The 102716-nt window shown below is 46.6% G+C and overlaps 2 protein-coding genes across 2 annotated transcripts; one reads left to right on the top strand and one right to left on the bottom strand.

Moving 5' to 3' along the window:
* Positions 1-10026: 10026 nt before the first annotated feature.
* LOC122923394 (asialoglycoprotein receptor 1-like) lies at positions 10027-24718 on the top strand. The gene is made up of 9 exons (XM_044274191.1): positions 10027-10125; positions 13120-13171; positions 14024-14131; positions 14536-14631; positions 14712-14783; positions 15182-15259; positions 17896-18047; positions 18515-18621; positions 24176-24718. Exons 1-9 carry the CDS (start codon positions 10117-10119, stop codon positions 24318-24320), a joined length of 819 nt encoding a protein of 272 aa, XP_044130126.1. The 5' UTR covers positions 10027-10116; the 3' UTR covers positions 24321-24718.
* A 35779-nt stretch (positions 24719-60497) lies between these two features.
* DLG4 (discs large MAGUK scaffold protein 4) lies at positions 60498-101121 on the bottom strand. The gene is made up of 18 exons (XM_044274190.1): positions 101065-101121; positions 100687-100811; positions 99007-99176; positions 96516-96652; positions 95399-95543; positions 95167-95305; positions 93035-93191; positions 88153-88255; positions 87948-88068; positions 87624-87794; positions 84844-84880; positions 84208-84235; positions 82640-82687; positions 82450-82551; positions 68364-68536; positions 68162-68271; positions 64668-64759; positions 60498-61270 (listed from the first exon to the last, which is right to left on the bottom strand). Exons 1-18 carry the CDS (start codon positions 101119-101121, stop codon positions 61164-61166), a joined length of 2022 nt encoding a protein of 673 aa, XP_044130125.1. The 3' UTR covers positions 60498-61163.
* Between the last annotated feature and the right edge of the window lie 1595 nt (positions 101122-102716).

Raw genomic sequence — 102716 nt, 5'->3', positions numbered from 1 at the left:
GCTCTATACTGTAAGAGCAGTGAGACTATGGACTCTTACTGTAAGAGCAGTGAGACTATGGACTCTATACTGTAAGAGCAGTGAGACTATGGACTCTTACTGTAAGAGCAGTGAGACTATGGACTCTTACTGTAAGAGCAGTGAGACTATGGACTCTATACTGTAAGAGCAGTGAGACTATGGACTCTACTGTAAGAGCAGTGAGACTATGGACTCTTACTGTAAGAGCAGTGAGACTATGGACTCTTACTGTAAGAGCAGTGAGACTATGGACTCTTACTGTAAGAGCAGTGAGACTATGGACTCTTACTGTAAGAGCAGTGAGACTATGGACTCTTACTGTAAGAGCAGTGAGACTATGGACTCTACTGTAAGAGCAGTGAGACTATGGACTCTTACTGTAAGAGCAGTGAGACTATGGACTCTTACTGTAAGAGCAGTGAGACTATGGACTCTTACTGTAAGAGCAGTGAGACTATGGACTCTTACTGTAAGAGCAGTGAGACTATGGACTCTATACTGTAAGAGCAGTGAGACTATGGACTCTATACTGTAAGAGCAGTGAGACTATGGACTTTACTGTAAGAGCAGTGAGACTATGGACTCTACTGTAAGAGCAGTGAGACTATGGACTCTTACTGTAAGAGCAGTGAGACTATGGACTCTTACTGTAAGAGCAGTGAGACTATGGACTCTATACTGTAAGAGCAGTGAGACTATGGACTCTTACTGTAAGAGCAGTGAGACTATGGACTCTACTGTAAGAGCAGTGAGACTATGGACTTTACTGTAAGAGCAGTGAGACTATGGACTCTTACTGTAAGAGCAGTGAGACTATGGACTCTTACTGTAAGAGCAGTGAGACTATGGACTCTTTACTGTAAGAGCAGTGAGACTATGGACTCTACTGTAAGAGCAGTGAGACTATGGACTCTACTGTAAGAGCAGTGAGACTATGGACTCTTACTGTAAGAGCAGTGAGACTATGGACTCTTTACTGTAAGAGCAGTGAGACTATGCACTCTTATACTGTAAGAGCAGTGAGACTATGCACCTCTATACTGTAAGAGCAGTGAGACTATGGACTCCTAGTACTGTAAGAGCAGTGAGACTATGGACGCTATACTGCTAAGAGCAGTGGAGACTATGGACTCTGTACTGTTAAGAGCAGGTGAGAATATGGACTCTTATACTGTTAAGAGCAGGTGAGACTATGGGACTCTATACTGTAAGAGCAGTGAGGACTATGGACTCATACGTAAGAGCAGTACTGATGGGACTCTGGCTACTGTAAGAGCAGTGAGGACTAGGACGTCTTACCTGTAAGAGCAGATGAGACTATGGACTCTGTACTGTAAGAGCAGTGAGACTATGGGACATCTTTACTGTAGAGCAGTGAGACTATGGACCCTTTACTGTAAGAGCAGTGAGACTATGGACTCTATACTGTAAGAGCAGTGGAGACTATGGCCTCTTACTGTAAAGAGCAGTGAGATATGGACTCTTTACTGTAAGAGCAGTGAGACTATGGACTCTATACTGTAAAGCAGTGGAGACTATGGACTCTGTACTGATAAGAGCAGTGTAGAATATGGGACTCTATACTGTAAGAGCAGTGAGACTATGGACTCTTACTGTAAGAGCAGTGAGACTATGGACTCTGTAACTGTCAGAGCACGTGAGACTATGTGAGACTATGGGACTCTATTACTGTAAGAGCAGTGAGACTATGGACTCTATTACTGTAAGAGCAGTGAGACTATGGCTCTTATACTGTAAGAGCAGTGAGACTAGGGACTCTTACTGTAAGAGCAGTGAGACTATGGACTCTTACTGTAAGAGCAGTGAGACTATGGACTCTGTACTGTAAGAGCAGTGAGACTATGGACTCTGTACTGTAAGAGCAGTGAGACTATGGACTCTGTACTGTAAGAGCAGTGAGACTATGGACTCTGTACTGTAAGAGCAGTGAGACTATGGCACTCTATACTGTAAGAGCAGTGAGACTATGGCACTCTATACTGTAAGAGCAGTGAGACTATGGACTCTTACTGTAAGAGCAGTGAGGACTATGGACTCTGTACTGTAAGAGCAGTGAGACTATGGACTCTTTACTGTAAGAGCAGTGAGACTATGGACTCTTTACTGTAAGAGCAGTGAGACTATGGACTCTTTACTGTAAGAGCAGTGAGACTATGGACTCTGTACTGTAAGAGCAGTGAGACTATGGACTCTGTACTGTAAGAGCAGTGAGACTATGGACTCTTACTGTAAGAGCAGTGAGACTATGGACTCTGTACTGTAAGAGCAGTGAGACTATGGACTCTTACTGTAAGAGCAGTGAGACTATGGACTCTTACTGTAAGAGCAGTGAGACTATGGACTCTTACTGTAAGAGCAGTGAGACTATGGACTCTTACTGTAAGAGCAGTGAGACTATGGACTTTACTGTAAGAGCAGTGAGACTATGGACTCTTACTGTAAGAGCAGTGAGACTATGGACTCTTACTGTAAGAGCAGTGAGACTATGGACTCTTACTGTAAGAGCAGTGAGACTATGGACTTTACTGTAAGAGCAGTGAGACTATGGACTCTTACTGTAAGAGCAGGAGACTATGGACTCTACTGTAAGAGCAGTGAGACTATGGACTCTTACTGTAAGAGCAGTGAGACTATGGACTCTTACTGTAAGAGCAGTGAGACTGGATGATCTTACTGTAAGAGCAGTGAGACTGGACTCTTACTGTAAGAGCGAAGTGAGACTATGGACTCTTACTGTAAGAGCAGTGAGACTATGGACTCTATACTGTAAGAGCAGTGAGACTATGGACTCTATACTGTAAGAGCAGTGAGACTATGGACTCTTTACTGTAAGAGCAGTGAGACTATGGACTCTTTACTGTAAGAGCAGTGAGACTATGGACTCTTTACAGTAAGAGCGGTGAGACTGTGGACTCTTTTCAGTAAGAGCGGTGAGACTGTGGACTCTTTTCAGTAAGAGCGGTGAGACTGTGGACTCTTTACTGTCATTAGAAGATTTGGTGATGAGCATTGGGCTGTATTAGAAATGCTATTGGTCAGTTAGACAAAAAGAATCCCACTGGGGGACCCTCTAGGGAATACTAAAACCTAACCTTTATTCAGTGGTATTAAAAGAGTCTATGGACCAAAAATACCCAAAGTATGAAAGGGTGAAATGGATGGATGTGAAATGAGGGGGGCAGCGTGTGGAGAACCTGTCCTCAGAGGCTGGACCACCAGCAGTCAGGGAACATCTTACCTGCATTAGATTAACCGTGTGGCCAATGTCCCCCAGATGCCAGTGCGGCTAACGGGCTATTTATGCTTATTGATGATTATTGAAGGCAGTAACGGGAAATCCCTTATTAAGGACATTGGGGCTCAGCCTGTCTATCCTTTCAGCTTCCTCCTGAAGCAATTTATTATCCAGATTCCCTCTTCTTGGGCCGTTTTTCAGTGTAATTCTCCAAAACCTCCACACGTTGATAACACCATGATGGACCTGGCGGTACCTTTCTTAATACTCTTGGTGCTGATTTGTCTGATCCCTTCTTCTCAGCTAAGTCTTTTACCCATGTATCACATTGGGCACATACATGATCCAACATATAGGATTCCGCTGCTCCTACAGCCGAAGAACCCCGTGATGTCATATTCCCGACCATCTATGGGATTTGTGAACCTCTTTTGGTAAAATGTACAATTTTCAGAAGGAAACAGCTCAGATCAGATGGAGCAGATAGTCGCTGAGATCACGCCCCGTCCGGTACGTCAGACTCCGACATGCTGTGAGCACTTCCTTCAGATCAGGGTCAGAGGTGAGTACATGCTAATGCTTTTATAAGATCTGTCTGATCTCTCGGTGATCCAAAGTCCCCCACATCTTATGCTTTTTCTGTCCTTCTTTTTATCACTTTTGCTGCTAGGTACAGGGTTTCGCTCTTCTCCTTCTTTCCCCATTGTAGGCTGTTTTTGGGGGGTTTCTGAGATAACCCCTTGACATAAATCTTTGAAGTAATTCACCACATTCTTTCTGAAAAGCATCATCTCTCGCACAATTCCTTAGGGCCCAGAGGTATTGGCCAATCGGAATTACATTTTTTGCGGGGTAGGATGCCAGCTTGACCAGTGTAGAAGGTGATTTGTGGACGTCGGCTTGCGGCGACCATGACCCTTCATTATCCTCAAATCTAGAAAGCAAATTTCCTCAGGATGTATCTGATAGATGAAATGCCTGCCAATATTATTCTGATCGAGTGCACAAAATCCAAAAAGATGTGTTGATCCCCTTCCCAAAAATTGAGAACATCATCTATAAATCTTCCCCAAAAGAGAATATGCCCAATGTAAAGTGAAAGGCCCTCAGTGAAGACAACTTCATCTTCCCACCACCCAAGAAATAAACCAGCATTCAGTAAGTCGGTGTGTGCGGCGTGCCCATGGCGGTACCTTTTGTTTGATGATAATATTTCCCTTTAAAGAGAAGGAAATTGCGAGTGAGCGTGAACTTCGAGACTGTCAGCATAAATCTGTTGTGTGACCGGAAAGAAGTGCTTTACTGCTGTCAGTCCGATGTACATCGTCATAGAGGGACTCCGCGGTCAGACTGACAAGTAGGGATTCTTCTGATCAGACTCTATCACTGATCCTGGTGACAGACGTCCCCGATGTCCCATATGTAAGATGATAGGGAGGTGACGAAAGGTCTGAAGATAGCATCAATATAGTCACTGGCTGCGTTTCCCGAGAATATGGGTGACCATGCCCAATGTGATATGTGGGTAAAAGTCCACAAGCTGAGAAGAAGGGATCAGACATATATTAGCGCCATCAGTAAAAAAAAGGTACCGCCAGGTCCATCATGGTGATATCAACGTGTGGAGGTTTTGGGGAATTACACTGGGAAAACGACCCAAAAGGAGGGAATCTAGATAATAAATTGCTTCAGGAGGAAGCTAAAAGGATAGACAGACTGAGCCCCAATGTCCTTAATGAGGGATTTCTCGTTACTGCCTTCATTAATCATCAGTAAGTATTGATATTATATTAAATAGATCCGATATCCCCATAGGGACCGACAAGCAGCTCATTTCTAGGGCCCATTATGTGACCTTTCACGTGTGGCCCCTTCTCACCCCTCCTCCCCTCTCTACCACTTGGACCTTCAGTCATCGGACATTTGTACAGTTGATGTATCGTCGGTGTATTACTCTGTCCGTGTCAGTGTACGCTCGGCAGTATCCACCAGGAATCCGATCGTTGCGACCTGATCCAGGTGATTATATCCTGCAGGAGGATGACTACTGCGGAGGCTGATGAGGGCTGAAGGGACCCCTGACACTAATATACAGGACGGTGCGTCTATAAGGCGTCATCATCACGGCCAGTGCGTAGACCAGAGCTCCTATGACTAGAGCTGAATACGCAGGAGTCCGACGACCAGATCGTCCTGAAGGAGGCGGAGAAGGACAGTGTGATAGGTCTCAGTGTGCTGTCAATCAAAACAGCGTCTCCCCATTGCAGGGCTGCCGAGCAGAAGTTTTCTTTTTTCTGGACAACTTATCCCAAAATCACGGACAAGCAACATTTTTTATGGACAAATTGAAAAACAATAATGAATAATAAAGCTTATAAGTGATCCACATCTACAAACCAGCACCAGCATGTCCTGGGAGCTGGACCATGATGAGGATTACCACCACAATAACCTAGTCAGCTACCACCAAACTCAAAAAAATCTCAGACATAGGAAAAAAGACGCTTACTTTTACCGATTATCCAGAAATTTCTGGACGGTGGCAGCCCTGCCCCATTGGGGAAGCACTGAGGAGGAGGGGGGTCCTGTAAGTCTATATAAGAGGGTAAAATCGGCGTCTCAGGGCAACAAACCGCAAGTCGGAGAAACATGTCGGGAGGGTTGCACTTGGCTTTTCAGGCTAATTCCGGCAACTTAGACAATAGAGAGAAGGAAAACCCCGTCTGTGTGAGTGAGTTGTGACAGGAGAGCTAGCAATCCAATACCAGCAGAGAGAGAGTTCTGGATGAGTGACGGTGGAGACCCCACACAGGACCAGAGTCTCCATCTTCAGGAGGGATCGGGCATGTTTGTGACCGGTACAGTGGTAGTAACGGCCAGGAGAAGGTGGAAGTGTATGAAGAATGAGTGTGTAAGACACCAGCAACTCAATCTCCACTACAACTGTGCAATGCACCAGCAACTCCATTCACTAGTATTGCTGGCTGTACACAGATTACTGTCCTTCATAAGATGGCTGAAGAGGTCCAGCGACCTACACACCACGACTGACCCCACTGACACCCCAATCACTTACTGCTCAACAATAGCAGAAATAGCCCGTGAGCAGCACTGGCATCTGGGGGACATTGGCCGCACGGTTACTCTAATGCAGGTTGTAACGGACCGTTTCAGCAGACAAGGGGCTAAAATCCGTTTAGGCGATATGCCCCTTTCTGAGAGACAGGCACATTTACTGCAGAACACCAAACTCCCGAACTGGAAACAAAATAGCACTCCAAACTGGAACCTCGCGAATAGCTGCCAGCAGACGAACAGGAAAAGCATACAGTCAGCTTACACTCCTGGCAATCAGTCTCCAACAGCATACAGGGAATCCCCCCAATAACGAGACAAGGCTCCGTGTTCAGGGTCAAGCAGTGGTCTGACTGTACTTCAGATACAGCCTCTTTTATTTATAAAAAACAAACATAGTACTGCCCACAGGGTTTTGAAATCCAACCAATCAATATCTTACAACACACACAATGCAAGTACAGCAACCAATCGTTCCCGCCCCCTAGAGGACCAGAAGGGAGACTGCGACACAGAACAGATACAACACATCCCCACAATGCATCATGGTTTCCTCCTCTCTGTCCCGGAGACAACCAAGGGCAATCCAATTATCTCTCAGGACAAAGGGGAGATCGCCAATACACATGTGGAGACAACAGGACAGACATCACCATTTAAACACACAATGGGACAATAGAGCCACACCCAGCATATTCCTCCCAAGCTGACAAGTTACACTTATTATAAATTGTTACAACTTTGTGAGGTTACATTGTCCATACATATAACTTACATCAATTTAACCAGTATAACTTGGGGACAAACCTATCCAAAATTCACTTGAATAGGTTCAGGAGTTTAAAAGTTAGCAAAAGTATCTCAAAGGGCCGTAATCCTGGGGCAGGAGGCTGTTAAACAGCTCCCTCCAAAACACTGTGGGGAGGTTGGTTTCGCCACACATCTCCCCCCCCCCCCAGGGAAGACTAACCAGATACCTGACCTCACGCCGGTCGGTACCTGAGTTACTCTGGCAGCCCACCCACAACCCAATACTGGACCTGTTGAATTAAGTAGCCTGTCTCTGTCCAGTGAATCCACCAAGGTTATATTGGTAGCTGGTACTCCCAGTCTCTGAGTTGCTCCCTGGCTTGGGGTGGAGGTTGCTTTGTGGGCAGGTATCAGCGGTACTCTGCCCTGGTGCCAGCGTTACCACGGAGGAAGCCTGGTTGGAGTCTGTTTGTTGGAGTGGGAAACCGACTGTCTCCCCTTTGGCTAAACAGCCCTGTTGCTGGGGACAGGACCGACTGTCCCTACCCCCTGTGCTGTAAGTGCAGAGACCACGGTCCCATCTGCACTGTTGTGGGGCTTACTGTCTCCCCCTAGTGCATCAAGCTGCCGCTGGGGAGAGGGGGTAACAAGCTTCTCTCCCATACATACTTCCAGCTGCTGGGGAGGGCGACTGACCGCCTCCGCTCCCAATACAGTGTCCTGCTGCTGGGGAAAGGAGACTGGGCTCTCTATTCCCTGTAGGACACTCTGCCGCTGGGGGACAGGACTGACTGTCTCTGCCCCATGTAACTCCGCCTGCCGCTGGGGAATGGAGACTGGGCTCCCAATTCCCAAAAAATCATGCTGCTGCTGGGGGGCAGGAACAACTACCTCTGCCCCCTGTAACTCAGCCTGCCGCTGGGGAGGGAGGACGTTGCTCTCCTCTCCCTGCATTTCACACTGCCTTCCCGGCATATCACTCTGCTGCTGGGGGATGGAGACTGGGCTCCCTCTGTCCCGCAACTGTAACTTCCGATGGAGGTCCACCCAACGTGGCAGCTGACTGTCACCTTCTGCCCGGTATAGTAGGATCTTGAACACTAGACTCCTCACGAACTTCACGTATTTCTCAGCTGGATTGGGTCCGAAGAAGTTCAGCCGGAACCACATCATACGGTCAAATTGCTCAACAGAGTATCTGTACTCCACTGCTGGTTCCATCCTGGTGCTTTTAGGGTCGCTGTACTGAGACATGCGTTGCCCTTAAGTTGCAAAATCCAAAGAAATGGTGTCTCCTGTAGCTGTGCTTCTCGCTGTAGGAACAATCCCACTGCTGCCACCAATTGTAACAGACCGTTTCAACAGACAAGGGGTTAAAATCCGTTTAGGCGATATGCCCCTTTCTGAGAGACAGGCACAGCTACTGCAGAACACCAAACTCCCGAACTGGATACAAAATAGCACTCCAAACTGGAACCTCGCGAATAGCTGCCAGCAGATAAACAGGAAAAGCATACAGTCAGCTTACACTCCTGGCAATCAGTCTCCAACAGCATACAGGGAATCCCCCCAATAACGAGACAAGGCTCTGTGTTCAGGGTCAAGCAGTGGTCTGACTGTACTTCAGATACAGCCTCTTTTATTCATAAAAAACAAACATAGTACTGTCCACAGGGTTTTGAAATCCAACCAATCAATATCTTACAACACACACAATGCAAGTACAGCAACCAATCGTTCACACCCCCTAGAGGACCAGAAGGGAGACTGCGACACAGAACAGATACAACACATCCCCACAATGAATCATGGTTTCCTCCTCTCTGTCCTGGAGACAACTGAGGGCAATCCAATTATCTCTCAGGACAAAGGGAGATCGCCAATACACATGTGGAGACAACAGGACAGACATCACCATTTAAACACACAATGGGACAATGGGACAATAGAACCACACCCAGCATATTCCTCCCAAGCTGACAAGTTACACTTATTATAAATTGTTACAACTTTGTGAGGTTACATTGTCCATACATATAACTTACATCAATTTAACCAGTACAACTTGGGGGCAAACCTATCCAAAATTCACTTGAATAGGTTCAGGGGTTTAAAAGTTAGCAAAAGTATCTCAAAGGGCCGTAATCCTGGGGCAGGAGGCTGGCAAACAGCCCCCTCCAAAACACTGTGGCGAGGTTGGTTTCGCCACACAGGTGATATGTTCCCTGACTGCTGGTGGTCTAGCCTCTGAGGACAGGTTCTCCACATGCTGCCCCCCTCATTTCACATCCATCCACTTCACCCTTTCATACATGGGGTATTTTCGGTCCATAGATTCTTTTAATACCACTGAATAAAGGTTAGGTTTTAGTATTACCTAGAGGGGTCGCTAGCGGGATTTTTTTTGTCTAACTGACCGTATCATTTGAGTCACATGTCCCTAGGACCCCACTGAGGGGATGAACGTTGCTTTGGCGTTAGGGTGTATTAGGCACAGGAACAGAGGAGCGTTTACAAGCCAAGCTCAGTAGATGGGGGGCACCTAACTGTGGGCAGGAGGGGGTAATTTATTTATTTATTTTATGCACTTATATAGCGCTACTATATTCCGCAGCGCTGTACAGAGATTATCATCCAACTGTCCCTAATAGGGCTCACAATCCAAGGTCCCTATCAGTATGTCTTTGGAGTGTGGGAGGAAACCGGAGGAAACCCACGTACACGGGGAGAACATACAAACTCCATGCAGAAGGTAGGATTTATAGTCAGATATACTACAGTCTGCACTGGTGTGAAGTATCGGGGCTTTCTATCATCTCCACAATCTGATGCTAAAACTAGAAGGAACTGTTCTGAGGAACTTGCAAATCTTCACCATGGAAGGAGAGGAAACCAATTTATGCACATGCTGCAAATTCCCTGATAAAGGGACGTGACAAGAGAGGGATAGCTGGACCTATAAACCAAGTGATGGGACAGCAGACAGCTCAGAGGAAGAAGAAAGGAAGAAGAGCATGCCTCAGGTAATACAGAGCTAAGATCCTGATACCAAGCCCCATCTACAACTGGTTATTAGTGGTCCTCCTATAGTCATCTACTCCCGTCTTCTCCTTGTGAGGTGGTGACAGTGGAAGCTGGTGGTTGTGCTGTTGGTGAATGTTGCTCATAGTAGTAGATGTAGTAGTTAATGTTCTAGCACAAGTGTTAGCAACATCCCACACTTCAGCTGTTGTGTAACTACAACTCCCAGAATGCTCCATTCAGTTCTATAGGAGTTACAAGAGTAGCTGAGTTGGTGTGTATGCTGGGAGTTGTAGTTTCTCGGCAGCTGGAGTGCTGAAGGTCCCTGATCTAGTAGATGCTTTGCCTCTGTAGTCATAGTATGGGGTTTGAAACCTTAGATATTCTGGATTTGCACCTGATGTAAAGTGTTAGGAACTATAGATGCTCTGGATTATCTGGATTAGTAACTGCAATGTAGGGATAAGGACCATAGGTGTTCTGGATTTGTACGTGAAGCATGGAGTTAGGTACTATAGATGTTCCGGATTTGTTCCTGAAGTATAGAGTTATGGACTGTAGATGTTCTGGATTTCTACTTGGAGTATAGGGTGATGGACTGGACATTATGGATTTCTACCTGAAGGATAGGGTTAGGGACTAGATGTTCTGGATCTCTCCCTGAAGCATAGGGCTAGGGATTAGATGTTCTGGCCTTCTCCCTGGAGTGTAGGGTTAGGAACTAGATGTTCTAGATTTCTCCCTGGAGTATAGGCTTAGAGACTAGGGGCCAGATTTATCATGACTCTGACCGCTCACTCCACTTTCACATATGGCAAAAGTCAGTTTTAGCCGAGTCAGATTTATGATCGGCCCTTTAAGACTGTAATAAATGTGGTTTGACGGTAGCAGTTTATCCGTCAGCAAGCAGCTTTTCAAAAGTCGCACGTCTTTACGAAAAAGTCGCACGTTTTTATGAAAAAGTCGCATGTTCTATTAAAAAGTCTCATAAGATAAGCATGGTCCTCACTGGAGTGAAATTGCGACTTTTTTGTGACTTTTTAAATAGTCCCAATAGTAAATCTGTCTAGAGATTAATTTACATAAGAAAACACGCCCACTTTCACAAAACTGGCGAGCATAGTGCAGAGCAGAAAAAAGTCGCAAATTTGTGCGCAGTTTTAGCGTTTGGGACATTTTGGGGACTTTTTCACTCCATTATTCTGACCTGAGCTAATGATAAATCTGGTCCTTGATGTTAAAGATTTCTCCCTGGAGTATAGGGTTACTGACTGTAGATGTTCTGGATTTATACCTGGAGTATAGGGTTAGAGACCATAGATTTTTTGGATTTCTCCCTCTAGTACAGGGTAAGGGACTAGATGTTCTGGATGTATCCCTCTAGTATAGGGTTAGAGACCATATACAGTACAGACCAAAAGTTTGGACCCACCTTCTCATTCAAAGAGTTGTCTTTATTTCCATGACTATGACAATTGTAGATTCGCACTGAAGGCATCAAAACTATGAATTATCACATGTGGAATTATATACATAACAAACAAGTGTGAAACAACTGAAAATATGTCATATTCTAGGTTCTTCAAAGTAGCCACCTTTTGCTTTGATTACTGCTTTGCACACTCGTGGCGTTCTCTTGATGAGCTTCAAGAGGTAGTCACCTGAAATGGTCTTCCAACAGTCTTGAAGGATTTTTCAGAGATGCTTAGCACTTGTTGGCCCTTTTGCCTTCACTCTGCGGTCCAGCTCACCCCAAACCATCTCGATTGGGTTCAGGTCCGGTGACTGTGGAGGCCAGGTCATCTGGCGCAGCACCCCATCACTCTCCTTCATGGTCAAATAGCCCTTACTTTCAAAGTTTTCCCAATTTTTCAGACTGACTGACCTTCATTTCTTAGAGTAATGATGGCCACTCGTTTTTCTTTACTTAGCTGCTTTTTTCTTGCCATAATACAAATTCTAACAGTCTATTCAGTAGGACTATCAGCTGTGTATCCACCTGACTTCTCCACAACGCAACTGATGGTCCCAACCCCATTTATAAGGCAAGAAATCCCACTTATTACACCTGACAGGGCACACCTGTGAAGTGAAGACCATTTCAGGTGACTACCTCTGGAAGCTCATCAAGAGAATGCCAAGAGTGTGCAAAGCAGTAATCAAAGCAAAAGGTGGCTACTGTGAAGAACCTAGAATATGACATATTTTCAGTTGTTTCACACTTGTTTGTTATGTATATAATTCCACATGTGATAATTCATAGTTTTGATGCCTTCAGTGTGAATCTACAATTGTCATAGTCATGAAAATAAAGAAAACTCTTTGAATGAGAAGGTGTGTCCAAACTTTTGGTCTGTACTGTATGTTCTGGATTTATCCCACTAGTATAGGGTTAGAGACCATAGCTGTTCTGGATTTCTCCCTGGAGTACAGGGTTTGAGAGTGTAGACGTTCTGTATTTTTCCCTGGAGTATAGGATTAGGGGCTAGATGTTCTGTATTTCCCCAGGGAGTATAAAGTTAGGGAATGTAAATGATTTTGATTTCTCCTTTAAGTATAGGGTAGGGGACTAGATGTTCTGGATTTCTCCCTCTAGTATAGGGTTAGAGACATAGTTGTTTTGGATTTCTCCCTGGAGTATAGAGTTATATACCGTAGATGTTCTGGATTTCTCCCTCGCGTTTAGGGTTAGGGACTAAATGTTTTAGGTTTCTACCTGGAGTAAAAGGTTAGGGACGAGATGTTCTAAATTTCTCCCTGGAGTTTAGGGTTGAAGAATGTAGATGTTCTGGATTTCTCCTTGGAGTATAGGGTTGAAGAATGTCGATGTTCTTCATTTCTCCTCGGAGTACAGGGTTAGGGACTGGATGTTTGGAGTTCTACCTGGAGTAAAAGGTAAGGGGTGATATGTTCTGGATTTGTACCTGGAGTATAGGGTTATGGACTTCAAGTGTCATGAGTATAGACTTAACAGCTTATTCTCCCTCCACTTTCAGGAGACGCTGCTAGACTACAAAGACCTGCAGAAAGCCTCATCTGATAGTGAAGGTAAATGTGTCCAGAGGAGGAGGTCGAACAACTTTAAGTAACATACTTGAGACATCATCCATCACATTCCTGGATTGCAGCTCTAACTTTTGACCATTGATACATCTCACACAAGAGTCTGGGAAAATGAGCAACAACCTTTGTCGTAACGATAATGGAGGCCATATTGGTTGTCTCCAAGATTTCCCTGGTTATCAGACCAAACGTCTAATAATCTTGTAGCATCTTGTTGGAAGATTAATGGTTTAAAGCATGGATGTCAAACTCATGCCCTCCAGATGTTGCAAAACTACAACTCTCATCATTCCCTGATAGCTGTAGTATGCCCAGGCATGATGGGAGTTGTAGTTTTGCAACAGCTGGAGGGCCACGAGTTTGACATCCCTGGTTTAAAGGCTGCAACCCTCTTCCTTCATGCTCATGCACACACCGTCAACCAATTATGTCCTGTTCATTTTCAGTTTCATTTTTAAATTCTGCCTATAAGTTATGTCTGGACCTAAGATGGTAGTGGAGATGGGCCCCATCATAGATCTGAGCCCAGTAGTACCACCAGAACCACCAGTCACCCTCCTTTCCAGTCTCAAGATTAAAGCTAAGAACACTTAACCTCCTTAGATTTTCCACTGTTTGGATCACCCTGTCAGCTCTCCAGATAGGACACACCAGTCTGTGCTTCTCAATCTGGTCGCTCCATATTCATAGATTGGTCGTTCTAATGGCTGACTACCCAGGGCAAACAGGGAATCTATGCTTTGTCAGGCTGTTGGTTCATCTATGATTAACAGATGGAGTTTATCAGGACTGAGGTGAAGACCAGAAAACATGACTGACAACGTTCTTCTTTCCTAGAAATTAAGATGTGGATTCCTCAGCCATCCTCAAGATTTCTCTATGGCCTGTATACTTTCTGTGCCTTGCTCTTCTTCATCATAATCATTCTCATCATCTTGTTTAGAAGTAAGTGCCCCCATGTCCTTCATACACCACTCATCTCTCAATCTAGAAGAAAAGGAGAAGATATATACACAGTCTACACAATAGTTTCCAGGCTTTTGCTGCCCTTATAGCCTGTGTATACTAAGAGTTGTAGTTTTGCCACAAGCGGAGAACCATAGGTTGAAGACCCCTTATCTAGAGCTATAATAGTATCCATCACTTACTTCATTTTACCTTGCACCTTTTCTTTGTTTGGAGCTCTAGATCACACCAGATCTGTGGTCTCCTCACAAGCTCTGTGAAGATTCCAGGGTTATTTCAGCATTGCAACAGGGGCTCCCTCCCACCGCATTTATGTCGTCCCTAATTTATATATTGATCTAATCTTAGATTTTTACTGAAAATGTTTATTTTTGCAATCACAGCCCCAGGGGAGAAGCCAGCTGACCGTAGCACTGAGTTCCAGATTGGTAACCTAAGTGAGAGCCTAAACATGAAGGTTGGTCAGCTGTCTCAGGACGGTGAGTCATTAATGAGTGGAGGAGAATGATACCCTAAGCCAAGAAGCAGAACTTGTCTTATTCCAGCCTTCTTTCCATAGGAACCAAGCTGATGGAGAAATTACAGCAGATGGACACCACTTTGAAAACCATCCAAGGAGACACCTCCATAGGTAAACTCATTGGTGGGGCAGGAGGTGAGGGAAGAAGAAAGGGTGAGCTATGGGCCCAGAGGTTAAGAGGCCACTAAGATGCAGAAAGTTATATTTTTCTGTGGTGGTGGATTTCTGGTGGTCTCTTTCCACCATGTAGGTGTAGTAAAAGTATGTGGGCCATTCCTTACATATGGGCCCCGTGAATTATAGTTACGACCCTGGGCCTTAAGCACAACATGTCTTCTTGTCAAAGTTATAAACAATGGTAAGATTTCATCAGTCATTGGCTGGACTTTCCAACATAAGTAAATTGCGTGACCAGTGGGTGTAGGGTGTCACGAGAATAGGCACAAGGGTAAACTTCACTCCATTTCAATACTTTTCTTTGTCATCTGATTTGTCATTTGCTTTTTCAGGTCAGCTGCAGAGCGATATGCAGAGAGTGCTGGCTGCCATCAGCAGAATGTCCAATCGGATAAAGAGACTTGATAATAGTGAGTTTCAGAAGAAAAACTGTATTGTAGCTCATGGGGGCAAATGGCCAATGACCCATCAATGAACTAGACACAAATCAAAGCTGAATGCAAGGGGGGCAAAAAACGCAAGAGATGGAAGCAAAAGAAACTATTCTACATGTCCTCCACTACAGTCTTATTGAGGTCATGACGTCCTCACCAGGTCATAATGTCATTTCCAGGTCATGATATCCTCACCAGGTAATAATGTCATCTCCAGGTGATCATGTCCTCAGACCTCACTAGATCACATCATCTCCAGCTACATGGTGCTTTTAATCAGTAGCATTACATAGCTGGATCCTACTTTGCCCCGATAGCAGGCTGATAGCCCAGGATAGGCCTGAGATAGAGTAGGAAGTATCACATAGCTGGACCGGACCTTAAGTTTCCCAGATAGCAGGCTGATAGCCCAGGAGAGGCCTCTGTTAGAGTAGGAATATCACATAGCAGGACCTTACGTTGCCCAGATAGCAGGCTGATTGCCCAGGAGAGGCCTGTGTTAGAGTAGGAAGTATCACATAGCTGGACCTTACGTTGCCCAGATAGCAGGCTGATAGCCCAGGACAGGCCTGTGTTAGAGTAGGAAGTATCACATAGCTGGACTTTACGTTGGCCAGATAGCAGGCTGATAGCCCAGGGCAGGCCTGTGTTAGAGTAGGAAGTATCACATAGCTGGACCTTAAGTTGCCCAGAAAGCATGCTGATTGCCCAGGAGAGGCCTGTATTTGAGTAGGAAGTATCACAAAGCAGGACCTTACGTTGCCCAGATACCAGGCTGATAGCCCAGGAGAGGCCCGTGTTACAGTAGGAAGTATCACATAGCTGGACCTTACGTTGCCCAGATAGCAGGCTGATAGCCCAGGAGAGGGCTGTATTTGAGTAGGAAGTATCACAAAGCAGGACTTTACGTTGCCCAGATACCAGGATGATAGCTCAGGAGAGGCCTCTGTTAGAGTATCACATAGCAGGACCTTATGTTGCCCAGATAGCAGGCTGATTGCCCAGAAGAGGCCTGTGTTACAGTAGGAAGTATCACAAAGCAGGACCTTACGTTGGCCAGATACCAGGCTGATAGCCCAGGACAGGCCTGTGTTAGAGTAGGAAGTATCACATAGCTGGACCTTACGTTGCCCAGATAGCAGGCTGATAGCCCAGGAGAGGCCTGTGTTGCAGTAGGAAGTATCACATAGCTGGACCTTACATTGCCCAGATAGAAGGGTGATAGCCCAGGAGAGGGCTGTATTTGAGTAGGAAGTATCACAAAGCAGGACTTTACGTTGCCCAGATACCAGGATGATAGCTCAGGAGAGGCCTCTGTTAGAGTATCACATAGCAGGACCTTATGTTGCCCAGATAGCAGGCTGATTGCCCAGGAGAGGCCTGTGTTACAGTAGGAAGTATCACAAAGCAGGACCGTACGTAGCCCAGATACCAGGCTGATAGCCCAGGAGAGGCCTGTATTTGAGTAGGAAGTATCACAAAGCAGGACCTTACGTTGCCCAGATACCAGGCTGATAGCCCAGGAGAGGGCTGTATTTGAGTAAGAAGTATCACATAGCTGGACCTTACGTTGCCCAGATAGCAGGCTGATAGCCCAGGAGAGGGCTGTATTTGAGTAGGAAGTATCACAAAGCAGGACCTTACGTTGCCCAGATACCAGGCTGATAGCCCAGGAGAGGCCTGTGTTACAGTAGGAAGTATCACATAGCTGGACCTTACGTTGCCCAGATAGCAGGCTGATAGCCCAGGAGAGGCCTGTGTTAGAGTAGGAAGTATCACAAAGCAGGACCTTACGTTGCCCAGATACCAGGCTGATAGCCCAGGAGAGGCCTGTGTTACAGTAGGAAGTATCACATAGCTGGACCTTACGTTGCCCAGATACCAGGCTGATAGCCCAGGAGAGGGCTGTATTTGAGTAGGAAGTATCACATAGCTGGACCTTACATTGACCAGATAGCAGGCTGATAGCCCAGGAGAGGGCTGTATTTGAGTAAGAAGTATCACATAGCTGGACCTTACGTTGCCCAGATAGAAGGGTGATAGCCCAGGAGAGGGCTGTATTTGAGTAGGAAGTATCACAAAGCAGGACCTTACGTTGCCCAGATACCAGGATGATAGCTCAGGAGAGGCCTGTGTTAGAGTAGGTGCCATCTGTTGGAAGCCACCTTGTAGAGGGTAGATGTTTTTGATCAATAATATGCACAAAGAGCTTCTCCTTTTTCTTACAGTACGGACCGTAACAATGCAGTTTCCTTTTTCCCCATGAATTCACCGTTCACTGATGTCTTTGTACATTAAGCAGTGTGCTGCTACTTGTAGTTCTATGTATGTATCATCTCCAGTTCATGATGTCTTCTACAGGTGACTATGTCCTCACTATGATGTTATCACCAGATGAGGACATCTCTGGGTCATAATGTTGCCTCCAGATTATAATGTCATATCCAGGTCATGATGTCATCCAGGTTATGATGTTATGACCAGGTCATGTGCTCTCCAGTTCATGTTGTCCTCTGCTGGTCTTGATGTCATCTCCTGGTCATAATGTCATCTCCAGGTCATGTTCTCACCTCTTGGTCTCTCATTGAAACTGTCTCCTCTTCTACATGAAGGCTCTGAAGATATTGTCTGTGCTACTGACTGGGTTAAGAATGACCTCAGCTGTTACTTCTACTCCAGAGAGGGAAATTCATGGGACGCTGCCAAAAGAATCTGTGAAGCTAAGAAAGCTCATTTGGTCGTCATCAACACCGAGGAAGAGCAGGTGAGTGAAGATGTATGGGTTCTTCAGTTTTAGGGCTCAGTCACACGACCGTGGTTTGGTTCTGCATCCGAGCCGCATTCGTTGCGGATTGGGTGTGGACCCATGGGGCTACAAAAGATGCAGACAGCACTCCGTAAGGTGTACGATTCTGTTGCTCCGTTCCGAAGGCCCCAAAAAAAGTATAAGTCATGTTTTGCGGACAAGAATAGGCATTTTTATAAAGGGCCGGCCGTCCGGTCCGTAAATTGCGGAAGGCACATGGGCGGCATTCATGTGAACAAGCCCTTAGTACAGGGAGTCTGAATATATAGACAGGTAGAGAGGGGAGGGTGCATTACACCCATCCGGGGTGGGTCACTGCAGGGTGGGCATGGAGCCCCACTATCGACCACCTCCCCAAACCCCTCAGAAAGCGAGGGAGACGGGAGAAGCAGGGCGGCCATAAAAACGTTCTCTTCTCTCCACAGAATTTCTTATTTGGAATAACAAAAGGGAAATACACCTGGATTGGGCTGACGGACGTGACCGGAGACTGGAAGTGGGTGGACGGAACCAAGTACGACTCTGGCCTAAAGTAAGTAGAAAAGGCTGGGGGGCAATTATATCTGGTCAACGGACCCCCAGATATAAGAAGGCATCCTGTACCCCGAGCGTCAGTGTCATTATCCTGTACCCCGAGTGTCAGTGTCATTATCCTGTACCCCGAGTGTCAGTGTCATTATCCTGTACCCCGAGCGTCAGTGTCATTATCCTGTACCCCGAGTGTCAGCGTCATTATCCTGTACCCCGAGTGTCAGCGTCATTATCCTGTACCCCGAGTGTCAGTGTCATTATCCTGTACCCCGAGTGTCAGCGTCATTATCCTGTACCCCGAGTGTCAGTGTCATTATCCTGTACCCCGAGTGTCAGCGTCATTATCCTGTACCCCGAGTGTCAGCGTCATTATCCTGTACCCCGAGTGTCAGCGTCATTATCCTGTACCCCGAATGTCAGTGTCATCATCCTGTACCCCGAATGTCAGTGTCATTATCCTGTACCCCGAGTGTCAGTGTCATTATCCTGTACCCCGAGTGTCAGTGTCATTATCCTGTACCCCGAGCGTCAGTGTCATTATCCTGTACCCCGAGTGTCAGCGTCATTATCCTGTACCCCGAGTGTCAGCGTCATTATCCTGTACCCCGAGTGTCAGTGTCATTATCCTGTACCCCGAGTGTCAGCGTCATCATCCTGTACCCCGAGTGTCAGTGTCATTATCCTGTACCCCGAGTGTCAGCGTCATTATCCTGTACCCCGAGTGTCAGCGTCATTATCCTGTACCCCGAGTGTCAGCGTCATTATCCTGTACCCCGAATGTCAGTGTCATCATCCTGTACCCCGAGCGTCAGCGTCATTATCCTGTACCCCGAGTGTCAGCGTCATTATCCTGTACCCCGAGTGTCAGTGTCTTTATCCTGTACCCCGAGTGTCAGCGTCATTATCCTGTACCCCGAGCGTCAGTGTCATTATCCTGTACCCCGAGTGTCAGTGTCATTATCCTGTACCCCGAGTGTCAGCGTCATTATCCTGTACCCCGAGCGTCAGCGTCATTATCCTGTACCCCGAGTGTCAGCGTCATTATCCTGTACCCCGAATGTCAGTGTCATCATCCTGTACCCCGAGTGTCAGCGTCATTATCCTGTACCCCGAATATCAGTGTCATTATCCTGTACCCCGAGTGTCATTATCCTGTACCCCGAGTGTCAGCGTCATTATCCTGTACCCCGAGTGTCAGTGTCATTATCCTGTACCCCGAGTGTCAGTGTCATTATCCTGTATCCCGAGTGTCAGCGTCATTATCCTGTACCCCGAGCGTCAGTGTCATTATCCTGTACCCCGAGTGTCAGTGTCATTATCCTGTACCCCGAGTGTCAGTGTCATTATCCTGTACCCCGAGTGTCAGTGTCATCCTGTACCCCGAGTGTCAGTGTCATTATCCTGTACCCCGAGTGTCAGCGTCATTATCCTGTACCCCGAGTGTCAGTGTCATTATCCTGTACCCCGAGTGTCAGTGTCATTATCCTGTACCCCGAGTGTCAGTGTCATTATCCTGTACCCCAAGTATCAGTGTCATTATCCTGTACCCCGAGTGTCATTATCCTGTACCCCGAGTGTCAGCGTGTCATTATCCTGTACCCCGAGTGTCAGTGTCATTATCCTGCACCCCAAGTGTCAGTGTCATTATCCTGTACCCCGAGTGTCAGTGTCATTATCCTGTACCCCGAGTGTCAGCGTCATCATCCTGTACCCCGAGTGTCAGCGTCATTATCCTGTACCCCGAGTGTCAGCGTGTCATTATCCTGTACCCCGAGTGTCAGTGTCATCATCCTGTACCCCAAGTGTCAGTGTCATTATCCTGTACCCCGAGTGTCAGCGTGTCATTATCCTGTACCCCGAGTGTCAGTGTCATTATCCTGTACCCGAGTGTCAGCGTCATTATCCTGTACCCCGAGTGTCAGTGTCATTATCCTGTACCCCGAGTGTCAGCGTGTCATTATCCTGTACCCCGAGTGTCAGTGTCATCATCCTGTACCCCAAGTGTCAGTGTCATTATCCTGTACCCCGAGTGTCAGCGTGTCATTATCCTGTACCCCGAGTGTCAGTGTCATTATCCTGTACCCCGAGTGTCAGCGTCATTATCCTGTACCCCGAGTGTCATTATCCTGTACCCCGAGTGTCATTATCCTGTACCCCGAGTGTCAGCGTCATTATCCTGTACCCCGAGTGTCAGCGTCATTATCCTGTACCCCGAGTGTCAGCGTCATTATCCTGTACCCCGAGTGTCAGTGTCATCATCCTGTACCCCCAGTGTCAGTGTCATTATCCTGTACCCAGAGTGTCAGCGTCAGTATCCTGTACCCCGAGTGTCAGTGTCAGTATCCTGCACCCCGAGTGTCAGTGTCACTATCCTGTACCCCGAGTGTCAGTGTCATTATCCTGTACCCCGAGTGTCAGCGTCATTATCCTGTACCCCGAGTGTCAGCGTCATTATCCTGTACCCCCAGTGTCAGTGTCATTATCCTGTACCCCGAGTGTCAGTGTCATTATCCTGTACCCCGAGTGTCAGCGTCATTATCCTGTACCCCGAGTGTCAGCGTCATTATCCTGTACCCCGAGTGTCAGTGTCATCATCCTGTACCCCGAGTGTCAGTGTCATTATCCTGTACCCCGAGTGTCAGCGTCATTATCCTGTACCCCGAGTGTCAGTGTCATTATCCTGTACCCCGAATGTCAGTGTCATCATCCTGTTCCCCGAGTGTCAGCGTCATTATCCTGTACCCCGAATATCAGTGTCATTATCCTGTACCCCGAGTGTCATTATCCTGTACCCCGAGTGTCAGCATCATTATCCTGTACCCCGAATGTCAGTGTCATCATCCTGTACCCCAAGCGTCAGTGTCATTATCCTGTACCCCGAGTGTCAGCGTCATTATCCTGTTCCCCGAGTGTCAGCGTCATTATCCTGTACCCCGAGTGTCAGTGTCATCATCCTGTACCCCAAGTGTCAGTGTCATTATCCTGTACCCCGAGTGTCAGCGTGTCATTATCCTGTACCCCGAGTGTCAGTGTCATTATCCTGTACCCCGAGTGTCAGCGTCATTATCCTGTACCCCGAGTGTCATTATCCTGTACCCCGAGTGTCATTATCCTGTACCCCGAGTGTCAGCGTCATTATCCTGTACCCCGAGTGTCAGCGTCATTATCCTGTACCCCGAGTGTCAGCGTCATTATCCTGTACCCCGAGTGTCAGTGTCATCATCCTGTACCCCGAGTGTCAGTGTCATTATCCTGTACCCAGAGTGTCAGTGTCATTATCCTGTACCCCGAGTGTCAGCGTCATTATCCTGTACCCCGAGTGTCAGTGTCAGTATCCTGCACCCCGAGTGTCAGTGTCACTATCCTGTACCCCGAGTGTCAGTGTCATTATCCTGTACCCCGAGTGTCAGCGTCATTATCCTGTACCCCGAGTGTCAGCGTCATTATCCTGTACCCCGAGTGTCAGCGTCATTATCCTGTACCCCGAGTGTCAGTGTCATTATCCTGTACCCCCAGTGTCAGTGTCATTATCCTGTACCCCGAGTGTCAGTGTCATTATCCTGTACCCCGAGTGTCAGCGTCATTATCCTGTACCCCGAGTGTCAGCGTCATTATCCTGTACCCCGAGTGTCAGTGTCATCATCCTGTACCCCGAGTGTCAGTGTCATTATCCTGTACCCCGAGTGTCAGCGTCATTATCTTGTACCCCGAGTGTCAGTGTCATTATCCTGTACCCCGAATGTCAGTGTCATCATCCTGTTCCCCGAGTGTCAGCGTCATTATCCTGTACCCCCCGAGTGTCAGCGTCATTATCCTGTACCCCGAGTGTCAGTGTCATTATCCTGTACCCCGAATGTCAGTGTCATCATCCTGTTCCCCGAGTGTCAGCGTCATTATCCTGTACCCCCCGAGTGTCAGTGTCATCATCCTGTACCCCGAGTGTCAGTGTCCTTATCCTGTACCCCGAATATCAGTGTCATTATCCTGTACCCCGAGTGTCATTATCCTGTACCCCGAGTGTCAGCATCATTATCCTGTACCCCGAATGTCAGTGTCATCATCCTGTACCCCAAGCGTCAGTGTCATTATCCTGTACCCCGAGTGTCAGCGTCATTATCCTGTACCCCGAGTGTCAGTGTCATTATCCTGTACCCCGAGTGTCAGCGTCATTATCCTGTACCCCGAGTGTCAGTGTCATTATCCTGTACCCCGAGTGTCAGTGCCATTATCCTGTACCCCAAGCGTCAGTGTCATTATCCTGTACCCCGAGTGTCAGCGTGTCATTATCCTGTACCCCGAGTGTCAGTGTCATTATCCTGCACCCCAAGTGTCAGTGTCATTATCCTGTACCCCGAGTGTCAGCGTCATTATCCTGTGCCCCAAGTGTCAGTGTCATTAGCCTGTACCCCAAGTGTCAGCGTGTCATTATCCTGTACCCCAAGTGTCAGTGTCATTATCCTGTACCCCGAGTGTCAGCGTCATCATCCTGTACCCCAAGTGTCATCATCCTGTACCCCGAGTGTCAGTGTCATTAGCCTGTACCCCAAGTGTCAGCGTGTCATTATCCTGTACCCCAAGTGTCAGCGTCATTATCCTGTACCCCGAGTGTCAGTGTCATTATCCTGTACCCCGAGTGTCAGTGTCATTAGCCTGTACCCCAAGTGTCAGAGTGTCATTATCCTGTACCCCAAGTGTCAGTGTCATTATCCTGTACCCCGAGTGTCAGTGTCATTATCCTGTACCCCGAGTGTCAGCGTCATTATCCTGTACCCCGAGTGTCAGCGTCATTATCCTGTACCCCGAGTGTCAGCGTCATTATCCTGTACCCCAAGTGTCAGTGTCATTATCCTGTACCCCGAGTGTCAGCGTCAGTATCCTGTACCCCGAGTGTCAGTGTCATTATCCTGTACCCCAAGTGTCAGAGTGTCATTATCCTGTACCCCAAGTGTCAGTGTCATTATCCTGTACCCCAAGTGTCAGTGTCATTATCCTGTACCCCGAGTGTCAGTGTCATTATCCTGTACCCAGAGTGTCAGCGTCAGTATCCTGTACCCCGAGTGTCAGTGTCATTATCCTGTACCCCAAGTGTCAGAGTGTCATTATCCTGTACCCCAAGTGTCAGTGTCATTATCCTGTACCCCGAGTGTCAGTGTCATTATCCTGTACCCCGAGTGTCAGCGTCATTATCCTGTACCCCGAGTGTCAGAGTCATTATCCTGTACCCAGAGTGTCAGCGTCATTATCCTGTACCCCGAGTGTCAGTGTCATTATCCTGTACCCCGAGTGTCAGTGTCATCATCCTGTACCCCGAATGTCAGTGTCACTATCCTGTACCCCAAGTATCAGTGTCATTATCCTGTACCCCGAGTGTCAGTGTCATCATCCTGTACCCCGAATGTCAGTGTCACTATCCTGTACCCCAAGTATCAGTGTCACTATCCTGTACCCCAAGTATCAGTGTCATCATCCTGTACCCCGAGTGTCAGTGTCACTATCCTGTACCCCAAGCATCAGTATGTCATTTCATGTACCTTTGTTTTCCCTTCATGCGCTAGGAACTGGCTGCCAGGTCAGCCTGATGAGTTTTTTGGCCATGGACTTGGTGGAGGAGAAGACTGTGCTCATCTCCTGAAGACTGGCGAATGGAACGACGATCACTGCTCACGACCCTATGGGTACATTTGTGAAGTGAACATGTGAGAGGAAGAGAAGGTACAAGGCTTCGATGACATCTCTGTGGACTATCAGCTATGACATCTGACATGCCAGTCAGACACGATGGAGAAATATATAGAAATGTATGGAGCTTGGAGGTTTGGTAGGAGATACATGTATGTCCTATAGGAGGACTATCCTGAAGGATCATGTAGAAGGTCCGTGTGGATGACGCTTCATGTGAGAATATACTAAATCGATAAACTAATCCGCAATGATCGCTCCTGGCGTTTCCTGCAGCTTCACAAGGTATCTTCCAATGGTCACTTCTCATGTCACCTGTGAAGTTCTTACAAGGCTCCTCAGGTGAAGAAGACCCTCGCGATCCTCATCTTATATTTTAATGACTAGTGTAATTAAATAAATTGTGATATTCTGATCAATATATGATGATATGTGATGAGAACACCAGACCATATGAAGCCCCCTTACCTATAGGGACCCTAGGAACCTATCACTCCTACATCTATGGAGGGGAGAAGATAAAGTATGAGGGTAAGACCTCATTGCACCACGAACCCCTGGAGGTGACAGTGACAACATGGTGCTTCCTGGGATCAGAGCTTATTTGTCCAGGACCAAAGATGAGTGGGTGAGGGTTATGTATGTATGAGCCCATGGGAAAAAAATGCTATAAAGTGTGAGGAGCCATCGACCTCGATGTAGACAAGTGCACCATCACATGTGGAGACTGTAAGAGCCACCCTCAGCCTCACCAGAGAGTACTTACCTCTCCATCTCTTACTTTTACAATTTTACAGTCCTGAAGCTATAGGTCCTATATCTAAGCTATCTTTCATGTATGGAGTCAATGCATGAAGTCTACATATGAAGTCTTGGTATGGAGTCAATGTATGAAGGGGGTCTATTATTAATAAATATACACCAATTTTTGGCGTATATCTGTCCCAGATTCAGTTGCAAAGGGGATTTGCGGACAAATCTGCTTCTTTTCCTGGCTCACGCCAGGTCTACAAAAGGTTGTGTGGCATGGGTGGGGAAGGGGGCGCGCCGGCCCGTCTCACTTAACATTTTCTGCGCTGTTTTAGGTGTAGAAAAATATGCAAATCTACACCAGCAAGGAAGGCCGGCGAATCTACATAACTTAGGCGCATCATGCACCAGCTCAGGGGTATTACGAACGGCGTCTAAAAGGACCCCAGAAGTCTTTATATGGAGTCTAGGTTATTGAGTGAATGTATGAAATCTATGTATGAATGCTATGTATGGAGCCAATGTATGAAGGCTACGTAAGGATCCCACGTGTGAAGGCTATGTATGAAGTTTATGTATGAAGGCTATGTAGGGAGTTGATGTATGAAGGCTATGCATAGAGCCAATGTATGAAGTCTAAGTATGGAGCCTATGTATGAAGCCTATGTAAGGAGCTGATATATGAGGGCTATGTAAGGAGCCGATGTATGAAGGCTATGTGTGAAGTTTTTGTATGAAGGCTATGTAAGGAGCTGATGTATGAAGACTATGTAAAGAGCCCATATGTGAAGGCTATGTATGGAGCTCATGGATGAAGGCTATGTATGGAGCTCATGGATGAAGGCCATGTATGGAGCCCAAGTATGAAAGCTATGTATGGAGCCCATGTATGAAGGCTATGTATGAAGTCTATGTATAAAGGCTATGTAAGGAGTTGAGGTATGAAGGCTATGTATAGAGCCCATGTATGAAGTCTAAGTATGGAACCTATGTATGAAGACTGTGTAAGGAGACGATATATAAGTGCTATGTAAGGAGCTCATGTATGAAGGCTATGTGTGACGTTTATGTATGAAGGCTATGTAAGGAACCTATGTATGAAGGCTATGTAAGGAGCCCATGTATGAAGGCTATGTGTGACGTTTATGTATGTAAGGAGATGATGTATGAAGGCTATGTAAAGAGCCCATGTGTGATGGCTATGTATGGAGGTCATGGATAAAGGCTATGTATGGAGCCCATGTATGAAAGCTATGTATGGAGCCCATGTATAAAAGCTATGTATGCAGCCCATGTATAAAAGCTATGTATGCAGCCCATGTGTGAAGGTTATGTATAGAGTCCATGTGTGAAGGCTATGCATAGAGCTCATGTATGAAGGCTATGTATGAAGGCTATGTATAGAGCCCACGTATTAAGGCTATGTATGGAGCCCATGTATGAAGTCTAAGTATGGAGCTTATGTATGGAGCCAATGTATAAAGGCTATGTAAGGAGCCGATAAATGAAGGCTATGCAAGGAGCCCATGTATAAAAGCTATGTATGCAACCCATGTGTGAAGGCTATGTATGGAGTCCATGTGTGAAGGCTATGTATGAAGTTTATGCATGAAGGCTATGTAAGAAGCTGATGTATGAGAGCTATGTATAGAGCCCATGTATGAAGGCTATGTTTAGAGCCCATGTATGAAGGCTATGCAGGGAGTCCATGTATGAAGGTTATGTATAGAGCCCATGTATGAAGGCTACGTATAGAGCCCATGTACGAAGGCTATGTATGGAGCGAATGTATGAAGGATATGTATGGAGCCCATATATGAAGGGTATGTATGAAGGCTAAGTATATAGACCATGTATGAAGGCTATGCATAAAGGCTATATATGGAGCCCAGGTATGAAGGCTATGTATGAATGCTATGTATGGAGCCCATGTATGAAGGCTATGTATGGAGTCCATGTATGAAGGCTATGTATGGAGTCTATGTATGAAGGCTATATATGGAGCCCATGTATGAAGGCTATGTATGGAGTCCATGTATGAAGGCTATGTATTGACCTCATGTATGAATGCCATGTATGAAGCCTATGTATGGAGCGCATGTATGAAAGTTATGTATGGAGTCTATGTAAGGAGTCCATGTATGGAGTCTATAGTACAGAACCTGTGTGAGGAGTCCATGTATGGAATCTATGTATGTAACTCATGTATGGAGTCTATGTATAATGGCTATGTATGGAGTCTATGTATGGAGCTCATATACGAAGGCTATGTATGGAGTATATATATGGAACTCATGTATGGAGTCTATGTATAGAACCTAGGTACAAAGCCCATGTATGCAGTCTCTGTATGAAGTCTATGGGTAAAGCCTATGTATGGAGTCTATAGTATAGAACCTGTGTGAGGAGTCCATATATGGAGGATATGTATGGGGCTCATGTATGTAGTCTATTTATGGAGGCTACATATGGAGTCTTTGTATGATGTCTATACAAGGAGCTTATTGTATTGAGCCTATTGTATGGCGCCCCACCACTACCTACCATGCATAGGGGCCCAAGTGTGGAGCCTAACAACCACCTGCCATATATAGGGGCCCAAGCATGGCAGGCTGTGGTGGTGCAGACCACCCCCAGGATGGAGCTCCTCTCCTTTTTATACAGCTCATAAACTGGTGTTTTCCTACAAGCCATTACTGAAGTGCTGAGTGTTATTCCTAGCAGTGGAGCCCATCACCGCTGCACCCGCAGATAAGATCACAACCTTCCTGTGTGAGGGCTGCTGAGCAATCTTTTCCACACACACATCTGAATGTCCAACAATGTGTGCCTGGACTGTAGAGCATGGAGGACAACAGGAAGTGACCTGGAAGAGGGCCCCTTCTGTCTCCACTACAAGACCGGTTCCTGGCTCCAGAATGTCGCTCCGTGTAATCTCGAGTCACTTCCGTTCTTCAGAAACCTTGTGATTCCTCAGAATTTCACCTTAACTTTCCTTGATAGAAATACTGCTAGCAGGACCATTATGGAGGATCAATCGTGGAGGAACGATCATAGTGCATCCCTTATAGAGGAACAATCATAAACGGACACTCGTGGAGGGTCTATCATGGAGCTACAAACATAGAGAGACAGTCATAGAGCGACAACCATAGAGAGACAGTCATGGAGAGATAATCTTACAGGGACATAAATCATAGAGGGTGAATAGGGGAGGGACAATCAAAGAGGGACAATCATGAAGGGTAAATCATAGAGGGATTGTAACGTAAGGTGAATCTGAACGATCTGAGAATGCATAATCTTACGCAGGCTACGTGAATAAATATATTTACTAAGTGATTAAATATACGATAACACAAAGAAATCACATACAGGATAATAAAAAGTAAATAAACGTCGATCATGCTATAACCAATGGCTGTCACCCCACTTATAGCACATGACTGACCCCCCAGGGTGTACAAGAGAGATAGGGCAATAATGCTCACATCCTACCGAGAATGCAGGGCCTAGTGGAGTCTTCAGAGTGAAGGTGGGCAGCAGCCCCTCCTCCAGTGTGCATCACACATGTCTCTGAGATCACTCAGGAACGTGGTCTTATCAGCACAATGGGGGATGGGTACTATCGCTAATCCACTATATTACAAGGGAAACTTATAAACTATTACACAAAGTTACCAGAATTAAAGGGGAGAACCAATCAGTCCATTACCCTTACAATACAGGGACAATCATGAAGGGTTAGTTATGGAAAATTAATCATGGAGGGAGAATCAAAGAGGGTCAGTCATGGAGGGACAATCATGGAAGGACAATCACAGTGGGTCAACCATGGAGGGACAATCAAGGAGGATAAATGATGGATGGACAATCATAGAAGATCAAACAAGGAGGATCAACCATAGAGGATCATTTATGGAGAGACATCCATGCAAGGAAAATCGTTGAAGGTAAACTATCGAGGTACAATAAAGGAGGGACAAACATGGAGGAACAATCACAACAGGTCAATCATGGAAAGACAATCATGGAGGGTCAATCATAGAGGGACAATCATGGAGGGTCAACCATGGAGGGAAAATCCTGGAGAGTAAACTATAGAGGAGATGATCATGAAGGGACAAACATGGAGAATAAATCAAGGAGGGACAATCATGTAGGGAAATTTGCAGTACCCCAGAGCGGGCACTATTATTCCTACACCCTGTTACTGTATCTAATAGGCTAGCCAATAATGTCATCCGTGTATGGCATGTGACATGGCACAGTGAGTCTACCAGGGGAAGCAGCTCGTAGAGCATCAAGAGTCTATGCAGTTTGTGGACTGAGTATTGTGAGGGGTCGATGGCCAAAGGCACACAGCTCAAAGGCACCAGAACACACAGGACCCTACTGACATCACTCACTACCTCAGCGCTGCGCTCCGCACACATAGGACACCACTGACATCACTCACTACCTCAGCGCTGCGCTCCGCACACACAGGACACTACTGACATCACTCACTACCTCAGCGCTGCGCTCCGCACACACAGGACACTACTGACATCACTCACTACCTCAGCGCTGCGCTCTGCACACACAGGACACTACTGACATAACTCACTACCTCAGCGCTGCGCTCCGCACACACAGGACACTACTGACATCACTCACTACCTCAGCGCTGCGCTCCGCACACACAGGACACTGCTGACATCACTCACTACCTCAGCGCTGCGCTCCGCACACACAGGACACTACTGACATCACTCACTACCTCAGCGCTGCACTGCGCACACACAGGACACTGCTGACATCACTCACTACCTCAGCGCTGCGCTCCGCACACACAGGACACTACTGACATCACTCACTACCTCAGCGCTGCGCTCCGCACACACAGGACACTACTGACATCACTCACTACCTCAGCGCTGCGCTCCGCACACACAGGACACTACTGACATCACTCACTACCTCAGAGCTGCGCTCCGCACACACAGGACACTACTGACATCACTCACTACCTCAGCGCTGCGCTCCGCACACACAGGACACTACTGACATCACTCACTACCTCAGCGCTGCACTGCGCACACACAGGACACTGCTGACATCACTCACTACCTCAGCGCTGCGCTCCGCACACACAGGACACTACTGACATCACTCACTACCTCAGCGCTGCGCTCCGCACACACAGGACACTACTGACATCACTCACTACCTCAGCGCTGCGCTCCGCACACACAGGACACTACTGACATCACTCACTACCTCAGAGCTGCGCTCCGCACACACAGGACACTACTGACATCACTCACTACCTCAGCGCTGCGCTCCGCACACACAGGACACTACTGACATCACTCACTACCTCAGAGCTGCGCTCCGCACACACAGGACACTACTGACATCACTCACTACCTCAGCGCTGCGCTCCGCACACACAGGACACTACTGACATCACTCACTACCTCAGCGCTGCGCTCCGCACACACAGGACCATTTCTTTGGATTCTACAACTTAAGGGCAACGCATGTCTCAGTACAGTGACCCTAAAAGCACCAGGATGGAACCAGCAGTGGAGTACAGATACTCTGGGGAGGAATTTGACCGTATGATGTGGTTGCGGCTGAACTTCTTCGGACCCAATCCAGCTGAGAAATATGTAACGTTCGAGGAGTCTAGTGTTCAAGACCCTACTATACCGGGCAGAAAGTGACGGTCATCTGCCACGTTGGGTGGACCTCCATCGGAAGTTACAGTTGCGGGACAGTGGGAGCCCAGTCTCCATTCTCCAGCGGCAGTGTGAAGTGCAGGGAGGGGAGAGCAGCGGCCTCCCTCCCCAGCGGCAGGCTGAGTTACAGGGGGCAGAGGTAGTTGTTCCTGCCCCCCAGCAGCAGAGTGATATGCCGGGAAGGCAGTGTGAAATGCAGGGAGGGGAGAGCAGCGGCCTCCCTCCCCAGCGGCAGGCTGAGTTACAGGGGGAAGAGGTAGTTGTTCCTGCCCCCCAGCAGCAGCATGATTTGCAGGAAATTGGGAGCCCAGTCTCCATTCCCCAGCGGCCGTGTGATGTACAGGGAATTGGGAGCCCAGTCTCCATTCCCCAGCGTTAGGCGGAGTTACAGGGGGCAGAGACAGTCGGTCCTGTCCCCCAGCGGCAGAGTGTCCTACAGGGAATAGAGAGCCCAGTCTCCTTTCCCCAGCAGCAGGACACTGTATTGGGAGCGGAGGCGGTCAGTCGCCCTCCCCAGCGGCTGGAAGTATGTATGGGAGAGGAGCTCGTTACCCCCTCTCCCCAGCGGCAGCTTAATGCACCAGGGGGAGACAGTAAGCCCCACAACTGTGCAGATGGGACCGTGGTCTCTGCACTCACAGCACAGGGGGTAGGGACAGTCGGTCCTGTCCCCCAGCAACAGGGCTATTTAGCCAAAGAGGAGACAGTCGGTCTCCCCCTCAAACAACCAGATCTCCAGCCATCTCCGCAGGGATACCAGGAGGAGGGGGTAAGCGAGCCCTCCCCTTCCCAGCTACTTCCCAACCGAGTTCTGGGGGCAGGGGATGAGCCTGCAATACCCACTGATCCCTTCCCAGCGGAAGAGCTGGCATCAGGGCAGAGAGCCGCTAGCCTCTGCTCCACCGACCCCCTTGTTACAGGACTGGCTTGTACCCCCCTCACCCCAGCGGAAGAGCTGGCATCTGGGCAGAGCACAGTCGGCCTCTGCCCACCAAGTACCTACAGCTCCAAGCTGGAGAACCACAAAGCAAGGAGTAGCAGATGCACACTTAACAGCTGGGGACATACAGAACAGAGCCAGGCCCCAAAATTCAACAGGTCCAGTATTGGGTTGTGGGTGGGCTGCCAGACTAACTCAGGTACCAACCGGGGTGAGGTCAGGTATCTGGTTAGTCTTCCCTGGGGGGGGGGGGAGAGATGTGTGGCTCCACGGTGTTTTGGAGGGGGCTGTTTGCCAGCCTCCTGCCCCAGGATTACGGCCCTTTGAGATACTTTTGCTAACTTTTCGACCCCTGAACCTATTCAAGTGAATTTTGGATAGGTTTGTCCCAAAGTTATACTGTTTAAATTGATGTAAGTTATATGTATGGACAATGTAACCTCACAAAGTTGTAACAATTTATAATAAGTGTAACTTGTCAGCTTGGGAGGAATATGTTGGGTGTGGTTCTATTGTCCCATTGTGTGTTTAAATGGTGATGTCTGTCCTGTTGTCTCCACATGTGTATTGGCGATCTCCCTTTGTCCTGAGAGATAATTGGATTGCCCTCGGTTGTCTCTGGGACAGAGAGGAGGAAACCATGATGCATTGTGGGGATGTGTTGTATCTGTTCTGTGTGTCGCAGTCTCCCTTCTGGTCCTCTGGGGGCGGGAACGATTGGTTGCTGTATTTACATTGTATGTGTTGTAAATTACTGATTGGTTGTATTTCAAAACCCTGTGGGCGGTCCTGTATTTGCAGGCTGGGTGTGCCAGCACGTCAGACCACTGCTGACCCTCAACACGGAGCCTTGTCTCGTTATTGGGGGGATTCCCTGTATGCTGTTAGAGACTGATTGCCAGGAGTGTAAGCTGATTGTATGCTTTTCCTGTTCGTCTGCCAGCAGCTATTCGCGAGGTTCCAGTTTGGAGTGCTATTTTGTATCCAGTTCGGGAGGTTGGTGTTCTGCAGTAGCTGTGCCTGTCTCTCAGAAAGGGGCATATTGCCTAAACGGATTTTAACCCCTTGTCTGCTGAAACGGTCCGTTACATATACATATAGGGTTCGGACCGCACATATCATAAATAGACGGTATAAAACAGTTTGTTTCTCCTTCTCCTTTTAGAAAGGTACTGAGGTCTGCAGATGTCCTATTTGCGGATATCCTGCAACTTGTAAAAGAATACAATAGTGTCGTAATCCGTACGGTTGTGCTGCCCTGTAATGCACAGATTGTACTTACACGGCACTCCACCAACAGCAGGCGTATAACAGGTATCCTCCGCAGCTTGTTTGATTCTTCGTGGCGAAGGTCCACGTTCACACGCCAGCACACAGGGCTCAACCACGGACTTAGTTCCAGCACGCACCAGATGAGTCTGCTAGTGTTCCCAACTTCTTTGGATTCAGAAGTTTCTGTGGACACAAGTGGCTCCCACAATAGTGAAGCTCCGATAACTATTTAAAAGGTTTATTCAGTACATACTCACAAACATGCACTTTAAAATCGCATTAAAAATCCCAGCGTCTTTACTCCTTGCCCGACCCAGGTTTGGCTCCTTGAGCTTCGTCAGGGGCACACATCACCTCCCCCTTCTCTGGTATTTGGTAGCTTAGCGTTAATCGAGCACCTGATGCGCTCCCCAAACGCCTCCTCTTTTTCCTTTCACTTAACCCTACACTTGTATCTCTTAGTTCTCAATGGGACAAACCGCAGATCTCTAAGTCCTAATTCACATGGGGACAGTGGTTCCACCAACTTCTGTGACTAGTTTAGAACAGCTTGCAGATCAAGGTCTACATTCAGGCCCCCGGTTGTAGCGCACTCAATTCATATATCCACCTACTTTTATAAATTTTCTCTAAAAAACTTCCTCCCCTCCAGTGGTTTTGTACTAGTTCTACCCCCTACATTTTAGTCCCTCTGGTTCTTTTGATGATATTTTTTATAGTGCGCCGAGACGCCATGACTTTCAAGCCCCTTCTTGATGTTCCTTATGTGCTCCTGCACCCGGACCTTGAGGGGTCTGATGGTGCGTCCTCCATACTGGGGGCCACGTGGGCACTCCAGTACATATACGACCCCTTTGCTATGGCATCTCTCCCACTACTTCCACTTGTTTTCCTTTCACAATACTGTATGCTGTGGTACTACTCTGTAATCTCTCTGCTCTTTTTCTATTTTTGCAGGCAATACAGAAACGACACCAATTAAAACAGTTTTTTCTCTTTTTGCTGGCCTCCTCCGGTCGGGTGGCACTATGTACTGATTTGTTTTGTAGATTAGATGCTCTTCTATAAATGACCAGTGGTTGTTCGGGAATTTCAGGTCCAAGTACTGGATCGTTTCTCAGAATGGGCCAGTTTCTTTTAATTGCGTTTTTTAGTTCCCCAGACCATTGTGTGAACTGGGTTATGAACGAAAAACGGAAATCGGTTGTGTTTTTCGGTATTTTTGGGTTATTTGGGGTTTCCTCTCTTTGTTTTATTGTATCTTTTACACATCTCTCCAATTTTTCGCTCTCATATCCTTTTTCTAGGAAGCGTTCTTTTATTATTTTGCTTTGTTCTTTGAACCTAGCCGTGTCAGAGCAGTCGCGGTGGATTCTCTGGACCTGTCCCTTGGGTATGTTTTAAAGCCAGGGGCATAATGGCAGCTGGTTAAATCTATATACCCGTTGACATCAGTGGGCTTAAAGTAGGTCTTAGTTTTGAGCTGTCCCTCCTCTACATCTATAGTCAGGTCCAGAAAATCCACGAGACCGCACTGACCGCGCTAGTGAGACTTCAGTCCCATTCCTTATTTTCCAATCCTAAACGCCTCCAGCTGATTTTTCCCCGTCCCATATCACCAGGCAATCATCGATATACCTTTTCCAAGTTCTTAATGTCCCACTTTTTTCACATTTATTCACCTTGGGGTCAATGTAATGTTTTTCCCACATGGTCATAAAAATATTTGCAAAACTGGGGGTGAATTTCGCCCCCATCGCCGTTCCGACCCTCTGTAGATAATACTGGCCCTTAAACCAAAAATAATTATGATCCAGGCAGAATTCCACACAACGTACGATGAAGTCGGCTTGTATTTTTGTCATGTCCGGGTCATCATACGGGGTGTCTTTTATTGCTTGTAGTCCTTTGTTTTTGGTATAATGGTTTACAGGGAGGACACCTCGATGGTGGCCATCCACGTATCCTCCCCAACCCCCTGGAGTTCTTTTATCATGTTCACCGCACAACCACTATCCTTCAGAAATGACGGTGCGAGTGGTACGCATTTCTGTAAAACATTATCTATGTGCTCCCCGAATTAACCCCCTCAACCCCGCTAGCTGAAACCCCCTTCATGACCAGAGCACTTTTTACACTTCGGCACTACACTCCTTTCACCGTTTATCGCTCGGTCATACAACTTACCACCCAAATGAATTTTACCTCCTTTTCTTCTCACTAATGGAGCTTTCATTTGGTGGTATTTCATTGCTGCTGACATTTTTACATTTTTTTGTTATTAATCGAAATTTAACGTTTTTTTTGCAAAAAAATGACTTTTTTCACTTTCAGCTGTAAAATTTTGCAAAAAAAACGACATCCATATATAAATTTTTCGGTAAATTTATTGTTCTACATGTCTTTGATAAAAAAAAATGTTTGGGCAAAAAAAAAAATGGTTTGGGTAAAAGTTACAGCGTTTACAAACTATGGTACAAAAATGTGAATTTCCGCTTTTTGAAGCAGCTCTGACTTTCTGAGCACCTGTCATGTTTCCTGAGGTTCTACAATGCCCAGACAGTAGAAACACCCCACAAATGACCCCATTTTGGAAAGTAGACACCCTAAGGTATTCGCTGATGGGCATAGTGAGTTCATAGAACTTTTTATTTTTTGTCACAAGTTAGCGGAAAATGATGATTTTTTTTTTTTCTTACAAAGTCTCATATTCCAATAACTTGCGACAAAAGATAAAAAATTCTAGGAACTCGCCGTGCCCCTCACAGAATACCTTGGGGTGTCTTCTTTCCAAAATGGGGTCACTTGTGGCGTAGTTATACTGCCCTGGCAATTTAGGGGCCTAAATGTGTGAGAAGAACTTTGCAATCGAAATGTGTAAAAAATGACCGGTGAAATCCGAAAGGTGCTCTTTGGAATATGTGCCCCTTTGCCCACCTTGGCATCAAAAAAGTGTGACACATGTGGTATCGCCGTACTCAGGAGAAGTTGGGGCAATGTAGTTTTGGGGTGTCATTTTACATATACCCATGCTGGGTGAGAGAAATATCTTGGCAAAAGACAACTTTTCCCATTTTTTTATACAAAGTTGGCATTTGACCAAGATATTTCTCTCACCCAGCATGGGTATATGTAAAATGACACCCCAAAACACATTCCCCAACTTCTCCTGAGTACGGCGATACCAGATGTGTGACACTTTTTTGCATGCCAAGGTGGGCAAAGGGACCCATATTCCAAAGATGCACCTTTCGGATTTTGCAGGCCATTTTTTACACATTTTGATTGCAAAGTTCTTCTCACACATTTGGGCCCCTAAATTGCCAGGGCAGTATAACCACCCCACAAGTGACCCCATTTTGGAAAGAAGACACCCCAAGGTATTCCGTGAGGGGCACTGGCGAGTTCCTAGAATTTTTTATTTTTTGTCGCAAGTTAGTGGAATATGAGACTTTGTAAGGAAAAAAGAAAAAAAAAGAAAAATCATCATTTTCCGCTAAATTGTGACAAAAATTAAAAAATTCTAGGAACTCGCCGTGCCCCTCACGGAATACCTTGGGGTGTCTTCTTTCCAAAATGGGGTCACTTGTGGCGTAGTTATACTGCCCTGGCAATCTAGGGGCCCTAAATGTGTGAGAAGTAACTTTGCAATCAAAATGTGTAAAAAATGGCCTGTGAAATCTGAAAGGTGCATCTTTGGAATATGTGCCCCTTTGCCCACCTTGGCATCAAAAAAGTGTGACACATCTGGTATCGCCGTACTCAGGAGAAGGTTGGGGAATGTGTTTTGGGGTGTCATTTTACATATACCCATGCTGGGTGAGAGAAATATCTTGGCAAAAGACAACTTTTCCCATTTTTTTATACAAAGTTGGCATTTGACCAAGATATTTCTCTCACCCAGCATGGGTATATGTAAAATGACACCCCAAAACACATTCCCCAACTTCTCCTGAGTACGGCGATACCACATGTGTGCACACTTTTTTGCAGCCTAGATGCGCAAAGCGGCCCAAATTCCTTTTAGGAGGGCATTTTTAGACATTTGGATCCCAGACTTCTTCTCACACTTTCGGGCCTCTAAAAAGCCAGGGCAGTATAAATACCCCACATGTGACCCCACTTTGGAAAGAAGACACCCCAAGGTATTCAATGAGGGGCATGGCGAGTTCCTAGAATTTTTTTTTTTTTGGCACAAGTTAGCGGAGATTGATTTTTTTTGTATTTTCTCACAAAGTCTCCCTTTCCGCTAACTTAGGACAAAAATTTCAATCTTTCATGGACTCAATATGCCCCTCACGGAATACCTTGGGGTGTCTTCTTTCCGAAATGGGGTCACATGTGGGGTATTTATACTGCCCTGGCATTTTAGGGGCCCTAAAGCGTGAGAAGAAGTCTGGAATATAAATGTAAAAAAAATGTTTACGCATTTGGATTCCGTGAGGGGTACGGCGAGTTCATGGGAGATTTTATTTTTTGACACAAGTTAGTGGAATATGAGACTTTGTAAGAAAAAACAAAAACAAACAAAAAATTTCCGCTAACTTGGGCCAAAAAAAAATGTCTGAATGGAGCCTTACAGGGGGGTGATCAATGACAGGGGGTGATCAGGGAGTCTATATGGGGTGATCACCCCCCTGTCATTGATCACCCCCCTGTAAGGCTCCATTCAGACGTCCATATGATTTTTTTACGGATCTACGGATACATGGATCGGATCCGCAAAACGCATGCGGACGTCTGAATGGAGCCTTACAGGGGGGTGATCAATGACAGGGGGTGATCAGGGAGTGTATATGGGTGATCACCCCCCTGTCATTGATCACCCCCCTGTAAGGCTCCATTCAGAGGTCCGCATGTGTTTTGCGGATCCGATCCATGTATCAGTGGATCCGTAAAAATCATGCGGATGTCTGAATGGAGCCTTACAGGGGGGTGATCAATGACAGAGGGGTGATCAATGACAGGGGGTGATCAGGGAGTCTATATGCGTGATCACCCGCCTGTCATTGATCACCCCCCTGTAAGGCTCCATTCAGACGTCCGTATGCGTTTTGCGGATCTGATCCATGTATCCGTAGATCCGTAAAAATCATACGGACGTCTGAATGGATCCTTACAGGGGGGTGATCAATGACAGGGGGGTGATCAATGACAGGGGGGTGATCAGGGAGTCTATATGGGGTGATCAGTGGTTCATAAGGGGTTAATAAGTGACAGGGGGGGGGTGTAGTGTAGTGGTGTTTGGTGCGACTGTACTGACCTACCTGTGTCCTCTGGTGGTCGATCCAAACAAAAGGGACACCAGAGGACCAGGTAGTAGGTATATTAGACGCGGTTATCAAAACAGCGTCTAATATACCTGTTAGGGGTTAAAATAAATCACATCTCCAGCCTGCCAGCGAGCGATCGCCGCTGGCAGGCTGGAGATCCACTCGCTTACCTTCCGTTCCTGTGAGCGCGCGTTCACAGGAAATCCCGGCCCTCGCGAGATGACGCACATCTGCGTTAGGCGGTCCGGAGGCGGTTAATCCCTGACACTATGGGTCTACCTGGGGGATTGATGGGACTTTTGTGGATCTTCGGCAGTACGTAGATAATTGGGGTCGCAGGCTCCTTTATGTGCAGATATCCCATTTCCTTCTTATTGAGTCTGCCTTCCTCTCCTCCATACTTGACTAATTCTTGTAATTTATTCCTGTATTCTGGGAGAGGGTCTTTTTTCAACATTAGCGTAGGTTTGTGTGTTTTTCAGCTGCCCCAATACCTCTGCTTCATAGTCCTCGACATTCATCACTACCCCCCCCCCCCCCCCCCTTATCCGCAGGCTTTATTATTGTATTCTGGTTATCTTGTAACGTTTTTAGTGAATCTCTTTCTTTTTTAGTCAAATTACCTCCTTTATTTTTTGGTTTTATTTTTTCCAATTCATTCAAAATGCTTCTCTTGAAAGCCTCTGCGCACTCATGGCCGGTGATATGGGACGGGGAATCAGCTGGAGGCGTTTATTACAGGATTGGAAAATAAGGAATGGGACTTAAGGGGGTTGTCCAGGTTCAGAGCTGAACCTGGACATCCCTCCATCCTCACCCTGGCAGCCCCCCTGACAGGAGCATCGGAGCAGTTCATGGCCGGTGATATGGGACGGGGAATCAGCTGGAGGCGTTTATTACAGGATTGGAAAATAAGGAATGGGACTTAAGGGGGTTGTCCAGGTTCAGAGCTGAACCTGGACATCCCTCCATCCTCACCCAGGCAGCCCCCCTGACAGGAGCATCGGAGCAGTTCATGGCCGGTGATATGGGACGGGGAATCAGCTGGAGGCGTTTATTACAGGATTGGAAAATAAGGAATGGGACTTAAGGGGGTTGTCCAGGTTCAGAGCTGAACCTGGACATCCCTCCATCCTCACCCAGGCAGCCCCCCTGACAGGAGCATCGGAGCAGTTCATGGCCGGTGATATGGGACGGGGAATCAGCTGGAGGCGTTTATTACAGGAACTGAAGTCTCACTAGCGCGGTCAGTGCGGTCAGTGCGGTCAGTGCGGTCAGTGCGGTCAGTGCGGTCAGCGCGGTCAGTGCGGTCTCGGTGGATTTTCTGGACCTGACTATAGATGTAGATGAGGGACAGCTCAAAACTAAGACCTATTTTAACCGCCTCCCGACCATGTAACGCACGGATGTGTCCTGGCAGGAGATTTTGGTCAGAGCCGGCCCGCGCATGCGCATCACGGGCCGGCAAAAGTTAAAGGAGTATTTCGTCACCAGCCTGCCAGCCAATGATCGCGGCTGGCGATTTTCAAAATCTCCAATCAGAAGCCAGATAACACCTTATATTAGTAAATGGCTGCCTGCTCCTCTGCTGGTCCTTTTGGTCGGTTGGATCCAGCAGAGGAGCAGCTTCACAGTGAGTAGCACCAAACACCACACTAGCCCCAGATCACCCCCTGCACCCCAATTAACCCTTTGATCGCCCCTGTCAATCACTAGTGAAAGGAAAGTAGTGATCAGTGCAAACTGTCACTTTTTTTTCACTGGTATTGACGGTTAGGTTTCAGTATAGTTTAGGTCCCTTGGTTAGGTAGTTAGGGATCGGTTAGCGCCCAGCCCACCGCACCGCAGTCCGTTATTCACTGATTAGCGTATCGCTAATCAGCATTTGTACTTTTATAGTATCTGGAAGTGATCAAAACTGATCACGGTCAGATCTATAATAGTACTAGTGTCACTTTAGTTCGCCCTCCACCCAAAACGCAGTGTTTGCCAGATCAGGCCTGATCGGTCGCCCACACGTGCGTTCACCCACGCCCGCCCCGCCGCAGTGACAAAAATTTTTATTTTTTTTTATCACTGCACATTCACTTTACACGCGCTGCGGCGATAAAAAAATCAGTTTGATATTTTTTATCAACCGCAGCTGGTCTCCGGTACTTCGCTAGCCTCCCCTTTGTAAGACAGGCTTGCTTTTTTTTTCTTGGGTAGTCTCAGGGAATACCCCTAAATTTAGTTGCCCACATGTCTAACAGGGGGTATTCCTCTGAAGAGGCCTACAGGCTTCTGACCCAGTCGGATGAGGAGTGGGAACCCTCATCTGATGAATCCAGCGGGTCAGAATACGAACCTGTAGAAAGCAGTGGCTCTCTGACCCAAAGTTCAGACGAGGAGGCTGAGGTCCCTGATACCACCAGGCGTACCCGGCCCGTGTCGCTAGACCGCAGGTTGCGCAGGATCCGCTTCAAGAGCAGCAGAGTGGGGCTGGTGCTGCCGGATTACGTGGTGAGGCATACACCAGCAGCCCAGCCCTCCCTGGACCTAGTACCAGCACTGCCGTACAACATGGTGAAGTGGCGAGCACCAGAAGGGCAGCAGAGTGGGGCTGGCGCTGTCGGATTACGTGGTGAGGCATACACCAGCAGCCCAGCCCTCCCTGGACCTAGTACCAGCACTGCCGTACAACATGGTGAAGTGGCGAGCACCAGAAGGGCAGCAGAGTGGGGCTGGCGCTGTCGGATTACGTGGTGAGGCATACACCAGCAGCCCAGCCCTCCCTGGACCTAGTACCAGCACTGCCGTACAACCTGGTGAAGTAGCGAGCACCAGAAGGGCAGCAGAGTGGGGCTGGTGCTGTCGGATTACGTGGTGAGGCATACACCAGCAGCGCAGCCCTCCCTGGACCTAGTACCAGCACTGCCGTACAACATGGTGAAGTGGCGAGCACCAGAAGGGCAGCAGAGTGGGGCTGGCGCTGTCGGATTACGTGGTGAGGCATACACCAGCAGCTCAGCCCTCCCTGGACCTAGTACCAGCACTGCCGTACAACATGGTGAAGTGGCGAGCACCAGAAGGGCAGCAGAGTGGGGCTGGCGCTGTCGGATTACGTGGTGAGGCATACACCAGCAGCGCAGCCCTCCCTGGACCTAGTACCAGCACTGCCGTACAACCTGGTGAAGTGGCGAGCACCAGAAGGGCAGCAGAGTGGGGCTGGCGCTGTCGGAGTACGTGGTGAGGCATACACCAGCAGCGCAGCCCTCCCTGGACCTAGTACCAGCACTGCCGTACAACCTGGTGAAGTGGCGAGCACCAGAAGGGCAGCAGAGTGGGGCTGGCGCTGTCGGATTACGTGGTGAGGCATACACCAGCAGCGCAGCCCTCCCTGGACCTAGTACCAGCACTGCCGTACAACCTGGTGAAGTAGCGAGCACCAGAAGGGCAGCAGAGTGGGGCTGGCGCTGTCGGATTACGTGGTGAGGCATACACCAGCAGCCCAGCCCTCCCTGGACCTAGTACCAGCACTGCCGTACAACCTGGTGAAGTAGCGAGCACCAGAAGGGCAGCAGAGTGGGGCTGGCGCTGTCGGATTACATGGTGAGGCATACACCAGCAGCGCAGCCCATCCTGGACCTAGTACCAGCACTGCCGTACAACATGGTGAAGTGGCGAGCACCAGAAGGGCAGCAGAGTGGGGCTGGCGCTGTCGGATTACGTGGTGAGGCATACACCAGCAGCGCAGCCCTCCCTGGACCTAGTACCAGCACTGCCGTACAACCTGGTGAAGTAGCGAGCACCAGAAGGGCAGTTGAAGCTGGTGCGGTGGCACGTGCAGTAGTGACCCCGTCGCAGCCACCGCACAGACGGGCCCGTAGAGCCCCTAGAATCCCAGAGGTGCTGGCAAACCCTGATTGGCAGTCCCCAACTTCAGCCGCACCTGTAGTTCCCCCTTTCACCGCCCAGTCTGGAGTTCGGGCTGACAGTGCAGTGCCATGTTATTGGGCGATGAGTCCACGAGCCCCGTTACGCACAGAACCTTTGTGAACTGCAGAACTAAGGGGCTGGTTACCTGGCCAGATGTAAATGTGGCAAACAATATGTAGGAAAGACGTTTCGTGAATTCCGGAGAAGAGTTGGAGACACCTTGGTGACATCCGCGAGGACGCTGATACGGCAATGGCGCGACATGTAGCCTCCCTACATAAGGATGATAGGAATGCGATCAAATTCCAAGGGATTGAAGTAATAATTACAGAAGGAGGCGCAATGGGTATTCCGACTGCGAACGGTCTAACCGCAGGGTGTGAATGAGCGTCCAGTAGCGTGCGTGTCCCCTCCTGTCACATGTCACCGTTCTCACTAGTGATATCCCTCAGGATCGGAGGTTTTCTGTACGCCCCAGTTACCTTCCTACACACGTGTTTCTATGGATATATCCTTACAAGCTTGCCTCAGCGCTGTCCTAATACGGACCTTATGAAAATCCACTGTCGGAACTTCAGTGCACCTAGCTCGCCTTCATTACCATCCTTGCCGCTGCCGCAGGAGGAATTACCGCCGTTTGGTCGCGGTTATCTTGGGAGTGTTCACTCCGGCTGGTATCGCCCCGTTTAATGGGCGGGGTTGAGTTGCAGTTAGCCGTGCCCCCTCCACGCTATTGGCCAACCCAGGGGCTCAATCCAACCTAGGGGAGGGGCCTAACCTGAGTATCTTAGTGGATGCATCCCGTGGCTGTAATGTGGATGCATCCCGTGGCTGTAATGTGGATGCATCCCGTGGCTGTAATGTGGATGCATCCCGCGGCCGTAATGTGGAGGATGCATCCCGTGGCTGTAATGTGGATGCACCCCGTGGCTGTAATGTGGATGCATCCCGTGGCTGTAATGTGGATGCATCCCGTGGCTGTAATGTGGATGCATCCCGTGGCTGTAATGTGGATGCATCCCGCGGCCGTAATGTGGAGGATGCATCCCGTGGCTGTAATGTGGATGCACCCCGTGGCTGTAATGTGGATGCATCCCGTGGCTGTAATGTGGATGCATCCCGTGGCTGTAATGTGGATGCATCCCGTGGCTGTAATGTGGATGCATCCCGTGGCTGTAATGTGGAGGATGCACCCCGTGGCTGTAATGTGGAGGATGCACCCCGTGGCTGTAATGTGGAGGATGCACCCCGTGGCTGTAATGTGGATGCATCCCGTGGCTGTAATGTGGATGCATCCCGAGGCTGTAATGTGGATGCATCCCGTGGCTGTAATGTGGATGCACCCCGTGGCTGTAATGTGGAGGATGCACCCCGTGGCTGTAATGTGGAGGATGCACCCCGTGGCTGTAATGTGGAGGATGCACCCCGTGGCTGTAATGTGGATGCATCCCGAGGCTGTAATGTGGATGCATCCCGAGGCTGTAATGTGGATGCATCCCGTGGCTGTAATGTGGATGCATCCCGAGGCTGTAATGTGGATGCATCCCGAGGCTGTAATGTGGATGCATCCCGTGGCTGTAATGTGGATGCATCCCGAGGCTGTAATGTGGATGCATCCCGTGGCTGTAATGTGGATGCATCCCGAGGCTGTAATGTGGATGCATCCCGAGGCTGTAATGTGGATGCATCCCGAGGCTGTAATGTGGATGCACCCCGTGGCTGTAATGTGGATGCATCCCGAGGCTGTAATGTGGATGCATCCCGTGGCTGTAATGTGGATGCATCCCGAGGCTGTAATGTGGATGCATCCCGAGGCTGTAATGTGGATGCATCCCGTGGCTGTAATGTGGATGCATCCCGAGGCTGTAATGTGGATGCATCCCGTGGCTGTAATGTGGATGCATCCCGTGGCTGTAATGTGGATGCATCCCGAGGCTGTAATGTGGATGCATCCCGTGGCTGTAATGTGGATGCACCCCGTGGCTGTAATGTGGATGCATCCCGAGGCTGTAATGTGGATGCATCCCGTGGCTGTAATGTGGATGCACCCCGTGGCTGTAATGTGGTGCAGACCAGGATGTGAGCAGATGTTTATCAGGCAGAGAGTCTCTTTTGGTCGGGCACCTACACCCAGAATGGCAGCCCATATGTGAGGCACCAGCAGGCAATACTGTGACCACATCCAGCTAGTGGTGCTGACCTTTTGTACCCGGACTGGTTTATTAGAGGTGCAATAACCGTGCGGTCATAGTCCTAAGTGGTGGATATGGTCGCTGTATCACATGTGGATGTCCACTTACACGGACACGGCTCCTCAGGACATCAGACGCACTTCTGGTCTCATGTGTGGACGGTCGGAGTCCTCCAGTAATTCGTTACAATTTCTGTTCTCCCTCCTTGTATTTAATAATATTTAATAAAGGTGATTTTATCGTTTCTTTACAACGTTCCGTCATTCAGTGATATATAGTCAGAGAACTTACTACTGGGGCTGGGCCATACGGAAAGAGGCACCAGAGGCACCATTACAGAGGCACCATGTGTAAAGAGGCACTACTGGGGGCACCATGTGTAAAGAGGCACTACTGGGGGCACCATGTGTAAAGAGGCACTACTGGGGGCACCATATGTAAAGAGGCACTACTGGGGGCACCATGTGTAAAGAGGCACTACTGGGGGCACCATGTGTAAAGAGGCACTACTGGGGGCACCATATGTAAAGAGGCACTACTGGGGGCACCATGTGTAAAGAGGCACTACTGGGGGCACCATATGTAAAGAGGCACTACTGGGGGCACCATGTGTAAAGAGGCACTACTGGGGGCACCATGTGTAAAGAGGCACTACTGGGGGCAGCATATGTAAAGAGGCACTACTGGGGGCACCATATGTAAAGAGGCACTACTGGGGGCACCATATGTAAAGAGGCACTACTGGGGGCACCATGTGTAAAGAGGCACTACTGGGGGCACCATGTGTAAAGAGGCACTACTGGGGGCACCATGTGTAAAGAGGCACTACTGGGGGCACCATATGTAAAGAGGCACTACTGGGGGCACCATATGTAAAGAGGCACTACTGGGGGCACCATATGTAAAGAGGCACTACTGGGGGCACCATATGTAAAGAGGCACTACTGGGGGCACCATGTGTAAAGAGGCACTACTGGGGGCACCATGTGTAAAGAGGCACTACTGGGGGCACCATGTGTAAAGAGGCACTACTGGGGGCACCATGTGTAAAGAGGCACTACTGGGGGCAGCATATGTAAAGAGGCACTACTGGGGGCACCATATGTAAAGAGGCACTACTGGGGGCACCATATGTAAAGAGGCACTACTGGGGGCACCATATGTAAAGAGGCACTACTGGGGGCACCATATGTAAAGAGGCACTACTGGGGGCACCATATGTAAAGAGGCACTACTGGGGGCACCATGTGTAAAGAGGCACTACTGGGGGCACCATATGTAAAGAGGCACTACTGGGGGCACCATATGTAAAGAGGCACTACTGGGGGCACCATATGTAAAGAGGCACTACTGGGGGCACCATATGTAAAGAGGCACATGTGCAGAACCTCCTAATACACCTCAGCTGCTGCAGAACCTCCTAATACACCTCAGCTGCTGCAGAACCTCCTAATACACCTCAGCTGCTGCAGAACCTCCTAATACACACCTCAGCTGCTGCAGAACCTCCTAATACACCTCAGCTGCTGCAGAACCTCCTAATACACCTCAGCTGCTGCAGAACATCATAATACACACCTCAGCTGCTGCAGAACCTCCTAATACACACCTCAGCTGCTGCAGAACCTCCTAATACACCTCAGCTGCTGCAGAACCTCCTAATACACACCTCAGCTGCTGCAGAACCTCCTAATACACACCTCAGCTGCTGCAGAACCTCCTAATACACACCTCAGCTGCTTCAGAACCTCCTTATACACACCTCAGCTGCTGCAGAACCTCCTTATATAGACCTCAGCTGCTGCAGAACCTCCTTATATACACCTCAGCTGCTGCAGAACCTCCTAATATACTTCAGGTGCTGCAGAACATTATAATACACCTCAGCTGCTGCAGAACCTCCTAATATACTTCAGGTGCTGCAGAACATTATAATACACACCTCAGCTGCTGCAGAACCTCCTAATATACACCTCAGCTGCTGCAGAACCTTCTAATACACACCTCAGCTGCTGCAGAACCTACTTATACACACCTCAGCTGCTGCAGAACCTCCTAATACACACCTCAGCTGCTGCAGAACATCATAATACACACCTCAGCTGCTGCAGAACCTCCTAATATACACCTCAGGTGCTGCAGAACATTATAATACACCTCAGCTGCTGCAGAACCTCCTAATATACACCTCAGCTGCTGCAGAACCTCCTAATACACACCTCAGCTGCTGCAGAACCTCCTAATATACACCTCAGCTGCTGCAGAACCTCCTAATACACACCTAAGCTGCTGCAGAACCTCCTAATACACACCTCAGCCGCTGCAGAACCTCCTAATATACACCTCAGCTGCTGCAGAACCTCCTAATACACACCTCAGCTGCTGCAGAACCTCCTAATACAGACCTCAGCTGCTGCAGAACCTCCTAATATACACCTCAGCTGCTGCAGAACCTCCTAATACACCTTAGCTGCTGCAGAACCTCCTAATACAAACCTCAGCTGCTGCAGAACCTCCTAACACACACCTCAGCTGCTGCAGAACATTATAATACACACCTCAGCTGCTGCAGAACCTCCTAATACAAACCTCAGCTGCTGCAGAACCTCCTAATACACACCTCAGCTGCTGCAGAACCTCCTAATACACACCTCAGCTGCTGCAGAACCTCCTAATATACACCTCAGCTGCTGCAGAACCTCCTAATACACCTTAGCTGCTGCAGAACCTACTAATACAAACCTCAGCTGCTGCAGAACCTCCTAACACACACCTCAGCTGCTGCAGAACATTATAATACACACCTCAGCTGCTGCAGAACCTCCTAATACAAACCTCAGCTACTGCAGAACCTCCTAACACACACCTCAGCTGCTGCAGAACCTCCTAATACACCTCAGGTGCTGCAGAACATTATAATGCACACCTCAGCTGCTGCAGAACCTCCTAATACACACCTCAGCTGCTGAAGAACATTATAATGCACACCTCAGCTGCTGCAGAACCTCCTAATACACACCTCAGCTGCTGCAGAACATTATAATGCACACCTCAGCTGCTGCAGAACATTATAATGCACACCTCAGCTGCTGCAGAACCTCCTAATACACACCTCAGCTGCTGCAGAACATTATAATGCACACCTCAGCTGCTGCAGAACATTATAATACACACCTCAGCTGCTGCAGAACATTATAATGCACACCTCAGCTGCTGCAGAACATTATAATGCACACCTCAGCTGCTGCAGAACCTCCTAATACACACCTCAGCTGCTGCAGAACATTATAATGCACACCTCAGCTGCTGCAGAACATTATAATACACACCTCAGCTGCTGCAGAACATTATAATAGTGACAAGGGAACTATAAGTCTCATCATCACCAGATGTTTTGTTATTATTGGAAATTAGGGAGCAACACAGGAGAGGTAAAATGGAGAGAGCTACAACTCCCAGCATGTCCAGGCTGTTATTATCGGAGTATAACGCCGGGGTCACATCACTGTTTAGTTTTCCGTCCTTCTGATCCGTCAGATGAACAGAAAAATAAAGAATAAACGGATCCTGTATTTCAAGCGTCAGTTCTGCACATTCCGCATCCGTTTATGCCGTTTCTGTCGGAGATCCGTTATTTTAAACAGAAAAAAGTCCTGCACGCAAAACTAAACAGTGATAAGAACCCAGCCTAAGAAGAGAGAACTACAACTCTCAGCATGTCCAGATTATTATAAGACATCATCTAGTTGTACCAGGTGAGAGCTTTAAAAACTAAATAACTATAACCCCCAGCATGGCCAGACATTATGGGGCATCGTATACATTAGAAAGAGGGGGTATAAGAGGAGAGAACTACAACTCCCAGCATTACCAGACTGTACTAGGGCATAAATTGAAAATATGTGGAGAGGGATACAATAGGACAGAAGAACTACAACTCCCAGCATTACCAGACTGTACTAAGGCATATGTTAAAATGACATGGAGAAAGATATAATAGGACAGAACTACAACTCCCAGCTTTTCTAAGATGATATGAGTTACCTCTCCTCCAGGCACCACACAGAAGCTCCGCCCCCTCACAGGGGTATGCCACAGGTCTTTCACCAGTCCTCTGCACTGGTCACATGATGATGACATCACCAAAGGTCCTTTAGACTTTTGCTGCTCTGCTATTCATTGGCTTCCTGCACTCGTCACATGATGATGACATCACCAAAGGTCCTTCTCCACCTCTTACATTCTCAGGTAGCCATACAAGTATAATTAGTGGGTGGGGCCTATCCTCCACTGCGGGCCCCCTCCCCCCAGGGGCCAAATAGCAGCTGCGTGGTCTGCCTCTATTGGAGGTACGCCACTGTCAGGAGACGTCATCATGGTGATCTGCGCAGGACTGATAAAAATGAAATAGAACGACTCCAGCCAGAGGAGACCTCACTTGTAAGTAACTGAGTAGGGGCCTAAATGGGATCACTAATGACTGTGTTTAGTTATGTGCGTGATTTATCCCTGTGATCCCCACCACCACCGATCCGCGGGGAAATTGTTTTGCATGAAGCTGTCTTTGGCACAAAAAAAGGTTGGGGACCACTGCTTTAAAAGGTTAATTTGCATGGTCTTATACAGTGTAACTGCATCTTATATGTATGTTGTGATATATAGCCTGCTCATTAGCTCTGTGGAAATGGTTAATTAATACTGAGAGACTTTTGGGACTTTAAATGAGAAGCTGGAAATTTTTCACAGCTGCAAGACCATGTTTTGGAGGGAAAAGCCAGACATTGTTTATGATGAAAACCAGACAAACTGACCTTGTGAATGTCTGGTTTTAGCTCTGTTATGTCTGGAAAGCCTGCTGTGTCATTGCCACTGAGTATCATTGAAGCGCTAATGTAAGTCTATAATAGGCGGAAATTGTAACATTGTATTTGTTTGTGCTGCGTTTCTCCACTCCACCCCTCCCACTAGAAGGATCTAGTCTAGCTAGAGATGGTATATAAGGAGAGCAGTCAGAGCCCTAGTGTTCTGCAGTTAGGGTCCAGTGCTTGGAGGGGAAGACTGTGCCAGACTATTGAGTGACCAGAAGAAGACGCTGAGACTGGGATAATCTGCCACAGTCCCAGGGTACCAGGCCTTTCCTCAGCATCAAACACTTCTGCCAGGGAGGAGACTGACAAAGCCATCCCTATGCCTCACCTGTATTGTTTTGAACCTGAATTCCTCCAGTAAAGAAGCACCCTGGTTTACTGAAAACCTTGACTCTCTGGACTTATTTCTCCATGGGGTGCACCACGCCATACTATCCATTCCAGAGAGCATAAACATGTGGTGACACCTTGATGGTGTCCGTGGGACCCAGTATAGAGTTGGGGCCACCCCAAACCCCAGGAGTAGAGAAAACAAGAAACTGTACCAGGAGGAATGGAGATGTCACGGATGATGTTGCAGATAGATGGAACTTATGAATAAACATCCAACTGGCTTGATCCCAAACTAAGGAGCTTATAGGTGAGCCCTATAAAACCCTAAGAGCTCTCCCTGACTGCTATGCCCATGCAAGGGTCTCAATGGTAGACTATTGCATGCAGGGGCGTAGCTAACGGCTCATGGGCCCTCGTGCAAGAGTTCAGCTAGGGCCCCCCTTCCCTCAGTGCATTGTGTGTCTTCTTATGTGGCACAAGGGTCTTTGGGCCCCCTCAGGCTCCTGGGCCCGGTAGCGACTGCTACCTCTGCACCCCCTATAGCTACGCCCATGATTGCATGCCCCACGTACCTAAGACTGTGTGACACCTGAAAACCCTATAATAGTGAGGGGACACGACCACCCACTCCCTGCACTTAATACGGACAGAGTCAGAGTCACCTAGAATCAAGCCAGCAAGGAAACACAATACATGAAAAGACTTATCTGAGCAAACAGCAGCAGCAGCCTCCAGCAGTGAACACTTCATCCAGGAAGTAGTATAAACTGCAAAGTGAGGCAGTATGGGAGGGAATATAAAGGGAGACGATTTGTATAAATGGTGACACCTGGGAGAAGGAAAGGAGATGACAAAGTGAAACCAAAACAAAGAACGTCATGCAAGAGGTAAAGAAGGACGTCTGCCAGACCTTTTCACAGAACTGGCGGTGACAGGAGACCACAATGATCTGTACCAGGACTAATGGAGAACACAAAGATCAGTAATAGGAGTAGTGAAGAGTGGCTTCCATCTGACCACCTAGTCGTGTTGGGCCCAGGCTTCCATCTGACCACCTAATAATGTTGAGCCTGGGCTTTTATCTGAGCACCTAACAGTGTAGAATCCTGGCTTCCATCTGACCACCTTTGGTATAGGACTGTGGCTTCCATCTGAAAACCTAGTCATGTTGGGCCTGGGCTTCCATCTGACCACAGAATAGTGTTGAGCCTAGGCTTCAATCTGTCCACCAGCAGTGTAGGACCATGGTCTCCATGTGACCGCCTAGCAGCGTAGGACTCTGTCTTCCATCTGACCACCTAGTAATGCAAGGCTTTGCATCACGTACAGGGTGTAACTACCAATGGTTGATCTATCTCACACAGTAAGTCTCGCACACCCGTATACACAGGCCACAGACTGAACAAATAGTGCCTTGAAAAAGTCTTCACACCCCTTAAACTTTTCCACATTTTCACGTTACACCCACAAACTTAAATGTATTTTATTGGGATTTTATGTGATCGACTGATACAAAGCAGAAGTCGGTGTGAAGTGAAAAGAAATGATCCATGTATCATTATAATACAAAATATGACCTGTGTAGGGGTCCCAGAATAGGAGATGCTCATTATGTGGGAATGCTTGCCATTAGGGATGGGGTGGGGACTGGGGAGACTCCCTGTGAGGGAAGCTGTATATCCCATGGCAGACTTTTAGACTTTAAGAACTAGTAGGGTCTGAAAACTAGACAAAAGGTATAGAATCAGCCGACGTATTCATAAAAACCACACAACAGCCCACCTACTAGTGTTGGATCCTGGCTTGCATTTGACCACCTAGCAGTGTAGGGCCCTGACTTTCATGTGACCACCTAGCAGGGTAGCACCCTGCCTTCCATCTGACCACCTTGCAGTGCAGAACCATGGCCTCCATCTGACCACATAGCAGTGAACCCTGGCTTCCATCTGACTACCTACTGTACGTATAGGACTATGGCTTCCATCTGACCACCTAGAAATGTAGTACTTTGGCTTCCATCTGAGTACGTACGTATGGTATAGGACTGTGCCTTCCATCTGACAACCTAATACTTTAGGAATTTGGCTCCCATCTGACCATCTATTGTATAGGACTGTGCCTTCCATCTGATAGGGAGGGATTCTGGCTTCCATCTGACCTCCTCATCGTAAATAATGCTGGTTTTCATCTGACCATCTAGTTAAGTTGATCCGGACTTCCATCTGACCCCCTAGAAGTCAGGGACCCAGGCTTCCATCTGATGACCTACTACTTTAGGAACATGGCTTCCATGTGACCACCTAATAGTGTAGTACCCTGGCTTGCCTCTGATTACCTAGTACTTTAGGACCCTGGCTTCTATGTAACCAATTAGTAGTGTAGCATTTCAATATGATGACTTAGGACCTTAGGACCCTAGCTTCCATGTGACTACCTCGTACTGTAGGATTTACATCTGATGACTTAGTACTTTAGGTCTCTGGCTTACATGTGACCAACTAGTAGTGTAGGACTTTCATCACATGACTTAGTACTTTAGGATTCTGGCTTCCATGTGACCATACATTAGTGTAGGACTTTCATCTGATCACATAGTACTTTAGGACTCTGGCTTCCATGTGACCACCTAGTAGTATAAGACTTCCATCTCATCACTTAGTACTTTAAGACTCTGTCTTCCATGTGACCACCTAATAATGTAGGACTTCCATATGATAACTTAGTACTTTAGGACCGTCAGTTCCATGTGAACACCTAGTAGTGTAGGACTTCAATTTGATGACTTAGTACTGTAGGACTCAGGCTTCCGTGTGACTACCTAGTAGTGAAGGACTTTCAACTGATGATGTATTACTTTAGGACTCTGGCTTCCATGTGTCCACCTACTAGTGTAGGACTTTCATATAATTACTTAGTACTTTAGGACCCTGTCTTACATGAGACCACCTAGTAGTGTAGGAATTTCATAAGATGACTCAGTACTTTAGGACTCTGTCTTCTGTGTGACCACTTAGTAGTGTAGGACTTTCATATGATGACTTAGTACTTTAGGACCCTAACTTCCATGTGACCACCTAGTAATTTAGGACTTCAATTTGATGACTTAGTACTTTAGGACTCTGGCTTCCGTGTGACCACCTAGTAGTGTAGTACTTTCATATAATGACTTAGTACTTTGGGACCCTAGCTTCCATGTGAATACCTAGTAGTGTAGGACTCCCATCCCATCACTTAGTACTTTAGGACTCTAGCTTCCATGTAACCACCTTGTAATGTAGGACTTCAATCTGATGACTTAGTACTTTAGGACTGTGGCCTCCGTGTGACCACTTAGTAGTGAAGGACTTTCAACTGATGATGTAGTACTTTAGGACTCTGGCTTCCATGTGACCACCTAGTAGTGTAGGAGTTTTATCTGATGAAGTACTACTTTAGGACTCTGGCTTCCATGTGACCACCTAGTAGTGTTGGACTTCAATCTTATCACTTAGTACTTTAGGACCATCAGTTCCATGTGACCACCCAGTAGTGTAGGACTTTCATCTGATGATGTACTAGTTTAGCACTCTGGCTTCCATGTGACCACCTAGTAGTGTTGGACTTCCATCACATCACTTAGTAGTTTAGGACTCTGGCTTCCGTGTGACCACCTAATGGTGAAGGACTTTCAACTGATAATGTACTACTTTAGGACTCTGGCTTCCATGTGACCACCTAGTAGTGTAGGACTTTCATATGATGACTTAGTACTTTAGGACCCTGTCTTCCATGTGACCACTTAGTAGTGTAGGAATTTCATCTGATGACTCAGTACTTTAGGACTTTGGCTTCCGTGTGACCACTTAGTAGTGTAGGACTTTCATATGATGACTTAGTACTTTAGGACCCTAGCTTCCATGTGACCACTTAGTAGTGTAGGAATTTCATCTGATGACTCAGTACTTTAGGACTTTGGCTTCCGTGTGACCACTTAGTAGTGTAGGACTTTCATATGATGACTTAGTACTTTAGGACCCTAGCTTCCATGTGACCACATAGTAGTGTAGAACTTCCATCTTATCATTTAGTATTTTAGGACTCTGGCTTCCATGTGACCAACTATTAATGTAGGACTTCCATCTGATAACTTAGTACATGGGACTCTGGCTTCCGTGTGATCTTCTAGTAGTGTAGGACTTTCAAATGATGACGTACTACTTAAGGACTCTGGCTTCCATGTGACCACCTAGTAGTGTAGGACTTTCATCTGATGACTCAGTACTTTAGGACTCTGGCTTCCATGTGACCACCTAATAGTGTAGGACTCTGGTTTATATCTGATCACATAGTACTTTACGACTCTGGCTTCCATTTGACCACCTAGTAGTGTCGACTTTCATCTGATGACGTACTACTTTAGGACTCTGGCTTCCATGTGACCACCTAGTAGTGTAGGAGATCAATCTTATAACTCAGTACTTTAGGACTGTTGGTTTTGTGTGACCACCTACTAGTGTAGGACTTTCATCTGATGATGTACTACTTTAGGACTCTGGCTTCCATGTGACCACCTAGTAGTGTAGGAGATCAATCTTATCACTTAGTACTTTAGGACTGTTGGTTCCATGTGACCACCTAGTAGTATAGGATTTTCAACTGATAACGTACTACTTTATGACTCTGGCTTTCATGTGACCACCTAGTAGTGTAGGAGTTCCATCTTAACACTTAGTACTTTAGGACCCTAGCTTCCATATGACCACCTAGTATTGTTGGACTTCAATCTCATCATTTAGTACTTTAGGACTCTGGCTTCTATGTGACCAACTAGTAATGTAGGACTTTCATCTGATAACTTAGTACATGGGACTCTGGCTTCCGTGTGATCTTCTAGTAGTGTAGGACTTTCAAATGATGACGTACTACTTTAGGACTCTGGCTTCCATGTGACCACCTAGTAGTGTAGGACTTTCATCTGATGACTCAGTACTTTAGGACTCTGGCTTCCATGTGACCACCTAATAGTGTAGGACTCTGGTTTATATCTGATCACATAGTACTTTACGACTCTGGCTTCCATTTGACCACCTAGTAGTGTCGACTTTCATCTGATGACGTACTACTTTAGGACTCTGGCTTCCATGTGACCACCTAGTAGTGTAGGAGATCAATCTTATAACTTAGTACTTTAGGACTGTTGGTTTCATGTGACCACCTACTAGTGTAGGACTTTCATCTGATGATGTACTACTTTAGGACTCTGGCTTCCATGTGACCACCTAGTAGTGTAGGAGATCAATCTTATCATTTAGTACTTTAGGACTGTCGGTTCCATGTGACCACCTAGTAGTATAGGATTTTCAACTGATAACGTACTACTTTATGACTCTGGCTTCCATGTGACCACCTAGTAGTGTAGGAGTTCCATCTTAACACTTAGTACTTTAGGACCCTAGCTTCCATATGACCACCTAGTATTGTTGGACTTCAATCTCATCATTTAGTACTTTAGGACTCTGGCTTCTATGTGACCAACTAGTAATGTAGGACTTTCATCTGATAACTTAGTACATAGGACTCTGGCTTCCGTGTGACCATCTAGTAGTGTAGGACTTTCAAATGATGATGTACTACTTTAGGACTCTGGTTTCCATGTGACCACCTAGTACTGTCGACTTTCATCTGATAACGTACTACTTTAGGACTCTGGCTTCCATGTGACCACCAAGTAGTGTAGGGCCTTCATCGGATGACTCAGTACTTTAGGACTCTGGCTTCCGTGTGACCACTTAGTAGTGTAGGACTTTCATATGATGATTTAGTACTTTAGGACCCTAGCTTCCATGTGACCACCTAGTAGTGTAGGAGTTCCATCTCATCATTTAGTACTTTAGGACTCTGGCTTCCATGTGACCAACTAGTAATGTAGGACTTCCATATGATAACTTAGTACATAGGACCCTGGCTTCCGTGTGACCTTCTAGTAGTGTAGGACTTTAATCTGATAAAGTACTACTTTAGGACTCTGGCTTTCATGTGACCACCTAGTAGTGTAGGACTCTGGTTTCCATTTGATCACGTAGTACTTTAGGTCTCTGGCTTCCATTTGACCACCTAGTAGTGTCAACTTTCATCTGATGACGTACTACTTTAGGACTCTGGCTTCCATGTGACCACCTAGTAGTGTAGGACTTTCATCTGATGAAGTACTACTTTAGGAGTCTGGCTTCCATGTGACCATCTAGTAGTGTAGGACTTCCATCTTATCATTTAGTATTTTAGGACTCTGGCTTCCATGTGACCAACTATTAATGTAGGACTTCCATCTGATAACTTAGTACATGGGACTCTGGCTTCCGTGTGATCTTCTAGTAGTGTAGGACTTTCAAATGATGACGTACTACTTTAGGACTCTGGCTTCCATGTGACCACCTAGTAGTGTAGGACTTTCATCTGATGACTCAGTACTTTAGGACTCTGGCTTCCATGTGACCACCTAATAGTGTAGGACTCTGGTTTATATCTGATCACATAGTACTTTACGACTCTGGCTTCCATTTGACCACCTAGTAGTGTCGACTTTCATCTGATGACGTACTACTTTAGGACTCTGGCTTCCATGTGACCACCTAGTAGTGTAGGAGATCAATCTTATAACTTAGTACTTTAGGACTGTTGGTTTCATGTGACCACCTACTAGTGTAGGACTTTCATCTGATGATGTACTACTTTAGGACTCTGGCTTCCATGTGACTACCTAGTAGTGTAGGAGATCAATCTTATCACTTAGTACTTTAGGACTGTCGGTTCCATGTGACCACCTAGTAGTATAGGATTTTCAACTGATAACGTACTACTTTATGACTCTGGCTTCCATGTGACCACCTAGTAGTGTAGGAGTTCCATCTTAACACTTAGTACTTTAGGACCCTAGCTTCCATATGACCACCTAGTATTGTTGGACTTCAATCTCATCATTTAGTACTTTAGGACTCTGGCTTCTATGTGACCAACTAGTAATGTAGGACTTTCATCTGATAACTTAGTACATAGGACTCTGGCTTCCGTGTGACCATCTAGTAGTGTAGGACTTTCAAATGATGATGTACTACTTTAGGACTCTGGCTTCCATGTGACCACCTAGTACTGTCGACTTTCATCTGATGACGTACTACTTTAGGACTCTGGCTTCCATGTGACCACCAAGTAGTGTAGGGCCTTCATCGGATGACTCAGTACTTTAGGACTCTGGCTTCCGTGTGACCACTTAGTAGTGTAGGACTTTCATATGATGATTTAGTACTTTAGGACCCTAGCTTCCATGTGACCACCTAGTAGTGTAGGAGTTCCATCTCATCATTTAGTACTTTAGGACTCTGGCTTCCATGTGACCAACTAGTAATGTAGGACTTCCATATGATAACTTAGTACATAGGAACCTGGCTTCCGTGTGACCTTCTAGTAGTGTAGGACTTTAATCTGATAAAGTACTACTTTAGGACTCTGGCTTTCATGTGACCACCTAGTAGTGTAGGACTCTGGTTTCCATCTGATCACGTAGTACTTTAGGTCTCTGGCTTCCATTTGACCACCTAGTAGTGTCAACTTTCATCTGATGACGTACTACTTTAGGACTCTGGCTTCCATGTGACCACCTAGTAGTGTAGGACTTTCATCTGATGAAGTACTACTTTAGGACTCTGGCTTCCATGTGACCATCTAGTAGTGTAGGACTTTCATCTGATGACGTACTACTTTAGGACTCTGGCTTCCATGTGACCACCTAGTAGTGTAGGACTTTCATCTGATGACTCAGTACTTTAGGACTCTGGCTTCCATGTGACCACCTAGTAGTTCCATCTTATCACTTAGTACTTTAGGACTCTGGCTTCCGTGTGACCAACTAGTAATGTAGGACTTCCATCTGATAACTTAGTACATAGGACTCTGGCTTCCGTGTGACCACTTAGTAGTGTAGGACTTTCATATGATGACTTAGTACTTTAGGACCCTAACTTCCATGTGACCACCTAGTAGTGTAGGACTTTCAAATGATGATGTACAGTCGTGGCCAAAAGTTTTGAGAATTACATAAATATTGGAAATTGGAAAAGTTGCTGCTTAAGTTTTTATAATAGCAATTCATATATACTCCAGAATGTTATGAAGAGTGATCAGATGAATTGCATAGTCCTTCTTTGCCATGAAAATTAACTTAATTCCAAAAAACCTTTCCACTGCAGTTCATTGCTGTCATTAAAGGCCCTGCTGAGATCATTTCAGTTATTGTCTTGTTAACTCAGGTGAGAATGTTGACGAGCACAAGGCTGGAGATCATTATGTCAGGCTGATTGGGTTAAAATGGCAGAACTTGACCTGTTAAAAGGAGGGTGATGCTTGAAATCATTGTTCTTCCATTGTTAACCATGGTGACCTGCAAAGAAACGCGTGCAGCCATCATTGCGTTGCATAAAAATGGCTTCACAGGCAAGGACATTGTGGCTACTAAGATTGCACCTCAATCAACAATTTATAGGATCATTAAGAACTTCAAGGAAAAAGGTTCAATTCTTGTTAAGAAGGCTTCAGAGCATCCAAGAAAGTCCAGCAAGCGACAGGACCATCTCCTAAAGAGGATTCAGCTGGGGGATCGGAGTGCCACCAGTGCAGCGCTTGCTCAGGAATGGCAGCAGGCAGGTGTGAGCGCATCTGCACACACAGTGAGGCCAAGACTTTTGGAAGATGGCCTGGTGTCAAGAAGGGCAGAAAAGAAGCCACTTCTCTCCAAAAAAAACATCAAGGACAGATTGATCTTCTGCAGAAAATATGGTGAATGGACTGCTGAGGACTGGGGCAAAGTCATATTCTCCGATGAAGCCTCTTTCCGATTGTTTGGGGCATCAGGAAAAAATCTTGTCCGGAGAAGAAAAGGTGAGCGCTACCATCAGTCCTGTGTCATGCCAACAGTAAAGCATCCTGAGACCATTCATGTGTGGGGTTGCTTCTCATCCAAGGGAGTGGGCTCACTCACAATTTTGCCCCAAAACACAGCCATGAATAAAGAATAGTACCAAAACACCCTCCAACAGCAACTTCTTCCAACAATCCAACAACAGTTTGGTGAAGAACAATGCATTTTCCAGCACGATGGAGCACCGTGCCATAAGGCAAAAGTGATAACTAAGTGGCTCGGGGACCAAAACGTTGACATTTTGGGTCCATGGCCTAGAAACTCCCCAGATCTTAATCCCATTGAGAACTTGTGGTCAATCCTCAAGAGGCGGGTGGACAAACAAAAACCCACTAATTCTGACAAACTCCAAGAAGTGATTATGAAAGAATGGGTTGTATCAGTCAGGAATTGGCCCAGAAGGTGATTGAGAGCATGCCCAGTCGAATTGCAGAGGTCCTGAAAAAGAAGGGCCAACACTGCAAATACTGACTCTGCATAAATGTCATGTAATTGTCGATAAAAGCCTTTGAAACGTATGAAGTGCGAGTAATTATATTTCACTACATCACAGAAACAACTGAAACAAAGATCTAAAAGCAGTTTAGCAGCAAACTCTGTGAAAACTAATATTTGTGTCATTCTCAAAACGTTTGGCCACGACTGTACTACTTTAGGACTCTGGCTTCCATGTGACCACCTAGTAGTGTAGGACTCTGCTTTCCATCTGATCACGTAGTACTTCAGGTCTCTGGCTTCCATTTGACCACCTAGTAGTGTAGGCCATTCAGCTGATGACGTACTACTTTAGGACTCTGGCTTCCATGTGACCACCAAGTAATGTAGGACCTTTATCGGATGACTCAGTATTTTAGGACTTTTGCTTCCATTTGACCACCTAGTAGTGTAGGACTTTCATGTGATGAACTTTTATCCGATGACGTACTACTTTAGGACTCTGGCTTCCATGTGACCACCTAGTAGTGTAGGACTTTTATATGATGACTTAGTACTTTAGGACCCTAACTTCCATGTGACCACCTAGTAGTGTAGGACTCTGGTTTCCATCTGATCACGTAGTACTTTAGGACTCTGGCTTCCATTTGACCACCTAGTAGTGTCGACTTTTATCCGATGACGTACTCCTTTAGGACTCTGGCTTCCATGTGACCACCTAGTAGTGTAGGACTTTCATCTGATGACTCAGTATTTTAGGACCCTGGCTTCCATGTGACCACCTAGTAATGTAGGACTTCCATCTGATGACGTACAACTTTAAAACTCTGGCTTCCATTTGACCACCTAGTAGTGAAGGACTTTCATATGATGACTTAGTACTTTAGGACCCTGTCTGCCATGTGACCACTAAGTAGTGTAGGATTCTGGTTTCCATCTGATGACGTACTCTTTTAGGACTCTGGCTTCCATTTGACCACCTAGTAGTGTAGGATTCTGGTTTCCATCTGATGACGTACTACTTTAGGACTCTGTCTTCCATGTGACCAGCTAGTAGTGTAGGAGTTCCATCTTATCACTTAGTACTTTAGGACTGTCGGTTCCATGTAACTACCTAGTAGTGTAGGACTTTTATCTGATGAAGTACTACTTTAGGTCCCTGGCTTCCATGTGACTACTTCGTAGTGTAGGAGTTCCATCTGATCACATCGTACTTTAGGACTGTGGCTTACATGTGACCACCTAGTAATGGAGGACTTCCATCTGATGACATACTACTTTAGGACTCCACGTGACCACCTAGTAGTTTAGGACTCTGGTTTCCCATTGACTACTCATTTGCAACAAACTTTGGCTCCCATTGTGTGTGACATGAGAAGCTAATACTGTCAGCTTCTAGCCACATTGCAGTATGCCAGCATTCACATGTCAGACATCCCCTTTTGGTAGAGACCACAAGACTACAAGTAAATATATAACATTTTATTTTCACATAAAATAGTTGTATTTTTTATTACTGTACGGTAAGTGACCCTTCACCTTCCCGAGCTCTACAGCTCACGGCTCTTTTACTCTTTGTCCTGAAGAACTTCACTTTATAAACCTCTCGTGTGACAGGGCCTGCAGAACATTGCACACTTAACCCCTCCATGGCTTTGTTTGAGAGCAAAGGAGACATCCATGAATCTACTGCCCCTCACAGGGGAAATTATTGTCCATATTACCCAATGCTCTTAGGGCATGTGCGTGGGGATGAAGGGCGGGGGGGCATAATGGGGCATTTGTCCATTAATTCCAAAGTCCTCCCTTACCAGTATAAGATGCATGCACAAAATAAACGCAGACAGCGAGATAAAAAACCAGGACTAAAAGTCTTTTTTATACAACAGGCTCAACCCACAGCAGGGGCCGGCTCACAAGGAAACCACTCCCACGAGGAGCCGAGCAAAAACAGAAGAACCAGGTTGCGGTCTATAAAGAGTTTGTGCATGTATAAAACATACAGAAAAACCTATAGAAACACAATGGTTTAGGTCTCCTGTTGAAGGATATGTCAGCCCCATTCAGAAGTAATCAGGCACTCCAGGTGGGGGTGGCAACATGAGGCCAGGTAGGTGCCGGAGTGCCTTATTGCCTCCAGATATACAATGCTCCAGGAGAGAGAAGTCTCCGCTATTTGACGGTGGGACTGGAGAAGGAGGCTGGTTTTAAAGTCTTTCTCGGGAAGGTACCCAGATGTAGGGCCCCGAGAGATCCTCGATGATCCCCTTAATTTTATGGTAGACCTCTTCAAAGCTTTCTCCCTCGACCACCGCTGTGGAGAAGACAAAGAACAATAGTAACAGAAGGTGGGAAACTCTGCTATAAACATCCGTGCAATGTGGTGAAGTTACATACAGGCGAGGACACACAGAGCTCAAACCTGTGATCAGCAGATCCCCCTCTGTGGGTCCTGCTGCCACCCCACACACTACAGGACGGTACCCCACACACTACAGGACGGTACCCCACACACTATAGGGCGATACCCCACAAATTACAGGGCGGTACCCCACACACTACAGGACGGTACCCCACACACTACAGGACGGTACCCCACACACTACAGGACGGTACCCCACACACTACAGGACGGTACCCCACACACTACAGGACGGTACCCCACACACTATAGGGCGATACCCCACAAACTACAGGGCGGTACCCCACACACAACGTGGCAGTACCCCACACACTACAGGGCGATACCTCATACACTACATGGCAGTACCCCACACACTACGGGGCTATACCTCACACACTACATGGTGGTACCCTACACACTACAGGGCGATACCTCATACACTACATTGCGGTACCCCACACACTACAGGGCGATACTTTATACACTACACTGCGCTACCACATACACACAGCAATACTCCATACACTACACTGCTCTACCACATGCACACAGCAATACCCCATACACTACACTGCTCTACCACATGCACACAGCAATACCCCATACACTACACTGCTCTACCACATGCACACAGCAATACCCCATACACTACACTGCGCTACTACATACACACAGCAATACCCCATAGACTGCACTGCGCTACTACATACACACAGCAATACCCCATACACTACACTGCGCTACTACATACACACAGTAATACCCCATACACTATACTGCGCTACTACATACACACAGTAATACCCCATACACTACACTGCGCTACTACATACACTCAGCAATACCCCATATACTACACTGCGCTACTACATACACACAGTAATACCCCATAGACTGCACTGCGCTACTACATACACACAGCAATACCCCATACACTACACTGCTCTACCACATGCACACAGCAATACCCCATACACTACACTGCGCTACTACAGACACACAGTAATACCCCATACACTACACTGCGCTACTACATACACACAGTAATACCCCATACACTACACTGCTCTACCACATGCACACAGCAATACCCCATATACTACGCTGCTCTACCACATGCACACAGCAATACCCCATACACTACACTGCGCTACTACATACACACAGCAATACCCCATAGACTGCACTGCGCTACTACATACACACAGCAATACCCCATACACTACACTGCGCTACTACATACACACAGTAATACCCCATACACTATACTGCGCTACTACATACACACAGTAATACCCCATACACTACACTGCGCTACTACATACACTCAGCAATACCCCATATACTACACTGCGCTACTACATACACACAGTAATACCCCATAGACTGCACTGCGCTACTACATACACACAGCAATACCCCATACACTACACTGCTCTACCACATGCACACAGCAATACCCCATACACTACACTGCGCTACTACAGACACACAGTAATACCCCATACACTATACTGCGCTACTACATACACACAGTAATACCCCATACACTACACTGCGCTACTACATACACACAGTAATACACCATACACTACACTGCGCTACCACATACACACAGCAATACCCCATACACTACACTGCGCTACCACATGCACACAGCAATACCCCATACACTACACTGCGCTACCACATACACACAGTAATACCCCATACACTACACTGCGTTACTACATACACACAGCAATACCCCATACACTACACTGCGCTACCACATGCACACAGCAATACCCCATACACTACACTGCGTTACTACATACACACAGCAATACCCCATATACTACACTGCGCTACCACATGCACACAGCAATACCCCATAGACTGCACTGCGCTACCACATGCACACAGCAATACCCCATACACTACACTGCTCTACCACATGCACACAGCAATACCCCATACACTACACTGCGCTACTACATACACACAGTAATACCCCATACACTATACTGCTCTACCACATGCACACAGCAATACCCCATACACTATACTGCGCTACTACATACACTACACTGCGCTACCACAAACACACAGTAATACCCCATAGACTACACTGCGCTACCACATACACACAGTAATACCCCATACACTACACTGCGCTACTACATACACACAGTAATACCCCATAGACTACACTGCTCTACCACATACACTCAGCAATACCCCATATACTACGCTGCTCTACCACATGCACACAGCAATACCCCATACACTACACTGCTCTACCACATGCACACAGCAATACCCCATACACTACACTGCGCTACTACATACACACAGCAATACCCCATACACTATACTGCGCTACCACATGCACACAGCAATACCCCATAGACTACACTGCTCTACCACATACACTCAGCAATACCCCATATACTACGCTGCTCTACCACATGCACACAGCAATACCCCATACACTATACTGCGCTACTACATACACACAGTAATACCCCATATACTACACTGCTCTACCACATGCACACAGCAATACCCCATACACTACACTGCTCTACCACATGCACACAGCAATACCCCATACACTACACTGCGCTACTACATACACACAGCAATACCCCATAGACTACACTGCGCTACTACATACACTCAGCAATACCCCATACACTACACTGCGCTACCACATGCACACAGCAATACCCCATAGACTACACTGCGCTACCACATACACTCAGCAATACCCCATACACTACACTGCGCTACCACATACTGTACACACAGTAATACCCCATACACTACACTGCGCTACCATATACTGTACACACAGTAATACCCCATACACTACACTGCCACATACATTCAGCAATACCCCATACACTACACTGCGCTGCCACATACTGTACACACAGTAATACCCCATACACTACACTGCCACATACATTGAGCAATACCCCATACACTACACTGCGCTACCACATAGACACAGTAATACAGCATACACTACACTGCGCTACCACATACACATAGTAATACAGCATACACTACACTGTGCTACTACATACACTCATCAATACCCCATACACTACACTGCGCTACTACATACTGTACACACAGTAATACCCCATACACTACACTGCACTACCACATACTGTACACACAGTAATACCCCATACACTACACTGCGCTACCACATACACTCAGCAATACCCCATACACTACGCTACCACATACACACAGCAGTACCTCATACACTATATGGCAGTACCCCATATTCACACAAATTCCTCTGCCTCACCTGAGAAGCACTCGGTAAAGTCTTGCTCCAGCTTTGTGGATCTTTCATATGTTTTTCTGGCTTGTTCCTCGGTTAGACGTTTGTTAATTTCTCTGCCAAAGAAAAAAGAGAAGAAATATATGAGCGGCCACAACTGTCCTGAATCATTAAATATTCTACAGGCACTGATCTTTATAATAATCACAGCTGGAACCTCTCCGACGGACCAAGATCTCTACATCAGAAGATCAATTAATTATAATCTCACCATAGGATTAAGACCTCTAAACTAGATTCTCACCAATAGACCAAGATCTCTACACTAGAATCTCACCAATAGACCAAGATCTCTACACTAGAATCTCACCAATGGACCAAGATCTCTACACTAGAATCTCACCAATGGACCAAGATCTCTACACTAGAATCTCACCAATGGATCAAGATCTCTACACTAGAATCTCACCAATGGACCAAAATCGCTACACTAGAATCTCACCAATAGACCAGGATCTCTACACTAGAATCTCACCAATAAACAAAGATCGCTAGACTAGAATCTCAACAATAGACCAAGATCTCTACACTAGAATCTCACCAATGGACCAAGATCTCTACACTAGAATCTCACCAATGGACCAAGATCTCTACACTAGAATCTCACCAATGGACCAAGATCTCTACATTAGAATCTCACCAATGGACCAAGATCTCTACACTAGAATCTCAAAAATGGTCAAAGATTTTTACACCAGAACATCACCTATGAACTAAAGCTGTAGATCAGAACCTCAGTGATGGATTACATTTCTGCACCAGAACCTTATCGATGGAACAGTTCTCTACACCAGAACCTCTCCAATGGACAAGATCTCTACACCAGAACCTTACAAATGGACCAAGTACTCTACACTAGAATATCACTGATAGACCAAGATCTCTACACTCGCCACTCACCAAGGGAATAGATCTCCATACCAGAACCTCACCGATGGATCAAGATTTCTACATCAGAAGATCAATTAATTATAATCTCACCATAGGATTAAGACCTCTAAACTAGATTCTCACCAATAGACCAAGATCTCTACACTAGAATCTCACCAATAGACCAAGATCTCTACACTAGAATCTCACCAATGGACCAAGATCTCTACACTAGAATCTCACCAATGGACCAAGATCTCTACACTAGAATCTCACCAATGGATCAAGATCTCTACACTAGAATCTCACCAATGGACCAAAATCGCTACACTAGAATCTCACCAATAGACCAGGATCTCTACACTAGAATCTCACCAATAAACAAAGATCGCTAGACTAGAATCTCAACAATAGACCAAGATCTCTACACTAGAATCTCACCAATGGACCAAGATCTCTACACTAGAATCTCACCAATGGACCAAGATCTCTACACTAGAATCTCACCAATGGACCAAGATCTCTACATTAGAATCTCACCAATGGACCAAGATCTCTACACTAGAATCTCAAAAATGGTCAAAGATTTTTACACCAGAACATCACCTATGAACTAAAGCTGTAGATCAGAACCTCAGTGATGGATTACATTTCTGCACCAGAACCTTATCGATGGAACAGTTCTCTACACCAGAACCTCTCCAATGGACAAGATCTCTACACCAGAACCTTACAAATGGACCAAGTACTCTACACTAGAATATCACTGATAGACCAAGATCTCTACACTCGCCACTCACCAAGGGAATAGATCTCCATACCAGAACCTCACCGATGGATCAAGATTTCTACACACTAATGGACCGAAGCTCTACACTAGTGCTTCACCAATGGATCACTAGAACTTCACTGATCGACCAAGATCTGAATACTAGAACATCACTGATGGATTTAGATCTCTCCACTAGAACGTTCTTAATAGAATAAACTCTTTACACTAGAATATCACTCATGTGCCAGATCTCCACACTAGTACATTACCAATGGACCAATTAAGATTTCTACACTTGCTGATGAATCTAACTTTTTTACACTAGAATATTACTGATGGACCAGACCTCTACACTAGTACATCACCAATGGACCAAAATCTCTACACTAGAAATTCACTGACAGACCAGATCTCTCCAGAGGCTGCTCGCCAAGGGACTATATGTCCATACCAGAACCTCACTGATGGACCAAGATTTCTATGCTAGAACACCATCAATGTACCAAGATCTCTATACTTGTACATCACTGGTGGACTGGATCTGTCCACTGGAACATCACTAATGGACTCTATGGAACATCACTAATCTCTATAACAGAACATCATTGATGGAGCAGATCTCTACAACAGAACACCACCGATAGATAAAACAGATCTATACCATGCAACATCAGTGATGGTCCCAGAAATCTACACTAGAACATCACTGATGAACTTTACAATTGGACTAAGAGCTCTATACCAGAACTTCACTTTTCAACTAGTTCTCTATGCCAGAACCTCACAGATGGAATAGATATCTACAGCAGAACCTCACTGATAGAATAGTGCTCTACATCAGATCACTACCAATGGACCCACATCTCCACACTAGTACATCACCGATGGACCAGTGTTCTACACTAGAACCTTACTGATATGACAGATCAGATCTCTACACTACTACATCCCTCATGGACCAAATCTTTACACCAGAACTTCACCAATGGACCAAAATTTCTACACCAGAACTTGACCGAGAGACCAGATCTCTATACTAGCCCCCACCAACGGACTACATCTCCATACCAGAACGTCACTGATGGACTAAGATCTCTACAGTATACTAGAACACCATTAATGCAATAAGATCTGTACACTAGAACATCACTGATGGACTAGATCTCTGCACTGGAATCTCACCGATGGACCAAGATACCTACTCCAGAATTGGACCAAGATCTTTAAACCAGAACTTCTCCAATGGACTAGATCCTACACTAGAACCTGACAGATGGCCTAGATCTCTATACCAAAATCTTGCCAATGGACCAAAATCTCTACACAAAAACATCATAGAAGAACCCCGATCTATACACTCTATATCAATGATGGATCAGATTTCTACACTGACATATCACTGATGGACCAGATCGCCACACTACAACTTCACCAATGAACCAAATTCTCTCACAAGAACATCAACAATGCATCATATCTCTGTACCAGCCCTTCACTGATGGTCCATAATCTCTATACTAGAGCTTTACCATTGGACTAGATCTCTATAGTTGTATGTCACCAACTGACTAGAACTCCACACTAGCCTCTCACTTATAGACCATAATAGAGCATCACCAGTGAACAGATCTCAACAAAAGAACATCACTCACGGACCAGATCTCCACACCAGAATCTCACTGGTGGACCAGATCTTTTTGAAGCTAGAGACATTAAGTTGATCATTGTGAAAAAGTGGGAAACAAAGCATCATCAGTGAAGAGAAGATGGACACTTGGAGACATCCCTATAGACATTATTATAAGTAAGAACTTACAGAATGTTTTCCAGTGTCTTAGGACGTATAAAGATGGCAATGGGCTGAAGCTGAGCTGCCTGAAGACGTCGGACAGCATTAGCCGAGACGTCTAGGATACAATGCTTCCCCTGAGGAGAGATCAACAGGGGTTACAGTCAGGACGGGAGTAGCATACTGTATATATGAATGGAGACTTCAGAAAGGAGAACACTGTGATTACCTGCTCAGCGACCTCTCTGACACTCTGCACACTGGTCCCATACAGGTGTCCATTGTATTGACCAGCCTCAATAAATTTATGACCTTGAATGTCTTTTTCCATCTTTTCTCGAGATGACACAAAGTGGTAATCTCTTCCATCCACCTCGTAATCTCGTTTAGGACGCGTCGTATCTGCAGAGTAAAATGCACTCAGTGAAGAGGGCTGCTCTTTGGGTGACCTAATTGCATACGTTACATAACCATCATTGTATCTATGTATAGACGTAACCCTCAGCAGACCAGAGTGACCTCATAAGTTATGACATCATCATCATCATCATAAGACATGGACAATCGTCATCCCACAAATTACTGAGCGCAAAAGACGCTACATTTTCAGTGAAAATAAATTAGCACAAACAGTGACTTTTTACAATTCTCGGCTATGCTCCTCTTTTATTTTTTATTTTTTTTAAGTGGTTAGAACTTGCCAGAAGGAGCAGGACCACTGTCGCCCATCACATTTACTATAACTGCTGTAGAGGTCAGTTTCTGTAAGAAACAGCAGTCTTTTGTAAATGGCCCCCGTAACTCCACTCCTGCATGGTCTCCAATGCCTGGCCAGTGACAAACTCTCTTCTCCTGTTCTGTTCTGTTGAGCTAGATAGGGACTCTTTTTGAGTTCTGTTAGGCTGGATGCATGACCCCTCTAGTCTTCAATTCTGTTGAGCTGGATGGGTGACTTTTCTTCTCCAGCTCTGTTGGACTAGATAGGTGACTCCCCTCTTCTTCAGTTCTGTTGAGCTGGATGGGTGACTCCCCTCTTCTTCAGTTCTGTTGAGCTGGATGGGTGACTCCCCTCTTCTTTATTTCTGTTGGGCTGGATGAGGGACTCCTCTCTTCTCCAGTTCTGTTGGGCTAGATAGATGACTCCTCTCTTTTTGAGTTCTGTTAGGTTGAATGGGTGACCCCGCTCGTCTTCAGTTCCTTTGGGCTGGAAGGGTGACTCCTCCTTTCCTCAGTGTTTTCATTTCACATTTCCATTTTAGAGAAATCTGTGGAGCTTCTGTACTTCCAGCTTCATACAGAGAGGAGCGCAGATAGTGCACCAAATATCTCACCAACCAGTGCAACAGCGGAAACACAGCGACATCAGAGTATGAACCGCAATCTACTGGAGGATTGTATCCGACATCTGAAATCCACCATCCATTCAGGTCATCACAAGCGATGAAGCCAGAGCTGGCAATGAGCACAACAGCACGAAGATCACATGAACAGCAATACAAAGAACGGATTGTGAGTAGTCAGCGGGTGAAGCACCTATAAATCCTGCCATATTACAGTGCAGTGTACACGTCATATACTGATTGTGGGTAGTCAGCGGGTGGAGTCGTAACACCCCAGAGTTGTGTTACTACACGACTCTACCCTGCTACTATCTTCTAAGAGCTTTTATACTGTCATCTGATGTAATTTGCTTGTGTCCTTCGCAAATGTGCATCTAAAACCATGTTAAACACTATTGTTTCTTGTAATTTTCCAGGTGCACCAGCAGGTGACAGCAACGCATTGGCCAAGTCCTAGTTTAGTGAATCTAGGCTGGAATTGATTATTCCAGCTTAGCTCCCCCTCTGTGGAGGTGTGGACTGTTCCCACATCCTGCAGCATGGGTGGAGAAGGAAGTTAGAGTTAGTGTAGCCTCACCCTGCTAGGGGAAGGCTGTGTGATAGCGTTCAGGAGATCCCCTGCATAGGGAAGACAGCAAGGATCTTGTCTCGGCTGAGACCTGATCAAATTCCCAGTCAGAGACCTGCAGCCTCAGCTGGATGAGAAGAAAGCAGACAATCTCCAGAGTTCCAGGAAGAAAGCATCCCCTGAGAACCCGTCTGTGAGTTAAGTCCAGAGACCTAGGAGAAGCCATTCCTCCTCAGCTAGTCATTCCCCACAGCAGAAGTACAGAAAAATGCAGATTAAATTCTGCCAACAGAACTGAAGCAGACAAATTATTTCGCAAGCTCCAGATTTAAAGTGCAGAAGATTTATTCCTGTCAATGATTGCTAAAGCCTGCTGGGACCAGAGACCAAAGCTGTATACTGCTTGGATACACGTTATCTTCAGTAAGAAACATTTGAACTTCACCTAAAGGTATGGATATCATTTCTGCTGCAAAATTCCTCTATTACTCCTACCATCACTACACTCAAATTTATTGCAAGTGAGACAGGAGTCCAGCCGTACCCAAGTAGGAGACACCGTTGACACACTTATCACCACCCTATAGAGACATTATAGGCCATTACGCCAATTTGGCATTCCTAACCTGGGACGTGCGTTATAACACCTCGGAAGGGCTCTGGGGTAGTACCCTGCGCACACTGCAATTGGCGTCATGAACAAATACAGACTATTATCCACCCATATCCTGGCCAACTGCATGAGTGGCGTCAGCATACCCCATGTCCTGCTCATTGCAGAGCTAGTATAAATCCTGCCATATTACAGAGCAGTGTACACGTCATATACTGATTGTGTGTAGTCAGCGGGTGGAGCTGCTATAAATCCTGTCATATTACAGAGCAGTGTACACGTCATATACTGATTGTGTGTAGTCAGCGGGTGGAGCTCCTATAAATCCTGTCATATTACAGAGCAGTGTACACGTCATATACTGATTGTGTGTAGTCAGCGGGTGGAGCTCCTATAAATCCTGCCATATTACAGAGCAGTGTACACGTCATATACTGATTGTGTGTAGTCAGCGGGTGGAGCTCCTATAAATCCTGCCATATTACAGTGCAGTGTACACGTCATATACTGATTGTGGTGTAGTCAGCAGGTGGAGCTCCTATAAATCCTGCCATATTACAGAGCAGTGTACACGTCATATACTGATTGTGTGTAGTCAGCGGGTGGAGCTCCTATAAATCCTGCCATATTACAGTGCAGTGTACACGTCATATACTGATTGTGTGTAGTCAGCAGGTGGAGCTCCTATAAATCCTGCCATATTACAGAGCAGTGTACACGTCATATACTGATTGTGTGTAGTCAGCGGGTGGAGCTCCTATAAATCCTGCCATATTACAGAGCAGTGTACACGTCATATACTGATTGTGTGTAGTCAGCGGGTGGAGCTCCTATAAATCCTGCCATATTACAGAGCAGTGTACACGTCATATACTGATTGTGTGTAGTCAGCGGGTGGAGCTCCTATAAATCCTGCCATATTACAGAGCAGTGTACACGTCATATACTGATTGTGTGTAGTCAGCGGGTGGAGCTCCTATAAATCCTGCCATATTACAGAGCAGTGTACACGTCATATACTGATTGTGTGTAGTCAGCGGGTGGAGCTCCTATAAATCCTGCCATATTACAGAGCAGTGTACACGTCATATACTGATTGTGTGTAGTCAGCAGGTGGAGCTCCTATAAATCCTGCCATATTACAGAGCAGTGTACACGTCATATACTGATTGTGTGTAGTCAGCGGGTGGAGCTCCTATAAATCCTGCCATATTACAGATGCAGTGTACACGTCATATACTGATTGTGTGTAGTCAGCGGGTGGAGCTCCTATAAATCCTGCCATATTACAGAGCAGTGTACACGTCATATACTGATTGTGTGTAGTCAGCGGGTGGAGCTCCTATAAATCCTGCCATATTACAGAGCAGTGTACACGTCATATACTGATTGTGTGTAGTCAGCGGGTGGAGCTCCTATAAATCCTGCCATATTACAGAGCAGTGTACACGTCATATACTGATTGTGTGTAGTCAGCGGGTGGAGCTCCTATAAATCCTGCCATATTACAGAGCAGTGTACACGTCATATACTGATTGTGTGTAGTCAGCGGGTGGAGCTCCTATAAATCCTGCCATATTACAGAGCAGTGTACACGTCATATACTGATTGTGTGTAGTCAGCGGGTGGAGCTCCTATAAATCCTGCCATATTACAGAGCAGTGTACACGTCATATACTGATTGTGTGTAGTCAGCGGGTGGAGCTCCTATAAATCCTGCCATATTACAGAGCAGTGTACACGTCATATACTGATTGTGTGTAGTCAGCGGGTGGAGCTCCTATAAATCCTGCCATATTACAGAGCAGTGTACACGTCATATACTGATTGTGTGTAGTCAGCGGGTGGAGCTCCTATAAATCCTGTCATATTACAGAGCAGTGTACACGTCATATACTGATTGTGTGTAGTCAGCGGGTGGAGCTCCTATAAATCCTGCCATATTACAGAGCAGTGTACACGTCATATACTGATTGTGTGTAGTCAGCGGGTGGAGCTCCTATAAATCCTGCCATATTACAGAGCAGTGTACACGTCATATACTGATTGTGTGTAGTCAGCGGGTGGAGCTCCTATAAATCCTGCCATATTACAGAGCAGTGTACACGTCATATACTGATTGTGTGTAGTCAGCGGGTGGAGCTCCTATAAATCCTGCCATATTACAGAGCAGTGTACACGTCATATACTGATTGTGTGTAGTCAGCGGGTGGAGCTCCTATAAATCCTGCCATATTACAGTAGCAGTGTACACGTCATATACTGATTGTGTGTAGTCAGCGGGTGGAGCTCCTATAAATCCTGCCATATTACAGAGCAGTGTACACGTCATATACTGATTGTGTGTAGTCAGCGGGTGGAGCTCCTATAAATCCTGCCATATTACAGAGCAGTGTACACGTCATATACTGATTGTGTGTAGTCAGCGGGTGGAGCTCCTATAATCCTGCCATATTACAGAGCAGTGTACACGTCATATACTGATTGTGTGTAGTCAGCGGGTGGAGCTCCTATAAATCCTGCCATATTACAGAGCTGTGTACACGTCATATACTGATTGTGTGTAGTCAGCGGGTGGAGCTCCTATAAATCCTGCCATATTACAGAGCATGTGTACACGTCATATACTGATTGTGTGTAGTCAGCGGGTGGAGCTCCTATAAATCCTGCCATATTACAGAGCAGTGTACACGTCATATACTGATTGTGTGTAGTCAGCGGGTGGAGCTCCTATAAATCCTGCCATATTACAGAGCAGTGTACACGTCATATACTGATTGTGTGTAGTCAGCGGGTGGAGCTCCTATAAATCCTGCCATATTACAGAGCAGTGTACACGTCATATACTGATTGTGTGTAGTCAGCGGGTGGAGCTCCTATAAATCCTGCCATATTACAGAGCAGTGTACACGTCATATACTGATTGTGTGTAGTCAGCGGGTGGAGCTCCTATAAATCCTGCCATATTACAGAGCAGTGTACACGTCATATACTGATTGTGTGTAGTCAGCGGGTGGAGCTCCTATAAATCCTGCCATATTACAGAGCAGTGTACACGTCATATACTGATTGTGTGTAGTCAGCGGGTGGAGCTCCTATAAATCCTGCCATATTACAGAGCAGTGTACACGTCATATACTGATTGTGTGTAGTCAGCGGGTGGAGCTCCTATAAATCCTGCCATATTACAGAGCAGTGTACACGTCATATACTGATTGTGTGTAGTCAGCGGGTGGAGCTCCTATAAATCCTGCCATATTACAGAGCAGTGTACACGTCATATACTGATTGTGTGTAGTCAGCGGGTGGAGCTCCTATAAATCCTGCCATATTACAGAGCAGTGTACACGTCATATACTGATTGTGTGTAGTCAGCGGGTGGAGCTCCTATAAATCCTGCCATATTACAGTGCAGTGTACACGTCATATACTGATTGTGTGTAGTCAGCGGGTGGAGCTCCTATAAATCCTGCCATATTACAGAGCAGTGTACACGTCATATACTGATTGTGTGTAGTCAGCGGGTGGAGCTCCTATAAATCCTGCCATATTACAGAGCAGTGTACACGTCATATACTGATTGTGTGTAGTCAGCGGGTGGAGCTCCTATAAATCCTGCCATATTACAGAGCAGTGTACACGTCATATACTGATTGTGTGTAGTCAGCGGGTGGAGCTCCTATAAATCCTGCCATATTACAGAGCAGTGTACACGTCATATACTGATTGTGTGTAGTCAGCGGGTGGAGCTCCTATAAATCCTGCCATATTACAGAGCAGTGTACACGTCATATACTGATTGTGTGTAGTCAGCGGGTGGAGCTCCTATAAATCCTGCCATATTACAGAGCAGTGTACACGTCATATACTGATTGTGTGTAGTCAGCGGGTGGAGCTCCTATAAATCCTGCCATATTACAGAGCAGTGTACACGTCATATACTGATTGTGTGTAGTCAGCGGGTGGAGCTCCTATAAATCCTGCCATATTACAGAGCTGTGTACACGTCATATACTGATTGTGTGTAGTCAGCGGGTGGAGCTCCTATAAATCCTGCCATATTACAGAGCAGTGTACACGTCATATACTGATTGTGTGTAGTCAGCGGGTGGAGCTCCTATAAATCCTGCCATATTACAGAGCAGTGTACACGTCATATACTGATTGTGTGTAGTCAGCGGGTGGAGCTCCTATAAATCCTGCCATATTACAGAGCAGTGTACACGTCATATACTGATTGTGTGTAGTCAGCGGGTGGAGCTCCTATAAATCCTGCCATATTACAGAGCAGTGTACACGTCATATACTGATTGTGTGTAGTCAGCGGGTGGAGCTCCTATAAATCCTGCCATATTACAGAGCAGTGTACACGTCATATACTGATTGTGTGTAGTCAGCGGGTGGAGCTCCTATAAATCCTGCCATATTACAGAGCAGTGTACACGTCATATACTGATTGTGTGTAGTCAGCGGGTGGAGCTCCTATAAATCCTGCCATATTACAGAGCAGTGTACACGTCATATACTGATTGTGTGTAGTCAGCGGGTGGAGCTCCTATAAATCCTGCCATATTACAGAGCATGTGTACACGTCATATACTGATTGTGTGTAGTCAGCGGGTGGAGCTCCTATAAATCCTGCCATATTACAGAGCAGTGTACACGTCATATACTGATTGTGTGTAGTCAGCGGGTGGAGCTCCTATAAATCCTGCCATATTACAGAGCAGTGTACACGTCATATACTGATTGTGTGTAGTCAGCAGGGTGGAGCTCCTATAAATCCTGCCATATTACAGAGCAGTGTACACGTCATATACTGATTGTGTGTAGTCAGCGGGTGGAGCTCCTATAAATCCTGCCATATTACAGAGCAGTGTACACGTCATATACTGATTGTGTGTAGTCAGCGGGTGGAGCTCCTATAAATCCTGCCATATTACAGAGCAGTGTACACGTCATATACTGATTGTGTGTAGTCAGCGGGTGGAGCTCCTATAAATCCTGCCATATTACAGAGCAGTGTACACGTCATATACTGATTGTGTGTAGTCAGCGGGTGGAGCTCCTATAAATCCTGCCATATTACAGAGCAGTGTACACGTCATATACTGATTGTGTGTAGTCAGCGGGTGGAGCTCCTATAAATCCTGCCATATTACAGAGCAGTGTACACGTCATATACTGATTGTGTGTAGTCAGCGGGTGGAGCTCCTATAAATCCTGCCATATTACAGAGCAGTGTACACGTCATATACTGATTGTGTGTAGTCAGCGGGTGGAGCTCCTATAAATCCTGTCCATATTACAGAGCAGTGTACACGTCATATACTGATTGTGTGTAGTCAGCGGGTGGAGCTCCTATAAATCCTGCCATATTACAGAGCAGTGTACACGTCATATACTGATTGTGTGTAGTCAGCGGGTGGAGCTCCTATAAATCCTGCCATATTACAGAGCAGTGTACACGTCATATACTGATTGTGTGTAGTCAGCGGGTGGAGCTCCTATAAATCCTGCCATATTACAGAGCAGTGTACACGTCATATACTGATTGTGTGTAGTCAGCGGGTGGAGCTCCTATAAATCCTGCCATATTACAGAGCTGTGTACACGTCATATACTGATTGTGTGTAGTCAGCGGGTGGAGCTCCTATAAATCCTGCCATATTACAGAGCAGTGTACACGTCATATACTGATTGTGTGTAGTCAGCGGGTGGAGCTCCTATAAATCCTGCCATATTACAGAGCAGTGTACACGTCATATACTGATTGTGTGTAGTCAGCGGGTGGAGCTCCTATAAATCCTGCCATATTACAGAGCAGTGTACACGTCATATACTGATTGTGTGTAGTCAGCAGGGTGGAGCTCCTATAAATCCTGCCATATTACAGAGCAGTGTACACGTCATATACTGATTGTGTGTAGTCAGCGGGTGGAGCTCCTATAAATCCTGCCATATTACAGAGCAGTGTACACGTCATATACTGATTGTGTGTAGTCAGCGGGTGGAGCTCCTATAAATCCTGCCATATTACAGTGCAGTGTACACGTCATATACTGATTGTGTGTAGTCAGCGGGTGGAGCTCCTATAAATCCTGCCATATTACAGAGCAGTGTACACGTCATATACTGATTGTGTGTAGTCAGCGGGTGGAGCTCCTATAAATCCTGCCATATTACAGAGCAGTGTACACGTCATATACTGATTGTGTGTAGTCAGCGGGTGGAGCTCCTATAAATCCTGCCATATTACAGAGCAGTGTACACGTCATATACTGATTGTGTGTAGTCAGCGGGTGGAGCTCCTATAATCCTGCCATATTACAGAGCAGTGTACACGTCATATACTGATTGTGTGTAGTCCGCGGGTGGAGCTCTATAAATCCTGCCATATTACAGAGCTGTGTACACGTCATATTACTGATTGTGTGTAGTCAGCGGGTGGAGCTCCTATAAATCCTGCCATATTACAGAGCAGTGTACACGTCATATACTGATTGTGTGTAGTCAGCAGGGTGGAGCTCCTATAAATCCTGCCATATTACAGAGCAGTGTACAACGTCATATACTGATTGTGTGTAGTCAGCGGGTGGAGCTCCTATAAATCCTGCCATATTACAGTAGCCAGTGTACACGTCATATACTGATTGTGTGTAGTCAGCAGGTGGAGCTCCTATAAATCCTGCCATATTACAGAGCAGTGTACACGTCATATACTGATGTGTGTAGTCAGCGGGTGGAGCTCCTATAAATCCTGCCATATTACAGATGCAGTGTACACGTCATATACTGATTGTGTGTAGTCAGCGGGTGGAGCTCCTATAAATCCTGCCATATTACAGAGCATGTGTACACGTCATATACTGATTGTGTGTAGTCAGCGGGTGGAGCTGCTATAAATCCTGCCATATTACAGAGCAGTGTACACGTCATATACTGATTGTGTGTAGTCAGCAGGTGGAGCTCCTATAAATCCTGCCATATTACAGAGCTGTGTACACGTCATATACTGATTGTGTGTAGTCAGCGGGTGGAGCTCCTATAAATCCTGCCATATTACAGAGCAGTGTACACGTCATATACTGATTGTGTGTAGTCAGCGGGTGGAGCTCCTATAAATCCTGCCATATTACAGAGCAGTGTACACGTCATATACTGATTGTGTGTAGTCAGCAGGTGGAGCTCCTATAAATCCTGCCATATTACAGAGCAGTGTACACGTCATATACTGATTGTGTGTAGTCAGCGGGTGGAGCTCCTATAAATCCTGCCATATTACAGAGCAGTGTACACGTCATATACTGATTGTGTGTAGTCAGCGGGTGGACTACAGCGCTCTATTATACTTCCCAGGACTACAGCGCTCTATTATACTTCCCAGGACTACAGCGCTCTATTATACTTCCCAGGACTACAGCGCTCTATTATACTTCCCCAGGACTACAGCGCTCTATTATACTTCCCCAGGACTACAGCGCTCTATTATACTTCCCCAGGACTACAGCGCTCTATTATACTTCCCCAGGACTACAGCGCTCTATTATACTTCCCCAGGACTACAGCGCTCAATTATACTTCCCCAGGACTACAGCGCTCTATTATACTTCCCCAGGACTACAGCGCTCTATTATACTTCCCCAGGACTACAGCGCTCTATTATACTTCCCCAGGACTACAGCGCTCTATTATACTTCCCCAGGACTACAGCGCTCTATTATACTTCCCCAGGACTACAGCGCTCTATTATACTTCCCAGGACTACAGCGCTCTATTATACTTCCCAGGACTACAGCGCTCTATTATACTTCTCTAGGACTACAGCGCTCTATTAACCTTCCCCAGGACTACAGCGCTCTATTATACTTACCCAGGACTACAGCGCTCTATTAAACTTCCCCAGGACTACAGCGCTCTATTATACTTCCCAGGACTACAGCGCTCTATTATACTTCCCAGGATTACAGCGCTCTATTATACTTCCCCAGGACTACAGCGCTCTATTATACTTACCCAGGACTACAGCGCTCTATTATACTTCCCCAGGACTACAGCGCTCTATTATACTTCCCCAGGACTACAGCGCTCTATTATACTTCCCCAGGACTACAGCGCTCTATTATACTTCCCCAGGACTACAGCGCTCTATTACACTTCCCAAGGACTACAGCGCTCTATTATACTTCCCCAGGACTACAGCGCTCTATTATACTTCCCCAGGACTACAGCGCTCTATTATACTTCTCTAGGACTACAGCGCTCTATTATACTTCCCAGGACTACAGCGCTCTATTATACTTCCCCAGGACTACAGCGCTCTATTATACTTCCCCAGGACTACAGCGCTCTATTACACTTCCCAAGGACTACAGCGCTCTATTATACTTCCCCAGGACTACAGCGCTCTATTATACTTCCCCAGGACTACAGCGCTCTATTATACTTCTCTAGGACTACAGCGCTCTATTAACCTTCCCCAGGACTACAGCGCTCAATTATACTTCCCCAGGACTACAGCGCTCTATTAAACTTCCCCAGGACTACAGCGCTCTATTATACTTCCCCAGGACTACAGCGCTCTATTATACTTCCCAGGACTACAGCGCTCTATTATACTTCCCAGGACTACAGCGCTCTATTATACTTCCCAGGACTACAGCGCTCTATTATACTTCCCCCAGGACTACAGCGCTCTATTATACTTCCCCAGGACTACAGCGCTCTATTATACTTCCCAGGACTACAGCGCTCTATTACACTTCCCCAGGACTACAGCGCTCTATTATACTTCCCAGGACTACAGCGCTCTATTACACTTCCCCAGGACTACAGCGCTCTATTAAACTTCCCAGGACTACAGCGCTCTATTACACTTCCCCAGGACTACAGCGCTCTATTATACTTCCCAGGACTACAGCGCTCTATTATACTTCCCAGGACTACAGCGCTCTATTATACTTCCCCAGGACTACAGCGCTCTATTATACTTCCCAGGACTACAGCGCTCTATTACACTTCCCCAGGACTACAGCGCTCTATTATACTTCCCAGGATTACAGCGCTCTATTATACTTCCCCAGGACTACAGCGCTCTATTATACTTCCCAGGACTACAGCGCTCTATTACACTTCCCCAGGACTACAGCGCTCTATTAAACTTCCCAGGACTACAGCGCTCTATTACACTTCCCCAGGACTACAGCGCTCTATTATACTTCCCCAGGACTACAGCGCTCTATTATACTTCCCCAGGACTACAGCGCTCTATTATACTTCCCCAGGACTACAGCGCTCTATTACACTTCCCCAGGACTACAGCGCTCTATTAAACTTCCCAGGACTACAGCGCTCTATTACACTTCCCCAGGACTACAGCGCTCTATTATACTTCCCCAGGACTACAGGTAGGGGGTGTGGCCCCACAGTCACATGTCCTGTATAGCACACTGCCCTGTACGGTTCACGGTAGCGGGCGTGGCCCCACAGTCAGATATCATGTATAGCACACTGCCCTGTACGGTTCAGGGTAGCGGGCGTGGCCCCACAGTCAGATATCATGTATAGCACACTGCCCTGTACGGTTCACGGTAGCGGGCGTGGCCCCACAGTCAGATATCATGTATAGCATACTGCCCTGTACGGTTCAGGGTAGCGGGCGTGGCCCCACAGTCACATATCATGTATAGCACACTGCCCTGTACGGTTCATGGTAGGGGGTGTGGCCCCACAGTCACATGTCCTGTATAGCACACTGCCCTGTAAGGTTCATGGTAAGGGGCGTGGCCCCACAGTCAGATATCATTTATAGCACACTGCCCTGTACGGTTCACGGTAGCGGGCGTGGCCCCACAGTCAGATATCATGTATAGCACACTGCCCTGTACGGTTCACGGTAGCGGGCGTGGCCCCACAGTCACATATCATGTATAGCACACTGCCCTGTACGGTTCACAGTAGGGGGCGTGGCCCCACAGTCACATATCATGTATAGCACACTGCCCTGTACGGTTCATGGTAGGGGGTGTGGCCCCACAGTCACATGTCCTGTATAGTACACTGCCCTGTACGGTTCATGGTAGGGGGTGTGGCCCCACAGTCACATGTCCTGTATAGTACACTGCCCTGTACGGTTCATGGTAGGGGGCGTGGCCACTCAGTCAGATATTATGTATAGCACACTGCCCTGTATGGTTCATGGTAGGGGGTGTGGCCCCACAGTCACATGTCCTGTATAGTACACTGCCCTGTACGGTTCATGGTAGGGGGCGTGGCCACTCAGTCAGATATTATGTATAGCACACTGCCCTGTATGGTTCATGGTAAGGGGCGTGGCCCCACAGTCACATATCATGTATAGCACACTGCCCTGTAAGGTTCATGGTAAGGGGCGTGGCCCCACAGTCACATATCATGTATAGCACACTGCCCTGTACGGTTTACGGTAGCGGGCGTGGCCCCACAGTCACATATCATGTATAGCACACTGCCCTGTACGGTTCATGGTAGGGGGTGTGGCCCCACAGTCACATGTCCTGTATAGCACACTGCCCTGTACGGTTCATGGTAAGGGGCGTGGCCCTACAGTCACATGTCCTGTATAGCACACTGACCTGTATGGTTCATGGTAGGGGGCGTGGCCCCACAGTCACAGGTCCTGTATAGCACATTGCCCTGTATGGTTCACGGTAGGGGGCGTGGCCCCACAGTCACATGTCCTGTATAGCACACTGCCCTGTACGGTTCATGGTAGGGGGCGTGGCCCCACAGTCACATATCATGTATAGCATACTGCCCTGTACGGTTCATGGTAGGGGGCGTGGCCCCACAGTCACATATCATGTATAGCACACTGCACTGTACGGTTCATGGTAGGGGTGTGGCCCCACAGTCACATGTCCTGTATAGCACACTGCCCTGTACGGTTCATGGTAGGGGGTGTGGCCCCACAGTCACATGTCCTGTATAGCACACTGCCCTGTATGGTTCATGGTAGGGGGTGTGGCCCCACAGTCACATGTCCTGTATAGCACACTGCCCTGTACGGTTCATGGTAGGGGGTGTGGCCCCACAGTCACATGTCCTGTATAGCACACTGCCCTGTATGGTTCATGGTAGGGGGTGTGGCCCCACAGTTACATGTCCTGTATAGCACACTGCCCTGTACGGTTCATGGTAGGGGGCGTGGCCAATCAGTCAGATATCATGTATAGCACACTGCCCTGTATGGTTCATGGTAGGAGGCGTGGCCCCACAGTCACATGTCCTGTATAGCACACTGCCCTATATGGTTCACGGTAGGGGGTGTGGCCCCACAGTCACATGTCCTGTATAGCACACTGCCCTGTACGGTTCATGGTAGGGGGTGTGGCCCCACAGTCACATGTCCTGTATAGCACACTGCCCTGTATGGTTCATGGTAGGGGGTGTGGCCCCACAGTCACAGGTCCTGTATAGCACACTGCCCTGTATGGTTCATGGTAGGGGGTGTGGCCCCACAGTCACAGGTCCTGTATAGCACACTGCCCTGTACAGTTCATGGTAGGGGGCGTGGCCAATCAGTCAGATATCATGTATAGCACACTGCCCTGTATGGTTCATGGTAGGGGGCGTGGCCCCACAGTCACAGGTCCTGTATAGCACACTGCCCTGTATGGTTCATGGTAGGGGGTGTGGCCCCACAGTCACATGTCCTGTATAGCACACTGCCCTGTATGGTTCACGGTAGCGGGCGTGGCCCCACAGTCACAGGTCCTGTATAGCACACTGCCCCAGATGACATTCAGATACTCACGAGGAACGCAGGAGCCAAACTTATCAGGAAACTCAGACAGAAGGTCGTCATTAACCCTATCCTTCCCAGGTCCCAGAATGATGATGGGACGGGCGTAGTGCACTGCAGATGAAGCAGGAAGAAGACTGTCAATTATAACAGAATATAATAGATGGGGGGGGGGGGGGCAAAGTGATGGAAAGTCACCAACCTTCCATGTGGACAACCATCTCATAACTGAGCACAATGTCCTCCCGGCCTACAGAGACAAGAGAGCAAGGTCAGCACCAGGCAGCAGTGCGCAGGATTAGCAGAGCTGAATAGTGTCGAGGTCTGTAACAGGATGGAGGTGTAGTGTAGAGTAGTGTTGAGCGAGCATGCTCGGCCGAACACCGCGTGTGCTCAAGTCTGTGTATTTACATCTAATTTAGCCCGTATTTCTATGCAGAAGAAGAGGGAATGCCTCAGTGTGAGTCCGGGCTCTGACTCCATGTATAGCTATGTCCACACCAGTGCATTTACCTCTCATTTATCCCGTATTTCAGAAAAGTGTATGCCGGGATTCAAACTCACCACCTTCTGCATTAGAGGCAAGAAAGCACTTAACCACTCAGCTATAAGAGCTGCATAGCCAGTTACTGATAATACAATGAGACAGATACAGTACTGGCTATGCAGCTGTACAGTGTAGTGGTTATAGTTCTGGGCTGTGCTGCAGAAGCTGAGAGGTCAAATCCTGTCACAAAAGGAGAAATAGAGGTTAAATTAGATTTATATATTTTATATTTATTTTAGTAATTGTAAAAAATGTATGGCCCAAAATAAATGTGGAATTACAAAAAAAATAAATATATATATATATAGATATGAAAAATGGCGGCACTGACTGCTATACAGGAAAAATAGGGTGCACGTTCCAGGGGAATCGACTCCTTACCCCAATCAATGAATCCAGAAAAAGGACGGCACTCCGGTCTTGAAAAGGTAAAAGTGGTTTTAATCAACCTTGCGGTACAACGTTTCGGCTCCAATACTGAGCCTTTCTCAAGCACAAATACAAATCAAGTGTGAGCAATTTTCTGGATTTATATATATACATATATATATATATATATATATAAAAAAAATAATACGGTACTTCTGATATATATTATAATATATAATATGTTCTAAATATTTAATAATATGTGTAAATATATTATGGCTAAAAACATATATATATTTAAATTAAGTTTAGCCTCTATTTCTGAAAAGGTTTGTAACATCATATGAATTCTCAGCTTCTGCATCACAGCCCAGAACTTTAACCACTACACTATACAACCCACAAAAAAAAAAAAAGAGACTCCTAGTGTATAGGTCTCAGTACTCAGTAGAAGTACAGTACAGTAGAAGTAACTGGCTATGCAGCTATTATAGCTGAGTGGTTAAGTGCCTTCTTGCTTCTAATACAGAAGTTCATGAGTTCGAATCCCGGCAGAAACTTTTCTGAAATACAGGCTAAATTAGACTGGGAGTCCTCAAGCACTGACTCCACATAGCTATATATGGAGTCCTGACAACCTCCCCTCTTCAGAGCAGGGGGCGTCTGGGGTTCTCCCATCGACTTCCATTGTGCTCCGATGCTCGATCAACACTAGTGTGGAGGAGTGTGTGTGAGGACGGTACAGGACACGATGGAGGAGTAGTGTAGGGCTGCATTGGTGGCAGTTCTTCAGGGAAGGATGTTGGTGAGGACTACATGTTGAGGGTGGTTGTACATGGCAGTGAGATACATACTCTGAGAGCCAGTAGTGCTGCTTCGGTCCTGCGCAGCGGAGGAGAGAAGTGAAAAGACAGACATTGTAGTAAGAGCCGCTCTCGGTGATGTCGCGCACATTGTAAAGACGGACGGACGCTATAACCACTATAGCCACATGTGGACAATACATTGGATCTTCAGGGAATGCAGACGGAGAGCAGGAGTTGTAGTCCATACAGAGCTGGTACTGTTAAGGGGCCATCTCCTCAGGCTCAGCTTCTATGGAGGGCCGTGAGGTACCGGACTGGCCTCCTCCTTAGTGCAGGAGCGCACGGCGTGATTGGTTGCCATGACGCATGCGCTTTGTGCCTCCGCCGCAGTACAGTAATAGTATAGATCACACCAGTGTATTATTGTACAGCGGCATAGCAACCAATCACACCGTGCGCCAGTCCGGTATCTCACGGATGTGCGAATGAAGCCTGACAACATACTGGTATTTGTGTGATAATCCCAGTAAACAATGGGGAAGCGTTGTACAAGATTAAAGCAGCGGCCAAAGTAAAATGGCGGCTGAGGAACCAGGTACTAGCACAAGTGGAGACTACAACACCCATCATCCAAACACTGATGACATGTCACTGAATGCACTTCTTAGACACAACACAGTCGACCTTTACCTTTAACCGAGACCATTCTCGTCTCTCCACCCTGTGAAGAGAAAGGAACCACGTCAGTCCAGTAAGAGGGACGTGGCCATTACGGTGCCACTGGAGGAGCGTGACACGGGGCCTGGTATCCAGTATATATAATCGGGTGTGTATACTGGTATCAGGTGTATATAATCAGGTGTGTATACTGTTATCAGGTGTATATAATCAGGTGTGTATACTGGTATCAGGTGTATATAATCAGGTGTGTATACTGGTATCAGGTGTATATAATCAGGTGTGTATACTGGTATCAGGTGTATATAATCAGGTGTGTATACTGGTATCAGGTGTATATAATCAGGTGTGTATACTGGTATCAGGTGTATATAATCAGGTGTGTATACTGGTATCAGGTGTGTATACTGGTATCAGGTGTATATAATCAGGTGTGTATACTGGTATCAGGTGTATATAATCAGGTGTGTATACTGGTATCAGGTGTATATAATCAGGTGTGTATACTGGTATCAGGTGTATATAATCAGGTGTGTATACTGGTATCAGGTGTATATAATTAGGTGTGTATACTGGTATCAGGTGTGTATACTGGTATCAGGTGTATATAATCAGGTGTGTATACTGTTATCAGGTGTATATAATCAGGTGTGTATACTGGTATCAGGTGTATATAATCAGGTGTGTATACTGGTATCAGGTGTATATAATCAGGTGTGTATACTGGTATAAGGTGTATATAATCAGGTGTATACTGGTATTAGGTGTATATAATCAGGTGTGTATACTGGTATCAGGTGTGTACACTGGTATCAGGTGTATATAATCAGGTGTGTATACTGGTATATCAGGTGTATATAATCAGGTGTGTATACTGGTATCAGGTGTGTATACTGGTTTCAGGTGTATATAATCAGGTGTGTATACTGGTATCAGGTGTATATAATCAGATGTGTATACTGGTATCAGGTGTATATAATCAGTTGTGTATACTGGTATCAGGTGTATATAATCAGGTGTGTATACTGGTATCAGGTGTATATAATCAGGTGTGTATACTGGTATCAGGTGTGTATACTGGTATCAGGTGTGTATACTAGTATCAGGTGTATATAATCAGGTGTGTATACTGGTATCAGGTGTGTATACTGGTATCAGGTGTGTATACTGGTATCAGGTGTATATAATCAGGTGTGTATACTGGTATCAGGTGTATATAATCAGGTGTGTATACTGGTATCAGGTGTGTATACTGGTATCAGGTGTGTATACTGGTATCAGGTGTATATAATCAGGTGTGTATACTGGTATCAGGTGTATATAATCAGGTGTGTATACTGGTATCAGGTGTATATAATCAGGTGTGTATACTGGTATCAGGTGTATATAATAGGGTGTGTAAATATCAGGTGTATATAATAGGGTGTGTATACTGGTATCAGGTGTATATAATAGGGTGTGTATACTGGTATCAGGTGTATATAATCAGTTTTGTATACTGGTATCAGGTGTATATAATCAGGTGTGTATACTGGTATCAGGTGTGTATACTGGTATCAGGTGTATATACTGGTATCAGGTGTATATAATCAGGTGTGTATACTGGTTTCAGGTGTATATAATCAGGTGTGTATACTGGTATCAGGTGTATATACTGGTATCAGGTGTATATAATCAGGTGTGTATACTGGTATCAGGTGTATATAATAGGGTGTGTATACTGGTATCAGGTGTATATAATCAGGTGTGTATACTGGTATCAGGTGTATATAATCAGGTGTGTATACTGGTATCAGGTGTGTATAATCAGGTGTGTATACTGGTATCAGGTGTGTATACTGGTATCAGGTGTATATAATCAGGTGTGTATACTGGTATCAGGTGTATATAATAGGGTGTGTATACTGGTATCAGGTGTATATAATCAGGTGTGTATACTGGTATCAGGTGTATATAATCAGGTGTGTATACTGGTATCGGGTGTGTATACTGGTATCAGGTGTATATAATCAGGTGTGTATACTGGTATCAGGTGTGTATACTGGTATCAGGTGTATATAATCAGGTGTGTATACTGGTATCAGGTGTGTATACTGGTATCAGGTGTATATAATCAGGTGTGTATACTGGTATCAGGTGTATATAATAGGGTGTGTATACTGGTATCAGGTGTATATAATCAGGTGTGTATACTGGTATCAGGTGTATATAATCAGGTGTGTATACTGGTATCGGGTGTGTATACTGGTATCAGGTGTATATAATCAGGTGTGTGTATACTGGTATCAGGTGTGTATACTGGTATCAGGTGTATATAATAGGGTGTGTATACTGGTATCAGGTGTATATAATCAGGTGTGTATACTGGTATCAGGTGTATATAATCAGGTGTGTATACTGGTATCAGGTGTATATAATCAGTTTTGTATACTGGTATCAGGTGTATATAATCAGGTGTGTATACTGGTATCAGGTGTATATAATCAGGTGTGTATACTGGTATCAGGTGTATATAATCAGGTGTGTATACTGGTATCAGGTGTATATAATCAGGTGTGTATACTGGTATCAGGTGTATATAATCAGTTTTGTATACTGGTATCAGGTGTATATAATCAGGTGTGTATACTGGTATCAGGTGTGTATACTGGTATCAGGTGTATATAATAGGGTGTGTATACTGGTAGTACATCTCTGCTGGGTGGGTCCACCTTTGGGTAAAGGTTAGTATAGAATCCTGGTCTTGGAAAGTTTGGCTCCTCTAACTGCACGGCACAAGGTCTCACCTTCTCTTACTGGGGATGAAGCCGACTTCTTCTCCCTCTGGTTGTACCCGTCTCGCCTGCCACCACTCGTCATCTGTGGCATCTATAACATGGAGGACATCTCCAAACTTGAAGCTAAGGGCTTGACTGAGAAAGCCGCAGTCCCGTGTCTTGTCATAGTCAAAAAGAGCCCTGAGAGCAGGACACAAGTACGTTACTGAGGAGGACAGACATGAGCAGAAGACAAAGCAAGAAGATCGGACACTGGACACCACCATTAGCCCACTGACCTTGTGATCAGAGGTAGTCCTGTGTTCTCATCAACTCCACCAGTGGACTTCTTACCTGATGTAGAACCCTCTCTTGCCACCGTTAGCGTTGTGCAGAGATGCACTCCCAGAGCCGAGACTGCTGTTCATCAGCTGCTCCCTCAGGTCATGGATCTTGGCTTCGAACCTGCTGTACTCTGAGAGACCAAAGACACCTACCTCATTAGTACTGTAGTCCCACATACTTTACATGGCAGATTATATTTCACGAGCCATCTTACCCTCAGGCTTGTACTGGGCAATGATTGTGACTGTTTGCCCGGCATTCTTGAGGGCCAGAGCCGCCTGCTCATGAGTAGCATTTCTCAGATCCACCCCATTCACCTGTAAATCAGTTAGGAGAGTCATAATCATGAGGAGCTGGACCCACATCAGAAGGAAAAGCACAGCTGAAAATACTTAAGACAATCCTTACAACCATCAGTAATGTCTACATCTAATCCATATGTATTGTGAACACTGCCCTGAATCCTTGTCAGCTCTAAGAAGGTACCTGGAATCATTGTGGATGGAAGGTATGTGTCACCGAGGTTCCTGGCCTCGGAGAATTAGGAGCCAGTATTTTATGTGTCAGCAGCAGCTATTGCTAATTAACACTGTGAGATTTAGCATGGCTGTCATAGCTGATCCGGGTCGGCTCTTACTGGGAGTAGTCAGAGTGTAGTCAATGGCTGATCATCTCACACATAGTGAAGGACCTTGTACTGTTCTCCTGTTTTATTTTCCTAGAGATTTTTCTAGAGGTTTGCAATGGTTGATTGTTCCTGACATGGGGAAGGACCTTGTGCTATTCTCCAGCAGGTGTATAAAAGGTGGATTGTTCCAGACAAGGTGGAGGACATCATACTGTTCTCTTGCAAGTGTACAATGTTTATTTTTCTAGAAACAGTGGAAGACCTTGCACCGTTGCCTGTAAATGTTTGGTTGATTGTTCCTGGCAAGGCAAAGGATCTATTCCAGACTTAGTGGAGGATCTTGTACTGCTTCCTGTAGATATAAAATGCTGGTGACCTGGGGCTGTTCTACACTACGTATCTAGAATGGTTAATTGTTCCCAGCATGGTGGAGGACATGGTACTGTTCTTCAGCAGATGTAGAATAATTAATTGTTTCAGGCATGGTGGAAGACCTCATCTTGCTCCCCTGTAGATGTAAAATGGCTAGTTGTTCCTAGCAAGATTATTCTTATAAATTCATGGTGAATAATTGTTCACAGCAAGGTGGAAGACCTTACACTGTTCTGCAAATGTACAATGGTTGATTGTTATCGATATGGTGGAGGACCTTACACTGTTCTCCTGCAGATGTACAATGGTTGATTGTTATCGATATGGTGGAGGACCTTACACTGTTCTCCTGCAGATGTACAGTACAATTGTTGATTGTTATCGATATGGTGGAGGACCTTACACTGTTCTCCTGCAGATGTACAGTACAATGGTTGATTGTTATAGATATGGTGGAGGACCTTACACTGTTCTCCTGCAGATGTACAATGGTTAATTGTTATAGATATGGTGGAGGACCTTACACTGTTCTCCTGCAGATGTAGTAGTGCCTCTTTACATATGGTCCCCCTCCAGTAGTACCTCTTTACATATGGTCCCCCTCCAGTAGTACCCCTTTACATATGGTCCCCCTCCAGTAGTACCCCTTTACATATGGTCCTCCTCCAGTAGTGACCCTTTACATATGGTCCCCCTCCAGTAGTACCTCTTTACTTATGGTCCCCCTCCAGTAGTACCTCTTTACTCATGGTCCCCCTCCAGTAGTGCCTCTTTACATATGGTGCCCCTCAGTAGGGCCTCTTTACATATGGTGCCCCTCAGTAGGGCCTCTTTACATATGGTGCCCCTCAGTAGGGCCTCTTTACATATGGTGCCCCTCAGTAGTGCCTCTTTACATATGTGGCCCCTCAATAGTGCCTCTTTAGATATAGTACCCCATTAAATAATAAATCCAACCCCTCCTCCTTGGTGCCCCCCAGTAGTGCCTCTTTACATATGGTGCCCCCCACTAATAGTGCCTCTTTACATATGGTGCCCCCCACTAATAGTGCCTCTTTACATATGGTGCTCCCATTAAATAATACATCCAACCCCTCCTCCTTAGTGCCCCCCAGTAGTGTTCACAACTGGAAAGATAAAAAGAATACAATACTCCCCTCCGTCCGGCGGTCTGTGACTGAGGCTTCTTCCAGCCTGCTGCCCGGGCTCCCTGCGCTACAATACAAGCGGTCGTGGACGTCATTGCCACCTCTTGTGCCGGGTTGTGGAGTGATGACGTTGTCATCAAGGTCACAATGATGTCATTATGGCCGACCATCCTGTACTGCAGCACTGCCTCACAGGCCTCAGGCATAGCAGCATTAGTCTATGAGGCCAAACAACTGGGCACAGGAGCCAAAAGTTCCTGTCCCTCCCATTCAACACCAGCGCTCCTCACAGACCAGATGATCCTGGGCTGGTACTGGTCCATGGCCTGGTGGTCGGGGACCGCTGTGGTAGAAGACTTTCCTATTGTTTTCCCACAGATGTACAATGGTTAACAGTTCCTAGCATGCATATTAGAAGGGTTGATCTCAGAATGATGGAGGATGTACAATGGTTGCTCGTTCCAGATATGGTGGAGGATCTCACACAGTTCTCCTGCAGATGTGAAAAGTTGATTGTTCCAGACAAGGTGGAGGACCTTGTATTATTCTCCTGCAGATGGACAATGATGGATTTTTCCAGATACAGTGGAGGCCGTTATACTATTCTTCTGTACATGGAGCTCATGCGTTTCTCCTGCAGATGTTCATGGTGAAGGACCTCACACTATTCTTCTGCAGAAGTAGAAAGGTCCATTGTGGGTGTCCATTGTCTCCCTTGCTGTTCGCAATAGAGCCATTGGCGGCAGTGGTGCAGAGCGCCTCAGAAATACGAGGTTTTAAATACGGATAGATCCAAAATAAAGTAGCTATATATGCGGATGATACTAGGTTTGGGGGACACATTGACCTCCCTGTCTGCAACAATGGCTCTTATATGCCGATTTGGTCAAATGGCAGGACTAACTATCATTTGGCATAAATCGGCGCTGATGTTCTTGCATGGTCACGCCTTGTCCACGACTGCTTTAGCTAACCACATCCCCTGCATAGCAAACATTAAATATCTAGGGATTCAAATCTCGCCCAGGTGTCAGAGTTTGAAGAGCTTAACTTAACGCTTACGAAATTCCGGGTGACGGTTAGGGCTTGGTGTAAGCGGTTTCTATTGGTGGTAGGCAGAGTCTTTTAAAGATAGTCCTGATGCCACAACTTCTGCATGTCCTTCACAACACCCCGTCGGGATGCCTCTGGACAGATTCCACAGAATCAACTACATCTTCAGAGATCTAGTGTGACATAGAGGTCAGCCTAGAATAAAGCTGGAGACTGGCGTTGCCTAACCGGTGGACATGTTATTTAGTGGCTCCATGCCAACACTTTAAGGGTTGGTTGGAGTCCAACACAGTAGATATGACTGGTCAGATACGAAGGCAAAGACCTTATGTGGATTCTGGAGGTTCAGGGAGAAGGGTTTGATCTCCATGCTTTACCTAATGCTCCTAGACAAATTTCTGGAGTCTCACCCATTGACTATTATGCGTAAATTGGCGAGAGATCTAGGGGAGATATCGCAAGAGCAATGGGAAGATATTCTAGAGGCAGTGCCACTATCCTCGCTGAGTGAAAAGGAAAACTGTCCTAATTATTCCTCATACACAGGGTGTATAATATTCATATAGGCATCAGATCTGCCGGAACCAGCGGACTTATTACACGTTATGGCAGCGTCAAAGGTTGGATGCATATTGGAGATCATACAGCAGGTCTTCTCTGTACTAAAGTTTGTATATTAGGATACATCTCGGAAGTAGATGAGGCTGCTGGGGTGCCGATAGGGAAGCTACCGTATGTAGCCAAGAAGCTGAGGGCTTTACACTGGATCAACACCAGTCCCCAACAGTGGAGGGTTAACACTATGGTGATGTATGAAAAGGGGGTGCCCCCATACGTATGACAAGTTATGGCGTCTATGGATGACTAATAGTCACATTAATGTATAAATGGAAAATTAGAAAGGGATGGAACCAATGCCGGAGTGGGGGAGGGGTGGGTAAGGGAATTGTATATTCTTGTACATGCATCCAGGTATGTCCACTGAAAGTGGTTGTTGTACAATAGCCGAAGATGCTTGAAATATTTTTCTGTATATGGAAATATAACTATTAATAAAAAAAGATCTGATTAAAAAAAAAAAAAAAAAAGGCCCATTGTTCCCAGCATGGTAGAGGACTTGGTGCTAGTCTTCTGCAGATGTAGAATGGTGGATGTTCCAGAGATGGTGGAGAATACTGTACTGTCGTTCTTCACATGTCCAGTATAATGGTTAATTGTTCCAGACTTGGTGAAGAAACTTGCCCTGTTCTCCTGCAGATATACATTGGTTGATTCCGTTAGACATGGTGGAGAACCTCCAACTGTTCCACAGATATACCATGTTTTCAGACATCATGGAGAACCCTGTGCTGCAGGTATACACCATGTCTGATAAAAACTCTGATGGCTGTAGAAGATTGTATTAAGATTTCTATCATACTGTAGACATGCAGTGCGATAGAACTCTTAATACAAGCTTCTACGATCTACAGAAGTCTCATCAGACATTGTCTACAATGTTACAGAAACCTAAATACATGTCTTATATGTAGACTGTAAAAGATTGTAGAAAGATTTGTATCGCACTGTAGACCATGTCTGTGAGACTTCTGTAGACCATAGAGACTGTATTAAGATTTCTATCGCACTGTAGACCATGTCTGATGAGACTTCTGTAGACTGTAGAAGACTGAACTTGGGTTGCAGTGGTTCTGTAACTCTTTCTAGATCTCAAGCTTTCTTGGGTCTTCTTGGCCTGTACATGTTTATGTTGTAAGATTTCACACATTTTCCAGCCACTACCCCCCTTCCCCCCACCACACACACACACACACAATAAAAACATCATCTAAGGTTTACTGTACAATAATAGGAAAAAAATAAAACACTGACTGTAAAGCCGTTGAGTTACTCACAGACAAGATTTGATCCCCCTTTCGTAAAGCTCCGCTCAGGTCAGCCGGACCCCCCGCCAAGATAAATGAGATGAATATTCCTTCCCCATCTTCTCCTCCAACAATATTAAATCCAAGCCCCGTGGAGCCACGATGAATGACAATCCTGCGAGGTTCCCTGTGGTACAGCAATGGAAGTCCCATATAATCCACCATTCAGTTAACCAGACACATCATACATCTATCTCCTCCTCCTTCTATACTGTATGGTCTATCTGATCTCTGTCCATCTACAGCTCCACCATGTCTCGTTCTCCCATCATACATCCCATTGGTCACATCTATCTCCTCCTTCTATTATGTATGATGCATCTGATCCATCTACTGCTCCACCATCTTTTGGACGGATCTTATTCCTCTAAATCTACTGTTTGCAGTGGTGTACTAAGGGGGGCCATGGGGGTTAGTCTGCCCCGGGTGCCCCCTCTCATAGGGGTGCCAGAGCCTGGAAGCAATGAGCGCTTTCATCAATACAGACAGAAGCGCTCATTGCTGGAGCGCAGGGAGCCGAGTACTGTCCCTCATCGCTCAGCTCCACCGCGCCCCCCCCCCCCCTCTTCAGGCCGGCGGCGCACAGAATGGTGAAGCAGGAAGACTTCTCCCCGCTCCACCATTAAGCCTGCAGAGACAGATCGCACTGCCTGCCTGTGGGGGCGGAGCCTGCAGCCTGGAAATCTGCATAAGCTCCGCCCATACCGCGCTGCAGCACAATCTGTGTCTGCAGGGAAGAGAGGACTGTGAGCTTCAGGAACGGGACAAGGGGAGGAGTTACTGTGGTTTAATACAGAGGAGGCACAGAGGACTTTATTACTATGCAGGGGGCACAATGGGGATTATTACTATGCAGGGGGCACAATGGGGATTATTACTATGCAGGGGGCACAATTGGGATTATTACTATGCAGGGGGCACAATTGGGATTATTACTATGCAGGGGGCACAATGGGGATTATTACTATGAAGGGGGCACAATGGGGATTATTACTATAAAGGGGGCACAATGGGGATTATTACTATAAGGGGGCACAATGGGGATTATTACTATGAAGGGGGCACAATGGGGATTATTACTATGAAGGGGGCACAATGGGGATTATTACTGTGAAGGGGGCACAATGGGGATTATTACTATAAAGGGGGCACAATGGGGATTGTTACTATAAAGGGGGCACTGTGGGCATTATTACTATAAAGGAGGCACAATGGGGATTATTACTATAAAGGGGGCACAATGGGGATTATTACTATAAGGGGGGCACAATGGGGATGATTACTATAAAGGGGGCACAATGGGGATTATTACTATAAAGGGGGCACAATGGGGATTATTACTATGAAGGGGGCACAATGGGGATTATTACTATGAAGGGGGCACAATGGGGATTGTTACTATGAAGGGGGCACAATGGGGATTGTTACTATAAAGGGGGCACAATGGGGATTGTTACTATAAAGGGGGCACAATGGGGATTGTTACTATAAAGGGGGCACAATGGGGATTGTTACTATAAAGGGGGCACTGTGGGCATTATTACTATAAAGGGGCCACTGTGGGCATTATTACTATAAAGGGGGCATTGTGGGCATTATTACTATAAAGCGGGCACAATGGGAATTATTACTATAAAGGGGGCACAATGGGGATTATTACTATAAAGGGGGCACAATGGGGATTATTACTATAAAGGGGGCACAATGGGAATTATTACTATAAAGGGGGCACAATGGGGATTATTACTATAAAGGGGGCACAATGGGGATTATTACTATAAAGGGGGCACAATGGGGATTATTACTGTGAAGGGGGCACAATGGGGATTATTACTGTGAAGGGGGCACAAAGAGGGAATTACAACTGTGAAAGGGGCACAGAGAGGCCATAACTACTGTGAGAGGGCACACATCTGTACCAAACTACTGTGAAGGTTGTACAATGAGGGCAATGCTACTGTGAGGGGGTACAATTTTTTTTTTTTAAGTATTGGGGGTGCCAGAGAAAGGACCCGCCCGGGTGCCAAACACCCTAGGCACGCCACTGACTGTTTGCCCTCTCTCTGTTTCCTGCCCAGCCCCCTCTTTTACTTCACTCTTACCGTGGCACCTCTTCTTCTCCCATAAGTTCTTTGGGAATGGGGGAGTATCTGCGGGGTGAGGTTGGTGTCATTATTGGAGCATACTCGGGGCCAAGATAACTTGGGTGACACAGGTCACTGTCCAGCTGCTGAGAGTAGGCTGCAGAGATATACAAAGAGGACAGGAGTTGTAGCTGAGTATTAGGGTATGGCACAGGGAGAACATGTTAGAGGAGAAGAGAAGGTTCCTCACAGGTGGTGATGTCGGGTGGGGCATAGGAGTCATTCAGATAGACGTTGGTTGGTTTGGCGACTTTCAGGTAGACAATGTCTGATGTATTCTTTAATGCTGCAACCGCATCTTCATGCATCACATCCTCCAGACTGACGTGATTAACCTGAAGAAGAAGAAGACAGTAAGGGACAACCCTTCTACATGAGCTTGTCATAAGGAGGAGGCCTCCCTGCGACCAGGCCTTCTGACCACACAGAAGAACAAGAACCTTGTAGCTTCTCATCCAAAGAGACCAAAATCAGGAAAACATAGTGTAGACATATACAACAACGTCTGGAGCTCCTTCCCCAATTAACCCACATCACTTCACACCCCATACATACCCACCATACATCACATACACCCCGTATATCTCAGACATCACATACAACATCCCATACACTCCACACACCCCATATATCTCATACGCTTAACACATCCCATACACTTCACACATCCCATACCTGCCATACACTTTACACATTCCATACCCACCATACATCACATACACCCCGTATATCTCAGACATCACATACACTCCACACACCCAATACATACCATACACTTCACACATCCCATACCTGCCATACACACCATACACATCACACATTCCATACCCACCATACAACATCAAATGCAATCCAAACAGCCCATATCCACATACATATACAGCCACTGCCATACATCCCAAACACGCAATAAATCTGATACATCCCAGACATCATACAATATCCCATACACTCTGTACATCACTTACCCACATACATCCCATACACTTCATACACATTTATCTTAGCCCAAATCATCCACAGCCCCGTATTCTATAGAAATTGAGGAGTGCACCCCAAGTCATCCATGGCCCCCATATTCTATAGAAAGTGAGGAGTGTACCCCAAATCATCCATGGCCCCCATATTCTATAGAAAGTGGGGAGTGCACCCCAAGTCATTCATGGCCCCCATATTTTACAGAAAGCAGGGAGTGCACCCCAATATGAAAAGGTCCCAATATCTGTGGATTTTGAGCAACACCACAGCATGTTTGGAGCACCCCAATATATACCATTTAGATATTGGATGATGATCTGTGACCTCACCGCAAGAATCTTGTCTCCAATCTGCAGCCGCATGTCCTTGTGTGCAGCCCCACCCTCAATGATCTTGGTAACGTATATACTGTTATCACCGGGAATGTGCTGATTACCAACACCACCAGCAATGCTGAATCCAAGACCTGCGAGATTGAGAACAGAGGTTGATCAGGGGTGCCAGAAGGGGATTTAAAAAAAAAAAAAAGAAGATGACCGAGGTGTGATGAGAAGATAGAAGGATGACTAGAGGCGTGAGGAGAAAATAAAAGGATAACTGTAAGTTTCAGGAGAAGACAGAAGAAGCATAACCAGAGGTTTCAGGAGAAGATAGGAGAAGCATGAACAGAGGTTTCAGGAGAGACAGAATAAGGATGACAAAGTGTGAATAATAGATAAAAAAGGGATGACCAAGGGTGGGAGTAGGGAGAGACAGAAGAAGGATCTCCAAAAGGGCTGTGAGAAGAAGATTATAGGATGACCAGAGGTGTGAGGAGAAAATAGAAAAAGTATGATCGGGGTAGGACGAGACAGAGGAAGGATCTCCACTAGCAATGCAAGGAGAAGATATAAGGATGACCAGAGGTGTGAGGAGAAGACAGAAGGAAAACCAGAGGTGCGAGAAGAAGATAGAAGACAGATGACCGGGGTGGGGGAGGGGGTGAGATAGAAGTATCTCCACCAGGGGTGCAAGGAGAAGATAGAGGGATGATCCCAGGTTTCAGGAGAAGATAGAAGAAGGTTGACAAAGGTGTGAGGAGAAGATAGAAGGATGACCATAAATTTCAGGAGAAGACAGAAGGATGACCAGAAGAGTGAGGAGAATATAGACGGATGACCAGAAGTTTCAGGAGAAGATAGAAGGATTATCAGAGGTGTGAGGAGAAGACAGGTGACGGATGATCAGGGTAGGGGTGGGATGAGATAGAAGAAGGATCTCCACTAGCAATGTGAGAAGATAGAAGGATGGCCAGGAGTGTTTACAGAATATAGAAGAAAGAAGATCAGGGGTGTGAGAAAAACATAGAAGGATGACTAGAGCTGCAAGGAGAAGAAAGAAGGATGACCATAGCGGGGAGTGAGATAGAAGGCTCTCCACCAGGGGTGGAAGGAGAAGATATAGGGATAATAACAGGTTTCAGGAGAAGATAGAAGGATGACTAAGGTGTGAGCAGAATATAGAAGGATGACCAAAGGTGTGAGGAAAACATAGAAGGATAACCAGAAGTGTTAGAAGAAGACAGACGATGGATGACTGGGGTGGGGGTGGGTTGAGATAGAAGAAGGATCTCCAATAAGGGTGTAAAAAGAAGATAGAAGGATGACCAAGGTGTGAGGAGAAGATAGAAGGATGACTGGGTGAGTGAGATAGAAGAAGGATCTCCACCAGGGGTGCGAGGGGAAGATGGCAGGATGACCAGAGGTGCAAAGACAAGATAGAAGAGGATGGCTAGGTGGGACAAGACAGAAAATTATTCCTAGCAGGGGTGCAAGGAGAAGACAGAAGGATGACCAAAGGTGTGAGGCGAAAACAGATGAAGGATGACTGGTGGGGACAAGTTAGAAGACGGATTCACAACAGAGCTGCAAAGAGAAGACAGAAGGATGACTGATGTGAAAAGAGTACAGAAGAAAGATAACTGGGGGTGTGAGGAGAAAATAGAAAGTAAATGACCAGGGTGCAAGGAGAGGGTAGAAAAAATATAACCATGGGTGTGAAGACAACAGAAGAAGGGTCCCCACCAGCAGTGCAAGAAGAAGATAGAAAAAGGATAACCGGAGTGTGAGTAAATTACATAGGAGGACTACTATGTGTTTGAGCACAAGGTAGAAGAAGGATGAATGAGGGTGCGAGGACAAGACAGAAGAAGGTCGACCCAGCGTGTGAAGAAAAGATAGAAAAAGGATGACGCATGATCGGGAGTGTGAGAACAAGACAAAAGAAACATGACAGTGGGTGTGACACCAAGAAAGAAGAAGGGTCACTAAGGGAAAGGACTAAAGGAAGACTACAGATGTGAGAAAAAGTAGAAGGTTGACTGGGGGTTTGAGCACAAGGTAGAAGAAAGAGGATCAAGAACATGAGGACAAGATAGAAGAAGGATGAAAATCTGTATGAGGACACTATAGAAGAAGGAAGGCCAGAGGTGTCTGAACAAGATACAAGAATGGCCAGGGGCTTGAGGGCAAGGTAGAAGAAGTATGACTAAAGGTATGAGGTCATTATAGAAGGATGACCAAGGGTATGAGAACACAACAGAAGAAGGATGGATGGAGAGTGAAGACAAAATTCAAAAAAGGATGACCAAGGGCATGAGGACACGTCTAAAGAATGATGACCAAAGGCGTGAGAACATGACAGATGAAGGATGACCTAGGAATATTGCATGAACATTTTCCTAGAAATCAGGACACCTTTTAAGTAGAGGAGCAGCCTGTGAGGAGGACATAGGAACGTGGACAGAGGAGAAAGGAGTGTTAGTTATATTTTCTTGTTTACCTTTTGGACCTTTAATCAATTTGATTTCAATGATTTTCTCAGATGCCGGCTTCCTGCGCATCACGTAGAGACGGACAATTGACCCTGCATCCTTCAAAGCTTCCACCGCAGTGCTGTGTGTCACCTCACGCACATCCACCTCATTCACAAATAGGATACTGTCATTTACTCTGAGGGTGCCAAGGGGCATGAGTGAGGGAGATTATGAGCAGTGAGAATGGGTGGGAAGGATAGGAAATGAGGAAGTGGGGGGATATAGACGTTCAGAGAGTGGAGGAAGACAGAAGAGAGAGGTCGAGAAGAGACAGGTAATCAGTGTCATGATTCAGGCGGCTGCACAGAAAACAACTACAAGTTCATCATTTTATTATCCTGATCCAGAATATATTAAATATAGTACCCAGGGAGCTAGCCGGGTCTAGAACTGTATATGTTCCTAATGAAAATATGGAGAACATGGCTAGGCTGCAGGGATTTCTTTGTAGTGTCCAGTGCTGTTACAGGAAGATCTGGTTCTCAGCCCGACCCTCCGTCCGATGACCACACAAATAAGCCTAAAATTGGGTAGAGTATATACTGATGTTATTCAGTGATAGTCACCATTGAGTGACATCAGTACGGCCAGAAGCCATTTGGTCATTGTGCCCCTTGTTATCGAATCAAAGACAAGGGCAACATTCTCTTGGCCAACAGATTGGAAGATCCTTGGGTGGTCATAGGGTGGAGTCGATGGTGGGGGCTGGTGCACAGGAATATATAGGCTACGTGAGTCTGCAGGATTCAAGAACGTGGTGTGCTGCATTTTTGTATCCTTTGTTTCTAACGTATACGTCATTCGGAGGCATAAAACGTGATCTGAAGCCAGCCTTCTATATGTATATACAGTCTCTCTAGGTACGTGTACTAATGGCCAGGCACTGGGTGTGGTTAGAAGTCTAGATCCAGTAGACGGTATATTGGTGGAATCTGGATATATACATGGTATACTCATTATGGCCACATTGGCTTGGTCTCCAGGGAGGGCAGGAAAGGAGGCGGCTGTGTGTGATGGTGTCCTCTATGTAATGTATCTGTATCTTCTTGTGGTGTCCACTGCTTTGTCACCTATATGTTATCAGTAAAGTATCTTTATATCCAAGTATCTGGAGGGTTGAAGGTTACACCTGGGGGTATAAAGGACTGGATACCCAGAGTAAGTGGGTTATATAGGAAACAAAGGCAACAGGAAGGAATTAAAGGGACGGAAGACGGTGACAGATAGAAATCCCTTTCACAGGTACCCATCCTACAATGTCTGACTTCAATAATTGCCCAATGGGTCAGCTATGGAGACAACTCCATCTCATGCTGAGAGGTGTGCCGTTGCACAGGGCAGCACCATGGCAGATCTCAGCAACAAAGCTCTCTCCCCATGATTCCAGGAGATTTAGAAGTGTTGCAGATCTCTAAATCCTAGCATTCTTTCTCCAACAAGAACAATACCTAGGAATCTTCATGGAGGAATGTGAAGGGTTTGGTTCACTGGTGTTGTGGAGACTTTACAGTCAGAACCAGTGACTGCTATATAAACAAGCAGAAGGGGGCGAACAACAAAAAGCTTCAGGACTCTGAAAGCACCTACTGCCCGTCCAAAAACTACAGAGAAATCCCACCAGCAGAAGGCCTGCACATCAACTTTACCTGAGCCGTCCATCCTGAGCAGCTGCTCCACCTGGAATGATCTTGGTGATGAATATGCTGGGGTCATCTCCCACATGTGGGTTATCAGTTCCTCCTGCAATGCTGAACCCCAACCCTGAGTTACCCTAAAAAGGAGAACATGTTTTAGATGAGAGAAAGATAGGTGGGAACCCAAACAGGAACGTTAATGGGTAGTGAGCTCTTAAAGGAAATGCGTCACCAAAAATCTTGCCTCCCAGTTAAAACCAGATAGTGACACATCTCCTTTTTTCTAATCTGTTTTTATTTTCTGAGTACAGATTTTTTTATTCCATTTCCTGCACATGATTATGGGGGCGGCCACCTTGAACATGATTATCGGGGGCGGCCACCTTGAACATGATTATCGGGGGCGGCCACCTTGAACATGATTATGGGGGCGGCCACCTTGAACATGATTATCGGGGGCGGCCACCTTGAACATGATTATGGGGGGCGGCCACCTTGAACATGATTATGGGGGGCGGCCACCTTGAACATGATTATGGGGGCGGCCACCTTGAACATGATTATGGGGGCGGCCACCTTGAACATGATTATGGGGGGCGGCCACCTTGAACATGATTATGGGGGGCGGCCACCTTGAACATGATTATGGGGGGCGGCCACCTTGAACATGATTATGGGGGGCGGCCACCGTGAACATGATCATAGGGACGGCCATCTTTAACAGGTTTATGGGGGCGGCCATCTTGTACAGGATTATGGGGGCGGCCATCTTGTACAGGATTATGGGGGCGGCCATCTTGTACAGGATTATGGGGGCGGCCATCTTGCCTGAGCTGTTCTTAACATTATTTAGAAAGCATTAAGAAAATTGCTTTACGGCAGCCCCATGTTCCATAGACAACTGTCAGGAGTAGGGACGAGCAAACTTCTATTTTCAAGTTCGGCGTACAAGGTTTGGGTTCCGGATATCTAAGAATTCCGTTATGGATTCTGCTACCGCAAACCTTGTACTCCGAACTTGAAAACAGAAGTTCGCTCAACGCTAGTAAGGAGGGGCCTCATTAACTTCTATAGGAGAGGTTTCTGGGCATGCTCTGTGTACAAGGAAAGAATAGATAATCTATCGTGAGTGGTGGATCCTGTCTTATCTATGCACACAGGTATTATCAGAATGACAGATAAGCAGATAGCTGCAATAAAGTGATCTGCACAGATCAAGAAGTGGCGCTTATTATTAGGCTAAGCGGCCAGCGCGAAAACTGCAGGCGTTTATGGTTTTTTTTAACTATAGATATTAAGATGGAAAATTAAATATAACATCATTAAAAATTATTTAAAAGTATGTTAAACATAAAAGTGTAATTAAAGCAATAAGTCATTTTCTGACAACACATTCTCTTTAAACACGGACCGACGACGGGGGAACAGCGGAGCGACGACGGGGGAACAGCGGAGCGACGACGGGGGAACAGCGGAGCGACGACGGGGGAACAGCGGACCGACGACGGGGGAACAGCGGACCGACGACGGGGGAACAGCGGAGCGACGACGGGGGAACAGCGGAGCGACGACGGGGGAACAGCGGAGCGACGACGGGGAACAGCGGAGCGACGACGGGGGAACAGCGGACCGACGACGGGGGAACAGCGGACCGTCGACGGGGAAACAGCGGACCGACGACGGGAACAGCGGACCGACGACGGGGAAACAGCGGACCGACGACGGGGGAACAGCGGACCGACGACGGGGGAACAGCGGACCGACGACGGGGGAACAGCGGACCGACGACGGGGAAACAGCGGAGCGACGACGGGGAACAGCGGAGCGACGACGGGGGAACAGCGGAGCGACGACGGGGGAACAGCGGACGACGACGGGGGACAGCGGAGCGACGACGGGGAACAGCGGAGCGACGACGGGGGAACAGCGGAGCACGACGGGGGAACAGCGGAGCGACGACGGGGAACAGCGGACCGACGACGGGGAACAGCGGACGACGACGGGGAACAGCGGACCGAGACGGGGGAACAGCGGACCGACGA

This window comes from Bufo gargarizans, unplaced genomic scaffold (genome assembly GCF_014858855.1).
Source record: "Bufo gargarizans isolate SCDJY-AF-19 unplaced genomic scaffold, ASM1485885v1 original_scaffold_1567_pilon, whole genome shotgun sequence".
NCBI classification, from domain to species: domain Eukaryota; kingdom Metazoa; phylum Chordata; class Amphibia; order Anura; family Bufonidae; genus Bufo; species Bufo gargarizans.
Note: the sequence above shows the minus strand (reverse complement) of the source record. Positions and strands in the feature narration are given on the sequence as shown.

Coding starts and splice junctions, on each gene's coding strand:
- DLG4 (XM_044274190.1), bottom strand. CDS start 101,121: ATGTTCAAGGTGGCCGCCCCCATAATCATGTTCAAGGTGGCCGCCCCC. Junction 93,192..95,166: donor GGAGAAGAAGAGGTGCCACG/GTAAGAGTGAAG, acceptor GCTGTACCACAG/GGAACCTCGCAGGATTGTCA. Junction 68,537..82,449: donor GTTTGGCTCCTGCGTTCCTC/GTGAGTATCTGA, acceptor TTTACTCTGCAG/ATACGACGCGTCCTAAACGA.
- LOC122923394 (XM_044274191.1), top strand. Junction 15,260..17,895: donor GATAAAGAGACTTGATAATA/GTGAGTTTCAGA, acceptor TTCTACATGAAG/GCTCTGAAGATATTGTCTGT. Junction 18,622..24,175: donor AAGTACGACTCTGGCCTAAA/GTAAGTAGAAAA, acceptor TTCATGCGCTAG/GAACTGGCTGCCAGGTCAGC.